At 39.3% G+C, this 144,179-nt stretch overlaps 1 protein-coding gene across 1 annotated transcript; it reads right to left on the reverse strand.

Annotated features, from left to right (window-relative positions):
• Positions 1 to 20,827: 20,827 nt before the first annotated feature.
• Positions 20,828 to 104,226, reverse strand: TLN2 (talin 2). Its single transcript, XM_054387757.1, has 56 exons — positions 104,091 to 104,226; positions 101,045 to 101,142; positions 100,461 to 100,590; positions 98,883 to 99,035; positions 97,873 to 98,015; positions 97,063 to 97,190; positions 93,024 to 93,087; positions 90,751 to 90,855; positions 89,554 to 89,709; positions 88,538 to 88,639; positions 86,114 to 86,190; positions 84,352 to 84,532; positions 83,519 to 83,632; positions 82,786 to 82,894; positions 81,887 to 82,095; positions 80,965 to 81,063; positions 80,268 to 80,435; positions 78,555 to 78,849; positions 77,401 to 77,567; positions 76,201 to 76,329; positions 74,509 to 74,622; positions 72,834 to 72,947; positions 71,348 to 71,482; positions 70,661 to 70,789; positions 69,943 to 70,045; positions 67,682 to 67,890; positions 66,768 to 66,887; positions 66,155 to 66,352; positions 64,191 to 64,330; positions 62,552 to 62,645; positions 60,766 to 60,855; positions 59,232 to 59,354; positions 58,398 to 58,541; positions 58,057 to 58,218; positions 56,865 to 57,005; positions 55,421 to 55,602; positions 54,284 to 54,416; positions 52,675 to 52,776; positions 50,959 to 51,129; positions 50,606 to 50,752; positions 49,648 to 49,749; positions 48,218 to 48,337; positions 45,520 to 45,666; positions 43,933 to 44,099; positions 42,599 to 42,782; positions 40,619 to 40,744; positions 39,726 to 39,842; positions 37,654 to 37,839; positions 33,025 to 33,132; positions 31,287 to 31,392; positions 30,302 to 30,426; positions 24,173 to 24,298; positions 22,377 to 22,439; positions 22,112 to 22,294; positions 21,066 to 21,191; positions 20,828 to 20,956 (listed from the first exon to the last, which is right to left on the reverse strand). Exons 1-56 carry the CDS (start codon positions 104,224 to 104,226, stop codon positions 20,828 to 20,830), a joined length of 7,629 nt encoding a protein of 2,542 aa, XP_054243732.1.
• Between the last annotated feature and the right edge of the window lie 39,953 nt (positions 104,227 to 144,179).

Below are 144,179 nucleotides of genomic sequence, written 5' to 3' on the forward strand. Positions count from 1 at the left end.
AAAAAAAGGCAAGTCAGTTGTCCAGCATAGTCCCCTGGGATGTCTCTTCTGCAGGCAATTGGTTGGTGACATTCCAGGTGAGATTCATATTCACATCTAGGCAAAGCTCTCTAGGAACTAGACCAGTGCAAGATCAAAGCACCTCTTAGTCTTTAGTGCAATCTATCTCTAAGTGTTATGTGCACTTACCCCATTTACAAATGGGGTAGAAAGTATAGAGGCCAAAAGAGTTGACTGAGGTCATACAGGAAATCTGTGGGAGGATGAGGTATTGAGTTGGCTAACACTGTCTCCTGGGTGAGATACCATCTCCAGTGTGGCACTGGAGGTTTGTCTTTGTCTCTACAGTGCACTCTGAAAGGAGACAAGGAGAGTCCCTGTTGACAGTGAATGCATCCAGTGGACACATGAAGGAAGGAATTAAAGGAATTGTATGGGAGCGTTCACAGCTTTGATCAGTTTGTTTATAGTACTGATAAGATGCTACTAGAGAAAAGTTGGGAAACTGAAAACATGGGGGCTCTGAAACCCTTTGAGATGAAAAGTCTTGGTTCAAGCTGTATGATATTTTTTATTTAAAATGGTATCTTCTCCAGGTTTTAATTTTAACATACTTTGCATGCAGGAACTGCTGTGCTAGAAGTGGTATTTCTGACATGCCAGCACCTGAAGAACTCCACACAGAGCAGCAGGCCACACCATTGCTGCTAAGGGGAAGAAATGTGGCAAGAATTAAAGTAGCAATTTTTCAGCTTGGAATTCTGCCAGAACACAAACACCACCACCAAGCTTCTTACAAAGAAGAAACTCATTAGACGTTTAGTTGCAAAATATGGCAAGATTAAAAAACCCTAACACAATAAGATTTTCATGCTTCAAGGCAAGGCCTAGGAATTTTCTGACTATGCAATAGCTTGATAATAGTCACAAGACCATTCAAAGTTATTACTGTGCATTCAGAAGTCCTACCCTGGGCCAAGACAGAGCGTATCTCTCAGCCTGAGACATCACTCCTTTATTTCTTGCAGAGACAAAAGAGTATCCAAGTCTGACATTTGACAGACTCTGCATCTATCCTCTTCCCCTTCAAAGTTTCTAGGCATGTCAAGAGTCTCCTGGCAGAGCTGCACAGAGCTCTGGAGCATGTCCTGGAGTGTCTATATCAGACTGGGTAGCACAGGGCCAGATCAGACTGCTCACAGCTCTGTCACCATTGCTACCTTCAGCCTGGGAACTGAGCGTTTGAAATTGAAGACTTCTGCACTGGTGCATCATGCTACCGGAAATTTCCAAACCCTGCTGGCATTTCTATGTAAAAAAGCATAATCTATTTTCAGATTTATCTATGTATCTACCCCAAAAACAAGGCAATCTTGCAAATGTCTGTTTCAGCGAAGTGGCAGGGTTAAACCTGGAGATGGCCACAAAACTAAACATTGCTGTGACAAGAGAACATGTGACACTCTTTCTGTGGTGAAATAAGAATTTATTTTTCTACAGTCAGCCTTTCCCTACAGTTAAAGAGACTACTGTGTAGTTTTTGTTCAGTTTAAAAGAAAACCAAACCAACTAAATGAGAAACCCCAGCCCATCAAAGAGTGCCTTTACAGGCCCAAGTGCATCTTTTTATCTGGTCTTAAAGGGTGTAGAATCTTTTTGGAAAGCTATTCCCTAGTATCTGACTATATCATCCACCCTTGGAAACAGGCAGCCTTCAAAACTGCTCTGGGTCATTAACCTTTTCATCTGCATGGTTCTTATGAGGGCCAAAACTCTTCAGGTGTAACATTGAACCTACCAGTGCCAGCTTGTAGTTTTGGCTCAGCTAAAGTAACTCTTATCACAGAAGGTTAGCAGTGCAGATGGAGCGAAGTTAAAGTGTGATTCTCTTTCCTTAAGAATCACAGATTAAAGCACAGAACTCACCCCAAAATAAGGAAGGGAATCAAAGGTATGTGCTTAAAACGTTTAGCTCACGGATAAATCACTACAAGATTTGTATTTTTTCTGAAACACGTGGTTGCTGCCTTAGGTGTGACACCAGCCTGCCTTGAGGAGACAGCAGGCTCGATTGAGGTGTGCCTTTCCAGAGGACTGAGAAGGGTTTGCATTCTAATGGGAATGTAGTCCCAGAATCAGAATCACAGAACACATTCAGTTGGAAGAAACTTCAAAGATTACCCAGTCCAAACCTTGACCTGGCACTGAAGGGTCAACACTAAACCACATCCCACATACTGCTTAAACACCTCCAGAGACAGTGACTCCACCACTGCCCTGGGCAATCCATTCCAATGTTTGAGAAGCCTTTCAGTGAAGAAATATGTCCTAATATCCAGTGCGAACATTCCCGGTGCAGCTTGAAACCATTTCTATAGTCCTGTCACTTGACACCAAGAAGAGGCTGGCCCCCTCCTCGCTCCAACCTTTCTTCAGATAGTTGTGAAGAAGTCTCTCCTCAGCCTTCCCTTCTCCAGACTGAACAACCCTCAGAGGCCATGTGCTCCAGGCCCTTCACGAGCTTCATTGCCCTTCTCTGAACATGCTCCAGCACCTCAATGTCCCTCTTGCAGTGAGGGGCCCAGAAGTGAAAGCAATACTTGAGGTATGGCCTCACCAGTGCTGAGTATAGGTGGATGATCACCTCCCTGTTCCTGCTGGCCACAGTGTTTCTAATACAAGCCAGGATGCCATTGGCTTTCTTGGCCACCTGAGCACACTGCTGACTCATATTCAGTTGATAGTCAACCAATACCTCCAGCTCTCTCTCCAAGTTGCAGCTTTCCAACTACACATCCCCAAGTCTGTACGTACCATGGGGTTGTTGTGACCCATGTGGAGAACCTGGCACTCGGCCTTGTTAAGCGTCATACAATTAGCCTTGGCCCATTAGTCTAACCTGTCCAGATCCTGCTGTAAAGCTTCCCTACCCTCTAGCAGATTGACACAGCCACCCATCTGCAGATTTACTGAGAGTGCACTCAATCCTCTCACCCAGATCACTGATAAAGATACTCAAGAGGACAGGCCCCAATACTCATCTCCAGGGGACACCACTAGCAACTGGGTGGCACGGATTTAGCCCCATTCACTACCACTCTTTGGGCCTGGCCATCCAGCCAGTGTTAAATCCAATGCAGAGTGCACTTACCCAAGCCCTGTGCCATGAGTTTCTGAAAGAGAATGCTGTGGGAGACAGTGTCAAAGACTTTAGTAAAGTCCAAGAAGACAATGTCCAGATCACTTCCCTCATCCAGTAGGTGAATCACCTTATTGTAGAAGGAAATCAGATTAGTCAGGCAGGACCTGCCCTTCATAAACCCATGCTGACTGGGCCTGATTGCCTGGTTGTCTCGTGAGTGCTGTGTGATAGCACTCAGGATGACCTGCTCCACAACCTTTCCTGGCACCAAGGTCAGATTTACAGGCCTCTAGTTCCCTGGATCATCCTTCTGGCCCTTTTTGTAGATGGACATCACATTTCCTAACCTCCAGTCAACTGGGACTCCAAGTTAGCCAGGACTGTTGACAAATAACAGTGAGTGGCTTGGTGAGCATATCTGCCAGCTTCTTAAGTACCCTTGGGTGGACCCACCAACAATTCTCCTAAATAAGTCAAAGTTTGCCCTCTGGAAGTCCACAGATGTAGCTCTATTGACTCCCCTCTTAACTTCACTATGAATCGAAAACTCCACCATCTCATGGTCACTTTGTCCAAGACAGCTACCAGCCTTTACATCTCCTACTAGTCCTTGTCAGTTTACAAGCAGCAGGTCTATCAGAGAGTCATCCCTTGTTGGCTCATTCCCCAGCTGTGTTATGAAGGTATCTTCCACACACTCCAAGAACCTCTGGGAGTGCTTCCTGTCTGCTGTGTTGTATTTCCAGCAGATACCCAGCAAGTTGAAGTCCCCCACAAGAACAAGGGCTAGAGATTCAGAGACCTTCCCCAGGTACCTACAAAACACTTCATCAATCTCCTCATCCTGGTTGGATGGTCTATAGCAGACCCCCCTCATGACGTCTGCCTTGTTTGTCTTTCCCCTGGACTCTTACCTATAAACCTTCAACTCTACCATCACTGTCATTGTCATGCTTGAGACAGTCGAAGTATGGCCTGGGAGTGATCAAGCAGGGAGCAGACCTCTACCCCACAAAAAGATGCCCCAACTGAGCTGCCTCTGCCAATGCACAGAGCACAGGGAACAAGCAAGAAAAGCTATCATCCAGCAGAAAAACTATTATATTATTGCTCTGATGGAAACATGGTGGGATGGATCCCACACCTGGAGTGCTGTGGTGGACTGCTGTAGGTTCTTCAGAAGTGATAGGCTCAGGAGAGGTGGTTGGGTGGCTCTGTATGTTAGGGAAGGCCTCATCCCTAACCCGGGCCCCAGGGAGGCAGCAGACTTCCCTGTGGGATGGGTCAGGTTGGCAAATCAGACCCTCTGTCCCTCTCAGAAGGGAATCACCACCAACAATAACCCTTCTCTTTTCTTTGGTAGAGGCAGCCTTGATGCCTTCGTGTTGACTGCCTTACCTTTGGTAGCTCCTTGGGAGCATTTCCACCGTTGTCCCTCAGAATCCAGAGCCCCACACCTGCTATGTAGGGGTAACTGGGAACGTGTGGGAGGGCACAGGGGAAATCACCTGCTTCCATTCACTCTCATTGTGAGCTCTGATGATTGAGCCTGCTTTGGGGAAAGAGCGTGACACCTCTAGTCTGACTCACACTCCCTGATGCCTCTCAGCCTGCTCACCTGCTCTTGGAGATCTGTTACCAAGCTGAGGATCTCTTGAGATCCTCTACCTCGGCACACCTCCCACAAGCGAGCTCTGTGCTGCCCTCCTGCACCATTGTCACAGCTGAGCCACTCTGCAACCTGATGCTTGCATGGTTGCAGGCCTTCCCTCAACCTCAGGCTGGGTAGTTGCATCAGTGGTGGTGGGCAGCATGTGAGGAGGCCATTGCCTTCTGCCAGGTAGAGACCACTGCTTCTGCACTGGGGCTGATCTCCTCAGTGAGAGACTCTTCTCCTTCCGGCGCAAACTGCCGTACCCCGCCCCACCCTCTGGGTCACCGGTGCTCCCGGTGGGTGTTTAACTAACCCGCGGAGACCGCGACACCGCCCACACTTCGCCCGCCTCTCTCCTGAGAGCCGGGGGAGGAGGGAGAGGGGTTTGGATTCCTGCGGCGATTTGGAAGGAAAAAGAAGAACACGCACCGCGCACCCCCCCCCCCCACCCCGTCTGCCTAGCTTCTGCCTTGTCGAACACCCGCGGCGGCCCTGTCGGCTCTGGAGGCCAATCTCAGGACCGTACCTTGGAGAAAGAGAATTAAGACAGAACTTTTCATGGCAAAAATCTCTCCCGTTCAGGAAAATACTGTACTTTTATTTACTTAGAAAAATCCATCTGGGGTCCCTGGGAACTACACAACAAAAAGTATCGAGCAGCAACTAGAAATGTGGCTGTTATGAATATCTGGAAGCAGACATTTTTAAAGCTGACTTTTAAAGAGACACCTTATGAAAATACTGAGAGAAGCTATTTTAAGCAGCTTTGTTTTCCATGATTTTAGGGTCAGATGAATAGATTTATATACATTTGCTGCTAACTTTTCTTGGTCTTGTCTCCATTACTTAACCTTTTTAGCTTGGAAAGCTTTAAGACTGCTAGACTTAAATTCTGAATTTTCCCCTTCCCTTTTTGAGCGCTTCAGGCTCACAATATAAGGCTCTGTTTCTTAACATTCCTCAGCGATTTGGTGATCCCAGTGAGTTGTTAAAAACGCTTCCACAAAATCATTCAACATGACATGCTGCTGCTCCAGGCCTTCTCCCGCCCTTTTGGAATGACTCCCTCTTTTCTTTATACATCAAATCTACCTGAGAAGTAAGTTTAACCATTCACACCAATGATGAAAAAAAATTACAACACTTGAGTGGTTTAGCTGCACAAAGTGCAAAGTATCTCAGGACTCAGGTGATTCAGAGATTACTACACAGTAGTATCACTCGGAGCAGCCCCTCTAAATGTTGTCTATGTAGGCAAATGTAATACCAACAAGTTCAAATCTGAAAACTGAGAGGCCATACCGGGTGGTAGAGAAGTGCATAGCGATGGACCTTAGTTGTCTTGAAAGTTGTTTTTTTTTTTTTCTGTTTCTTTTTTTAATTAGTCAGCATCTCTTTAATGTTGCTTGCCAGCTCTGAAGATTGAAAGCAGAGCTTTCTAATGCATGTTTAGCAGCAGCCCAGGAATGCTAGCAGAATGTGAAAGCCTTCTCTACAACCAGACAGACTATGAGAAGTGGCCAAATATGGTACTGCTTCAGCATCCTGAAATACCTTTGCAGATGCATGTGGCTGAGCAGCAGCATCACCACACACGATTACAACAGAGAACATTTTTGATGCTGCATTTTTACTGCAAAAACTACACACAGTTGCCCTTTTACTCACCCTTCCCCCACCCTTTTTTTTTTTTTTTTTAAATTAAGGGGTGTGATAGCTAGAGGAGGATTCTTCACCACTAGCACAGCTGAGCCCCTGCCAAAGGCTTAGTCTGTTGGCATACATGAAGGAGCAAGTCTACAAAGCCCTGCTTTCGGGGGAGTTTCACAACTTGTGCAGAACTCCCTGGTGCTGCACGATGACAATTGCTGGCACGCAAGTTGCCAGTTAAAGGCCATTTGGGGAATGTTCAGTGATTCACTGTGGACAGAGCAGATAAGTAAGAACAGAGAAGATGTGTTTTGTGGAAATGCAGTCCCAATTATTCTGACAAAATTAATGTCTGCTTACCTTTTCATACCCATGATTCGTAACTCAAAGAAGAATCAACCTTACAGAAGGCACACCTAGACTTGGTGTTAGCGTCTTCCATTCACAGAGCTGGAATTCTGACAGCAACATAGCATAGAGGTATGTAAATTAGTCCTAAATGAGAGATTGAACACCAGTAACAGTCATATGAAAAATAAAATACTCAAGAGGAAGACCTTTCCTTCTGTTATAGATAATGATACAGGTTAATACAATCAAGAAATTTCCCATCTTGCTTCCTTTTTGCGGTAAGCACGGTTAATTCTGAGTCAAACATAGAAAAGAATGATAATGATTAGAAGAGTTTAGTTTGAATTTGGGCCTCAGCATGACACTATTGTGAATAGATGTTGTTTAAAAAATGGTTTCAAACAGAGCTGTCTGCATTAATTTGGAAACTAAATTAAGAGCAATTACTTTGTTGACCATTCCTGCAACGCAGTTCAGTGTTTTGTGCCAAAACAGGTGATTTCCCCCAAATCTGTAGACTCTTGAAGAATGCTTCTCTAATTTAAAACAAACACATACATATATACACCTTTTCCCAGATTATATGAAAAGTTCTCCGCAGATATAGGAAATAGTCTGCTTTCTGTGTCCTTATGCCTGATGGATACCAGTTGTGCTTCTCTGGATTTTAGAGGTGAGTAGAACTCTCCACAAGGAGGCAGGAAAGGTGCTTAGCTGTGCTGCTGAGAAGTGTGAATAATCATTGTGCTGGATCTGAATTGTGGGCTATTCCAGTCTATGTGTAAGGGGGGTTGGAACTAGATGATCCTTGTGGTCCCTTCCAACCCTGACTGATTCTATGATTGGTTGATCTACATCACTAAAACGTCTTTTGGGGATATAAATAAAAAGAGGAAGCAAAATAACGTAAAAGATACTCTAACAAGAGGCACAATAAACATTGAAGTTTGTCCTATTTTTCAATTATTAAGTCATTGTTTTTACTGAAGAACAGTTGAGAAGTGATGCCAAATTAACTCTTTGCTCAAATTAACCTTAAATATCTCTCTTTACTGAGACAAATGAATGCTGTTATCTACATTCGGTATGAAAATGGAGGTAAAGTTGCCAAGAGCCACGTAACTCGATGGTAGGAGTACCTCAGCTCTCAGACTTGAGGGCTACAGATCATTAATGGAAGTTTTGCACAATGAAATAGTGAAAGTGCAATTTCTGCTTTGTGGTAGCAGCAAGTATGAGGGAAGCTTGGCATATTAAGGCAGACACATAAATTCCACCCAGCTCTTTGTTCTTTTGTTTCTCAACATTTCTTGAATTCTTCCCACTTTCTGTGGTTAAGAATTCTTGCAGATGTTTTAGATTTCTTCTAAGTGCAGTTGAGCACTACTTAGATTAGTTTTTTAAAGACAATATGCAATATAATTTTGTACTAGGCTTCATTTTCCAGAGCCTTATGTTCCCCTCTGCCTTTTGTTGTCATATGCTACCCATTTTAATAATGCGCTTGTTAACCAGAAATTATTCCATGAATATTTTCAAGCTTTGATCATCCTTTCTGGCTATAGATGTTTTGTCTATCTCTGTAGTAGAAGAATGCTGTGCTGAATTGTGGTCAGTGGTATACTTGCAGTTTCACACTTTGCCTGAAGAAAAACTGTGATACTGTTCAGCATTGCTTGTTGAAGAAGTAGTGAAAGTAGCTGTGGTGTGGGATCAGGTGATGGAGCACAAGCAGCAGCTTTTCTAGGCATAGGACCAGCTGACATCACAAAACACATACAGGAGAAATCAGAAACACCTCCTGGAGAACACTTACTGCTTCCACTGCATATCCTTACAGCTGGACAGTGCAAACAGCATCTGTGGCTGTGAGTTAGATATGCAGGAGCATCATACATCTCTGTGCTCCCTGTCAAGGATGAAGGCTCTGTCTTTGTGCTCTGCTGTAGCCCAAACCTTGCCTTGAAGGCTCTGCAGGTTTCAGACCACCTCTGTGCCACGTTGGTGGTAACAAATCAAAACAGATTTAAGAGGAGGCAAAAAGCCTAGAGCAACATTAGCAAAGCTAATTTGGCTTGTGAGGCTGACTTGGGACAGTAAGCAGCAGCTGAGAGAAAAATCTTTCAGAAATCCATTGTTTTCCTACTTTCTTCTTCCCTCCTTCCCTTCAGTTTCTCAACTACTTTCAAGCAGAGGAAAGTTAAGTACTCCCAAGCCGGAACATGAGTTAGGAGTGATAAGAGTTTTTTCTGTTATATTCAGTTCACAGGCAAGAGAAAAATGGAAAATGAAAAAGTGAAGCTTCACCTGAAATAACTTCATGAACAAAAAAACCCCAAAAAACAACAACAACAAAATCACTTTCTCAGCAACTCACCTCTCTTCTGTAGGCAAAGTGTGAACAAATGCATGGGAGCAGGAAACGTTTTCCTTTCAAACACTCCCACAGTGATGAAGTGCAAGGACAGCAGAAGTGGGTCATTCATGCAGCCATACAGGAGCTGTCAGCTCTAGCAGGCACAGCTGCGTGAAGAGACACTCTGTAGAAGAGTCTGGGGACAGCCTTCAGATTCACAGTCAAATCATCACCACAACAAGTGGAGGGAGAGCCTGAGATTGCACAGCACAACATATTTAGGTGTCTGCAGTGACAGTAGTTTTTTGCTATCAATAAATTGCAGCTTGTCTGTCACAGCAAATGCCTACCAGGTGGGAAGTTTCTTTCAATCCCAGGATCTACTTTCTGGTGAAATAGTGCACTGCAATTGCAGGACAAAGCTTTTAAATTGTCCTTTATGGTCTGGTACACAATCCAGAGGTAGCAGATACTGTTCTGTCCCTCAAAAGAGAGGAGTCTATACAGCACAGAGAATATAGAGCATTTGCAATGCAAGAGGCAGTACTGGTTCACATAAAGTTGTAGCCATACCAGCACTCCAGGGTGCAGTTTGCATGTAGAGTGAGTGGTTGTGTAAGAAAAGTTCACCTGACATATTTTGAAGGCAAATAGGATCAAGAAAATCTTGATGCTGATTTTTCTTCAGTTAGCACAGGCCCATAAGTTAAGAAAGGTACTAAGCTGCTAGCAAAATCATCTGGACTCTCCCTCAGCCATTTCTCTCCATGGTTCCTGGAAGCAGCTGTTTTAGGTGATGTTTCTAGAGTGGGTGTGCTGCTAACTCATTCAAATGGTAGGCCTCCTGCAAACTTTTAAGAGGTCTCTGCTTGGAGCAGGCATTATTTTCCAGACCTTGTTCAGTGTTACTCTGGGCACTGGTCTATACCCTTGACAAATTCCTGACTGAGCAGATTATAAGTGCAGCCAGTGACCCAATAACCTTCATTTTCCTGAGATGATGCAATGGCCAATTCATGCTCAGGAAGTACAGCAGGCTGAGCAGAACATGAAATGAGCTGCTGAAATTCCCAAGTCAGCGTTTTGTTACCATGCCATTGAGGGTAAGATTTCAAAGTGCAGAATGGTCCTTTAAGTTCTCTCTTTTATGAGGTCAGGCTAAACGCTTCCCTTTTATATATGAAGAGAGGGTGATCTTTACTAGAATCCACACTGGGTTTGCTTGCTTTGATTTCTGCTTTTGTTGAGAGCAGGAAATGCAGCTCTCAATAGCAGTTCAGGATTTGCTGGAAACTAGCCCCTAGAAGAACAGTGGGCTGCAGAAGCATTGAAGCAATTTAGCAGCAGAAACTCTCTGCTGCAATCACATTATTTCCAGGCTCTGTCACTCAAATGCCTTTCCTATCTACTTAGCCCTTAACTTCAAGACTCTGTGTTTTATTTGGGGCAGTGAATAAACATGAATGATGGAAGAAAAGAGCTATAAAAAGTTGACCAAGGTGTGAGAGAAGGGTCAAAATTTCCACATAAACTTGTGAGGTAGTGAAGGGTACGTTATAAACACCCAGGACTGTACGAGAGGAATCCTGTAAGACATTATATAGCCCTGCTTCCATCTTCTTGATTTAATGAGCTACAGTTAGCTCGACAAGAAGAAACAACTCCGAGCACATCTACAGGGATCTCCAGGAAAGCATTACAAACTGTATTAAAACTGGTAGATTGGATCAAAGTGCCAGAGAATGTTCTCTATTGGTGGTATTTGCAGTAGCAGAGTAATTAACTGGATGCACTAGTACACAGGTTGGGTTGGCTGCAGACACAAGCAGGGACTGGAAGTCTGCACCAGATAGTGCTTTGAAGATACAGCAGCCAGCAGAAGTGCCTTAGTAACTAACTCCAGCCATGTATTGCCATAGTTGTGCTTGATCTTAAGAGCATGTCTCACATCATGCATGCTTGAGATTCATGCCAGCCCTACTAGGCTGGAAAACTGTTCCCAGAAAGCTCAGATCCTTTTCCACAGACTGCAGTAATCTGGACAATTGTTTAGATTAAATAGTTTAGGCTGATTAACCTCCAACCCTAGCACTAGGTTCCCATTACAAATTTCAGTAACACCCTGTAAGGGACAGAGACAGAAGGGCCCCAGAGCCAACCCTTACTGTGACTGTATAAGCCTGTTTCTCATTCTTGATGTCAAAAGGAGATTGATTTGTAGTCCCCTCTAGCCATAATTAAAGACTAGTCCAGAGAATTCTCTTCCTGCCTGAACTAATTCAGAACCAATACATGTCGATTCCTCTTATGCCAACAGTATTGTGAATTCAAATAGCTATCTCCCAAATATGCACTTACCTTCATGCTTTCTTTTATGCAGAGGAGCCCTATCTGCTCTCACTCTCCCTTTGGCACTTTCTCTTTGGCTCCCAGGACAGACTCTGCTTCCCTTTAATTTCAGGATTTCTGCCCTTTGAAATGCTGTGCTTTGACAAATCGAGATTTCTCATTGCAGAAGAGTTTCTGTAGGGAGAAAATGTCATCAGGACATTCAGACCTGGCACCTAGAATTAATTCTGCAGGAACCAGCAGCTTTGCAAAGCTCCCTGGGCCTCTGTGGAAGCAGTTAGGCAGAAGAGTTGCCAAGTAGGTTTTGAGCAAACAGCTGCTTTTTCTTTGAAAATCTGAATGAAACAACAGAGAGTCACTGCCAATGGGCTGTGAGAAGGGGCTGGACGTGAGATTGGACAAACACTGCTGCAGTAGAATTTTCCAGGGACCATATAACACGTGTGGAAACAAAGCTGAAATGGGATGCAGGGTTTCTCCTTAGTGCTGCAACATTAAGAATAATCTGTTCTTAGTCCAGAGGGAAACGAAATCAAAAGAATTTGATCCTAAGTAGTAAATAAAAAAATGTTAGGCATGTTCTGGATGTCTGTGTTACTACAGGGACCAGCCAGGGATGAGTTATTTGTCTTTCAGCTACACAACTGTTAAAGTTCTAAGAAATGAAGTCATGGCTTTCAACATGCCCCAGTAATAGAATGCATTTCTGTTTGAGCTCTGAAGGTGGCCTAGACTCTCAGAAATGCATGGATGTCTCAAAACCCACCACCTACTTGTCTGCAAGATCAAAAAGGACCAAAGCAACATCTGAGTTTACCTAATTTAAAACATGATTCTGTAATTCACCATTAATAGTGTTGTTGCAGGTGCAATTTACCCTCTCAACACTGACATTTTTACTGACAGGATGCAACTACGGACAGTATAATCCCAGAAAACATCTGAAAAAAAAAAGCCTCAGCTCATCTGCTTGCTGTCTCAATTTACGTATTTTTAGAGTTTCACTAGGAATTTGAAAGTAGCCCAGCATTTACCTGTTTCAGGAAAATCCAAGCATAGCCCCCCCTCCTCCCCTTATTCTGTTTCCCTTTTGCACCATGGTAGAGAAGCAACAATCTCTTTCATTGTGTCTAGAAAAGGCTGGAAAGCTGTTATCTCATATTTGGCCCTCCCTGCTCTTGCTCACAGTGATTTTTTTTTTTCTCCAGCACAGGATTTAAGACTTGCTTGTGCTGTTTTGGCTAGCTCCATTCACACGTATCTGAAATCATGCTAAGTATCTCAGTTCCACTGTAATGTGACCCAGCAGACTTCTAGAGACCTCTCTGAAAATCCCAAAGCCACTTCTTAACCTGTGCCTGTCCTACAGTCCCAGAAGAAAATAACAGGTGACTTTCTGTTTTGTATCTAGCAGCTCTCCCCTCCACTCAGAAGCAATTACTATATTAGGAACCATCCACTGTGTTAAGCTTGGAGGAAGAAAGATGTGAAAGAACCAAGTAAAAGAGAATACCTGTTGTCTTCATCAATGGACATCATGAACCCGTTATGAACCTACACAGGGATCAAAGAGTGTAAATTTTGCTGCTTTGAAACAATCTTTGTAGTGGGGAAGTTCTGAATAGACTTTTGTGTCTCCTGCTCTTAGTTTAGATTAATGCATTTAGTCTAGATATTAAGCATATTTAGAGTTTTTCCAATTCTAGGAGAGGTGTTGTGGACACCCTTGAAAAGACATTTTTGCAGATCACAAGATCATAGACAAGCCAAAATATGCCTGAGCTGGTCAGGTAATAAAGATCCACTCCCCTGTGAAAGAGATCCAAGATGACTCCCAAACAGTCAAGAAACTATCCAGAAAATTCCTCTGTGGCTGAACTGCTGGGCAACAGTTTCTGAAAGCATCACAGGCATGTCACAGCTCGTGATTACCTTGAGAATTATCCAAAATAACTGTATTATCACCACCAAATTATAGAGGATGGCAACTGGACTGCAAGCCAAGCAAAACAGAATGACCAATGAAGCTGTTTTTCTGAGGTCTTCTTTCTGAACTTGTATTTTTTCTCCCCAAAGTTTTAATATGTGGAATCTTGGTAACACAAAGTCCTAAATCAGAAGAGATCAATATATGAGGTCAGCAATAATAGCAACATGTTCATATTAAAGTTCTCACCTTCATTTTTCTGAAGCAAACAGAAATATACTCAAAAGTTATGTTGGCAAGCAAACATTTAGCTAAAATCACTACTGATTCCATGAGGCAGTAGTTCAGTCTAGGCTTGAAGAATATACCCATTTTGTTCCCTAACACACCTCAATCTTAGGTCATAACTCAGTGACTGGGTTGTCAACTCACTAAATAGGTATTTAAATTGTTGGTAAAACAATGTGCTTTCCTCCCCTGTAATAGATTAAGCATTTAACATGCATTGAGCTGCTGAAGGTTTCACACCAACTGTGCCATGCATAGCCCTTTTTTCTTTTTTCTTTTAAATAAACTGTTAGCATTTGAGACACAGTGCCATTTGAACTGATCTACCATTTTAAAAATGCAAACAAAAGATGAATATGTAGAAGAGACAAAATACTCATGCTTATGTAGCTGAAGGCAAAGAATAAGTAATTCTAGAGAGACTGGAATCATTTGTGTGGCATTAGTGTCTCTGCACTCTACATCTCATGTAGCTGCTGATGACTAGAAGCATCTCTGAGTAAACTCCAAAACTGGTTCTGTGGGTAGAAGTGTCACACTAAGGCTTCAGTGATTCAGGATCTTCATCATATTTTGCAGGAAGGAAGCTTTGGTAAAGGAGGAGATTGATTTAAATAAATTGCAAGAGGTTTGTCCAAAGGATTAATGCTGTTGCTTCTCTTGTAGAAAAAGCCTAGAAAAAAAACACTGGGGTAAGTCCTGACTTAGTGGATGAGAACTGAGGCTGGTGCCTTAATATAGGTGGTTACAACATAAGGCAAAACCAAGGCACCAAGCAAAGACTCTTGCACATCAGATTCAACTCTGGAAGACAGGATGTTTGTCTAAAGCATTGGCAGTGAAAAATGGTTGTTCTTGGCACAAAGCACAATCACTGTTTAATTAAGTCCCTTTGCTATACAGTCACCAAAAAAGAATGCATTTGATTTCTCTGGAACTGACAGACTGCAGAAACATTAACATAAAATATGATGTAGACCAGTTAGTAACTAGATGGGATTACAAATATTAACCTTTTTCTGGGTATGGCTATTACTGGCCTACCTAGTTCTTTGATCACAGGAACTTGCCTGGCTATTGCATTCTGTGCAGCCTGCTCTGTGGATTTGAACCATCTCCCTTCCTGGAATGTAATTTTCCATCTGTGAAACAGGAGTGACTCATTTGTGGTGCTTTATGAACCACAAAAAATAAATGGTCTCTAAGAGCAGAGTATTCTTATTGATACTTGAGACCCACGATGGGGAAAGTTCTAACTAGAATCAGGCAGTTAAGCACACAGCCTGTGCATTGCCTCTCTGAACGTCTAAAACTGTCATTTGAGAAATCTCTTAAGCATGGCCTTAATCCCATTTAGGTCAAATTGAGGTAACTCCATTGCTGACAGAGTATGAAGGACTGTTCGTTGTTTTGGGGTTTGTTTTGTTTTACATCCTGTAAGTATGTGCAACAGCATTTGCTGAACTGGGACATAAATATCTTTTCTGCTTCAGAAGCAATGCTGATTAAAACTATTATCCAGCAGGACATCCTTAATAAAATGCAATGTATTTATGGTCCAACTGGAGAACGTATGAGACAGTGCAAACATTTATAATACACCCACTGCCCCAGAATCTGATCACTCTTTCCAAGACTTATATCAAATCAACAATATAGTGATTTATGTTCCAGTAAATATTTTAAAGAATAACTCAGAATATACAATGCAACTTGAATGCAAAGATCATCAACTATAATGCTGGAAGAAACCTCTGTGTGAACCTTTTCGCTTGGGTCAGTCACATCTTGGAAAACACGAACAGCCACAAAGACAACTGATTTTGAACAATATTGAGAGAAGATGGAGCACAGTTGAGACAGTTATTGTAAACCAAAAGCCTGGAAAGAAGTGAATATTGATCTGTGTGCCATTGAAGATTCCAGCCAATATAATTTAATTTAGCACTTTAAGAGCAAGACCTGTATTAAGAAAATAGCCAGCACCATTTTCTCACTGTCATAGAATGGTTTGGGATGGAAGTGACTTCAAAGAGCATCTATTTACAACCCCTCTGCCATGGGAGGGGACACGTCTTACTAGATCAAGTTGCTCCAGGCCTCATCCAACCTGGCCTTGAACACTTCCAGGAAGGGGGCATCCACAACTTCTCTGGGCAAACCTGTTCCAGTTTCCCCCACCCTCACAGTAAAGAATTTCTTCCTCATATCTAATGTAAAACTACCCTCTTTCAGTTTAAATACATTACCCCAATGTGATTTCTTTTCCTTCAAAAAGCTTCTGAGGCTGCTAAATTAACATTTGCTTTGGTACCATGAGTGAGTTTTCATCTTTACAAGTTTTGAACTTAATCTTTATTAAAAATAATAACATATAAACAACTTTTAACTTTATAGCACTACCAGTTATGGGTAAACATGACAAAAGAAACCTTCCTCACCTCTGATAAACTCTCACAGTAGATACTTTAGGAGGCTAAGAAGTCACCACACTATCGATTTTAAAAATAAATAAATATACTTCAATAACCAGTAAGGAAATAAAATAATGCTTGTTATAGAAGCTTAACATTATCCAAATTAGGCATGAATAAACCTCACATATTAGTATTTCTCCTGTCACAGTAGATATAAGTGACAGACTTGCACAGGTGAAGAACTTAATGTCAAAAGATGCTTGAGGAAGAAAGTAGTGTTCATAATGTTTTCAACCTAACTGAAAACCGTGCTGCATGGAAAGTAAGAACAGAAAGACAATTTCCCAAATGCTTTTTTCTAGTAGTTTAAAACACCCATTTAAAAATATTTTTAAAGCTATTTTAAAGCAGTTTAGCCTAATACGTGCCTAGGGACTCTATAGCCACCATTAAATATTCAGTTAACCAACCCTAAAAGAAATCCTCCTTCAATCTTTTTTCTGTCATGGAGAACACATGGAAGAAACATGATAAGCACATCTGGTGGCGAATCCACTTGATGAGCACAGAGAATGCCACACAGAAACAGCCCCTGCTACTAGCAGCACCAGACTAGTTGTAATGCAACTGATTAGCGACAAGATTTCTGGCATAGCTCTCCTATGGAGAACTGAAGCAGCCTAACTGTATGTACATGCACAAAGTTACATCTAACATGAAAAAACAGTTGAATGAAAAGCAAAACTAGCCTTCCCACCAAAAACACCACCACCACCACACACCCAGTGCCCTTGAATAACTGGTGTTTGACTTCTGTATGTAGTTACATAGGTGTGGTTAACTCATTCTTTTTTTTAAAAAAAAAAAGGCAGTCACTGACATCTATCACAAAGTGTTTAGTTTTGTCTGTGCAGGAGAGCTTTAAATAGAACATCCTCCTCTGTCACCTCAGAATTCTACCTTTTCCCAGCCTTGAAGGTAGATAGAACTTCTGCCTTAGTTTGCTTACGGAGCAAAATAATAATTTGCATGACCACCAGTGCAACACAAGTCACAAATATCTACAATACAGAAGAAAGAAAAGGAATTCTTTTAAGGGCTTACTGTTGGTGAAGACAGTCTAGTTTAGATCGATTCTCTTGTTGAATTTCTCTGGTGCTGAAACAACACAACCCAGAACTCTTCCATAGTGTTGAGTCCAGCAGTGTCCCCCCATGAGCACTGTGCTACTGAGCCAGATGGAGTCTGTCCCTCTGTCTACCTCCAAAATAATTTACCAGACATCATTCCAGGTAGTAAGGTCAGGTAAACCAGCACTTTGTTACACACTTGTAACTCACACAGCCAGTTTTCTGCATTTGGCTTCAGAAACTTTTTGTGACAGAAATGTGTTGTTCATTAGCATAAACAACCACATGTTTAATGACTATTACTGTGAAGTAGGAAAAGCAGGAGTTTTGGGCAGATAATTGTCTCTGTTAATCATGATGCAATTACATATGTACACCATCTCTACAGTATATGGCAAAAATTGAAAAAAAAAATCCAAACCCAGAGATTAAAAAAATGTAGGGAAGGTAAATGTAGCGATGGCTCATGCCATACGCATGGAGTGAGTATCTTCTTGGTTGGACTGATTAAAAGCAGAACTGTGCTCATGAGCTTAACATATTTACAGTGAAGAGGTTTCTAAGATTATGTATTCATCCCATCATTAGGAACCAAGTAATGAAGATATGGGAGACAGATGAAACAACAGTCTAGCCTTCAATTTTTGTTTGTAACCTTTTCTTGCTTTGAAGCTTCTGATGTAGACAAATGATAAAAAGATCAAATTATTTTCTGAATAGCTGGGGAAACAATACTAGACTATTTGTACACAAGCAACTTTGAGGCATTTTGCTTTTAATTTGTATACAATTCCTTAAAGTGAATTCCACAGGAAGACAGGTGAGATACAACAGAGCTTGTTTACCATTTCACAAGTTAACAGAACAAAGTAAACATCTGTCCTTCTTATTAACTACCTTCCGTCCTTTACTCCAACTTGTCACTTTCTGCTGCAAGTTCCCATGCCAAATAAATGCATGGACCTGTTCCAAACTCCACTGACATTTGCATGTGGACTTCAGCGGGACTGCAAATTATAACAGCAAGAAAAAATTGAAATGGAAAGATTTTAGGTGAGCTTATGTTCTCTTAATGCTTCTCAAATGAAGACCCCAAATTCAGAGTAAAAAAAATACTTCAGCTGTTGAGCTCAGCTACTCATCTGACTGTGGTTCCTCAATGAAGCACATAGCTAAGGAGAAAAAAGGGCATTAAATCAGAAATAGAAAGGTCTCAAAATAACTGTGCTAAATTCGTTTTGGAAGTCCATTTTATCTGGAACACAATTTGAGCACACTCTTTCCTTCTATATACTGATGAAGTCTTCTAGCTATACCATTTCCATACATAGTTGCATTCGACCAGGTTTTTGGCATGTTTCAAACTGGAAAACACCATCCTGATCAAAATATATGACAACAGCATTATACCTACAATAAAATACTGGCATGGTGCTAAGGACAACATCATCTTTCTTCATGCTTTTATGAGACCAAATGATGAGAGTTGTCTTTATTTAAGTCTTACAGCAATAAACAGTAACTTGACCCCCTGCTAAAAATTTACAGGAAGCCTTTTCTTGGTGTAGGAATTCTTAACATGAAGATTCTGTGGCACTACTCAGAGTAAGAGGAACTTAAAATTGCTTGTCTCTGATAGAAAAGGTTGGTATATGCACATAAGCCTACACATCACAGCATATCTGTCAATGCCATTGATTCCATTTGGGATTTGCCAATTTTTTCCTCTCATGACTGTGGATTCTCCAGCAACTCTTCTGAGTCTGAAATATGTCTGTGCCAGAGAAGAGACTCTTAACAATAAAAACCTTTGTACACTTTAATATTTATTAATTGTCTAGTAATTTTTTTTGCTATATATTTAACACTAGTGTGACAAAATTCCTGATAATTATAGCTCATGCAGGTAACTTAAATGCAGAGTTAGCACTATCTAAACTGGTAAAATGACCACTAAAGGGGGGTTACTGTTGAGTCTACAAGACAAATATTTCAGCAGCAATGACAACTAGTTGGGTATGCATATAACATAAAAGGCTCAGCTGAATTTACTTAGCAGGTATCTAAATGACAGCACAGCCTTCAGAAGGACTGAAGTGGCAATGTCCTCTGACCTAAATAGACTTGACATGATTGTTGTTTCAAGAGGCCTTGAATAGAGTTGGAGGCATGTTGGAAATTGGTGTTAGGAGAGATGTTTCTGTAGTTAGTCAAATAGTCTAGGCTTTTGCTAGTTAGTTTCTGTAATTTGTGTTCTTTCTTTGACAAGGTAAAATGTGTCGCCAACTCTACCCCTATTATTATTGTTCAGGTCACAACACATATTGAGAGCATACTGTACCTTTCTGCAGCTGAAGACAAAGATTGCTGACAGATTGCTGCTATTCCTTCTCTGCAATTCCTTGGGGAGTACATTTTCATCAATACCAACTATGAAAACAAATTCCCTAGAGTCCAGATTTTTAAAAAATATACTACAGAAAACGTCTACTTGTAAATCATGTATTATTTTCTCCTACAATACCCACAGGTTTCAAAACAAAATAATTACAAGTGAAATTAAAAGAAAAACAAGAGTTGTTATAGTCTTTTGTTGTACTGGGCACTTCCCTTTTTTGACTAACATACATTCTAACAGAAATCCCACAGTACGAGACAGATAACTTCAATTCAGAACCAAAATGCAAGCTATTCTGTCCAATGCTAGAGCATGTGTATGTGTGGGTAATACTGTAAAAGTAGTCACACATTAGAGGTATACCATTGAAACAGCATTTTCCTTCATGAACCTCCTAGTAATGAGGCAGTGACAAGCTTTCCATTTCTTTGTTTTCTGAGCTCTTTAACGAATGGCTATTGCCATATTTTGTAAACCTAAATACTGCACAAGCAGAAGCTTGTTGGTATCAGGTAAGGAGCAATACTACTAGTGCAAATAGGTGCAGAGACACTTCCTCCAGTTTTGGGGGGAACCAGCTATATTACACTGAAAGAGGACAGGCATCTTCTTTGAACCCACACTCAGGTGTGTTTCTCCAGTCAGACATATACATCCTTCTCCATCTTGGTCTTCTTTTTACTAAGGTAGTTGGGGTAGAACCACCAGCTCATGTGATGTTTATCATATGAAAGATTTCTTGACTGCTTTCCTATTAATATTACAAATGTTTTATAACAAGTCAAGGAACAATAAATACCTCAATCATCAGGAAAGTGACAATAATACTGACTTAGTGTCTTTAGTAAAAAGTGAAACATTCTCTCCTGAGATATAAGTCAAGGAAGGAACAGGAATGATGAACCTAACACTGTACCATTATTTGATCATCATGCATCTCAGCTGACCAGATGAGAAAGGTCAACTGTTTATTGCCCTCTGCTCATCCAAAGCTATGACAGGCAGTTTATTTAGGTAAGTGCTTGGCATACCAGAATGTTGTCAGAGCAGTTCTCACTGTACTGTCCTCCTTTAGCTTATTTCTTAAAAAAAAAAAAAAAGGGGGGGAGGAGGGGGAAAGAAGAAGAAGAAAAAAAAGGAAAAAGAAAAATAAAATCTCAGCAGGTTAACCTTCATCTTCTCTCAGCTCTGTGGGTAGAAATTTGTATTGCTGCTGGCGGATCTGAGCCAGTTTTTTCCTTGCCTCTTCCAGCTCTCTCTCCTTCTTCAGCATTTCTTCTTGGGCTGCAATGATCTAGAAAACAGAAGCATAAATTATGACAGCAAGGAATACTGTCTATAAAGCAACACCACATTTCTGTGATAGTTTTTCTCTGCTTTACTTCTTGAGTGATTGTACTAACCTGAGCAATGCCACCAACAAACTTTGTTTTGACCACAACGTCATCATCCTCTGCTTTCCCAAATGCTGCTTTTTGGGCCGCCCTGACAAGATTGTCTGATGCTCGCTTGACAGCGTTTCCTGCAGCCTTTGAAAAAGACAAAGGACATTTTATAGCAACAAAAATACATAACTAACATGGATTCATATGGGCATCAAAACTAAAACATCTTTGCTTGGCTACACAAAAAAAAGGTGTATTTTACTTTGTTTCTTCCCAGAGAAAAGCAAATAAATATTTCACAATCTCATACAGAAAGAAAAACAATTCCCTACAGTTTCAAATAAAACACTGGATAAAATCCATAATACTGATCAAATTTGAGTTTTATTTGAGGAAGAGAAAGAGAAAATGAAAGCTAGTGTATGAAGAAACATTTTAAGGCAATGAAATTTTAAAATCAATGAAGTTTCCCATGAGGGCAAATTATCCACTTAGCCATAATTATCTCACATTTAAACTTTTATGGCCCAAAAGGAACACTGGCCACAACCCAGTCTGGCACTTAAACAAGTACTTTACTTTACTGAACATATGCATAATCTTGCAGAGGCCAGGAGGATACTCATGTGCACCCAAGTTAGGTGTGCCTACCTGTTTGCAAGCTCACTGGCAATCTGACTGCAGAATAACTGCAGAGAAACCAACTGTACTCAGTCGCTATGAAAACGTGTACAGTAAAAATTCTCCACTCTTACTCTTGTGGCTTATCACGAGCATGAATCTACCAATATTGCACCTAAACCAGAGCATGGCACAAGTCAGTCAACTTCTCAACATCTTTTACAAGTTAAGAATGAAACCAGCAGTGAAGTGAGCTGTAGCTGCTGCTGAATAATGACAAACGCACAATCACTTGATAAGCTGAAGTGCCCCAGAAACCCACAAGGAAGAAAAAATTTACCAGATTTCTGAAAATTCAAGAATTTTAGGCTTTGATGACACAGTGCTAAAACAGCATTTACACAGCACCACTCGCGGGTTTCAGTAATTGAAAATGCTGATACCTGTAGCCTCCTCATGGCTTCAGAGTCATGATCAGCCTTCACTTTGCAAGCCACAAGCAATTGTGCTGTAGAAGCTGCCACTTGCTTGGCAGATGAGATGAGCTTCTCCTCACTAGCATGGCCTTGTACTGAGGCATTAGCTGCTTCACAGAGATTGCTGGTTGCAGCTGCCACCATTCGGGCCTAGGAGAAAGCAAAAAAAGTCACCTGTGTATTCTCACAGGGTATTATTTATTCATGTTCCTTAAGAGAAGTCATTACTTACAGCAGAAATAAGTCCCTGAGACCACTGACCATCATCAGCTGCATTTGCAGGGATTGCTCCAACCTGAAAGAACAGTTCAGAGATGGCTTACAATGGACAAGAAAATATGATTGTTTTGGCTCAGATCTATACAAACAGTACACCATGAAAAAAAGAAAACACCTGCAGCTGGGACCATGCCCAGCGCACACAGGAGCAGAAAACCCAACTGAAAGTTAGTTCTCAGAGTGTCTTCCAGTACACATCTGCCTGCTCATGTAGCATCCAACTTGCTTTGCTGCCTGACTTGCCTTAAACTTGGAACACGTGGAAAAGTCCCAGACTCTGGATTGCTGCAGCTGAGACTCTGGCCTCAGCAACAGTATTTTGGTTGGGATTAACTTCTTCCCTTAAAGACTGCAGTATTATTTGCAGGTTCTCCAAGCAGACAAGAAACTACCAGTAAAAGTAATTTGCTGCAAAAATTCCCGATCTTTCAAAATGGCTGAATACTGTACAGCAGGATGAACAGATCTGCTAACATGGCACTGTATTTGACAGGTGTGCTTCTATTAGAACAGCAAGCTACAGCTTTCCTCAGGCAGATTAAAGTGATTTTAGCAGCTATCTGAATTTGGATGGAGTAGGATACAACTGCTGTTAGCCTCAGCCTGAAAGACACAAATAGAAATGTGCCTGAAGGAACAAAGAAGCCTAGAATTACCTGAGGGAGATTCAGGGATGATACCAGGATATAAATACATTCTGTATTATTCTTATCTGTATAGCCTTACAGTTGAGGGAAGTAAAGCAAGCTGTATATCATAACGAAACTAAATAAGAACAGGTCTTACCACATAAAAGCAGACTGCACAATAACGTAAGAAAGGCAGGGAAGTAAAAATTCTCATTTACTGGACTGTCTCCACAGCCAGATGGGTATTAATAATATCTTGGTTTATGCATTAGTGATAAGCTCCATAGCTACAGCTTATGATGGGTCTTTTCCAACAGTTACATCACTATTGCTCTGAAATAAGTGCTTTGTGCTCCTGCTAGAACTAAAAGCACAAGGTCTCCAGGAATCCTAGCTGAACCATAGTGCTTTTGTGACAGGATCTATGACACTGTCTTCTCAGAAGAAAAACCTAGATGATAGTAGAAACCACAACTACACACCACCAACAATCCTCTAACACATTATTCTCACAAGCAACATCTGATGGATGTTCAGATTTTAAGTTTCAAAGCATACTGACTGGGAAAAAAAAAAAATCACAAAGACCTGACCAGAACAAAAGGAGCACACATTATAAACACTCATTCTCCTGGTTCCAACAATGATTACAAGCACATCCACATAAATGGGCTCGATTTGCATGCAGGTCTGCCCCCTCAGTGAATCAGGCAACAAAACACTGAGAGCATAATTAGTGAGGTCTTTGCCTTTCTGGTCCAGAGTGGTTCTGCATACTGTGACACTTGTTTCTGGATCTCCAACTGTCCTGTAGGGCTACACATAATTAGGTTGAATCACAGATCTTCACAAAACGAAAAAAAGACAACCCACAAACACCAAAAACTCCCCACAGCTGAAACACTGATTACATTTATGAGGTTTAAATAAATGTAACGGTGGTTTCTATAAACAGAATCAGGCCAGGGCCATGTACTGTCACAAGCAATGAAAAGATTTACATTTTCATTAGTCATTCCCAAGCACCCTTCCTACTGTTCTAATAGAGAACAGTTAGAAGACTGGATTACCTTTTTATGCTTGCCCCCCTCTATTGTTACTGCTTGTCCCATTTACCCACCTTTCCCTGTGCCACCAGTTCTCTCTGGGCTGCTGAAGCTGACTTCACAAGGGCACTGGTAGCAGCTGCAATGGATTTAGCTGCTTCCAGGATCTGTTCTTCAAAATCCAGAGTCTCATCTGCTTGCTATAACCAAGAAAGGACAATGTCACACATTATTCACCTGAAAGCAATTTTATTTGCAGGATTGTGGGTATCTACAAAGTGAGACAATATTTTGGAACACATCAGTAAATTCAGTAAGACCTACAAGACAATTTAAACAAAGAAGTTTCACGTGCCCTTATATTTGCTAACACACGAATCTAAATATCAGACAAGATACTTAAAGAATTGCCTTCAACTTTCTAGTACATTACTTCCACTAGGGCTACTCCAAACTACAGCCAGAAAAGTGCAGGTCTGAAAAGAAATTCTTGTTTTCCATACCAAGATTATCTTTGTAGTGTTATAATACTGGCTTCCAGTGTTAGTGAACTAGGTTGAGCATTTTCTAAATACCGAAAGACTTAAAGTGTTAAAGAGCAGTGATTAATGGGTATCATCTCAGTTACCTGTACTAAGAAACGCAGAGACTTAGTGCAGAGACTTAATAGCTTTTTGTAAGAGCTGTCATTTCACAGACACCAATATTGTGAAGCATCCCAGTTAAGTAATCTTGGAGGCAAGAAATTCCAAAGATCTGTCTGGCACACTTCAGTTATCCAAATGTGTCTTTCAACAAGCATGTGTTGAGAGATCAGCTGTTCCTAATGAGGATTCTTGCTATTCAAAATGCAAATCTTTTGTTCCATAAAAAAACAACTTCTGACTTTATAATTATTTAAATACTGGAAACATTTATGTATTTAAGAACACTTTCTAGCTTCTGAACAGTTAACAAAATAGAGAGAAATGGTTATTAAAATACAGGCTTCTTCCAGCTTATGCAAGCACAGTATTGTGTCAAAATAACTAATTTTAGGAACACCAGCTAAATGAGCTTTGAGTCAGGTAACTAGGCACTTCATTTACATGTCTAAATGCATCCAGCTAAACTTAAGTCATGTTTAGTTCTCCTGTTAAGTGTAATCTGATGAAAGAGTAGTCAATTATAAAAGATAATTATGAGTAATTATGTATCATTACAAAACGGCTCATCAAGCAGACCTCAGTCCTAAAGCACTTCACACAACTGCCACACAACAAACAAAGTCCATGAGAGGAAACCATGGCATCCATAGATATCAGAAAAAATTATCTGAAAGTAAAAACGGATGTGTTCATAGAGTTGTTTGGCACTCTAAAAGCTTTTCTTATCCTTTGGGAAAAGCCATCTAATTCAAGGAAAGGTAGTTTTCTGGCCTTGCTGTTGGGCTAATCCCATCGACTGAAGTACATGGCTTTGTAATAAGAATATAAGAAGTTGTAAAGTGAGCAAGTAATATTCCACATTAATTTTTGGCCATGCTTGCAATGTAATATCATGACCATCGTTACTTAAGAGATCACATTGGTGGTTTGTGAAAAAACAGCCATCAGAAAAAGGCTGAAGAAAAGTAGTTGTTTGACCTCAATGCGCCATAGTGAGTGGACTAAATATTGCACAAAAGTGCAAAGCAAAAATGTCTGCATTCAAATAGAATGCAGGGAAATCAAATCTTGCATTAGTCTACAATGCTATTGTACAATGGCTGGGTCAGCTTCCATTAAGCAGCAGGTAAAGCCCACAGGAAAACAGATAGCTAAACCTTAGTATCTCATCAGACAGCAGATATTTTGTCTGCCCTCTGTGTACTAAATGCATTTCATTCTAATCATACTGAAATCTGGGGTTTGAGGAGAAGAAAGCACACCAAGATTTTCAAACTTCCAAATCCTACATTCCTTATCTCGCAACTTCTTTTTTTTCTGGGGAAAAAAATAAAATAAAAGAAAAAAGGCTTTCTATTGACAATTGATCCCTTCTGTGGAGAATTTGTTTTTGAAGCAACCTTACATACTCCATGGAACTTCTGTAGAATGTGCATCTTAACTTAAGAAATCCTGTTTTCTAGTCCTTCCCTGAAGTTTTCCCTTCAGCAGTCTCAAGAAAGACATCTAAGGGCTGGACACTCATCTTTGAAATGGGGATGTCGGTCCATTTACCTGCCCATATTCTCCAAGGAGCATTCCTTAGCAATAAGGACATGCCCAAGACTAAGCACAGCAAAGAGCCTTACAACAGGAGGAGTAACTCTTCTACCTATTCACACTATTAAAGCATGTGTCCTTAAGTTCATGCTCATCAGCAGTGTGGGCACAGCACAACACGTCAGTTTATGGCTATCATGAGCAAAGTTAGGAGCAATGGTATGATACATGGCAGAAAATGTCTTGAGAGACATTTAGCTGGGTTTCTTTAGAAAATCAGATCCATGAGACAAGCAATTAGCTTCTCCTTTCTCAGGTAGTCCCATGAAGACCAGCATCTCTTCTTCCACAAGCTTAAACTAATAAGGTGTTATTGACTATGTACAAGTATAAATGGATTGAAAACAGCCATCAAACAGAAACCAAATTTAGGCTAGCTACAAAGTCTGCAGCATTAAATATCCTGAGCATGTTGATTGTACCATTCAATATATACATGTATATTTTTTTTTTACATTTTTAGATGGGTTTGTTCTGTATTTTAACCAATTTTTTTATACTATCTCCATTATTAGGGGTAGCACAAATAAAGTCAATAGGAGAACAAATGAGCCCCCAACTTCATTGCTAAACACTGGAAAGAATTAAAAAAGACAAACCATCTTGTTTTGCAGCAGCTTTCATCTCCTGTTTCATAAAGATAACAACAATATGGGTAAGTTACTGCACTGTGCCATGGAAAACACAATAACCATTTCAGTGAAAGTCGGTTCTTGGCACTGCTGCTGCTCACTGTCATAAAAGGCTCTACAGAACTTAAAGGCCCCTCTAAGAGCACCTCTACTGATGAAGGAGCCCTTCATGTATTTATTTTAAGCCAGGTTAATTAGAATTCTGCAGGAAGTCTTCTAAACCTGCTTGTGTGTCAATGTACTCCTTCATATTGCCTTCTACTACATTAAAACCCCCGGAGACAGGACAGGACACTGTACGAATATGTTTGATATATAGTTGGATTAAATAACAACCTAATATATCAAACATATCACACAGAGTCCTGCAGAAAAAGGCATCCAGGTTTGATTCATCTTGGGGAAAAAAAAAAAGGACACTGCTGGAAGTTAACAGCAGGGAACTCCTACTGACTACTAAAGACACTTGTCTTTGAATGCACAAGCCTGCATAGAAGCATGAAGAGCATACCAACAGAATCAGGTAGGTTCAGCAATGCTCTCTGCTGCTGTACCTCATCTATCACACCTTTTCCTTAAAAGTGTTTGTTTTCCACTATGAGTGAAGTATGTATTTATCTTCTTTTAAATGTCTGATTTTGGGTGGCTGTTTTTTTTGCAGCCAGTGGCATATTTGCATAACAGGAGGAATATGGGGTTGCAGTTTAAGACATGTGACCCTCCAAAAATGAAAAACAGAAAAAGAGTCCACACTCAGGAAAAACGTTGTATTTAAAGAAAATATGATGGCCAAAACTTGCTTGATAAGGAATAAAGATCTCATTGATTCACAGATCATTCCCCACCTTGAACACTACAATGACAATACTGAACATTACGGGAAGGAGTAGTAGCACCTGCTTAGGACAGTCCTCAAAGTGCTGGCAAGATACCAGCTCAGAAGACAGACAGATACTAACTGGGTATCAATGGGGCAGTGGACTAAGCATTTTAGGAGCACATTCACCAGCAGCCAAATGACCAGGATTTAAAGCAAAGAGAATATGCATCATACAATAAAACACAGGCAGCAGTTAGCACGTCTGTGCCTTTTTAGAGATTGCTCTCTGAGGTGATTCCCAGTAGTGCAAAAATCTCATGCTTAGTCTAAGATTTCAGTCTAAGACATCAAGGGGGTACAATAGATGCAAAAATATGAAGAGGAAACAAGGACAAGAAGAATTAAAAAATACTAAAAGTATAAAAATTACTAAAGATAGTGAAACAAATGAGAGAAAACCCTCTATCTTCAACTATTGATTTTTCCCTTTAGAGTTGACAAACCAGAACAGAGCAAGATGAAAATTTCAAGCCTAAATCAGATGACTCCTACTCTCTGCCCCAATAACAGAACCTTACCCAAAACCACAGAATAAACTACCAATTCATGATGATGATGATGATGATTTCCTGCATGGAGATTATTCTGAAATTACCAACTAAGGACTTCTCTGTGAGTTTACTTGATGAAAATTACTGTGAACCAAAGCAGGATATTGGCCTAGCTGGGCCCGCAGTGTGTTCCATTGTAGAAGATAACTACTATTCCTACCTTTCATAGACTAGGCATAAGGAAAATCAGTACTATCAATCCCATGACCTAGTCTAAGCATTCATATTACAACACTATGACAAGCATCAGAAAGACAAAGCCTGTTCAAGCAGGAAATCCTACCCTGGGAGGACGTGAGCTACAAGTCCTCAGGACAAAAAGTGCTATTTGAGTCACTCTGTAATCTTCCTAGTACCTTTGGTATGTGTTTAAATCCATATTATGGAAGGGATTAAACATCTAATAAAGGATGTAGAACTTGTTTAAATATGAAATGAAACATCTGGATATGCATATTGTTTCAGAAAATGACAACTAAACAAAGCAATAGATCAGGGGCAGGCTGGATACTCAAATGAACATGTTAAATGAGGAGCAGGTGTAAGGTCTGTGTTCACTGGAAAATAACAATGACCCTGGAGTGCCTTAGAGGTTGGAAGGAAACTGCTCCATGGTTACTAGGCAACATACAGATGCTGTTGTGCAGTGATTGTATAGAAAAGGTGATGGAGGACTCTTCCTCTCCTTAGACTTAGCATGTGTCCTCTGCTTTGAAGAATCCCATTATAAAGGACCATTTTTCTTTATAAACAAAATGGATGCACTTGTTAAAAAATGCAGAGCATTTCTTTTTCATGAGATAATTTATTCCCATCATTAAGCAAGGGGAGGGTGTGTGAAAGGGTGGGAAGATTGAAGATTGAAGCTACCAAGAACTATTTCATCTGATGTTCCTGAATGACAAAATAAAACCCTGCACCAAAACAAATCACCCAACACTTCAAGAATGTTCTTGAAGCTCTACTTTTTAGAAAGACTTCTCATTAACTTGACTTAGAAAACAGTTTTGCAACTACAAAGCACCAAAACCAGGGAAATTGATACATGGTCCTGAAGTCAATTACACAACCAAGGCATGATTTTCACTTTAAAGAGATGCATTCTAGGCAACATAGTAATTTTTTCTAAAACCTGCCTGTTACTCTACAACAGGCAAAAAGTAGCAATCTCTGTGATCCAGTCATGTGAGCTATGCATACAACCGTAAGTACCAGCAGTTTCACATACTCCCTTTGTACCACACATGAAAATCATTGGCTTAATTTTACAGACTATCCTCAGAGACATGTTTGAAATGACCTGGCAACATGCAACACTACTTGCTTTCAAAATGAACTGTAGTTTCTTTTCCTTCAGGAAAATTAAAGAGATGGATGTACGCCACATCAGATTTGATACTGAAGTAGCTATTCTTCTAGCATGGCAAAAAATGCTGTTTTTAGTTTTGGAAAATTTTGAATGTCTTTTGCATTCTGCTGAATCCCTTCTGTGTTCCTGCTGCTTTCTCCTGCTATACTACATACAACAGATGAGAACAAAGGGTCTTCAAAGGAAACCACATGAGAATGACTTTTTGCATCAGTAAAATGTACTTGGAAACAGAAAAGAATAGTAATGACACTGTAACTCTTAAATGCATTTCTAATGCTTGGCTCTTCTTCCTGCTTGTTCATGGCTGATGCTTGACCCACTCCCTTGAACAGCATCTTTTTACCCTCTTCCTTCAGGGTTAATTCCCATCCAGTGCCACGTCTGGTTAGTGGAACTGAGACTGATGCATGTTTGATTCTTTATACCATTCTCACGGACAGTAACAAAGCATACACCAATATATGGGCTATATGCATCTTCTGCTTTATTAACTTCAAAGAAACAATGGAGATGTATACTCACCTTTGGCTTGGCTCTTGGTTTCAGCTGCTCTAATTTCTTTGCTGCAGCCTCAATTGATGCTGCAGCCCCTAGTAGCTCTGTCTCTGCAATGACTGTTGGGTCTTCTGGATCCACCCACTCTGTCCCTGAAATTAAAGGAGATGAAGACAATAACTTTAGCGCTACTGTGAGCTGCCATTCAAAGAGGATGATTTACAATCACACTTCGGGTACACATCAGAATGCACATCACTGAACGCTTATTTGAGTACCATAATGGCATAAAACCACTGGAGTTTATGCCACTGAGAGCAAAATGTAAGTTAGTGCAAAAAATATTTACTAGAATTATTCTGTTCCAAAAGTAACTGTGTAAGCAAAGCAGCTTCAGAAAGAGATACCATCCATACTGGGAACAAAACTAGCTGTCATTTCCTTTCTGTTTATCAGAACTCTTACTAAGATGGTTTCTAACTTGACCAACTTAAAACATACACTGATTGTATGGTGAAGAGAACATGTTACAGAAAACAGATACTCATCCACAGCACACTTCCCAGAGTGTATTTGGCAGTGGTTAGAGATGAAGCTAGCATCAGCTGAAAAGGACATATTAAAGGGCATGCAATCATGGGTGACACTGTTGTGGGTGTCTGCTACAGACCACCAAACCTGGTCAAGTGCAGAGTCCTGCATCTGGGGAGGAGTAACACCAGGCACCAGTAGACTTGGGGCTGTCCTGCTGCAAAGAAGCTCCATGGAGAAAGACCTTGGAGTCCTAGTGGACAGCAAGTTATTCATGGAACAGCAATGTTTATCAATGCTGTGCGCAAGTGATTATCAGCAGAGAAATTAAAGAATGGAAGTAGGTGGCTCCAAGACACCCAGAACATACTTTAAAGGGTCTTTGTTAGTTTCTGGGTTTGTTTTAAACTACAAAAAATGACAGACCATCATCCCTGGAGTAAAAGGCACACTGCACTGGTAGCCAGGCTGCCCAACTCACCCTTCATTGCTTCTGCTGATTGGATGAGCTCTGTAACAGCACCAGCCACCCGCTTGGAGAAGGAGGCCAATTGATGCTTTAGTTCTGGAGTTGGTTTCTGAAGGATCTAAAGAAAAAAATAAAATATACCAATGCATATTAGTAAGGATTCCAGAGAATGCTAGAACACTGGTGAAAGATTTATTTTACACAGTGAGAGAAATACAATTGCCAGTAAATCACTAGGAGCAGAGCAAAGGCTTATACTGCCAAGTCTGATGCTCACTAAGAAAGTGGCACTTGCTGACGATATTGTCTGGAAGTTCCTAGCACTAAAGCTAGGGTTCTCCACAACACAGGTGTGTGTGAGTGTGTGAGAGCAATATGCACCTTTAGCACTACATTTTCTGGTATTATGGGCATTTGGCTTAGTCTCTCTAAACTGCTGGAGAAGAGCCCGTTTCCTAGTACTATTAGTGAGTGTTTTCTTGTGCCCTGCCCCTAGTTAGGTGATTAGATGAATAGTCCCTTGAGCAATCAAGTCAGTTTTGGGCCACTTGCCCAATGCAACCTCTGCACAAGCCAATACACTGGCTTAAGAAATCTTCGATATTGCATCTGACACCTCTTGCACCTAAAAAGTATTATAGAATCACCTTCAAATGATCAGCTGCTGAAAATAGCTCCTTGGCATCCCTGTGTGGAAACACCTATGCATTCATCCCTACTATAACTACCAAAGTCATGACTGAATTTACCAACAATTGTATCACAAGGTACCACATCGACTAATGAAAGATTTCTAATCTGAGATGATCCATGTTTCTGGAGGCTGCAAATTAAATGAGATTGTAGATCTAGGGGTTCTGAACTACCAGAAAAACAGACATCAGGAAGCAACTGAAACCATCTTGCTATTGTTTTCTTTTACCTGACCAAAATAAATCCAAGCTAGGATGTTAAATTAGCAAGATTACAGTTCAAGTAATCACAGAAACAAATCACTTGGATTACATCTAAACTGTATCTCTGCCACAACTTCCAAGAGTTAGAACCCAGGGGAAAGAGGGCAGAAGTCCCAAGAGCAAAAAGCCTGACATGGAACTTGTTTCAGTGCTCCTCTGAAGGTGATCTTTTTTCACCTACTTTCCATATCTTGTTTATACTCATGGAGCACAGCACAGGTGCATGATGTGTATGTGACTAGTTCTAGATAGATGTCAGCCAAGAGTCAAGATGAAGTTACCATTCCATACATATTTTTCCACGCAGGCATTGTGCTTTTCACTTGTGCTTGTAATCCAGGCCAGAGTCAATTTTCTAAGGCAGCAAACATTGTCAGGGAGAGAGGGGGGCATTTTCTCATGGCTTTAGGGCTCTGCAATTAAAGCACCTTAAGGTAAGAAAGGCCTATTCCACTTTATTGAGGGAACAGGCCTTTCTTACCTTAAGCCTCTTTACTTAAGCAGATAGAAAAAATAAAATTAGCAAAAACTGAGTTGAGACTTTGGCCTGTTCTGGCATACAGTTTGAAACAAGTACTATGGCTGAGTTCAAGAGACCCAATCTGAAAAATTCCCCAAAGTACTTCTAAACTACAAATAGATCACTGAGTTTCCTTTAGCTTGCTTTTCCTGAATAACAAAACTGTTCATAATCTTGTGACAAAGTGATAAAAATATTAGCAGCCACCACAGAAAGAAGTCAAGATTATTCTCCTTGGAAGGGATCCAGCATGTGAATTCAGACAACTCCTTACCAGGAGAACATGTTCCAGGAGTTCCAAGTATCCCAGGGTACATTCTGTTCCGAAGCGCAGGGCTCGCTCTCGAACTTCTTCACTCACATCTGGATGATATGATGCTTGCTGAGGAAGCAAAACAATGTTAGTACCCCAAAACTGCTTCCACAAGAGAAGGCTGACACAGAGAAGACATGAGAAAGGAAGAGATTTTCATTAAGTACAAATGACATTTGAGATTGAGGGCCAGTTGTTTCTGTTATAAAGGTGTAAGCAAATCATGCTCAAAAGACCAGCAGAGCTCTAGTTCTGTGAATGGCATTGGGGACATTTGTTCTTTTATCAGCACATCTTACTGTCTGAGTGTGCACCTGCAGTCTTTCTTAGTGCCTCTCCTCAGGTATTGTCAGCATTAGTACTACTTCTTTCTGCCAGTTGACAAAAACTAGATGAACTCCCAAAGAACCATTTGAAAATACAGGAGGATTTATGATTTCTTCTAATGAAAATATATCATTTGGAAAACTCTTGGGGCTGGAAGGGCTCTTGGGTTGTGTGTATACTGTTCTACAAGGCAAAGGTTTCGCTATTGGGATCTTTTTTTCACTAATACCACCACCACCAACAACAATTAAGTGTAGTTTTGCCACCCACAAATGGCTGCTTACATCTTCCAGGTTAGAAATACACTAAACTTATTTTTTTGTTGTAAGCCTGTACAGCCTACCACCAAGGAATGAAACCAGAAATGACTATCTGGTTTAGAGACCAAAGCACAGGGCTGACACAGAAGCCTTTGGGCCAATCAGAGGTCAACCACCAGTCCAATACATGGGTCAGATGTGGGTCCTCTCACTTATCCTTCTTCATTCAACAAGACGAAGATAATAGTTTGTTCCTTATAAAAAGCTTTGGAATCAGCGGAAGAAAAGTGCTACAGAAGTGCCAGTACAGAAGTTCTGCATGAGAAACAAAACCAAAACCAACCAACCCACCGAAAAAAAAAAAATCCCCAAAGCCTTAGCTGCTTTCTGTTATCTGGTAACACATTGCCAGTAAATGCTTATTAATGGCTTTAGCTTGACATAGACATGTACACAGCAATGGGCTGTACTGTTTAATTACAGAGAAGAAGCAATAGACTCAGTTCTTTGACTTCTTCAGGACTTTTACTAATTATAATGTATCATAGAAGCCTGACTAATGAAACCATTTAATACAACAAGTGAAAACTGCACCTTCTTCAAGCGTTGTATTTTAAAAAAATAAACGTCTAAGAAATAGTTATTGAACATAAATGCTATTTTTTCACAAGTGAAACTTCCTAAAAATCAGCATTTCCTTTCACAGAAAAACTCTTTCCACCTTCGCAGCCTCGTATCTTTTGTGGTGTTAAAGCACAATTTCATTGCTCAATTGCTCTGAGACCCTCCTGCGACTCGCAATACCCTGAGCAAGCGCGGCTGTGACCTGGGCTATGGCTCCCTCTGCCGGGAAGCTCTAGATCAGCAGAGCATAAAAATGGCTCTTACTAGCCACCTCCCATCTCCTTAAATAATCTGAAGAAAAAGGAGATGGGAGAAAACAGAGCAAACCGGATAGGATTTTCCCCATCTTCAGCATGCTTCAAACAAGCTCCAGAAGCCCCCAGAAAGCAGAACAGCTTATTTTTCATGTGTTTTGTGTGAATACAGTGTAAGCACCCTAATATGCTGCTTCTCCACTTCAGTATTATTGTTTTATATGCAATTAGAGCAAGCATCTGAAGGAGATGCTCTGAGCTAGTCAGGCTCAGAAAGTCAGTGCTGTTGGAAGGGACCTGGAGAACTTACATATTCCAACCTCCTGCCTAGTCAACATTATGTTCAGACTAGATCACTTCCATCTTTGAAATTAATTATGCTCATTGCAGAATAACTGGAAGTTCCTATGTTTCAAGTTTTCACCACTGTGTTTTGTTTTCCTGTCATGCACTCAAGTAAACAGCCTAACACTGTCTTCTCTCCTGGTAGATCTTAAAGGACTGCTGTGAGGTTCCCTCAAGCTGAAGAACCCCCAAGCTACAAGGTTCTTCTCTAGGCCAAACAGGCAGTTCTTCAACATCTCCTCACAGGGCCTGTGCTCCAAGCACAACTGTCTACTGAGTTTGCACCAGTTTCATCAATGCCTTTCTTATTTTGGGAGCCACAAATACGTATAATCAGAAACTGTTACTATCTTAGAGCCTGCTCTAGCCTTCAGTAGCTGCAATTACAGTGTTTCTACTGACTTTAATGAGAGTTGTCTTCGTTCATTACATCCCACAGTAACCAAACTCATTGTCCTTTGAAATGACATCTAATTCTAAGTGTACAATTACTAATGAGCACTGTAAATTCCTATATATCAGGAGAAGCACAAGCATATATGTATAATTGCTGGTAAGTAAAATCCCTTACATGACTTGCCTTCAGCAGCTGGCAATGAAATAGAATTTAAATTTAAATTCCTGACATGGGGGAAGGCTAAACTATGTTCTATACAATCCTAGCACAGATCATATACACATACTTTCATCATTGCCCAAAGGACATAAAAATCTGATTATTTGTCATTCCTTACTGCACAGTCTAGCTTAACCTTACTGGAATCCCCTCCAGCATCTGTCCAGTCTCACAAACCCCAAGCTGCATTGCACAGCACAGCTGTTCCAGCACCACGAGGCTAGGACTGCTGCTCTTAGCACTGAAGTTCCATGTCGGTCATGGAAATGCCTTGTGCAGTAATCAACCTGTACAAATTAATGGCATAAGATTTCTAAATATGAGCAAAAATTGTAGAAACATGATTTTCTAAATGAAGTTTGGTACAAACTGTGTATTTAAAAGCCTTGTTAAATGACCTGGCTATTTCATGGCACATTTTAAAAAGTGCGAACAATTAGCATACCTGAGACTTTTATTGCTGTTTGCCCCATTCAGGAAAGGCAAATAAGACTAAACTAGATCTTACTCCTTGTCAGTGTATCATTACAGGCAAGGAAAATTTTCCTTCTGTAGATAGAATGCTTTGTGAAGGTAATTCCCTGGGAGATCATTCCAGACCTACACTGTTTAGTTTGCTGAAAGCAGCGTCTTGTTGGCCACTTGCTCTGCACAAGCTCTGAAACCATCAAATTAACTGAGAGCAAAAGTAAACTTCAAAAGATGGATGTTCACAATTAAATTTCAAAATCATGCACTGGGCTATAGATCATGTATCTGAGTGTCTATATAACGTTTTTTGAAACGGAGGACTCTGTTCCTGAGAATTTACTGCCTGTTTGGAGAGACAAACAAAAATGTGTCTGCACTAGCCACTTCCAAATGAGGAAAGATGTTTAGTTTTCCTCAGCATCTGAATTCAGGCCTGAATTGATTTGTCAGAATACTGCACAACTATGAACTGATCTCAGCCTACTTTAGATGTTTTAATTAGCTGGATTGTAGTTAAGACAAATTAGGCTACATTAGTTCTCATGTAAGTAGCACAGTTGTTTTACTTTTCCCATGCATTTTCTTTATTTGGTTTGCCTTCTGAATTTATGAAATGGAGAGGTCACAAAATGGGATGGATCCATGCAAAGTGGTCAAGAGGTGTCAGACACTAAAAATCCTGTCAGAAAATTAAGTCAAAATAAAAAGTCTCATCCAATAGTTTTGTACAAATCCAGTTCTAAGTTATATAACTTGCACTTCTATAAGAGGATCATCGTAAAACCAAAATTAATCCTTCCACCTGGGCAGTGTTAGAATAAAAATTAATCTGGGACTGATGCAGGCAGCTAGGTGTTGACCAAATGTCAGAAATTACACACTTCAGAGAGCACCATTATCCTGCTGTCATCTTCCATACACACAACGGCAAAAGTAAATATGTATAACTTACAGGAAAAAGCACTTTTGTGTTACTGCTGAAGACCAAAAGGAATGAGATCTTTATAATCCCTCCCCCCCCCCCCCCCCCTTTTGTTTCTTAATTCATGTCTAGGTATTTTTTATCATGAGAACAAAGCCACATGGCTTAGTAGCCATTTATATGACACATTTTCCCTCAGTTGTTGCAAGTCAGTTTTTGCAAGTCGTCTAGTTCAAGCAAGTGTGGAAAATAGGGTACCAATATATTTATATTTATTTTTAGTGTAAAGGCAAAACACATTTTTGAAAAGCACAGAAGAAATTGAGCAAACCAACAGGTTCGATTAGGAGGGAAAAGGGCTACTAAAAATAGATCTGAGTGTTTCCTTTCACCATTCTTTTCACTCCCCCTAGAAATACTGAAATCATATTTGTGACCACAGGATTACTCATGTATTCCATTACTTGCACAAATTGTTTGTCCTCCAAGTTAGAATACTGAAAACTAGGACATTTCAGGTCAAATAAAATTCCCCATTTTCATAAAAACAAAATAGTCAATATCAGTTCTGCTACTTTTTTTTTTTTGTGCATAGCACAAAAAAAAATCCTGAGAGACGTTCCCTTAAAATTATCATAACCATTAACTTTTTCATCTGAAAGTAGAGCATTAATACAAAGAAACTGAACAGAAACTATAACATTCCAGGGGCTTAGGGGAACACAAAAAAATAAAATAAAATCAGTTTTAGGCAAGGAAGTGAAGCTTTACCTTACAAGCTGTTAGCATGTCAGCTACTGCTTTGCGGCTCAGATTTGCTGTAGCAATCACATCCTCCTGTCTGCATGAGTTCCCAGCTGCAACAGCTTTGGCAGTTGCCATGGTGATTCCTTTCGTCATCCGGATTGATTCTTCAGGTGATGATGCCTTTTCTGGAACCTCGCTTGACTGAAACACCTAAAAGTGAAAGCAGAAGGAAGGTATGATAAACCATTCAAGTCAAAGCACTATAACCATGAGAACAAGACAGCAAATGGAAGCAGCCTTTGAGCAGCAGGAAATTAGAAACATATTCAGAGTACTTGAATATCATTCCTGCTTGTCATGAGCCTGGTGCTGATAAGCCTGCTCACCTATAGACGGCAGAGAGAAACAATAACCTGAGGGAAGCATACAAAAAGGTTAACCCATTCATCTCATCTGCCATTTAACTACTCAGATGACAGTTTGCTACAGGATCAAAAGAATTACAAGAATTACTATTCATTTAATTATACTCTTTTTTTTTTTCATTCTGACTGCTGGTCTGCACAATGAGGAGATCCTTCCCCTGACAGACCATCATCACTGCTCAGTTTCAGTCCCTGAACTACAAATTAAGTTTGGCGCATTTTCATGAGCCTGTATGCCATCCTTGATTCCTCTTGATCCTCCCCTAGTACTTCACTTTTCTCCCCTTGAGAGAGGTAATATTATCACTACCATACCATTCCTAAGCAATGCTGACAAAAGGAAGAGGAGGCACATTTCAGTGAGATACCAATCAGACTAAGAAAGTAGATGCAGCAACACACAATCCTTCACTGACAAATGTGCACAGGCTTTAGATCAGTTATGCAAAGGAATGCAACTTGGCCAGGCCTTCATGAGAATACATGACAGTGATGTGCATACAGAATGCTGCTGATCCAGTACTGAATTAGGCTGTAGACACTGTATGAATTCCCAACAACTATATACACATATTAAAATAGAAATTAAACAAACACCCCAACAAACTTTTCCCCCTGCTGCAAGAATTACTTCTTCGTTACAACAGCACCGCTCTCAAAAAGAAAAATAGAATTTCTGTGGGGAGCTTGACCAGGCAGCACTGTCCAGTGCAGTTACAGTTTAAGAATTTTTATAAAAATTGACTGTAAAGGAAGGGGGGGAAAAAATCAGTCTTCCTCACAAACATGCAGTTGTTACAGGAAATGGCCTCAAGTCTTGCCAGGGGATATTGAGATTGGAGATTAGGAAAAATTTCTTCACAGAAATGGTTGTAAAACACTGAAACAGGCTGAGTAGGGAAGTGGTGGAATTCCCATCCCTGGAGATATTTAATAGCCATGTAGATGTGATGCTGAGGGACAGGGCTTAGTGGTGAACTTGGCAGTGCTTGGCTACAATTGGACTCAATGATCTTAAAGGTCTCTTCCATCTAAAAATGATTCTATTCTACCTGTTTTATGTATTACTTTATGCCAGTGACCTGCACACTAGTGAAAAAAACCCCCTGCAACTCCAGCTGGAGGCTTTAGTTTTATATCTTAAAGAGGAAAGAAAGCAATTTTCATTGTCTAACACCTACTTTGGGACAGAGTTCCATGCTACTGTTAATTCCTGCTTAGACAGAACCTCAGATAGCAGGCTGCGTGTCACTGGTAGTATCATTTCACAACACAGGAAAAACAGAAAAAAGACTAAACTGCAGGTGCAATACAGATGTGATGCTGAGGAGACATTATCAAAGCCAGGATCAAAAAAGTGTACAGCACTGGACTCAGTATAGTAAAAGCTTAGCATCTAAAGAACAAAGAAGCAGTCACTTCCAGGTTTGCATATGACAGTATCATCTCAAATCTCGAAGTGGGGACTGGTAACAGCTGAAAGTAGACAGGCTAAAGTGGCATTGTCATTGTACTTTCAGAGATGATTTGCAACAGGTAGAGAAAACCAAACTGCACTCAGCATGCTGCAAGGCAGTAAAGGACAGCTTGAGGAGGCGGCCCTGGGCAGGCTGGTTTGAAGGTAAGAGCATACTTTCAAAAACTGCTATGTATGGCCACTTTGTTCTGTACCGTGAGTTCCTGTTTGATGTACTCAATTGTGGCTTCAAGAGCTCTTGTCCCTCGTGTAGCTTCATCTTCTACTGCTTTAACAGTCTTCAAAAGTGATGTGACATTTGTTACCATCACCTAAGGAAGACAGGGGTGAAGACAAAAATGTGATTCCTTCCTCTCATTTTTCAAAGACAGCAGTGCATGAAATAAAGCAAATTAAGCTAGGTAGCATTATTACTTCTAATAGACATAAGAAGCTTCATGAACTGTATGTGTCATAGGACTAAATACCAGCTCTCCTGCTGGCCAGTTTCTGAATGCTCCTTGTGAGCTGCAGAAACGTAGCACAGCTGCAGAGCTATACCAGCTCAAGTGTGAGTGTTCTGGCAAAGCAATTTACATTTCCAGGCCAAGTCTCTTATTCAAATTGTGTCTCTTGTTCCTGCACATCTTACACTGCAGGATGGAAGAGACGTGATGCGAGGTATAGTGATCTTTTTGAAACTTGCACAGTATAATCTCTGGAATCAGACAAAAACCCAGGTAAGCAAGCAGTCAGACACCAGCCTCAAGCCCAAAAGCACATATAGAATCAGCGTTACTCTTCCAGTTATAAACCAAATAGTCCTGATACAGAACAACACAGTTGTCACTGCAGTAAGGACACCTTTCCTTATGCCAGTATGTTGAGATACAAATTATAGTTACAATGAAGAGACAGAAATGCCTGCTCCTTGACAATTGTAACTTAAAATAGTGTTACCTTATTTTCCTGTATCATGCCAGGATGACAAAGAAACAAAGAAAGAGATGAGACTTCAGGCAGTCAGGAATTACTAAACCCAATGTTTCCCGTGTGTAAGTGTGACTGCACAGGTACTTCCAAATAAAATGTAAGAATAAGGTTTTACCTTGGCAGCACCTTTCAGCTGGTACATGGATGGATCATCTGCTGGTTTGCTGGCAGCTCCTTTGGTAGCACCAATGAGATCAGAAAGAGCCTTTGCAACATCCTTGATAGCATTGATCAAGACAACCTATAGCAATGAGAAATAGCGGTAAGCCTCAGGCAAGAAACAGTAGCCTGGATGAGGCGGTGATTTTTAGAACACAGCTAAAAAAACATCTACTATTGCTACACAAATTTTATCACCCTTCCTCTAACCTAATAGCTCATATAGAAGTGAAGTATTAGCTCTTCCTGAAAAGTTTACTTAGCTTTTGACAGCTTAGAAGCTCTTTGACCATGGAAATAAGCAGATGAGACATGGGACAGGCTGGTGTGATTCTTTGTTTTCTAACTGCCTACAATGCAAAGCAATTTTCAGCATAAGACATCTGAAACTATCACACCAAGTAAAGAAAGTGTTGCTGCTACGGAAAAAAAAAATGTTGTGACAGTACTGTGTGCTCCAGCTATTAGGAATGCTCCATTTAAGACACATGATGCCCCTAATCTACAAGTTCCCCATATTTACTTGTGCACGATAATTACTTGTGCACAATAGCTTTTATTCTAAGTACTGCATTCTTGGCTTTTGCATATATAGAGAAACAATGTGTGATAAGTGTTTTGCAAATGTTGCTAGTTTATGGAAAAGCAGAGAAGTGCTTCCAGAAGTACTTTTCTAGAGAGGAACAGGCCAGGCTGGATGAGGCTCCAGACAGCCTGATCTAGTGTGAGGTGTCCCTGCCTATGGCAGGGGGGTTGGAACTGGATGATCCTTGTGGTCCCTTCCAACCCTGACTGATTCTATGATCTTGAAAACTTAGTCTGTAATACAAGTCAAACAAAAAGAGCACACATCTCTTTTTAAGGCCACTGTGTAAACAAGCAGGCTTTTTCTAAATGAGCACAGGCACATCTACAATATGCTTGCCAACCTCCATTTCACCAAGATCCAGAGTGAAGAAATATTTGAGGTAATCTACATTGGAGGCTGAAGTTACTAAGTTAAATAAAAAGAGAATGGTGAGAGCATGTTAGCCTACATAAGGAACACACAGTGTTCCCAGTATAACTGGGTGAGAAGCTCTTTAGAAGAAAAATGGCATGAGTCACGGCTCCCATCAAGACAAATGCTTAGCCAAAACGTATCCTAGCTGGAATACGCTCAAGAAAAAGAAAGCAGAAGTATTGCACAGAGGCTTGTCTAGCTCCATGCAATGCTTTAAACTCTTGATTGTACTTGTGCTGGTTTTAGGGCCTTTAAAATTTTTCACAGATCTTGAGCAGAAAGTAATAAAAATGCAAATAAATCACTATTTAAAAGGGAATCACTATGTAAAAAGGAAAAATAATGATTATTCTAAACAAATCCATTGGAGGGAAAGATCCCATAAAATTTAGTTCTCAAAACAATCTCTAGCAGGGTGTTCTCCTCTCTTCTTCTTCACTGGAAAGATAACAACTGGCTTACTGACCTTGGGCTGCATTGCTTTTATTTTTAGCTAGGTCTAACGTATCTCTGCTTCTTTTCTCTCTTATTTTTGGCCAGGGGGGTCAGGGAAGGGGTAGGCAGAGAGACAGCTTTCCTGGCTTTGGCCAGGAGAGTTTTGTGCTGGTTTTGTTAATTATAAATATGTGTAAATATTGTAAATACTGTGTATTTGTATATATTCGTTGCATTCTGTTGTAGACTGTAGTTTTGCTTGTAAATATAGCTCCATTTGCTTCCAAACTGAGCTAGTCAGGTAAAGTTAATGTTGGGGGGAATTTCCAAACTCACCACAGTATTCTAAAAAGAGCAATGTCTGATTAAACCCAGGAAAGTCCTAGAAGAGATGAACTCTAATATATTGCTTAAACGCAGAAGTCCCACAAAGTCTTAGCAATTGAAGACTGTCTCTCAGGAATATAGAAAAAAAAAAAAAATCTTAAAACATCTCACCTGTGTTTCAGGATCATCAGATCCCAAGCTAGCTGCTCCTAATTTGACTACTTCTGCAAGCTGAGTGATGGTGTTAGCTGATGACTGAGCAGCTTGGGCCAGTTTGTCCTGACTGGAGGCAGCACCAGAAACCAACAATTTTGTATCTTCAACTAAAGCTTTTGCTGTTTTCAGGATATTTTCCCTGCAGAATAAAAAAAAAAAAAAAAAAAAAAAAAAAGAAGCAGGGAAGGAAGTGGAAAAGGAGAACAGGAAAAAAATCTTGTTTTCAATGTTGCGGTGACTAACAGCGACATAAAAGAGCTGATGAAAGTCATCATGCCAATGTCCACTCATGAAAATATACCACAGGCATGGCTGCAAGGTTACAAAGAAAACAAAACACAAAACCAGACTATTAGAACAGCAGCACTATATTATATTTTTATATTTTGGGCTAGACTCCAGGCAGTTTATTAAAATGAGAACAAATGAAGTAGGTCAGTGGCAGCAGAAAAGACTGAATTTTAACGCTGAAAGAAAATCTGGTTGTGCTGTGTGAAAGGTAACAACTGTCCAATCTCCGTCATAATCAGCATTTTGTGAGGAAAGGAATTACTTTTTGGGAAGGCAGTACCAGGAATGGCAAAAGGAACAGAGAATGTGACTGAGTCAGAGTTCTCCCCCTACCATATATGTATTTTGACATGCCAGGACAACAAATCCAAAGCAACGTTTGGGTAAAAGAAGAAACCATTTTGAGTAAGTGCTTCACAAATGAGTCAATTTAACTGAGAACTAGAACCATATTCATGTAGAATACCAGCCTGGAAATTGATCACACCTGTATGAAAATCCCTGACTTTCAGTCTGCAGAATGGCAGTCTCTTAAACACCTTTCCTCTTCCCTGAGCAACTGTCAAGACAGGAAATAAATGCTGACCATTCAGGTTTTGCACAGGCCAAGCAGGCTGTGAAGCAGTTAAGTCAGTATCTTGGCTGTGAAGCTCTGAAAAGGAAGTAACACTCAGATGCAGCAATCACTTAATGGGATGAAAAATGCTATGAGATTATTTTGTTGCAGATGCTACTTGAAGGGAAATGAGCATATCTTTGCCAACAGGGAAAATGGGTGGCATATCTGTGTCATTTCCATTACTGCTGTCCACAAGAGCATTACCCATAAGCAAGACAAACAGCCAGACAATCAATAATACCTGTAGGAAAAAAGTATATAGAAGATTCCTCTTTGATGTCACAGCTAATTTTTGCTACAAGAATAACAGCGCATGAAAGACTTCTGCCAGTTCCATTGTGCCCCTATGCACACTTCCACCTTGTTCAGTGACACTGACCTGTGGTCTGCAAATGACTCGTTGTTCTCTGCGTTAAGTGTTCCAGCAGTGGCAAACATGATAGTGGTGTCTAGATCTGCAATGATCCCAGACACAGCACTAGCTGCAGTAATACAAGCTTGTGTGCCTCTGTTTCCTGCTTGAAGGGCAGATAAAACTAAGGAGACCTGGAAACAACATAAAGCAACAAGTGGTCATAGAAACAGGGCTTCATGATGGGACACTGCATTAAGAGAGCTCTTAGCTTGACTGGAATCAACATTTGCAAACTTGACTCAACTTCTCCTTTCTCTTCCTTGCTCTATTTGTCAAGTAGTCATTGTACCAACTGAAGTTTGTCTCAGATAGAAGGGACTTCAGCTAGGAAGCCCACGTCTCAGGCAGAAAAAAAAGTGATCTGTTCACCACAGGATGAAGCACATCAGTTAAAACTTCCCTGGAATACTAGTCAGAGGCAATGTGGTGAACTTCAGCTCAGAAAATGTCAGAGCCAAGAGCTACTGCTTTTGCCTTAATACCACCAGCCTCAAGCACCTCCCACATCCTGCACAGTACACTGATGTAAAGTTTAACATCGGAGAAGTAGAAACCGTAGCATGGTTATATTTATAGAGAATCATAGAAATACAATATATGCCTTTATATCTAGCAACATTTTTGATCACTGTAAAAGCCAGAGATATAAATTTCATCTAGTTAATGTTGTACTAACTAAGCTCCACAGCTGGGATGCTGTTCTCATGGTATACTATGGTCCTAAATTCTGCTTTTGGACAAAAGGTTCCAGAACTGGGGATGTGTGTACTGACTACTAAAAGTGCAGTTCTTCCTGAAGATCTGCTCAGACTCAAAGTTGTCCCTGAGCAGGTTGTCCTTGTGATTTATTACTACTCTCCTTATCAGCTTTAATTCTTCCTACATGAGACTGTCTACCTCTGCTTAAGTTTGGAATTGATACTCCTGGGACATGGCACAGCAGAAAATTTATACAGCTGCAAGCACACTAATGCATGCTGAACAAGAGATGTTTGGGTGAAATCAGAAGAAACTGACATTTGACTCAATATTCATGCACAACAAAAGGAGACCGACAAAAAGGTTCAGCAAAGCTGAGCTACCCAAGCTGTCTGTTTGAAGCTGACATTTCCGAAGACCAAGATATTTCCAGGCAGTTGGAAGATGCAGTTCTAAGACCATTATCTTGGCCTAGTGTTAAAAGGAAGGATATTGCTACATGAAATCACATCATTGACCAACCTCATCTTGGTAACTGTGGCCATCCATGGGGACTTAGTATTTCCAAGGCAGTGCCTCATTGGGCACAAACGCTACCTCGTGTCTTTGAGATTAGTTTTGGACCAGTCTCTGGTGTGAGGCTGAAGTTATATGAGACATGAGCAAGGGCTAACCATGGGCTAATCTAGCAAATGAACTTCACCGAACACTTGCAAGAAAGAACTTAGTATAATTCAACCAATGTTGTACTGTATTGGGAAGTTAAGAAACCCATAAAAACCTGAACCCAAATGATTTGACTAGCTTTCTCCCTGGGCAAGTTTGGTAGCTGACACAGAGGGATGTCCTTACCTTTTCTGTGACAGCACGAGCACACTCTATCAACTCCCTTTTGGTGTAGCTGTCTGTAGGGCAAATCTGGAGAGCTCCAGCCTTCTGCACAAGGAAGATACAGCCATGGCCAAGTTCTTGCACCCGAGTTCTGATCTGGAACCCTATCTAGATGGCAGAGGAGGTACAGGGAAAAAGGAAGCAAGAGCAAAGTGAATAAAGAACTGTCATGCTGGTATGCTGTGTCAACACAAACAGGAACATTCTAGTGAATCTTTATTACCAATATTCTGCCCACTGTTACACTCTGCAGAGATCACAAAAAAAGGACAGAGATAGTACCATCTACTCCTGGAGCACAACCCTACAAAAGGCTTACTGATGAAACAGAAGTTCTAGTGAACTGGAGCCCAGGGAAGAGAAGGCACAAGGTGTGTCCCCAAATCAAGCATATGTAATCCAAGCACAGACAGCTTCACCACATCGGAATAACATGGCTTCTCCCACAACAGTGTCATCAGTGTGAGCTGTATTCTAGTATGTACAATGAGTAAAAAGTACACATTATTCTACATTTCAGAAACTGTGTCAAAAAGTATATTACTGAGATTGGTTTTGCATCTCACACCGTCCAGAGCTGATCATGTACATGTGTAAATGTGGAAAAATCTTGCTCTCCCTGCTCCTGATTTAGTAATGATCCTACAGCATAAGCTGTATGGTCCCTGTTTAGAGACACATGATAGTTTTTTGTACCTGCATGTACTTAGGCACATCAGCATGTATTGGGATTAATAAGTAGGCAGAATTACAGCCATTAGTATCACAAATAGAATTATTTCAACTTCAGGCAGAAAGTAACGTGCAGAAATTTAACAATATCAAGCCAAATGCAAGCTGTTGCTTTTTGCGTAGCTACTGAGCACCAACACTTCAGTAGTCTATCTGCTATGCAATGTCATTACAAAGACACAAACTCTTTGAAGGTCTTGTATCTAGATAAGGTGACACATCCAGTCATGGCAAGATACCCTCTAACCACATCTCAAGGAAGATTGTCTAAGCTCCATAACCAGTGGCACGCAATGAGAAGAGAGAGGCAAAGGGATTTCTGTAATTGTACTCGGAGAACACACAGCAACTGCTGTAACAGATTCATGTAGATGAGACAAAGAATCCCTGTTCCTCTGTCAGCAGGAGGTGTGTCAGTCTGTGTCAGGAACCTGCCTCTCCTGCATCCTATTTCCCCACTGAATTACAAAAGATGTCTCAACAGCGAAAGATAACTTCTGCTCCTACAGGTTTCCTGCATCTCACTTTCAGGGCAGAGTTAAACATGAAGTTGCTTACAAGCAAGAAAGAAAAAGATGGATGAACGGATCGATCTCTCTCTCTCTCACGTTGTACACGTACAGATATATTTGTAATTCACCCAAACATGACATTGAACGAAAGCTGTATAGTCAACAATTGGGAGTTTTCTGTGTATTTGCAAATTGTCTGTAAGTGAAAGCCCCAAGTAATCTAGGAGATTCTGTCCTGGTCTCTCGAATTGTCCAGTATTTCAACCTGTTTCTTTCTGAAGTTTGACCAAAGTTTTGTCAAGAGGCTTCAGTTCTTTAACTGGGTGATTCTTATAACTAGACATGTAGCATAAAAAGCCACACTTATGACGTAAAATGTTACATCTCTGTATAGTTCCTACAGGTTTTTAACAATCTGCCCCTCCTAGCATTCCTAGAAAAAACTTGTTCTGTAAACAACTGCATATATTGAGAACAAGAGGAGGGCTGAAGAGAAACAACAGCAAAACCAGTCTGAATTTCTGAATGTTCACTGGAAACATTTTGCAGTAAATGCTAATTCCTCTTGTTAGTTAAGTGCCCACGCATGAGCAATGCTAAAACTGAGGTGTGTTACCAGTAAATATGTTCTCCCTACTACTATGTGCAGCTCTGCCTCACTGTATAAATGCACAACAAATAGAGTATATTTTGAAGAGGAAAAGCTTGATATCAAAAATGCAAATAGCTCTCTCTCCACAAACCATAAGGAGGAAGCATCACTTCTGATACAGAGGTAAAGAACTCATTGCTCTAAGATTTCACAGGATGTTGAAGAGAGACTACACTCAGCTCCTTTCAGTCTAGCTCAGTAGAGTTCTTGTCTGGCTGCATTTAGTTTGTGTTTTAAATTTTGTTTTCAGCAAAAATAGAGAGAGATTATACAAGTGAGAGACATGAGTGGCCAAAGCATGCCTATGATGACAACTCTGTTCATGTCACGGATTCAATTAAGGATAGTTGGCCAAATGGTATTCTTCTGGGAACAGATCTGCTGTCCCGTCCCACATTCCCAGTGACAGTCTGCCAGACATAGTGCATCTGTTGGTCTATCAGACAGAGCACATGCAGCATAGATAGCGCTTGTGTACAGAAGCGGCTAATGGCACAAGGGCAGTGGAAACATTCACTGCTTTCATTTTAGAATCATAACAAAGACAGTGGATAGCAGATTACCCAATGGGCTTGGAACCTATTATCTGATCAGACAAGGGGTGTATCACATCTGGCAGTGGCTGCAAGCATGGTGCTGCAGTTGAGCGAGCCAAGTGGCCCTTGCCCCTTTGCTCTGTATTTGCTGTACCCTCTATGGTAAAAGAACACCCATGCTGACACCACCGTGTACAGAGAAATAAAGAGGCCTAAAAACTGCAGACCTCCTCTGGTTCTGCTGTAGCTGCAGCCATTCGGCCCTGGAGAGCCAAATGCCCATAGTCATTGGTCATTTGTGATGCAAGTCCTCCCAACTCTTCCGGGTTAGTAACCGACTTAGTCATCTGAAAAAAGAACACAGGCAAGAGAAAAAAGAAAAATGACAGGCATGAGAATAATTTGTTAATACACTCCAGCTTACAAGCACACTCAGTTGTTTGGCCATATTGATGAAATGGGATAAACAGCTTGCCATGTAAGGACCCATCCTCCAGCAAGAACTGGAGAAACCCCAAGCAAACATGCTTTAGTAGTCACATGAACCAGGCACTCGCAGAACATAGGGCGTAATCAAAGAGCAGCAGTTAGAGCTGGGAACTCACTCTTTGACACAGCAGGGGACTGGCCAGTTACACAGTTACTCAGACTGGGTGGGGAAGCAGGCTCTGTGTGTCACAGCCCCCTTATTTGTCATAGGTGAGCTTGCTGACATCAGGAGCATGGAAATGGAAAAAATCTCATGACCAATGCAGAACATGTCCAAGATATGGGAAGAGGATCAGGAAGAAATAGGTAGGACTACACAGAATGCCTCGGTAGAACATCAGTATAAACAACCAAACCTTTCTTTAGAAAAAGCCTACCTTCCATCAGAGATACTTCTTGTGTCTCCAATTTGTGTTAGTAAACACCACAGAATTCCATCCTTGAGGTACAACTAATTTTAGACAAATTTATACAGTTTGGCAATAAACTGCATTGTCACAGATTGCAGAATCATCAACATGTCTTGACTGTAACAGCCATCAATTTTGTAAAAAATCTGGTCTGTAGCATACACAACTATTCCCCTCTTAAAAAAAAAGCAGCAATGTAAGTACTCTTCAAAAGGCAGCATAAGTGTGAAATAAGAGTTCAGGAAATCCCAATTCAGCAAGTGTCCTTTCTCGGTTTGTCAATACCAGCTGAATCACAAAAATGCAGAAAAGAACACTCAGAGATGTTGATCTGCATTTGTTCCTAAGTATGACAGAAGTCTGAAAATATTGGCAGTATTTCACAGCTAAATGGAACAGTGAGTGGAAAAGGGTAACCTGAAATCAGCAATAAACGTAAGATGGTATTTTGGTGACAATTAAACAGGCTGCTGAAGAATGACATAGGTGAAACGTTTTCCTTATACTTATAAAAAAATAAGTAAAAAAGTTTTCTGTAGAAGAGCCACAAGCCAATCCAGCACTCCTTCTGCAGAGGGCCAGCCCTGTGATCACACTGCTAAGATCCAAGAGTCATGGCTTCTTTTGTTCCATTACCCCTATGGAGATGAGGCTATTGAAAATCACCATTATAAGGAGTTTCACAACACTGTGCAAATCATTGCATGTTCTTTATGTAGGCAGGAGAATTTGGACTTAATTCTAACCAAATAGCTTACCATTTCCTGCGCTGTTACAGCAATGGCTTTAGAATATTTCACCACAGTGGTCTGATAATCAACAAATGTTCCCTTAGGATCTGGAGGTGTACCTTCATCCAGCTGCAAAAGAAAGGAAAAAACATGGCAGAAATTAGAGGGTCATAACGCACAGCATCTTTTACAAGTAATAATGAAATTGTATTAAATATTAATTTTTATAATCTCCTCTCTTGAAATCTGCAAATGAAACCATGCACCAGTGTGTCTGGAGAAGCGAGAAAAGACTTCAGCTCATGTTACAAGCCTGGAAGATGCAGAGAATTTACAGTGCAGAGTTTTTGTGCACACAGTCAACTTCTAACACAAGGTCAAACCATCTGTTTTTCTCAGCTAACGTAGAACAGAACCTGCGATGGTTACAAAACAAAATGTTCCTGCAAGAAAATAATGCAAGATTCCTCTGTGGGTGAAGACGTCACACCTGCACAACTTTAATTTGAGACAGCAAAGCTAAATATTTGAAGTAAGCTCATTTACATTTGGCAACTATACATTTTCAGTTAAGTACTTGACAAAGCACAGCAAAGCACTTCAGACTTGGATATCTTCTCTAAACATAGTTTGCTTCAAGGTTGGCTAGCCTGTCAGTTAGGACACTAACATGGAAGATAAGTAGGAACAGGAAGCAAAATGAAAGGCCAGTTGACCTACAACGAAGTTAACCACCAGCATATCACTGAATAAAAATACTTTGTAGTGGTTCTATCAACAGGTACCATGAAGTTAGCATGAGCACTACTGCCCATATCAGTTTGCTTTCATAATCTGCAAAATTCAGTTATCTTTACTTTTCCTGACACAGAGCGTCAGTCAGCAGCCATCACTGAAGTGAATCAACAGCATGTTTTCCAGCTCCCTGTACTGTGGATTCGCTTCCAAGTGCAAAACCAACAGGCATCTGGATTACTATGCTCACCTTGCTCATTGCCTCTGCTATCGAGTCTACCATACCTCCAACCATGCCCACTTCACTTGCAGCTTCATTTAAGGTAACCATGATATCATCCACAGCCTCTTTCATCAGCTGAGCCGCCTCAGTGATTGCATCATGAGTATGGGATGCCTGGAAGAGAGAAGAGCAGGAAACAGACCATCAATGAGCATTCTGTGCACAAATCGGCGCACAAATCCAAATGAAAATGTGGTAGTAGGATTCTACCCCACTCACAGGCTGCTCAGTAAAGGGTGTGAGTCACAGTACTCCTGCCCTCTCCCTCTGCTCCCCCCACCTCTCTCCAATAATTCCTTAGTTATGCACAGCAACTGTACCTTGGGATTTCCTCCCCCTTCTTTGGCAGCATACAGCATCTGTAAGGCAGATTCAGCTAGTGTCTTGCTCTGGTCCAACACGGTCATCTGTTGCTGATGATCTAGTGTTTTGGATGCCACACCAACAGCAGCTAAAACCAAGGGTTCGAAGTAGCTTGCCAGCTGTGTTACCTGAGAAAGCCAGGACAACCCCAGAAAGCCGTTAACCCTGTTTCTCAGTTACAACTCAGAGGAACAATATTCCCTGACTACCATCAGACTGTGGATTAGCTCCCTGGTCTAGCGCTTCTGTGCCATACAGTGTTTAGCTTTTATTAAGTGCCTGTGTCATTCTGCATCCCCTCACCATCAAATTCCTTGATAAAGTCATGTGTCAACTTCCATAGATGCACACAAACTGTCAAGGTCAGATGAAACTCTGTACAAATCTGTCACAGGAGCTGTGCACCATACAGGTGCAAGTGTGACAAGTGTTTCCTCCATGCTAGGGAAGAATTTCTCTATCCTTGTTGTGGAAGACACAGAACAAATGCCACTGCACTGGATTTGGACAGCTCTGTTCAGGCACTACCGTGTTCACAACCTTTGCTCCTTAGCCTCTCAAGCCCTCTTCATTAGTTCCAGTGCAGACCTGGACAGTTCTCTGGTGTGTAAGACACTATAGTGGGCACAAGAGAAAACACTACCTCCAAACACAGTTTATCGCTCCTGATGCATGAACACCTCCCAAAGACAGCCAGAAGACCCAGCCCTGCATGGTTTATTGCAGCTAAAAGGGAGACAAATGGGGAAGTTCTAGTCTACAACCCGGTTGCTGGTATAAGCCAATAGGAATAGGCATGCTACAAAGACCACATACCAAGCACTTTCCTCACGTAATTACTTCAGCTCAGTAGGATTTGGAAAATCTAAAGACAGTCCTGCTAGCAGCTTCTGTTGCTGCATTTTAGTCTCCAGAAATATGTGGAGTCAATCTGTTCTGTCTGCTTTGCTCAGTTCCTGGCTTGATTCACACTTGTTCTTCAGAAACATCTGCTTTTGGCTATACACCTATTCTACAAAAGTAAGTGAACATTTTTATATGAATGAATGTTTTTACAGCCTACCTGCCATCTGCAGTATCTTGTACAAAAACACAACAGTGTTTGGTTCCTGTCAGAAACCCATGAGAGACTCTGCTTTTACAGTTCATACTGGCTGTGAAAACCCTGCACTGTTTTGAGACAATTACTCCATAGAACAGGCACAAACAGCGCCCTGGTGGGACCCCATGATACTCCTGAAGCCTCAGAAGGTCAAGTGTGTGTATATCTTAGAAATGCTCAATTATTTTGCACCTCAAAGGGCTAGGCAAACTGAGAATCAAAACTGCAAAGAGCTGAGAGGTTATGAACTATTTGACAGCTATCTACAGCTCTATGGAGTTGCTTGGATACAACTCCTGAAGAGGTCTCACAATAACAAAGTGATTCCTTTTCTGATGTAGAAAATGTATTTATTTTTCTCCCACGAATATATTGCAGGATGAGGAATTACCCTCTAAGGAACTACTAAAATCTTGTAATGGCCACAGTAAATAACACACTTCTGGTACATGTGTTGGAATGTTACATTTTGGACAGAGATATAATAAGCACAAGTTCTACCATACTTACACTCCACCTAGCAGGGGGACATGGTCACAAGGCAAATACCTTGGCAATGGCAGGACAGTACCTTGTGTCCAAGCTGTGCTGCCTCTCCTCGAGCTGCAGTAGCTATGGGATCAATGAGGTGGCCAATTTCCTGGACAACGGATGTTAGCTGTTCCTGTAGAGCCTGATGTAAAGAGCAATTGTAAGTTACTATTATGGCTGCTCCCGTATCAAGTTCTACCATACCATAACAATGGCCCGCAGACCAACTGACACGCTCAGAATGCTCTTCAAATGATCCCCCACAGCAGGATGCAGAAATCCATGCTGTTTGTTTTCTTTATATTCTTGCTTGTTTCCCCTCCTTCACTAAGTTTCAACACCAAGAGCCCTGAGACTGACCTGCTTCTCTTTAGCTTTATATGCCAAGCCTGGGGAGAGAGGAGGAAGGTAACTCCAGCCTACTCACGCTGATAGTAGCAAACTCAGGAGGAGGTGTCTTTTGTGACTGTAATGGGACAATCCCCCTGCTCCCATCAAATGATTCTTGCCTTGCCAAAGATTTAGTATCACTGCTGTGGTCAGAGGAACCAGCAGGAGCTCTGATCCAACTACGAAGAAACACTGTTCAAAGCAGACAATACAGCAAAAGACTCTGCTGTAAACTTTGAAGCTAGTAGAAGAAATTCACAAAAAAATATGACATCTCTGAGGGACAGAGAAGACTATCCTCCTGAATACTATCTGTGCAACAAGAGCATAAGAAAAGCATATCACTGGGCTTGGCAAGACATAAACACCGACTTTGAATTCAGAGGCACTTAACATCTTGGCAGCCACTTGGGATTTAGCTCACTCTCATGAAAGGCAAAAGGAAATAAATACTAATTTTGCACTTTGTTACATTCTTGTGCTGCTTTATAACTAACTGCTTTTTTTCAGTAACATGTACTTCATTTTAACATGGTGCACAAGATGACTTCATTATTCAGACACAAAGACTTAGATCTATGACCTACCTCCTGTATAGCCTTCATTTACTTTGACATGTTTCTAGCATGCAGTGTTACAGCAATACACAAAGATGTGATTTCAGGAAGCAACAGTACAATGAGACACTAAATGCCAAGCTGAGAATCTGATTGTGAGTTCTGACTTTTCATTGGCAGTCTGGCAAGATGGCCCTTTCTCAATGAGAAAGGCTGAAAAAGGACAAGATTGGCCCCCATTCCCATGGCTGGGAAGCTTTTTTTAATGAGAACATATCAACATCAGTCCCAGATTGAACTTATTTAATGACAAAACAGACACTAAGTAAAATGGCATTGACATCAGACTCCTAGCAACAGGGTAGTTTCAGAAATATCCTGACTTGCACACAGCAAGGCACCAGAGAAATAGTAAGTATTGGTCACATCAGCACAGGAAGTCAGACAATATGGGAGTGGAGGTTAGGAGTAATCACTGTCACCCCTACTTTTGCCTGGTGATTTGAGTGTCTTGCAAGAAGTGATACATTTTGGCCAGTGTGTGATTTTGCCTAGAAAGATTACAGTAAGAATACTTCTCCCCTCACTATTAGTAGATTGTGTCAAGCACTCAGCTCCAAGTCTTCAAACAGAAGGAAAAGCAGCAGGGTAAGTAAGGCTGCTCAGCGTGAGTAATGTCTGTTCCTGTGCTATCTCCCTTACCTCAAGCGAGATGTCATCCCTGGTGGCCAGGTTCTGACTGACAGCTGCAAGGGAGGCCTGCTCAATGTCTCTGATGCATCTGTTGATCCCATCAATGGAGAAATCACATTCTCGCTGGCCTGGGGCCTTGTCCCTGAAAGACAGAGATAGAAAGAGGTAGGAGGGGAAGGAGGTAGGCACTTTCTTGAAAGCACATAAAGCACATGGGAGGAGAGCAGCAATGGCATAAAGTTAGCTTTGTTCCATCTACTGCATTTTGATGTATGTACAGACTGCTCAGCACACTTCCATACACACATTCACACACTCTTAATAATCAGACAGGAAAAAAATTGTTGCCTAGGAACAAAAGTGCAAATTCAACCTCCTTGGGATGGCCAGACTGGCCCAATAACAAAGGCCAACATGAAAACACAACAGACACCACGGGAAAAATATTCATGTTCCTGTAGTTTGTCCAAAAACACTTCCCTGGGTAGCAGGTGTTACAGCCAGTCCCAGGCACCTGTTATTGAAGGTCAGATTCCAAGTACTTTAAGATGATATGAACTTTGCAATTTCAGTACCATCATTATCAAAGAACAATGAAACTCTAAGTACTCCTTAGTTTAATGCTTTCTAACATTTTGGTTTTATCAAGAGGTACAAAGAATCACACATGAAAATTTTCATTAAGAAAAGGACAGACAGGTTTTGTCCAAAAAAGAAAAAAATAGAATATTCGGTTATTGCTACAGTGTTCTTGCAACTAAACAGAAAATTAATAGAAAAGGTAATTGATGCACTGTCTGACCCACCTTAAATAAATGGTGTTTTCCGTGTACTATATGTTGGCACATTATGGAGATGGAGGTAATATTAGTTATATTTTTTTTATTCTACAGCATTCTCTTTTTACCTTAAAATGAATCAGAGTTGGAAGGAGTACAGAATACAAACACAGAACAACCTTGTGCTGCAGAGTGCTGCAGTCATTGATTCTGATTAAACACCCAATGTAAGTGGGGGATACTGCGTGTCACCGAGTAAATTGTTTCCATTACTAAAGAACATCACAGTGCTAATTTGCCATACAGTGTATTCTTCGTGAACGGCTGCTCAATTGCTACCACAATTTTGTTCCTACAAAAGACATACCTGATAGAGGTGATAAGACTCTTGATAGAATCTGAGACAGTATGGGAATGTCCAGCTAGTACAGACCATGTAGGAGGGTCTTTTGGATTGATAGCCAGAGAACGAGCAGTTTTGATCAATAAAGACGAGCTCTCTAACATTGTTTTAGCAGAAACTAGAATTGGCTCCTGTGCTTGTGATCCCTGTGGTCAGAAAGGTACAAGAACATGAAGAAATTTTAAATGGTTATTGAAGTTTCTGATCCTAAAGATGTTCTATTAACAGCATTACAACAGCCTTATAATTTCTTCTATCAGACTGTTAGAGATACGTAGTACTAAAATCATAGCAGTCCAGCCTTTTTCGCTGTTACATACTTAAAACACTTTTAAAGTTTAGAAATCCAGCTGTGTAGTAGGGGAAAACTATGACACTTATCTAATGACAGAATACAAAGATATCATTGAAAACAAAATTCGTCAGAAAACCTGCAAGAACCAACCAAAGATGCTATTTTCCCCAGAATTAATTAGACTACAACACTCTGATTGGGTCATCTCCATATCTAGTTTGTCATCAGCAATCTGGTAAACCACAAGCCTGGAGGACATATTCAGATTGCAGTTATAGCCCACAACTTTAAGACTGGAACAGTTAACTGCATCATCTGATACTGCCAGGTGGAACACAGTCTGCCAAAAGCAGGAAGGAGCAGCTGAAGAGTCAATAAAAATACACCAACTCTACTTCAAAGCTTTTATGAAGCTTGAAGGATTTATTTTATTATTCTCTGCCCACACCTGTCCTCCCCCCCATCATCAACAAAAATCCACCACCATGAAAACAAACAAAAAAAACAAGCCAACCAACCAAAACAAAATGAACAAACCCCCAAAACACACACAAACAAACACAACCTAAAACAAATGAAAAAAAAACCCAAACAAAACCAAACTCCCAACAAACCCTTTATTACTTAAATACTATTCTGAGAGGTTGAGGATGGATAAGTCAGGAAATAATACAGAAGCTCACAGAAAGTTTTTCTTCACAGAAAACCTGCTTTTTGTCATCATTGCTGCAACATTTTTGCAAGGGAAAAACCCCAGCAATGTCCCTTTAAGCCTCTTTAGAACTAATTAGGTTCTATATGTTACAGCTGATCACAAGAGAAAATGGGATATTTATGACATGGAAGAACCCAGCTAACGAGATGCGTGAATTTCCTGTGTAGTATTGATTCACTAGCAGGTGACTGGCAGCACTTCCTGCAGCCTAACTAGTTCTATCCTACCATGCAGGACTGAGGGTCAGAAGCTAAGTGAAAGACAGCAGAATGCCTGCTGAACTGCCAGGAACACAGAGATATTTTGGGTTCAGGTCATCGCACTCACTTCCTCTCTCCCAAAAAATGGTGAATTCAACATTTCGAGCTTGAGGGTGGAAGAGCAATATCCTGCCTTACCTCTGTGCTAATCTGTGCTGGTATGCTGACAAACTCGGGATTTGAAGCAAACGCTGTCAGATTTTCCACAGCTTCTATCAAAGGTGCAGTAGCAATTCTGCACTTATTGCGGTTCTCTTCAGAGAAATCGCCATCCAGGGCCTGGAAATAAATCATGACTGAGTTCAGTCTGAATTAGTTTCTTTGCAAAACTGAAGATAGATGAAATCTTCATAGTTGTCAGCTGTTATGTGTTTATGACATTTGAAAGTCCCTCCACTACCAAGGCTGATGTGATCCTTTCAGTGTGTGTCATTGACCCTAAATTTAAAACTTTTCTTCACAAGACTGAATAAAGGTTTTCTATCATTGCACTCTGATGACTCTCATAAATTGTGTCTCAGCACCTTATTCTCCCAACAGGTGGAAATGGTTGACAAGGTGGTTCTTTCCTATGACTGATTTAAACAAAAATTATTTCTTTTTAAGCAAACCGTAATTCATTGCTTTTAGTTTCACACAAATCAACCTATGTCTTTCACAGGAAATATTTCAATATGAAGGATCTACTGTGTTATGCAATGGTGCCTTGTAGTACTAAGAGCACATTTTTAAAGACTGGCAGTAGCAGCTCAGCTAATGGCTTCCAGAATGGTTTAGAATCATGAGTCCTCTACAGCTTAACAAGTACTATTTCTGCTTGCATGAGGAAAAACTACTTCCTGCCAAAGTGCAGGCAGGTTATTGGGAAAAGATTAGGCTTAATAGGGGACAACTAAACAGCAGCAACACAAACAGCTTCTGCTTGGTTCCCAGTATTATTTGTTTCTTTATTTTTGTCTTATAAATATGGCAAAGCTGTCTGAAATACTTCAACAAACCTCCAGATACTGAACAATGTAACACCATTAAAAACCTTCACATTCAGTTGTTGCAAAGTAATTCTTATGGTGCAAGCTCACTAAATACATCAGACAGGTATTTCCTATGGGATGAGCCAGCTGCCTCTCTTAATTCTGTCCAACTCTTTCCATGTTATCTATAGCACAGCTATATCACTGAACATGTTTTCCACTTCAGATCTTCAAAAATGTAATTAACTATTCCTTAAATAACACACATCACACGAGGTAAAAAGATACTTCTAACTGTTTTGTCTCAACAGAATAAAAAAAACACAAGAGAAGGAAGCACAATCAAGGAGCATTTGTACCTTGATAGTTTTAACCAGGTTAGCAGTGCTGTTTGCAACTTCCTTGGCAGACTGCACAAAGTGTCTCTTGGCAACAGGATTTGCTGTCTTTGATGAAGCAATGCGACAAGCATTGCACAAAGCAGAAGTGTGTTTGGCCACAATTGTGGCAGCTGATAATACCTGCAAAAATAGATGACACAAAACAAGCAGATTGGCAAAGGTAACAACAGTCACCATACTCTAGCTCTGCTAAGTTGCAGTTCAAAGTCATACGACACTTTGAACTCCTTTGCTTGGTCACAAATAAAGTCAAGATGTGTCCTAACAACAATGGTCTCACTGCAATCCTCTGGAATCACCTGTGATGGGCTGCTTGCTGGATCGACCAAATTCTGGCAAGCCATCTGGATTGCTTGATTGGCTCTGGCAAATTGAATTGGGTCAACAAGGCCCTGCTGACCAGCCTGACTGTTGGGATCCGAGATGCCAACCAGGTAAGCAGCCTAGAAATAGAGAAAGGAAGACAACAATCCTAAAACCACAAAACTAAATCCATCTTGGTTCTTTGCTAAGTTTGCCATATGTCCTAGCACACTGTGGTCACAGACTATCCAGAAACCATACTGATGATACCCCCCACAGCCAAATCTTTCACTGACGAGGCTGTATCAGCTCTAAAGAGTTCAAGTCATGGAGTTATCAGAGCAGTGAAACCACAGTGACCACTTCCAGACTCTAAATAGGTGTAGTAGCTTCTGAATTTCAGTTATTCTGAAAGTATCTGAAGAACTGAAACAGACTGCTTATTATTTAGTGCTCCTTATGAATTTTTACAAACAAAATGAAGCTTGATTTATCCATTGTAACTGTGTCTGAGGTTTGTGCCCTTTGCTATAATAAAATAGAGCTTGAGCTATAAACAAATTCTTTGTGCTGCAGCTTTAACATTTACTTCATCCTCAGAAAAGTGTCCTTGATGTCATTTCCTTTCCTCATAACAGAGTGCCTGTTACTGCACTCTGCTGCTTCTGCAGTCCAGCTTCTGTGGATCTGCACAGAGCATACTGAACAGGATGAGGTCACTATTTCTTTGGCCACAAGGAAAATCTATACATCTTGGATTTACACAACCACAACATGAGCTTGCTAAAAAATAAAAACATATGCTTGCTTTACAGACTTCGGTAGCTTACCTGAGCTGCTGCCTCTGTCAGGCCACAAAGAGCCTTGGATGCAACTCCAACGCATTCTCCAAAGACTAAAAGATCTCCAGTTTTTGCATTCTGGGAGATGCCAGCCATTGATTCGCCAAGAACCTCAGAAATTAAAAAACAAAGTTACCTTCCCAATATGCTTCCCTACCACTCAAAGGCAAGTGAGTCCTGGCCTTGAGCCAATTCTGGCTTCCAGAACTGCTAGCTAGTTAATGTCATGGAGTTGTGGTGTAAGGGAGAAGGCACACTGATTAACACTGGACTGACACACCACTATAGCACAAGTGACTGAGGACATGAAATTAACCCTCATTATCTTTGCTATCATCTACCAATCATCACAGCCAGCCTGATGCTAGATACAGAGACTGCAGAACATGACAATGAGTTCTGCAGCTGCTGTTGATATACCCAGGATCTTCTTTGACCCCAAACCCACTGAAACTCAGTGGAGAAAGAAAAGCTTCAGGGAGACCTTATAGCAGCCTTCCAGTACCTGAAAGGGGCCTACAAGAAAGCCAGGAAGGGACTTTCTACAAGGGCTTGTAGTGATAGGATGAATGGGAATGGATTGAAGCTTGAGGAAGGCAGATTTAGACTGGATATTAGGAAGAAGTTATTTACAGTGAGGGTGGAGAGATGCTGAAACAGGTTGCCCAGGGAGGTTGTGGATGCCCCCTCCCAGGAGGGGTTCAAGGCTGGGTTGGATAAGGCCTGGAGCAACCTGGTCTAGTGGCAGGTGGGTTGGAAATAGGTGATCTTTAAGGTCCCTTCCAAACCAAACCATTTCATAAATATATGAATTAAATGCAATTGCATCTAGTTTGCTGGAACATTCTTAATGTCAGAGTATACATGAATTCCCCCTGTCTCCCACTGAATTCAGTTTATTTTCTTTTGAAATTCAAAATAAAGTCTGAATGCTGTAGAGCATTGGATGTAAGATGACACACACATCCATTAAGTGCTTTTTTTCTTTTAGAAAAGATTTAAGATGATTCCAACATGTCAAATAAGGGCACCAAAAGCAAATCCTCAAAGAAAAAGGTACAGCACAATATGTTTAAAAATACTTTTGACATTCCACACACATTTTCTGATGTGCTGGAATATCTGGCCTGCCCAGCCGTTTCTCTAAGATGTTCTGCACAGAACAATACAAAGTATTTCATTGCCAAGGCTCCCATTTACACTTTGGGCCATTCGAATATAGCTGCAGTCAAAATGTGTCATGGAAGTACGTCATGCTTTCTAATGCACAGAAGAGGAAGGGGCAGAGAGAGGGAAACCTGAACAGCATTGCATAGCGGTCACTTGATTAAAAATGTCTTACAAAGGCAATACACCTTCTAAGTACCTGTAGAAGACCTATCTCAGGCTGGGTCTTATTGAGGAACGGAGCCTGAATTTTAGCTATAAATACTCTGCTGTGTTTCTAACATATTTGGTGTGGAAACATCCAGCAATCCAAACACACTTTACATCTGGCTCAGAGGTGGGAAAAAGAAATTACCTTTGAGTTTTCCATTACGCCTTCAATGCAATCAAAATATGAGAGATCACTCACAGGTTCATTTGGGTTATCCAGCATTCCTTTAACTGTCTGAAATAACATAAGGATTATTGACAGCCTGAAATACTGAGCTGAGAAGAACACAGACCATCACAACTGTCCTGCTTATGTCAGGGTACTTGTACAACCTTGTCTGCGCCAAGCAGACAAAGAGCTGCACTGAAGGCACACACAGACAGGTGTGCTACACATTAAATGTTGCCCTATGTTAACTGAACAGTGGTAACTACACGTCTGTGCACTGCAAAGTGGCTGGAACCATAGGCTAGTGTGGATTTCCTCGTGTTTGTGATGGGTAATTTATGGTCAGGTAGGCATGCTCAGCTGACACAACAAAATCTGGTTTCCTGTCAGTTGTCAAAGGACTAAGACATGTTTTCAGTATCATTTTCAATTTCAGAAATTGAATTAAAAGAGTGATAGGAAAACCAGCTACTTTGTTGAGTATTGTCTAGAGACACAAATGATGGTAAAATCAGTAAGTACAGGAAGAAACTAACATCTATATCTGATGTTTGCCTTCCACCTGAAAGAAATCTAGTTATAGACTAGCCTTAGACTTTTCTCATAATTTAACTCCTGATATTAAGATACATCAATAATATTAACAGCTCAGCTATTGCTTTTTAAAAGTTATAGTCTGAAAGCCTTACAGTGATTGAACTGTGAGGACAAGGTAATGTGAAATCCTGTCTAGAAACCATTTCCAATTGCCTCTCATCTCTTTCTCAGTTCTCACAGACATTGCAGCAACTCTTCATTGATGTGCTCCATCTTAAAATAACAACTAGTAAACAAGACAGAAGCCTTCAGAACATAAGGAAACAGAACAGCAAGATAGAAGCCAGCACAAATTTCCCACTGACACATATTTGCTATTACTGTAACCCCTTTGTTAATCCCTTCCGCTGAAATTCTGGGCAAGCTTAGTTACTGCCTTGGCAGTCCTCCTTAAAGAGTTTTCCAGAGTCTAAAGGCTGACAGTCTGTCAAAAACACTTTCTACAGAAACAATACCTTCCAGTACTTCAAAGAAGCCTTAGGAAGACTAGAAATAGCAGGTAATGAATTGGGGAAATATAAGGAAAAGATAAGAACCTTTTACAGGACAGAGAGATTGCAAGTTTAAACTGCTAAGAATGCTTTCCCAAAATTTGATAGGTTTCTCACGTCACTTTGATATCAATCTTCAGTCTGATTTAAGGACTGTGTGTTTTGCCTTACTTTCTCTTTTCTCAGAAATTAACCTAGCTCCATACAGCAGGCTTTTCTTGCTGTTTCTCTCAGGCAAGTGTTTCCTGAAGCTCAAAGTTTCCCAAAGCCTTTCCCAGGCTCTGCTCACAACCTGCGTGACCCATCTTATTGGCACAGCACTCTCTGCAATGGCTTCTTAAGTCTGTTCTGCCTCACATTTCTCTTCTAGACTCTGTTTTCGGTGGCTCATTATTTGGGAATTCTCATCCCTGCTGTTTTGCAGATCTTTCCCCATCAGTCTTTCAGCAAGTCCTGACACATGGTGCTTCATTCCCCCTGCTTGCTCCACTCCTATATTCATCAGTGACTTCAAGTAGCCATTATACTACAGCTCAAATTCCAGTTTTCTCGCTCATTATCTGGACTTGCTGCCAGTCCCAGATAATTGGAGAAAGAAAATCAAGGTAAGAAACAAACAAACAAACGTTTGGGGCCCATTTTTATTTGCAAGAAGTCTTGAAATGTAGTAATACCTCCAGTTCTCTGAGCGCATTGTCACATTCCTTCTGCCCAGGAGCTTGCTGGGTGCACAGCGTGATGAGCTGGTTTATACTCTCAGTCACAGCTCTAGGGAGAGTAGAAAGTAAAAAAAAATGTATTTTAAAGTTAAACCCTTCCTCTTATGAAAACTTTTGTTTCATTAACTACATAAAGATTTAAAACTTTGATGTTCTACTGCATTTTTTCTTTTCTGTATTCAGGTATTAGCTGTATGTTCAGCAAGCTTCATAGGAGCAAAACCATGCTCATCAATGCATTTGACAGTGATCCACACCCCAGAAACCTATCCCTTCAGTGCAAACAACTCAGTAGTTAGTCCAGAAGAAACAAAAGCTTCATCTGACACGAACAAGTATGTTGGGTATCTGTTGCAAAATTTTAAGCCACGAGGCTGGCCTCTGTGAGAAGAGGGGCAGCTCTGTGCTGGACACAGCTGGTTCCAGACTGCTTCAACAGACCCACTGCTGGACACAGCTGAGCTCAGCAGCAAAACTGGTGGCACCTCTGTGAAATGACATGCCATCAGTAGGAAAGGGCAAAACATCACCTGACAGTGAGCCAAGGCCAACCCACTACACTAGCACAGTGACATAACTTAGCTGTTAAAAGGTATTTTAACACTTCTGCAGTTCTGATATTAACTGAATCACTTAACAGAGTTTTTGAGCTTTGCAGATGACACAACACGGTCTCACAAACATTGTTACTACATACCAGGTACCTGTAACCAAGGAATACACCCAATGTACAAGCATTAATCTTTGTAGCTGTAGTTTGGAGGATGATATTATAAGTCACATCCACATGATCTCAGACACTCATGTCATTTAGCGCTAACACTTCTGGGTGTGATGTCTACCTGTCCTTCAGCAGTCCCCTTCCAGTTTGGTATCTGAACATTCCATTTACAAACTTAGGTAATGTGAATAAAAAGTTAATTCAGGAAAAAAAATGAATTGTGAAAAGGATTTGAGGAAGTGAAGGAGAGGAGGTTATCCAGTCAAACACTGAAATGCAGTGTTATTTTTCACATAAACACTGAGCACCTTGACTAACAAACAGTGTCCACAAGAGGAAATACAGGCTATGATTGAGAGAATGCTTAACGTAAGGGTATTATACACCAAATAAACATAGAATCTAATCCTTTCATTGATCATTGTTCTTGATTAATCCTTTCATTGATCAGTGTTCTTGATCATACACACTGTTAGTGACAAGTCACCACAACATGATTTTAAAGCACATTTTACAGAAAAACATTATTCAGTTTCTTTTCTTTGCTAGGGATTGAGAAGCTGAATGTTAGCCAGTGCCTTGTCAGAGCACAGACAGTGAAAAACCACTAGTAAAACACACTAGTTCCTTTCAAAAACCAGGTCAGCTCTTTGACTGCTGGTTCTTATTTCCACCAAGGGTAACAAATTACACCAGTTAAGGAACTACTCTATAATAAACAGTTTCCCTGCAGCCTACTTTCATTTAAATAGAACTACAACTTCCAACCACTCAGTTAACTGTCAACAGCAGAAGAATATACAAATATGTTATAATTATTAGAGAGGAAAGCAAATATCTCAGCAAAACTGAAAGCAAGCAATGCATCCTTACCTTGCTGCTGCTGCTAAGAGATTCTTGGCATTAGGAGCTCCAGGATCAACAGACAGAGACTTGGCAGCTAGTAAGAGCTTGCTGGAAGCCATAGAGATGCTCTTGAGGTTACCTATTACTTGAATCTGGTCCTCTTTACTCTGGAAAGCCACAAGAACATAATGCTAAGTGCATTTTGCAATAAAGACAGTGTGCTAAACCCCACATTTGGAAACTTTGTTAATCCACTTGAAACCACTGACACACAGAAGATCATAGTCTGGAGAAGGATGTGGACCAAAGCCTCTGTTCACCCAGACAGGTGCCTCTAGCTTCACTTACAGAACAAAAAAAGAAACCCATATAACAATTCACTTGGTTTCTAACAATGACAGTATTCATAAAGGAGCAAAGGAGAAACTTTACTACTTGTTGAACAAGGCTTTTGTTGTCGAGACTCTCATGTGTCTCTGCCTGGCACAACTGATCCACATTACTCAGTGTATGCTCTCTGTATTCCAGCATCCTCTGTGCAATCCACAGGCTCTCTAGCACTGTGATTACTTACACAGAAAGATCCCTCCAGAAAGCCCTTTAGCCCAAGAAAATACTTTTCCATAGGTCTGTTTTGGTAAGCACTGATTCAGGTGTTCTACTAATTATTTTAAGCCACCGCTTGCAAAGAGGAACCCTCATATAGGTACAAGCACAGGGAAGAACTACCTTATCATAGCAAATAGCTGAGAATATGCTCTTCTGCCAACAATCAGTAGAAGTTAAACTCTTCTTTCCAATAGTCTGTTCAGGGGTTTATGTAATAAGGCTGCATATTACTCCGATGATGTTGATAGCTTTTACTCCGTATTTACATTGTGCTTCCTTCCCAGCCCAACATTTTGCTGGGCATCCAAAACAGTTGGTACTGCTTCTGTTCAGGCCAAGTAATTAGGCATAGATAGAAGGCATTCCCTTCTGCAAGGCCAGTCATTAACAACTAAGGTGGTTATCATTCTGTGTGTCAGCAGGATAAGCAAATCCATAAGGGTCACAAGGTCATCAGCATCTGGAATTACCTTTTCAAGTAGCTATTTGCAGTATCATTTCTACCTGGCCTTCATTGGACCACCTCAAATAAAGCATTCTAAGTCAGTAAGGCCCATGGCTAAAAAGATAACCCAGTACTTCTACTCAGCTTCAGAGACTCATCTGATATTTGGTGCTTACATCATTTCATAGATCTGGAATCTGAATGATTAAGGTTTGATGGAGAGTAATCAGCCTTCTTTGTTTGTTCTCTCTACTCAGTTCTATCTACAAAGCAGTTCCTCTATAAAGACTGTATATAAATTACTTTCAAGTCTGGCACACTCAAGACCTTCTGGATAGTTCTCTTTTGGCAATCATTTCTCTAGGTTTGCAGATTCCTCCTACTATCCAGGGCAAACAGTCTGCAGATATTTTTTTGCAAGTCCTCCTAGTTCTCCCAGTACGTGACCTTTTTTATATGCTAATATCTCTTTTGCTAAATCACCTCAATTAGTGTAACTCAGTATACCTAAACCCAGGAAGATAAAAAGACAGAGACACCTCCCACTTCAAATGAGTACCTAGACTAATAGGAATAAGCTGAGTGATTTGTGACATTACTGAGTTCATCAGAAGAGAACACCACGAGATTTTAAATCACTATACAGAAGTCCAAGGCCGTACTGTCAGAATGATGGCATTTTTGACAGCCCTCTTCAAATGCTTGCTCTCCTCTGCAGCAGGCTGACAGTAGAAAGCATGATAGAGCTACATGAAATGCAAATGCCAAGTTGACTTCACTCCAGATAAACAGTTATGGATGACTGCTTCATAACAAACATCACCTGTCATGTTTGAATAGGCTCATACTAGCAGATTGTAGTGTGCTAGTAGATAACCAAGATACTGCACTGCAAGATAATTCTTGGTCCCAATCAGCATGTTGAAAAAAGACTTACTTGTGCTTGGCCAGCCATTTCAATACCAGCGTCAAGAAATTCATCAAAATCATCACTGAATTTTCCAGAGGCTGCAGCCAGTTCCCCACTTTGGCCCCGTGTAGCATGAACAACTTCTCCTGCTGACTGATTCAGGTCTGCTGCTGCCTGGTTCAGTTCACTTTGAGCTTCTTGAAATGACTTAGAACTCACAGGTAGCTGTAAGAGATCAAATGCCATATTTTATTGTCTGTCACATCACACCAACCCTTCATAACTCGCAAATTCTCCTTGCACAAAACAAGTATAGATGCACCAAACATTTTCTGAATGACCACAGTGCTCCTTAAACCAAACTGATCACTTCTAGGTGGAAGAAAAACTGTAATTTTCTATTTTCATATTTTTAAAAATGTGAAGTCATAGTTGGCATTTTCAACAAATGAAACACGTCGATCTATAACAACTTTCATCTTGCCTTCACAAGCCACAGACACATTTAATCTTTTCCAGCATTTCTGCTAAAGTAGCAGCTATTTATAGTTGCATAAACTTAAACAAAACTTTTGAGATATACTTAGGGCAGATTACTAAGTAATAAGTTGACACATTTCTATGTTAAAAAACATCTCACCGAATCAACTAGGAGTTTCTTGCTAGATTCCCCAATACTCTTCAAGGCCACATCCACATCCTTTTGTCCAGGCAGACAATTAACGCAGTTATTCAAGGAGTGAGACACTGCTTTTGCCACCTACAACACAAACATGCAAATCCATGCCAAGAAAGGCTTAACCAGGCACATTCTATAGCCAGCAATTCCTACATTCCAACTCCAGTGAGTCTATTTTTGAGGCTTGTGACTTCTTTGGCTTGCTCACCTGCAGCCTAGGAGTAACAGTTATTTATGTTAAACTATTTGATAGGAGAGTGTGGGCAAGGCAGCTCCACAACTGCTCCTGACACCTGGAAAAAAAGGCTGCAGCACTGCAGTTAAGTTAATGCCCCTGAAGTTAACTACGCACTAATCACAAAAATCCTTTGCATGTTTCTTTTTTCAAAGGCCTAATTAAAACAAGTAACTCCCCATAACAATAATTATTTGAAATACAGGTCAATTGTAGAAGTTTTCAAACCAGTAAAAAAAGCTTGTTACTACTTAAAATCTTCAAAAGCAGTGGTTCCACACATGTAGAAAAGGTGCATTCACTCTTTGAACATAACATGAATACAGATCCTTCATTTGATAAAGAGCAGTTTAACAGCTGGTTCGTTTTTGCAGTCAAGCATCCTGCTCCAATATGTTGTTGGTAAAAGCATTTAAAGGCATCTTAGTATAAGCTCCTTTTTCAAAGGATGACTGAAATATCAAACTTTGCACCATCTGCATTGACATAAGCATGATGTTACTATGACAGCTGCTGGAAGAAGTAGAAAGATGACATTCCTTGCAGCCTTATTTTCTGTGGTTCTGTCCTTGTTTAATGCTGCCTTCTAAGAGATTTCATTGGGTGTTTGATTCATGGCACTCCTCAAGCCACAACTTACCTGGGCTAATCTCTGCTGGCTGTCTGCATCCCCTGGTGCAGCCAGCGCCTGCTTTGCCTCCTGAATAAGCATAGCAGATCCTTCCATGACATCCCTTGCTGAATCCAACATTGCATGTGCGGCCACAGGATCAGTAGTAGATGCTGCAACCCCTCGTGCTGCCTGAGCCAACGTCTTCAAAGCCTGAGCAGTTTCTCTGGCAGCAACTCCTATGTTCATATTTCAGCAAGGATTCTATTAGTACTTCTGAAGACGATCTTTGTATTTTATGACATGAATTTGCAGGTAACGATCTCATTGCAAAATGCAGTTGCAAAGCAAATCTTCCTATGTGAACACATTTGAAATACACAGCACTGTCTGCCTAGAGAAACAACTGCAGTGAAGCCATAAAGCAAATATTATACCCCAAAGACCACATTTTGGGCACAGTTCTGAACAGTGGCTATGTCCAGTGAAGCACTGAGAAAGAAGAAAATTTAAAACCTGTAAAAAAGAAAAAACTTAATGCTTCAAGCTATGGAAGAAAGTGATTGTCTACAAGAACAGTGTACATGACTTCAGATCCACAGCAGTTCTGTTGCTTCTGAAAATGCAACTCTAGATTTTTTTGGAGAGCAAGAGACATCATTCACAACATGAGTTTTTGTGGTGTGTCTAGTGAGCAATATATTATACGTATAATAATAATAAGATGTACAATTACAAATAACGGTCCCTTGCTTTATCTGAAATTTAATTCAGCCCTTACCAAAACCCAATATAGTTTTCTAAGAGACCTTAATTAGCACATTGTCAAGTCAACAACATATGCAATTCATGTAGGTGGTATATTGACTGAAAATGTTAAAATTATGCTTTCCTATTGAAAGAAAGCTACATAAAAAGTGCACATTTGCTGTACAAGACCTCTAGCTTATCCATATTTAGGCACTAAAAGTAATTGGAATGTTCTAATATCCCTACTGGAATTGTTTAGAAAGCTAGGATACCACAACTAAATACAACTCACAAAGTAGCTGTGTTGGCATTTTAACACCAGTGCCTTTTAATGTTTTCTCTTCTGATCATCTGAACATTTTTTAACACAGAAACTTGAGAAGATAATGAAAAGCAAGTGATATGTCAAAATAAAGCCAAGCAAGGCAGAGAAATAGTACTGCCTACGCTGCACTTACGACCTGTTTGACAAATCACAGAGAATTTTCTGCATTCTTAAGGTAAAGAAAATTTCAGGAAAAATACCCACATGTTTTGCTTTCTTTATTTAGAGCACTAGCAAGCATCTTTTAAGTTCAACTGAATTTAATCACAGCATCACAAAATCATAAGGTTTGACTGTTTTCACTGAGTTCAGTGCTGCTTTCATCCTCTATAATGACTTTCAGTACAAAGTGAAAAGAAATGTATTGTGACAGTTTCAGACAAGAGGGAATTATTAAATAGTGAATATAAGCTGTGAAGAATTTTTATGACAGGGTAACAGCAGAGTTCGGTGCTTTCTTGAGCATGCAACAGTTTCTCCATAACCAGAGTGTAAGACAGAAAATGGATTCATGAGCTTTGAAAAGGAACTTTGTAGAATTTCCCAATGAAACAGCTCTTATAGCTTGATGTTAAGGGAGCTACCAGGTTAAATTCTTCAGTACCAGCCGCAATTATCAGTATTTCTTCACCAGATACTCACTACTAACTTCTGCCTAACTATGTGATAGAACTGTTAAGATAGCCATCTTAATGCAACTGCAACCACTTTAAGTGTAAATCCTGTAGTTCTTATGCAATTAAATCTAGTGGAGTGGCAACTGCCATAATGCTGGTAATGTCTAGTAAAAGATGCAGCTTTAGACTGAGCTATCCGAAGTTTGTTTGCATCCTATACTTCAAAAGAAACCATAAACCATAAACCAAGGACCCTTTCAATCTTCTGAAAGGACGAAGCAGTATTTCCAGTGGCACTGGCCTTTACATTGCATTACATTGTAGTTCTGTCCTTCAGAGTTTCAGTGGCATATATTTACAAAAACAACAGATGTCTCAATCTGTTCTAATTACAGACACACAGCAGACTGCAACCTGATTCTTCGGTAAAGCACATAATTCACATTACCAATTACTAGTAAGCTGTCAAAATTCACTATCAGCATTTAAAAAAAAAGTGAGTAATACCTTGATTTATGTAGCTGCAATAAAAGATATCTTCTATCAAGTATATTATGGAAAGCAGAGGTTTCACAGGGACATTATGAATAAAATACTACCTGTGTAGTGCTCGTTGCCTTGAGCAGCACAAGTTAACAGCTGGGCCATTGATGAACCAACTGCTTTGGATGTACTTCCCAGGTCCTGAGTGCACTTCTCAAGCTGTGAAAAATTGCAAAGCACATATTTCTTTGTTTAAGATCAGCTAAAACACACTTGGTTTTTTTTAGATAGTACTAAAAAAAAAAAAAAAACTTCATTCAACAAAAACCCAGTCTTTTGCCTCAGCTACCCGATACATACACAGCTTCTTTGACACCTGACTAGCATGTTTTCCTTGAAGTAAATTAACATATTAGGTTAGATTAACAACCAAACTAATTTATAATTAGAAATGGAAATAAATACCTTCATCTGAGAAGGGGGGTTTTGCCAAATAAAACATTTTGTTTCCTGAGAAGTCTTAGAATATTGAGTTTTTACCTTTGTCACTACTGAAAACATTTTATTTTCTTTACAAGATCAAAACATTGCTGCTACAAATTGTCATCTGTACAACAGAGGACAAGGTCCTACAGTCCTATGAGTAATTCTGATACAGAACATGCTTCTGGCATAGCAAGAACATATCCCTTTTAAAGGGAATTGTTATCTTATCAAAAACCTGTCAATGTCGTTGCTACCCCAAGCCTCATGACTTGTTTTGCCTCTAACATTTAAAATTTTTAACAGCAGACTTTTTTTGGTTTTCAATGAAGAACATCCTTCCTTTATTACAGTTTCTCCTGGGAGAGGCTTTAACTGTCCATCCACAGCTGCCATCTTTGCATCCTGCAATTCACTTTTGAGCGTCTGGACTGTATTCAAAGCAGAATCAATTTCCATTGGGCCACATGCTTCATGAGCCTATTCAGAAATCAGATCAATGTCACTGTTAGCTGTATGTCACTATCAGAAAGAGTAAATGCTTCAGATATAACCTCCCACTGAAGTCCCATGACTTTAGAGCCATTATGGGCACTTTAACTGTTACACATCTTGGATTCCAAACTCCTGTACAATATTCTTAGCTCATAAATAGAATAACACACTGTTAAGAGCCACCAGGGGAATGAGATGCACTTGTGTACGCACACCTTCACACCAGGCAATCCAGGTACTGACAAAGTAATTCACACAAACACACAAGCGGACTTTCCACTGATTTTTTTTTTTCCAAAGCTGTATCTAGTTTAGGAATCTGTGCATGAAACACAGATAACCTCTGCTTCCCTGAACTTCAGAGATAACAGCTCCAGTTCAGAATCACACCACTGACCACAGAAGTGCCATACCTGGTTTCTCCTCAGCTCGTCAGGGTGCATGACGTATGCTCCCCTTTCCCTGCTCTCCTTTCAGATGTAACAGCAGCCATATCACCCAAGCCACCCTTGCTTTAGCTGATTAAAACTAGTGTTTACCTACCTTCTGGGAGGCAGTTCGTAGCTCAGCTAAGCTGGTAGCAAGATTCTTTGCACACTGGCTTAGCTGCATTGCTGCTGCTTGATCAGTTACAGTGGGGACTGCAGCTTTAGCAGATGCCACCATTTTACTTCCAGGCTGTTCAAAGAAGAGCAGTGAACAGAACTGGTTTTACTAGCTCATTTCTTTAAGGAAGGCTTATGATTCAATAAGCCAACTGCTTCACCCACTCATTTCTAGATTTCCTGTAATTACAATTTCATGGACTCCCCTGCCCCTTAACCACACACCTTCTAGATTCCAGCCTTTGATTGATATACTGCACTCTGTCATAGCTCCACATTGCAGTGTCCTCTGAAGCAGTACTCATTTGTGCTTCACTAGTATGACTACTTCATTGATACCAATGTCAGTCTGAGGCCTTGGAGTGCTTATATACTATTTAAGAATACTGAAATGTGCACCTTTGCTATTCAGCATCCATGTGGTACAAGTGGGTCCACATGGCACAGACAGCAAATTTGTCTCAGTGTTTCTACCTATTAAACTCTGCCAAAATTCTAGAGACTGAAAACTGTAATTCAAGCAAAAACTCTTCACAGGGTTGGCTGCTAATACGCTTTGCTGATTCTCACCATCACCATGGTACACAAATCCAGCCAGAGAAAAGATGATTGACTTTAATGCCTCCAGAGAGAATCACATGGCAAAATCATCAAACAGAGCAAGAGTGTGGTTCACAACACCTGTGGCTGTATGGGACCCTATATAGCCACCTGTGGCTATATAAAAACCCTGATAATAAAAAACAATGAAAGAGTTCATTCCCCTTCCACATTTAAGGCAGGACTAACTGGTGCCAAGAAATTATCATGTCATTACACAGAGAATTGTTTTCTTCTGTTTGTTTCTTGTAACGTCAACAATAAACCAAATAGTTTTGTTATCAGTGCTCGATGTTTTATTTTTTAAAGATGTTTTTGAAGCAGCACAGTGTCAGATTTTGTATTTTGCTCAAAACCTCAACCAAGACGCAGGCTATTATCTAAAAATCATGGTACTATTGCCTTGTATTTGTGAAGAACTTTGGAGCCTGTTGCTGCAACACTAACTTTACCTTGACTAAGAAAGGTTACATCAGCATCTCACGTATTCAGACCTCTGCTTAAAAACATGCTGAATTCTCTTCACTTTTAAACTCTCCTAGAAAGCAAGTGCTAAAATAATTAATGTTTCTTCTCCGCACATTTCTGTTTTCTTATTACTTTTATCCTCGAATTTGTCAATTTTCACTCTCCACAGACTCAAAATTGTTCAGCTATCGGAACTAAGGAATTAAATTTTCCTTAGCTATGGCTCATAGTTAGTGATGAACTTCTTTACATGGTTCTTAACAGTTTACTGCTTATTTATCAAAACCAAAACCACATAGAACTAAAAAGTGCTTTTTGCTCTAATGGAATCAAGCACAATGATCAATTCACTTCACCTGAAGGAAGTTCTGGCTGGAATTTATTAGAGCAAGCTGGGCACTGAGGTCTTCTGCCTGAGCTTGACTTCCTCTTACACCTTGCACCAATTGAGGAATGTGGTCTGCAACATTCTATAGTAAAGAAAGTGAAAATCTGTGAGTAGATAAAAAACTCCAAACCCTCTGACTCTAAACCAAACTCTCTTCCCACCACCCTTAAAGACAATCGGTAGTATTCATAGGTACAATGCTTTTGTGCCTTGACAGAATTCCATTAGGACTCAACCAAACTGAATTAATGCATGATAGGAATTTTCAGAGACATTCTACTTATATACATGTAACCCTTCAGCAGTACAATACCAATGTATTTCCTGCCCCTCCCCCCCTCCCCCAAGAAGTGAAAAAGTAGGTATTGGGTCCCTATCTAATAGATCATCAAGATCAAATCAGAATGAACTGCAAATAATACAGTGAATCAGCCTGCTTTTCATAAAATACAAATCATACTGAAATAGAGGCTGCCTACAACATATTCTTGACATGTACTTGAGCTACCTTATTTAATTCCAACATTTCTTAGCATTACCACCATGACAGGAAATAATTGCTGAATGTTAATGTGGCTTTTAATGATATTGCCTTCATTGGTTTTGTTCTTGTTCCCCACATAACTGCTCTTCCATCCAGAAGGAAACCCTTTTGCATTCTATTGTCTTTTTCCATTTTTTGTTTGAATGAAATTTCTTTAAAATCCCTGAGGCAACATTAGTCAGAACTAGAAATTAAGCTGCCAAGTGTAGCTTAAACACAAAAGAGAACAGCTTCTCACCAGACTCTGAATTCTAGCTTTGAACTATAAAAATATGCTTGACTTCAGGCATACTCTGAGATCTGTGGTCTTGGCAGCTTCACTTGCAAGCTAGGAATCACATTAACCCCATAGTAAGGTCTGCAACTTATTTTTCACAGTGACATTTAAGGCCCCAGTTGCTTGTAGGCTGAACATCAGAATAGTAGGACCCATGTTGCTAGTTACATAACCAATTACATAACCAATATATTAAATCAGGATTTCATTCCATTATAGTATAAATGGCTACTCCATTCTTCACTGTAGAAAATTCAAGGGCTATTTTCATTCCATAGCAGACCTCAGTCCCATTTCACTGCGTGCATCATTCAACAGCCTGTTTTGACGATCGTAAACTACTCACCTTCTGAAGAGCACACTTGTGTGCTGAATGCTCACCAGTGTGCAAATTTCTGAGACACTGGGCCCCTCTGCACAGTGCTTCTAGCACAGTTCTGTAGATACAGTCCTGCTGATAGATGTGCAGCAAAACTTTTACTGAAGCACTTGCTTCAGGTGAATTGCTTGTTACTCAACAGATACACACTGAGGTATACAAGCATGTCAATCCTTTCAAGTAAGGTGTTGGCAGGTGTATTTGTAACAGTCAAGCACTTATAGTAGTTCAGCTTTACAAAGCTCTCCACACAGTAATGCACAGTAAATGAAGGTTCTCCAGAATCCATACAGATGAACTTGTGTAGTGTTGGTTTTTAAACAAATCAGCACTATTACAGAAGTATTATTATAGAAGGTGCAACAGTATTATAGAAGGTGACCCTCAGTTCCCCATACAGCAGAGTTCAAAAGTTATTTGTCAGTGGGTTGTAATAAGTTTACCTTACAGCTCTGCACAAGTTGCTGGTGGGCTGCTGTGTTCTTATTTGAAACAGCTGCATTCTGAGAAGCTGCAATAGTCTGAGTAGCAGCAGCTGCAGCTTGTTTAGCTGCAATCTTTGGAGAAAAGGAAACAGAATTAAATTGGTGATAAAAGTCTTAAGCAATTCAGAGGATGAAATACCTATTATAGGTAACTTTGACAGTAACAGCTTCAACAAACTAATGCACTATATCTCTTGATTAATTTGACTTGCCTTAAGGTAATTCAAGATTGCTCTTCCCTCAAGATGAAAATGATCTGAACATTTCTCTACTTCTAACTTGCCAATAAAGAAAAAGGTTCAAGTAGAAGGATTCTAAAGATCTTACTAGTCCATAGCTTAGACTGCTATGCTATGGCCAAAAGAGAAGAGAAATGCTGTGATCAATTAGTTCCTTACAAAGAAGGTTAGAGAAAACAGGCGAAGTACATAGAGTGCTTTACATCGCTACCTTAACACGTCTGACTAAAGACTCAAGTGAGCAAATTTCTACTGAGCCTGCTCTATGGCAAAAGCAAAGATACTGAAACGGTGCAGAGGTACAAAATACTTATACTACTTAGACTGAAGGCACTGAAAAGACCTTCTTCAAATATTTAGTAGTGCTATTACCGACCTCACTCTATTAAAAAGTTAAAAATTCAACAATTTATCCAAGGTAATAAGCAGGTTATACACTACTTTTCTTTAACTGGCCCACTAAATACAGCCAAGCATGAAGTATTTAATCTCATCATTACATATTTCAGTCCTTTGTAAGGCAGTTCATATAACAACAACAAAACAAAGTCCTTTCTATAAAGCTTTCTTGCATGCAGTTAAAAACCAGACACATCAGCCTTTATTTCCTGAAATATTCAGGATTTTTGGTTCTAGGCAGATATAGTAATTTCAATGCACTTCTGGAACATGGTTACATACTTAGATCTCATTTTTTTCATCTCTTTGCACATGAATCCTACTACAGTAAAACTGCATTTGAAAACTAGGAATTACAAAAGGCTTCTTTTTAAAATCTGCCTTCTCTGCATTTTAGTTGAAAATAGGAAGATCAAACCTTGCCTAAAAGACCAAGTTCAGAGATATTTTATTGTTAGCACAGTAAATTGCCTTTGTCCTCCTTGGCTGTGCTACCAGGTATGTTGCATCTTTCCAGTTTCATTTCAGCTTATTTGAATCTCTGAATAACTTACCAGTTTAATTGGCTATGTTGCAATTCAATATACATTTATACAGAGGTTTACGTGAACCTCTGGGCACATATACTAGTAAAACCATCAAAAGATACCATGTGTAAATGATAGATCATACCGATAAATTAAAACAGTAATGAAGTAGTTGCAGCTCAGCCGTTTGAATCCTCAGTTGTGTACTTTTATGACTAAGCCTCCATAACATGCCTTCTGAATCCAATTCTTACCTAATCTTATTACATCTGTCATACAAATTGCTCCATTTTCTGAGGACTATGGCATCATATACTAGCATCTCTAAACCCAAGCACTGCACTACCTGGAACAGAGCTCACAATGCTCTCATTCTGTGCTTAGAACTTTTCCTGAAATATGCATTTCTACTGCTTTGAATTAGCTAAAGACATTAATTATCAAAAAGGAATAAACTGAAAATTCAGCAATATCTAGTTTCCAACCTCTAATCTGTTGACAATTTTCTTCTTGATGGCATTCTGAGCAGCAGCGTTTGTAGCAACCCGCAGTCCCTCTGCTGCTTCCCTCAGACGCTGCTGTTGATCCTCATTTTCAGGATTCGCTGCTGCTCCCTGCACAAAATTTCAGAGCACATAACATGAGACTCAGTAAAAGTTTCTGGACAAAATATAGCTTACTATCAAGGCTTTAGTTCCACATGGTGTTTTCTACATCAGCCTTTATTTTCCTTATATTATTCTAACCAAAGTTAGAAGAGCATGAAAATGTTACAAGACTTTGAAGCGGAATATTTATTGTTTGTGCAAGGTTGTTACTGTATGTGTCAAGTACTTTGAGGAAGGGAATTAAACATTTCCTTCATGTGCTGCTTCAAGTGCTTGGGAAAAAAGCATCTGTAAACTGTAAACTGCTTTCACTTCTAATCTCCTTTGATAAGCATGGATTTTGAAAAAAATTTACCATTTCTTAAAATTCCCTATTCAGTAGGCCTTTCAGTAACTGCAGTCCAAACCTTGAGATTTAACACAGTACATTTTCTCCACTTGAAGTCTGAGAGAAGTCAAGGATATGCTCAACAGCCAGGTATATGGGCCTTCTAGAGCCCTGGCAGAAGGGCTGCACCTCAGCTGTAAAAACGTTTAAAAACGTTGGATCTGGGAAGCAATTGAAAGAGTTTATTCCTCCCCCTGGATTTAAATAGGTATCTAGCATGGGAAGGAAAGGTTGAGAATACAGAAATGGCAGAGGGGGGTGGTTAGGAGGGGCAAAATGAGCAGGATTCCGAAGGCAGAAGAAACTTGCTAAGACACAGCTTTAACAGCTTTTGTAAGAGGTATTTATAAGAGATTGCTTTGCTGTTGCATTTGCATCGGTAGACTGGTTAAAGGCTTTGCATCACAATGGCTATGGCTGGTGACAACTTCCCTAAATGGCTTGAGTCATGACCACCCTGCACAGAGAAAAGCAGTTCAAGATTGGTTTTTAAAACAAAAAAACCCCATAGGTAACCAGTATTTTTTTTCCCCCCTGAACATACCTAGGGTAAATCTCTAAATGCAGAACATCTACAGGAAAAGCAAAACCACCTTTACTATCAGCCAGATCCTATCTATAATGTCCCACATATCATCCCTTTGTGTACAACCATACAATTTTAAGCTGACAGTTTATTTTCCTGGTACCTTTGCAGCTTCAACCATGCGGGCTGTAGAATCTGCCAGGAGCTTTGCAGCAGCCAGAAGCTTCTTAGAGTTGTCCATGTCAATTTCTGCTTCAGCATCTGACCTCATGGCATTGACAAGATCAGAAGTAGCTTGAGCCAATACCCTGGCCTGCCTTACCATTTCACCTGTGGTATACAAATATATATTCACTTCCCTTCTCTCAGCATTGCAGTTTCAGTTTCATAAGTCATCTCAACAAGCTGAAAAATCGAGTTGCATTTGCTGAAGTATTCTTTTGACTTGAAAATCATATACAAGTAGTTCATAACGTCAAGCTTCATAAACAAAATCTTGTATCACCACACAAATGAAAGAAACTGCTACAAAGGAGATTAAGAAATAATATAGCATTTGCTTTCTAGATAGCATGACAAAACCCACTAAATCAATGCGTACAGTAATTTTGAATGTACAGTTCAAAGAAACTCCTAGCCCTGTGAAGATTAATAGTTTTGCTTTCACATTACAGCCAAGATTTTGATCCTTGAATAAAAATTACCCATCTTTCACCAATTCTTCTTTTTGGGCAATTATCTTCTATCTAATATGAACTCAATTAAGATCTGTCAGAAGGGACTCTGCACCAATTAGGTAGTTTTGGCCAAAAATAAGTTGTATGCTTAAGATACTGGAGCCATGCTCTGATCATGGTGAAGTACAGAGATAAAACCGCAATGTTTCTGAAGCAGACACATACTCTTCCTAGTGCAAATTAATTTGGTCATTAAAACATACACTTGAACTCCTTCCTAACAGACTTAAACCCATAAAGCCTTTGACTTCCTGTAAATCACCAAATCCAGACATGCTTGGATCTAAGACATTTTTTTAAATGCTCTTTAAAAAGCATAGGAAAGAAAACAAAAGAAGTATTTTTCTCATGTCTGAAGGTGGCTTATGGACTTCAGAATTCAGTGTCTTCTTACTAGGCTCTTCTAGTCAGGCAGAGGCAAGAAAAAACTTTAGGCTAGGAAAACTAAACTTTCACAGCTGTTATCAACTATTTCCCAGTATACAATTTTGCAATTAACATTTCTCCAATAATGGCTAACTGAGCTCCCAGTTCAAATGTTCCACATAAAAAATAAATCCCTTTAGATGCAGGAACTTACCAGCATCTCCCATGGAACTGAAAATATTCTCTGTGACACACATGATGGTATCTGTAGCCTGGTCATAGCGTCCAATGGGCTCTCCTCTGCTGGCAAACTGGCGGACGTGCTGCAAAAGGTCATTCAGGGCTTGGCTGACAATGCTGGCAGCTGCGCTGACCTGCTTCAGTAACTCAGTGTCATCTGTGGCAGCCTGGCAGGCCCTCACACAGTTCTCCACTGAGCGGTCTACCAGTTTCCCTGCCTCAATCAGTTGTTCCTGACACACTGGAGAACTGATGGTGGGACTCACAACCTGCATGGGGAAAGGACACAAAGCATTCAGAAAAGGCTTATTTGCCGATTTCCTAACTCCTAACAAGTAAAACAAGTACTACATTAGTTTTAGTTCTTTAACTTAAATAGGTAGCTTCAGGCATACAGACTATGAATCTGGGCTCTGCATATCATTAATTTAATCTCAATTTAGATTCAGAGAATGGAGATCCCTACTTGGTTTCGTGCATCTTCAGCAGCTACTGAATTGAGAAAACACAAGACAGTGGCTCTGGAAGGCAGGCATGGGCCAAACTCCTCCAGAGAAACTATGTCCACTGGTAGACTTCTGTACCCTGGAATTCCATACAAAATGGATTCCTAATTGGAATTGGTCTTATAAAGGCTTCTTAGAATAGTCTTTTGTATGTTTAATTAAAAGGAGTGCCTGGCACAAGCCAGAAAACATTCCGCTACTAAAGCTACAAGACAAGTAATAAAGTCCATAGCCTCTAGGTTAGAAACAACCCTCTGCCATTTTGTTGAGCATTTAGCAACAGGAAAACTGTGCGTATCCTACAAGGAAAACTGGGTATCTTATGCCATATTGAAGAAATTAATAATCAGTTAGAACATCAAATCCAAATAATGAAAATTCATGTATGCATTACAAAAAGTCTTTGCAGCCAGAGACGAAAAAAGTAGGAAAATACTGAAAATTTAATGCCTAATACTGGCTACTAATTTTCATATAAACCTTGTAGATGTTTCACAACAGTTGAATATCTATTTCCCCACAAAAGATGACACTGCAGACTTGAAAAGCAGCCTCTAAGCAGGAAACACGAACTGCTTAATTTTTTTAATTAAATGAGTATTTTATTTATTTAAAATAAAAAAGGCTGCAGAAGATGTAAAGCTCCAACTGCAGGCTTCAGAACTTGAGGTTTTATCTCAGCTTCCTTGTAATTTGCTTAGACTGAAAATCAGTACTTGGCCAAAAGCAATAGTTCATTAGAATCACTGGACTTCTGTAAATTAGTGCAAATACATTTCAAATCAGTGACCATCAACTTTATTTTCAGCAAGAACACCAAATTTTAGTTACTTAATTTTACCTGAGGTAAACCCATCCTAATTCTAGGCTTTATTAGAGAACTTAAATAGTCCCCCAGGCAAGCTGTGCTTCTTGAACTAATATATTTTTATTTTTGTTTTATTGATATTAATATCTCATCAGATGGGCTCTGGGGAACTTTCTCTGGAGATTTCTCTGCAGATCCTCTGGGCTCCTGATTGCCAGTATTATGAGTGATAATTTATTAATCAATGACTTTGACATTCCATAAATCTAAAGCTATGTTGCTAACACAGCACACTGCCTGAGACCCTTGGAAATGCACAAAATATAACACTTGAAACGCTGCCTCCCCACCTCAGGAACACTGCTAGCCTCACCTTTGCACAAGCCACAAGCTGGGAAGTAGAGAGTGCACACTGTGTAGCAGCAGCAATAACCCTGTTCTGCAGGACTGTATCCTCAGCAACCTGTGCCACATTCTTGGCCTTCAGCACTAACATGGCAGCAGCGTTTGCAACAGCTTTGGCCAGACTCATCAGAACATCCTGGTAAAATAAAGGGAAAAGTCAGTCTTATGATCAAAAAAGTTTGTACTTTGTATAAGGTAACATCAAATCACCTGAAGGTAAGAAGTCCGCTTGTGTCAAAACTTAAACGTTTGCTTTGTGTATAGCAGCAAACATGAATATTAGTGTTAAAACTTGAGAGTTTTCTGTTCTGACTACAGCAATTGCACTAGTTACATTATCAAGTTATTGGACTGAACCAGTATGGACTGTCAAATTTTGAAGTAGCTTAGAGTCCACAAGAACAAATCTGCGTTGCAGGTTGCAACGTGCTTGCCTTCACCTCCTGAGAATGCACTATTAGTATGAAACCATCCAGCTCCTATGCAATCAGCACTCTGTGATTGTACTACTAAAAACAATTTCATAATAGATTACCCTCAGTTAGCATTGAGGAACTTCAACTCTAGCATTTCCTAACTGTACTTTGGGAAGCTTGGTTTTATGCAGTGGCTCTCTCATTAATGAGTTGCTCATCTCTGACGGTGACAAGCAACTCTCTCATTACCTGGAACCTTTCATCTGTTTCATTCTCTCCAATTTGTCTCAGTAGCTCCCCACTTGCTTGCCCAATGCTTCCAGCTGCCGTCAAAACTGTCTGTCGAGGCTGGAAAAATATAATGGTGAAATATATTAATTCAGACAAAATGAGCTTTACTTAAATTTCAAATTTCCTTAAGGAACTTCTGCATTAGCATGCAATCAATGTGACTTTAAAAAAAATTATTACACCACAGAAATACTTTGGATAAGTCTTTGCTTTTCCACGCACACAACTGCACATCCGTATTTCAGGAATTTCATCTGAAGTGCTCCCACCAGATGCATAAAGAATTTTGAAAAAGATGAATAGACATTGCTTTAATAATGACAAAGATAACTAAAAGATAGGCAGTCAACTGATCTGAAACATCAGACATCGTGTTCTTCAGAAAATAAATACCTGAAGACATCCAAGACAAACTAGTTGCAGACTCCAACTTATAATAAACTGATCAAGATAGTCTATACTGATTAGTACTACTCTCATTTCTAGAAAACTACAACAGAGGGGTTAACTTTTTATGTGTCAAAGTAGATAAAGACGGTAAATAAGAAAAAAAAAAGGAATGAGGATCTCTCCAGTTCCTATTAAACAAAGTCACAGTACTATTTGGAATTTGTTTCTGAAAGAGAATAGAGCACCCAGATAAATCAACTATTTATTACACAAATTAATAAACCTCCTCTTGTAACACAGAATATTCTGATATGAGGGTACAAGATTTAAAGGCATATAGAGAGAGACAGATGAAGGAATACATAGTTGTCAAAGGAACTGCTTGCACAGGGGACATTATGCAGCACTGCGCGGGTGAGGCTTACATATCTCAAAAAAGCCAAAGCCATGCACTTCGAAGAGGGAACCTGAGAAGTTTCCATCTACTTGCCTCTCCTGAAGTAGGTTGCACAGCCTTCAGCAAGTCTGAGACAGCACTGGCCAATGTTCGAGCAGCTTTTAGGAGGTCTTCTCCACTTCCAACTTCATCATCCATGAGAGCAGCAAGTAGTTTCACACCTTTAGACATCTCAGTGAGGTTGGAAGAGATGGTTGTAATTGCACATCCCACAGCAGTGTAATCAGTGTCAACTGGGTCCCCTGTTGAGCAAATGTTTTTTCATGATCAGATCGCTTTGTGCTTAAAAGGAAGAGGCAGCTACCACAGACTACATTGGTGAGAGACAAGAGAGACATTTCAATATGTGAATTCAAGCATTCAGGCAACGCCTACTAAGTAACTTCGTTGTGAGAGCCAATATATTAAAGACTGCTATAATTCTTCAAATTCCTACATCTCTTCTTCTACAAGAGTTTGTCTTCTAATAGAATTTCTCTTCATTCAATGCAACTTGCTAAATCCACAGTTTGAGCTATCTTTCAAGTCAAGGTCATGTAGTATTGACCCCTTTAAGACACTCACCACTCCTCCAGCTTCTAATTAGCTGAAGAAAAAAAACAGTCAATAAACACGCAATCTGTCTCTAGCAACTGTCAGATCAATATGCTGTTTTGTAATAACCCTGCAAACACACTGTATCCTACTCTGTTAAATAAACAACATTTTACCTCATCAGTGGTCATACCTTCAGTGTAAGAAATAAAGTGAGGATACAAAAATCACATTGGGAGGGACAGAAAGCTTGTTCTGCACATCAGTGCACTTAGCTACTGGAGCACTACAAAAAAAAACCTATTCAGCAGTTGTCCCACACTCTGTCCCTATGTTACTTGAATTAGACTGATACATTACTAGGAGATTGCAAGGAAATCCTTCCCTTTGAAATTTACCTGCTGTAAGGTTAACAACAGAGGCAGTTCCTGCAGTGATAGCATCAACCTGAGAGTGTATTTCATGTTTTGATTCATCAACCTTGTTCTGAACCCATACTCTTGATGCCTGAAGAGCAATAACAAAAACAAAAATTAAGGACTGCAGTGAAGTTCAGTAAGAGAAGATGTTATGTAACTTTCTTGGTCCTTCACAAACCTTTAAAAGTGAAACAGAGGACAACAACAAAGCCTTTAAAGTGAAATATGAAAGGAAGCATTTTCTTCTGTCAAATCATTCACTACAGAATGGCTGTCACATTTCAATAGCTGTCCTTTTAATGTAAGTGCCATAAACAGTGTATCCATGAAGGCTGAACACTCTTGACTGACTGTGTCCCATAAACAATAGCCTATTGATCTATGCTTTTGCCCTGACCTGGATCAGGAATGACAGATTCGTATTTTGTTCTTATTTTTCAAATATCCAGGATCCAGGTGGGCAATCACTCCCACCATAAATACTGCCCCGTGGTTTGTGTTTAATTGTATACCTGTACATGAAATAAATAGGATTCCAGACATCGTTATGCATGGAAGCCCGTTATATCTGTTCCTGGAAGACTGATTACAGTGAAGTGGAACACTGTACATGAATTCTCTAAAGAGAGCACACTTTAGATCCAGTGACAACAACTAAAAGGATCTTTAAAGCATTAAGATCCAGTTTCTATGAGGGATTAGAAAAACTCACCATGTCCTGCCCCAGAGGTGGTAGGTTATCAACTTCACTGAGGTCAGCCTGTGCCTGTTGAACAGCATGCATGCTCGTATTAATAGTCCCCATCAAGGCCTGCTGAGCTGAGGTCTGAAAGGCAAAATGAAGAAATGGCTGTCTGCTACGTTCCAAGTGGCACTTCAAGAAGAATGTTACATATGCATGACGAGACAGTAAGTGACAACAATCCAACAGACATACCAAACCATTTCAGATAGCGTTTCCTTGTTATAATGCAGAAAAAAAAAAAGCTAACACTCCTCTCATACAGTCTTGATTCTGCCTGTGCCATTTTATAGTCCTCTGTAGTTGCACAGTTCCACTTCTGGTGGCGTGTCATGATCTTGAGCATTGATTATATTCTCTGTGGCTTGTTTTGGGCTTTGGATAGTTTTTACATTAAGTCAGAAAACGCAGCATCAGCTTTAAGCCTGCTAAAAAGTTCCAAATTGGTGAGCTAGTGATAAGCTAAATGCAAGTCTTTCTCTTAAATGTGCTTACTTTTTGTCAATCTTGAAGCCTTTGTTTTTCCTAAACCTTCAATACTAGTTTAACTGCTTAGAAGTAAAGAGAAGGCTGGAAGAGCCAACTTTAAAGCAAGTAAGGAAATAAGTCAAAACATGATAACCTAAATATTTCAGGGATGCTCAAAACTTACATTCACTGAGACAGCTAGGCAGTCACTACTCACTCTCTTCCTCCTGGCTCAGTAACACTTGTACTGTTCCTGACTACTTGCAGCATAGACAAGTTTCAAATGCAAAAAGAAAAAAAAAAAGTTTCAAATACAAAATAAGGCGGTTTCTCACAAGGGGTGGCATATGTCCTCTGTGCATCTGACCAATTGTGACTTGTTGCTGGGGAGAAGGCATGATGCCAATGTTGAAAGTCTCTGGGCCACTGGACCCTGAACGCATAACAGCTGGTAGTGCCACCGAGCCATGCTCCACCTTGCCTGTTCGGTTAAACTGCTGCTGCAAGATGGTAGATCTAACAAAACACAAAAACAAAACAGAAAAAGACAAATCCAACACAGAGAGAATTAGTTCCTGCGACTCATGTTCTGTTGGATTTTCTTCCTTTCTAACCATTTTCTAAGATACTAGAAAATAAAGTAATTTGGAGCTTTTAGCAGATCAAATACTAATAGCACTAACGAGCAAGCACTGAGCAAGGAAGGCAATATGCAGTTTTGGTATCTGTGCTACAACAGCTTTGCCCCTTTAAAATGTATGACAGACAGAACCTGAACAAGGTTTATGAGATAATGATTGCTTTGGTTCAGTTCTATCATAGGCTGCTAAACAGAAGCATAAACCCTGTGGAGATGCCTCTTGCAAGCAATCCCTAAATTTGGAATAAAAACTGGCATTCTTTCTTCCTCTTTATACACACATGCACACACAGTACTTGCTAATAATCTGGCATCTTACCAGATAATGGACTGGGAGGCAAGATACTTTCAAGAGTAATGAACGTTACTGTCATCCACAGTCATGAACCACTTGGCCAGATATACTGCTCATACTTAAATACGGTTCAAGTTTTAACAGCTAGAAGCATTGACAGAAATTCTGGCTTTAACAACAACAATCTGCTAGGGAAAAAATTAATTTCTATTGTGAAAAACCTTGTATTCATCTGTTACAAGTTTCGGACTTCTGTGCACAGTACTTCGCCAACAGTGTATTCTGGAAGTGATTTGGAAAGGGCAATGCCAAAAGAAAGATCATCCAAACATATGTGATCTGTCAAAAGCTGAATTTTCACATAAGTCCACATTAAATATCAAACAAGTCTATCTCCCATAAACCATATGTTTAACAATAAATCAGACAAACTTTTCACATACACACTGCTGACACTGCCAACCCTCAGACCTCCAAGAGGAGACTTGAGTGGCCTGTTACAGCTTATAATGTCACGAACCCATTTCTATTCCTTCAGCGCATGGAAAGGTTTAATATTCCTTTTCAAGAGTATGGCCAGTTCTACGGTTTTACTTTTTGCTATATTAGGGACCCTCCCACCAAAACCACTGCCTGAACTACCAGTACCAAATCTTAACATTGCCCACCTGATATGTCTGATGGGTTTGCCTAAAGTGACTTGGTGAAATCAGCCAGCTCTGCTCATGGCACAGGGTACATTTGACCTGACAGGAGTCAAATTTACTAGAAACCATGGACCTAGTGGATACAAGCAACTAAAACCTTGTCAGTCCTAGGTGCCTGCATGAGACTCAAAGATCTAATATGATATTTTCGGGTCTGTACTATTACCTCTCCCCAGACATCAGCATTTTACTGAATTATAGTCTGAGCTCCCTTGTCCAAGGGTCAAGTTACCACAAATGGTTGCCTTAGCCAATAATTTTGAGACAAATACCTGCTCTTCAATCCTCAAACAAAGCTAGAAGACTGCCTGGGCACTCTCTTTCCTTCTATTGAAATGCCTTGTAGGAAACAATTCTTTTAACAGTGGTAACAATACTATATTATTTGTATAAAGCTGCCACTGCTAAAAGGTGTCACTCTTAAATAAAAAGTATTTCTTATTGTATACACTCACTTCTTAGGTGAAACAGATTCTTCCAACATGGTTGATTCCTCATCACCTTCAAGTCCAAATCTATCTTTACTTTGTTTCTAGAATGGGAAAAAAAGGTTAAACAATGTGTATTGTTCCCGTTTTCTCTCCATCACTTACTTGCCATTAATCAGATACCTAGTCAAATAAATCTTCAGTCTTGTCTGATGCTAAATACCGTGCTTTTTGATGATGCGTGACAATATACCCTCCCCTTTAGAAGGGGTGCCCTTCACCAGCTAACAGGCCAGATTCTAAACCCTGGCAGATTAAGCGTATAAAGGAAAAAAGCCTATTGGTGCCTTTTTGAACAAAAGTATAAACAAAGTGCTGAGATACTGCCTTTTCTCACACACGCACAAAAAACCCCAAACACACCAAAGTTCTGAGGACCAAGTGATACGCAACAACAGCAAATCCCAGCACAGACAGGATGTGCACCATCCCTTTTCACACTCTCTTCCAAGTCAAAAATATCAGACTGACTCAGACAACTAGAATTCAGCTACAAGTCATATTCAGAATCCTAAAATATTACTATATGATGCTACTTACCGCTAGGAAATACATATGCATAGTAAAGATGAGAAACTGAATACCATACCCATGCTTTATAAAAACAGCCTATTTCTGCTTGTGACCTAGCACAAAGATACTGTCTGCTTTTCACCTCATTACATGATTTGTAGGCTGAATACGTAAGTATAGAGATAACAGGAACTTCTAATGCACATCCAAACACACAGTTCCCCCTCCAACTTTCCCCAAAGAATTTATTCATACTATAGTTTGAGTTTATGCATGAACCAAAATCACCTGTTTCTAATCAAGATTGTGCCTTACTTTGATATTAAAGTAAAAAAAAAAAAACTATCTAGATTAAAAAAAAAAGAAAAAGGTAAAACTTAAGTTCAAGGTTTCCTCTCAACTGATTAATGATCTATTGCTGAAGTCGTAGGACAAGAGGGGATGGGGGGAGGAGTGTTGCATCAATGTTAAAATACCAACCAACCAAAACAAAATAAGCCACTAATCCACAAAAATGGAAAAGAGTCAGAGCGCTCCAGAATGCACAAAGAATTAACACTATGTAACTGAGAGCACTAAACCATACTCTGAAGCGTGCATCACAATGTGGGCTTGACAATTGAAAACTGCATGCTTCTCTTAGCATCATGAAGCATCATGGGTGTTTATTACTTAACCTGTTCCTAATCCATTCACTTTAAAACTAGCTGTGTCAGCAGATTGTAAAACGAAATCAAAGGACTGAAAAGGAGTAGAAATATATACATCTGTAATCCATCAAGACAGAGAGGCTGCTTTCATTTGGCATTAGAGACCAAAGCTACTTTTGAAGCTCAAGGGCTAGAACTGAGTTTTAAACCATCTATAGAAACCTGCAGTTTATTTAACATTTATTAAATCTGAAACTGACAGCCTCAGAGAAAAAGGCTTGTGCTCTGATGAATTCTGGCAGTCCTCCTCAACCTCTGATTTCATAATGCCTGGTGTTACATCCTACATTGTTCACAGGAACAAAGGCAATAAATTCTCCTGAGCTGTTTGGCTTTCTGTCATTCCTTTACTATTAAAATATATTACAGCAAATAATGATGTCGTTCAGTCAAACCTTAATAAAGTAAGAATTTGTCAAGGAGCAACTAGTGCTATTTGAAACACCTCACTTTTCTATACAATGTGCTTAAAGTATGGCCACTCAGCTCCAGGTTTGGTAACAAAACTGCTATTTTTTACTGTTGCTCTTATAAATTGTGAATATTTTGAATGCTGGAGATGTTAATCAGCCTCTCCTCTCTCCTGAAAGGCACACTCCTTAAATCCAAGTTTCAGGACAGAATGGCTTCTTCACAAGCACTGATTTTATCTCTCTCATTGCACAACTGAGTTAAATTCTTTGCTTTACTGATCACAGTGTTTTTAAACCAATATAAATTATTTTTTCTCTCAGCTTTGATGCACTAAAAGCATGAATTGTTAGATAACTATTGTGTAGCCCTTAATGTAGTTTTAAATGATGGTGCCAGGGTATCATTTCTTAACATCTGATTTGATGCTTTGATTCGTAGCTCAGTATCTATAGCTGAAGCTTTGGATTCTTGATATATACTCACAGTCAGCAGTTCAACTTCCAGATCAAAAAACAAAGCCCCAGCATGCTGTACTGAGCCTGACCCACACTACTGCTATAGTTTACAGCTTTGATACTTTTGAGAAGCCCTCACTGACGTTAAATGGAAATAGATCAAATTAAAGGTAAAAATAAATATCATCAAAATGTAAAACATAATACTGACTTCACGAGAGAAAGAGTACTGTAGCTTGCACACATTTGAGCTTTTGTACTGCTGTATAGTGATTTTTTACATCATCTTAATACTATACCTTCTTTAGGATGATATCAATGTAACCTGCAATTAACTGAGAGATCTGTTCTCCTTCAGTGGTCTGCACTGAGTAATAGCTTTCCTGATATTCACCAAAATCCTGATGGAAGGAAAATAGGAAGCAGGGGGAAAACAAAAACAAAACCTCTTTGAAAATGGTAAGCAAATAAATGAAGAAATATACCAAATATAAGTGAGAGAATTCACATTTTTAAAATGATTGTATAGACATTTTATTACATCCAACAGTAAATGAAACTGCTTCAAGATTCTAAACCAGTGTATATGTGGAGTGAGGATGGAAAGGGGAAGGACACTTTTTATTGCAGTTTAATTATGGAGGTTTCATCAGTAGAAATGCCAAAGCACCAAGAGATATTTAGTCTGCCTTCATCAGACTCAGACTCTGAAGGATTGAGAGATCTTTGGATTTTTATTCTAAAGAATAATCACTGTGCAATTGGGAAATGAGATGTACATGATCAAAGTGAATATAATTTTCTAGCCACTGCCTCTTGCTCTACCAGTTTAAACAACCTTTTCATATCCAAAAAACTTTTGTTGCAGTGGTCTCTTGTTAACCAAATTAACAAAACATCACATTCAGGGTAGTCCTTTAAATCCATAATTATCAAATGCATTCATGAACCTTCCAGTTTTGTTTATGTTCTTATCTTTCAGGTCACAAAGTGCATTATAAAAGGCAAGCAGCATAAGGGTTTAAGCAGGTGTGAATAATAATGATCTCTTAACTGTTTTAGTGGTTAGGCACAGGAGAGTGGGGTTTCTTTGAAAAGATATAAACAGTACCTTTGAAGAACTGGCCTGTCTCGAAACATCAAAACAGGGAATGACTCTAGACACCACTAAGGACCAGTTCATTACTTTTTCAACCCATTGACTTGGACAGAACAAGTTACAGTACAGAAACTGTTCTGAGTACAACTCAGTCTTCCATTCTCCCTGCCACACAGATCTCCCTTCCTGTGAATATACATAAAAAGAGTACCATACCAGAGTGAAGCTTTTAGGGGAGGCAGCCCAGCGTTTTACAGTTGTTAGTGGCCATTCCTGCAACACTTCCTTAGTCTTCTCATCTACACGCATCACTGAGTCTTTGGTGACACCCAGCAAACGAGGAACCAGCTTGTTTTTGCCTTTCATTTTTTCCTGTAACAAAGTGTGAAAGATTGTTTTTCATTCAAATGGAGCTTCCCATAGAAGGAAAAGCATGATGCACTATATTGCCAAAGGGATGCAACTGGCATGCAACTTAAAGGACAATGTAAAACCATAGGTAATTTGATAGACTTTTAAAAATATATTAATGGGAAAACAAAAAAAAGATTTTTACCTACTGTCACACAGGGCAGCTACTCTGTTAAATCCCCACTGAATTAGTGGATTGTTCTAAACACGTATGCTTGTTGTTTTTAATATTTTAGTGACTGAAAATTACACACCATAACTTTAGTATTGTTTCTATTCACAGCTTAGCTCAACAGCTCTGTTAGAGAGTTGGGACTCCTTCTGCCAGTAATGGTGCCTATTAAGGAGGCATTTTCCATTACATGCAGGCAAGATGCCAAGGTAATTCTTTCACAGCATACCTCTGCACTCTTTTCACCTTGTACCTGCTTCACTAGAATTTGTGGATGACTACGCAGTTTATGAAAAGGCAACATATCAATAACCAGGTACTTAAAAAGATCCTTTACTGTAACTGTGGGAACCTAAGAATGAAGATGTTTGCCTAAGTTCAGCCTCCTCTCCATTCTCTATGAGTAATACTGAATACTCAGGCACTAAGGCTTCAGTCCCATTTCCACAACAGTACCTTGTTACCACATTATTTCACCCGTCAGACCCATGCAGCTGATGAAATTATGCTCCAGATGCCATTTTTTAGCATGCAATTCCTATTATCATTCAACTTCTAAACAGGAACAAATGAGTTCTTTGTGAATGTTTTTCTGAAGACAGTACTTTTTTGGCAATCAAAAGAAGAAAATATGTCAGTTTATAAATATCAAATCAAAACAGACTTCATTTTCTTTCTTGGAGCAATATGACAAGAATCTGAACCAAACTTATAGTTCTGTCCTATGTAGTAATTCATACTTTTTTCCAAACACTGCTTTCATACACTTTTGCTTAGTGTAGAATTTGAAGTACAACTACACAATATGGTCAAACCAAAATCTACGTGACCTTAACCAGAAAAAACGACACTCCATAGGTCCGCAGGGATCGGGCTAGCTTCACATACTTGACTTTGGCTTCTATTTCAGTCATCTCACCACAGTTTTTGTGCTCCTGTAATGAGAGTTCAGTATCACTTGGGCACAAACAATGCTTTCTGAAAACAAACAAAAAAGATGTTATAGATTTACCTGTTTACAGATATTTAGTTTGTATCACTACAATTACAGTATTTGAAAAAATACTACCTAGAAACTTTAGCGAGAATCTAGCTCATAATTGCTCACACTGCAAAACAACCAACTCGTGCAAATGGAACACTCCTATCTGACCATCATCCATTCTATCAACTGCCTCAGATAAAGCACATTCAAGCCACTTCTGAAACAGCTTAAAATTGTAGGTATTGCTGCAATTTGATGCCATCAGGTTTCATACAATTAAGATGGCTTTACTTGTCTTTTTAAAGTTAAGCAAATATCCCAACACCCATATTTTATTTCCAGGAACAGACTATTTATTCCTGCTTTGTGTCCAGAACTGCTGATTCACAAGAGCCTCACTCCTTGTAAGCAACCATTTCTCATCTCTTGTAGGTGTTTCCCATGTTTGATTTTTTTTTTGCCAGTTGCCATGTTATCCAGGTTTTTTTCACTTCATGAAAAGAATTCTACTGGTGAGGAAGAAGAAATAATTTTCTCAACCGTTCATCCTGACATACTCATGTAGGTGTGTATTATAACTATTTATTGATTTACTTATTAATAAACTTGACTGCCTCTAAACAATGTCAACTACCAATATTACATATTCGAACTTCAATTCAGCATCTGCTCTCCTACCCCAGACAAGTCTGCTAAAATTCCTATTGTAGTGTCCTGCTATTTAAATAAAGGGATTGCCTTTCACAGTCCATCTTACCATCACATTTTTCTGAACTGTTGGTGGCCACTTCTTTCATGCTACTGATGGCAGCAGGGGGAGCAACAAGAACATGGGAAACACCCCTACTCCAATTTAAGTTACCATCATGACAGCATTCCAAGGTGCAGCACAGGTAGGAGCAACTGCAACTCCAAACCCCAAGGATATAAACTGATCATATCTGTCAAGTTTAGCACAGAGAACACAGCCAGGATCCCAAATGTAGCCATTGCAGATGGAATATTGGGTGAAAAGCACCTGCCAAACTCAGTAATTTCGTAACTCAGGAAAACAGCTGATTTTTAAAATAAACAAACAAACAAAACTCCCAACAACCCCCTCCCCCACTACAAAAATAAAAAGCCAGCAAACAAAAAGCCAAAAAAACACCCAAATAGCTTGCTTATTCTATCCTGCTGCTGCTTTGCTCAGCATCAATGCCTTTACTGACCAACTTCTTGTTCATGTACTATGGTGAGTAATGAATCAAACTTCTCATAGATCATATTTGACATGGGCAAAAATCATGTCTATGAATAGCACTCAGAACTGAATGAATTTTTTTTTGCTTTAACTGCAACATCACTGCCACCAGCTGCAGGTATACAGAAAACTGTCAGACATACTCATCTACAAGGAAACACTACAAGCTCCATAGAGAACAGACCTACTGAGACACAGAATTCTGAGACAGCCAAGTATGCAACCTATTCCTGCACTTCAGCTCATCTCTCAAGCTGAGCTAACAGATCACTGGTATGTCTTTCCAGAAAGCTGATGACTTCATTGTAGCTGTGGACCTCAGAATTTTTCAACTTGTATTGCATTGCAAAAAATGTATTTCAGTAGCATGGATAGTTAATGCCTCTGCAGCACTTCAACTCCGAGATCACTTCCAACAGCATGAATGCATTTTACACTCAGTTGCTTTGGTCTTACAGTTGTGTGTTTCCCACACACATTACTGAACTTAAGCACTAGCTAGCAGAATTCCATATTTCTTGAAGCTCATGCTTAAAGAAAGAAGGCATGAAATTAAAACTGGTTTTCCTAAATGTGCTTCTATTTTAGTACAAATACACATCCTTACATTCAATGCAACTGAGAAAAAGGTCCTAAGAATACTCAATATTCACTCTCTCCCCTTCAACAAAGTACACTGAATAATCATCAATGAAGAAAAAAGGATCGGGACAAAAAATCTGCTGAAGAATGAAAACGAATGCTGTCAGATTCTTTACACTTGATTTTCTATTAGTTATATACTTCAAGTATATAGAGAACATCCACCTGTGAAAGCTTGTATTTTTCTTAAAAAGGAAGTGAAATTATAGTAGGTTTTGCAGCCTCAGAATTACCTGAAATATTCTCTTTTCAGCCCCTCTTTGTTTGGTATATTCTTTAGGCAGGAATTCTTTTAGGCTAGGAAAAGAAAAAGTCCACAGTTAATGGTGCCTTCATGAGGAGGGATGCTTTCCATTTAGTCCCCCAATCTTCCCCAAATGGACAGAAAATAACTACACAATGAAATAAAACTCTGGCTAAAAAGGATGAGGATACCTTCCCTAATTAAGAAAAACACTCTAGTTACATCCCCATGTAATATCTGTTAAAATATCTCTTGTTTCAAAAAGTCATCAAAAATAAGTAATAGCTGGGAAACTTTCCATTTTTAAACTATATGATGTCTCTCAACAGCTCAGAGGGGTTAATACCTAAATCCTAATGCACTCCTCAGTCTGGGGGAGAAGGGTACATCAAAGCCTGTGCCAGCTCTGTGTCTGAACTCAGACACTGCTATTACTTTCCAGTAGCACTAATTTACTGACATGTGGGACCAAGTTCTTCCTCTGTGTTTCCCAAGAAGTGTTAGAACACAAATGTTTTACTGAAAAACTGCAAAGTCATTTAAGTGGACACCTAGTAACAGCCACTATCTTGAAAACTAAGTCATAAATAACTGGTCCTAATCCCTGCAAGCCTCAGATACTAAGGGTCTCAGAATACAATGTTAACTAAGGAAGTTCAGCCTCAGTGATAGAGTTTAGTCAGAAAGAATCTTTAAGGACCTCACCTGTATCACCTTTCATTATTTTTCAGTCATTTGAACTGAAAGGATGAAATGCTAGTAGTAAATACACTGAAATTATTTCAGTGCTATCTACAATCAAGGCATTTTCTTTATGATGCAAACAATAGTTTCACTTTAGTTAGCACACTGTTTGAAGGATTTAGCAAAACCTCATAGAATATTACCAATTAGTCTTCTCTAATCTTTAATTATACATTATTACATGGACAATGAACTCAGCTTAAAAAAAAAAAAACAACTGATCGCAAACAGTGTTTATTTAACCTCATTCACTCTGAGTTTGTCCCTACAGTTCTTAAAACAATTACACACAAGTGCCCACATACTGATGGTTTTTCATTAGTGCAATGGTATATGCCCTGTTCTTGAAAAAGACAGCTCAAGACAGTAAAATAGGCTGCTCACAAAGTAGGGAATAAAAACAGAGGTGGGCAATTTTAGCTGCTCCATTCCTACCTCCATATGAATAGTATGAATTCCTTATTAGTTATTCTCTCAGCAAATTTAAACACAGTGTAGTGTACCTCTGTAGGTGCAATGCAAAACTTCAGCTATACAAGGAAGGAAGGGCATGAAGATGAACTATTTGCAATTTGATAGTTTAAGAGCTTTCACAATTTACTTTGGCATGAGCTTCAAGGACATTCCAACAATTAATACCAATGTGTTAAAAAAAAAAAAAAAAAAAAGGAGAGAGTACAAAAGATCCCTCTATATAAACATGTTTTCCACATGGTAAACTACACTGAGATGTTCCTAAATAATCCTATGAAATACTAACACTGTTCTGCTACAAGCCATTTCTGTATGGGCTGACAGATTAATAGTATGGTTTGAGTTGAAAGAGACCTTAAAGATCATCTAGTTCCAACACCTCTGTCATGGGCAAGGACACCTTCCACCAGGCCAGATCACTTCTGAAGGGAATCTGTGGCATGTTAAAGTTTCAGTTGTGAGTGAATGGACATCTCTCAAATATATTTCACATATTGAGCTATACCATACATAAAACGTAACTACTTTCATACTTGAGAAGGATCAATGTTCATCCACCAAAGAACAGGAAATAGTCAGATGAAACTTTAAAAAGCTCAACCTTTTTCAAGAAAATAAGATTCATCTGGAAGAACAAGATGCATTTTCAGGAAAAAAAAAATCAGCATTGATCTACACTATGTATAGTGTTTATAATGAGTCAGGAACACTTGGCTGGTTTAGGCTCACAAAACAAAAGAATGAAGTTTCACAAAAAGGCTGTCATGAAGGCTATGTACAGCCAAATGCAGACACTAAACTATAAACATGAACACTTGAAATTAGAAGGCAATGACTATGCAGTTAGGGTTATGGAGCAGGCTCTTTTACAGAGGGGAAAAAAAAAAAAATCAGAAACTGTTAACTTTATGATACTGATAATACAAGTGATATAAACTGATATATTATATAAATCAATTAGAGCAAGCAATCATTACACAGTGTCCGGTAAGGCTTGATCTTAATAAAAAGCCCATTTAAAAGAAAATAAATCAACAGCAGAGAAAATTTTCTGCAGAAACAAGTGAGGTCCTAAATTTTGGGAATCTGGTTCCAGATGATTTCCAGTGGAGTAACATTCTCTTTCTAATGTGCAGCTCAGTTATTCATACCTTTCATTTCTCTTAGGTTTAAAAAAAAAGAGAAGATTATGCACTTCAACAACTTCATTCTGTGATCAACTTCAAACTCTCTAGCATTGCATACAAAGTACAAATATCATCCAGCCTGCAGCTTCAGTTTACCATAAAACACACTTATTATATGGAAGCTTAAAATTAAAAAAAAAAAATTTACACAGAAAAGACCAATTATAACACCTAAAAAACTCAAGGGAAAAGTAAGCACCTGAATTCTGCACAGCAATTTGCAAAACCTGCTGGTTAAGTTTGAGGGGATTTATTGCTTAAAAATTTAACTCACCCCCACTGTTGGAACACCTAATTCTTGTTACCATTACAAATGTCATAAGGTAATATCCTAATAGTTTGCTGCAGGAGTACTCTTGAGTGAACGGATGGAAAAGGGAAGAATAAGTAGGCAATGGACAAATCCCAGAGGAAGTGTTGCATAACTGGTCACAATTCTAGGGAGAAAGAACTAAGAGTCCACTGAAGTTATTACACTGAGTCCCCATGAGGAAAGGTTCATGGGCCAGTCAATAGCAGACAAACACGACAAAGAAAAGCTGATTATTAATTGGTACCTGAGGACATGTGTTCGTGTGGTGAGTTTGCATAACTGAACTGCTACTTTAGGAAAATCTTTCAAAATAAAAACAATGTTTCAAACAAAATACTGCAGCACTGCATATTCCAAAGCATGCCACCTTTATAAAGTGATTCCCTGAGACATAGTAAACCCCAGATTCAGGCTCACAAAGGACTATAAGAGTCAGCACTGAGCATTCACCAGTGGAATAGGACTGAAATCAAATATGCACCCATTATTTATGCATGCCATTAAGGTATTTATGAGCCTCAAATGTAGGCAAGGCTTGATGGGTTGTCCAGTAAATAGCTTTCTTTTACCTACCTACATTCCTTTCCTCAAACTCTGTGCCTTGGGTAATTCCACTGCAGGAAAACCAATCCAAAAATCAAAATGGGCAGACAAATGAGACATCTAAATTTCAGTCAACTTGCCTGGCTGATAGTAATTGTAAGTATCACAATAAAGGTCAAAGGATGAGCTACCAGTAAACAGGACTCCTGCCCACAACTGAAACAATGAGCACAATTCTAGATCTCCATTCATGCAGTGCCGTGAGAGGGTAAATTTGAACTGATTAATGCCACTAAAAAAAACTGGAAAATTTAAGCTCTGCACACAGCAATATTAACTTTATTCAAATGACAAAGCATCTTGCTATTTATGTACCTTCCTAGCAAATCAAACATCTGTGACATTGGTGCACACTTTTTTCACATGTGGCATTACTAAATGCAAGCAGAAGTAGACTTCTAAGGAAGAACAAAATCCAGTTCTCCCACATTATCAGGTGATTGGGAAACCCAGCTGCATACTTAACTAGCAGCCTGGGGGGAGATGGTGTCCAGTGCTGCCTGATAAGCCACAGCCAAAGGTCTCCTCATCAGCTGGGGTTGCTAATTTGTGCAATACAACTCCTTACAGAGGGATACTGCTATAGAAAACACAAAAAACGTGGATCTGATTGCCTCTACTTGGAGTGCTGAAACACGTTTAGTCTGTGACAACTCAACCTTAGTTACACTTGAGGTCACCCAAATTTAGAAGTTAGAAATGTTTACTCTAAAAATCCAGGTTTGTGTTTGTGTTCTACGTGAGGTCCAAACTGGATCTGTGCTTGGAAGCCTCCAAATTCACAGGCCTTCTCAAAGGAGACAGGATGGGAACCATTCAGAATGTCATCACGAGCCTATAGGAAGTAAGCAAAGGCATGTCAGAGACACCCAAAATAACTATTCCATCTCCAAAATGTTTTAAAATGTAATTTAGAGCAATTCCATTTGAACCATCTGCAAGTATAGAAACTGAACATTCCCTTTCAATGTTTTTTTTTTACTTTTAAAAAACCATAACTGTAACAAAGAGTTTAAAAGACGGATTTTTAGACTGCATTAGAGACAGCTGCACTGGAGCATTCAGTTATATATTATCTTTTTAATAAAACTATAAGCCTTGCCTTGCTAAGGTATGTAATCTCACTAATTGGTGGAAGAGAAAGATGAGAAGTGAAAAACTGGGTGGAAGACTGACCTGAGATTCTATATTACAGAGAACGTATCACTTAGAGAAGAGGATGGGATGAAGAACTGAAAAGAACAACCTAAAAAACTGAAGACACTCATGAATTTTAAGGAAACCAGGACAAGGATTAATAGTCACTAATTTTTGGTTGAGCACCCATTATTGGATTGACAGTATTTGATTAAAAAGAATCAGCAAAGCCTCTGCACTATCACATGTTCTTGCAGGAACAGACAAAAATACAGAACAGGAGTTCTAGAAGATGTTTCAGCAACAAAAAAATCTCTACTTAACCAACGCAGCTTTCCTTAGAAAAGGTAGAATTTCTATTTCTGGTCCACATACTGTACCTGAACGTAAAGCAAATTAAGCTGAACAGGATCTCTTGAATCTACATTCTGGTCTGAATAAAAGAACTTCCGTCTCAACAGTAGTGTTTCATTTTCATCAACTCCTTGCTCTCTAAACGTTCGGCTATGATCTAGCCAATTCACTGCAACAGAACCACAGACATGAGCACTGTTAAACACACATCATTGTCAGTGTTAAAAGCTGTTGTGAAAATCATGTGATAATTGGCATTTCCACACAAGGGGGAAACTTGGGGGGGGGGGGGGGGCGAAGCTGCTTTCATTTCTGTTTCTAGCCAGCGCTGAGAACTGCTGAGAAGCAAGAATTTACCACAGCATAACTCAATTAATATTGTTGAAGAAATTACTACAGCAACATTTTCATACTAAATTTACATCTTTAAAACTTAATTGCAAAAATTAGAAGTTTACCACATTTCCCTCTAAAGCCAATTGTTCTGTTTACTTTCCTTATGCCTGAAAACAATTTAAAAATATTTTCCTGTCAGTCACTGTTAATTTTAGTGCTTTAATTTAAACCAGAAAAAATGATTGTCATGACTTTACACAAAAACTAAATAGTCTCTTAGTTCATTGGCACTTTCCATTTACACTTAAAATTTATCCCTTCAAAACGAAAACTACCTTTGGATGGCTTTCAGTAGGCATCAATATTTAACTATCCAACTTCAATGAAGGGGAGAAAATGGTCATTATAGAAATGAACCTTCACACTTCAGTTAAAACCACCCTATCAAAAAAGCAACAAAAAAAAAAAAAACACTTGAAAAGACCCACTGACTCTCATTGCTACAGGCAGCAGCTTGTCTGTTTTCATAATTAAAAAAATATTCAGTAGCAGACAACATTATATATAAAAGGATGCAAAATAGAGGTAGGGATCAACTGAGACACACTGAAGGATCTGCAAATGCATCCCTGTAGAGTTTTCTTGAACCATGCTGTAGAAAGATATTAACTGAAGGAATACGCTGCAATACACTACTCACAGTCATCATCTGTATGAAGCTTTGCCTTCAGTTTTTCCATTTTTCTTTCATCACGCAACAATGTTCTATCTTTCTTAAGTGTTCCTGAACTCTCCTCTTTCTTCTCTTCTATGCTCTCCTGGATTAAGGAGTATTCCTCATAATTTGTTATTCCTGAAATGATAAATAAATTTTTTGTTACAAACACTGGGTATGTACTAGATGCCAGGTCGGGTAGAATATTTGTTTCTCTATATTAAAATGCTTATGGTTTATTTCAAGTATTGTAAAGGTATTTCTAATTAAATGCTAAAACGGTCTTGGAGAAGGAGATCCTAAGAATAATCTGCAACTTCTGCATTCAAGACACCTCTCCAATATCTGGCATTATCCTCCAGAAACATCATTCCTTTGTCATATGCTGCATTTGCCACTTGCAGAAAGATATTAAGGGCCTTTTTGTTAATCTGCCAAGAGACACTGCCAATTTAAAACATGATGGAATCTAAGACTCCGGAATGGAGACACACCATCGTAAATTTCATTACATGGATGTCTACAATCACTTCCTGAGAACTGAATCATTTCAGCTTGCCCACAACGTGCAGAAGAAATGCGATAGAGCAGGCTGAGGCACAGAAATCATGTGAAATGTATTAAGTATTTTTTTGGTTTTAAAACTCAACTCTTCCTAAGAGTTTTACATGAAACTGAATCGAAAAGCAGTTTGTAAGATTTAGTATATGTGCTAGGTTACTTTTATTTCTTTGTTCTTGTTTCTTGCCATGGTTTGGTAATGCAGGCATATGTGCTATAGGAAAGCAAATCAAACGCTCACCTACATGACAATACTCACAAAATTAAGTCAAACTACTTTTTGAAGTAAATTAGATACAGCACGTAAAAATCAACATAGGAACGCTCAAACAAAACTGAAATGGATTATTTTAAATTCAGCCTAATTCACTTTTCAAGTAAATTAATCTTAGTCAAATTAAGGACACTTCAGTTCTAAATAAGAATTATGCAAAAGTTAAAGACTATTTAAACCAATCCATGTTGGATGCATGTTTATAGTTAAATATGAATTAGTTTTCCAAAATGTCTCTATTTAGATAAATACAAAGACAGACTATAACCAATATGACACATTTCTGACCAGCTGCTCTGGATGAGTTCCAGATGTCATTTCACACATGATACAGTGCTGTGATCAAATCTTAATCACAGAGACCCAAACTTTGGTATATTGCAAGGTTAACAGTATTTATCTTTTACCCCATTAAAATTAAGTATAAATTTAGTTTTAATTCTCTATCACATAGCAGAAAACTGTATGTAAATGTAACAGCTTATAAAAAAATCTTTAACTGTAATGTCAGAAAACTTTGTGTCTTCAACTGCTAAATACTGAGGTCTAAGGATATCGCTAACTCTCTGACTTTCATAAAACCTGGAAAAAAGATTTTAAAAAAACGTTTGGCAAATGCAAACCAATAACAAATTTAAATATCTTCTTAACACGTGCCAATTTCTATCCTCAAGATGCAAATATGGCAGAAAAACAAATTCTTAAGCACACGGGTCCCAAAATCTTACCTATCCTGCTGCAAATAGTAACCAGCAATTCACCAACTGTTTTAGAATCATCCACCATGACTGTTTTCACTGATCCATCCAACATACGTATTTTCTGAGGCCTTTGTTTCTTTTTGTACTCCAATATATCCTAGGAAGTAAACAATATTTTTTTCTAAATACTTTTGGAAGCCACCAGAAGCCAAACCACTAACTTAGATACCTGAAAGAGGACTTCTTCCCTACTCCCCATGCCTTTTGGTTGAAAGCAAGCTGGCTGTTACATGCGCAAGTATAACCTTATCTTTAGTACGCTGGAAACTCAAACTATAATACAAAATCACCTCAAACAAACCCTATTACAAGCCTTTTCATCTTTCTGTTCATCATTCTGTGAAGACACTACACGGCACCACAGTTCAGAGTGACAACCAGATGCAGAAAAAACTAACTACTGAGGCACAGCAAAGAAGAGAAGTGGATCAGTTTCAGGAACCGACTCAAGACCCTCCTGCCCCTCCAAATGCTAACCTTTTTTCTTGCTGCTGGGGAAGCAAGTTTTCTAAAACTATGTTGATGAAAGAAGCAACAGACATGTGCCATACCCCATTTCTCAGCATGTAATAATCCAGCGTTCTTCCAGCCTCCAGCCATATACCTTTCCGTGGATCATCATCTGATAAGAATAATCCATAGTCAGAGGCTGTGGAACAGAAAAGACAGAGATTCACTGACAAACAGCAAAGCCAATAAAGCCAGCATGGTTTTAATCAAGGTTATTCATCCTCCACTACACTTACCTTCCATTCTTGATGAACTTGGATATAAAGTTTTTTTCAGTGCTTCAGAAAATATGCAGCTTAGCAGCAGAGAGCAGGCTAGATCAGGCCTTATAGAAGACTTGAAAAAAGCTTCTCTAAGCAAGAAACATGTCACATCTACTGTGTAATTCATATTATGTTTGCAATTACTTCTCCAGGATGACCTTTTTTAAATGCGCATAGGTTCTGCTTCAGAACGGACTAATCAAAACTAAAACCAGTTTTGGCTTAACCACAGTAGTTCTATTTAAAAACTACATAGTTTGTTTTCAATCCTTCACATATTGACGTTACGCTAAACTTTGGAATCTTTTTGGTAGATGCTTCAGGTTTAGGTATTTAAAGAAATACAAGGCTTCCAGAATTATATCCATTATAACAATCTCAGGAAAAACTTCTATCTATTGCAGGCTACACATGTCAATTGATTCTTTCAGAATAACAGGTAAGTGATAAAACTTAGTCTTCAAAAACTAAACACCAGGTGTACAAAACGAAGGATTGCAGCTGTCAACTTAAGGCCTATTCATATGCATGCACTATCACAGAGTTCATGTCAATCACCTTAGCCTGATCTGATTGCAGTTCTACAGTTTAAGCTGAAAGGTTTTTTTCCACACAAGCTGGCCTGCACACAACCTGTTACAACAGCTCAGTGTGAGGACCATACCATGTTTACCTTGAGCCATGGGTTCAGATCCTCCGATGAGAAAGCATTAAAAAATAGCTACTTTTTTCAACAGTGTTTCATCTCTAAATGTCTTGCAGAGCAACACTTCAAACTTAGCAGTACTTACATTATATGCTTAATTTACACTTAATTAATATAAGGCAGCATTTCAAAGGAAGACTCCTTCCAAAAAACAACTGAATATGAAGAAACACTTCTGCTCACGTTAAAACCCACCTATACATACAGTGATGACAAATTCAGTGCAGAATCAGTTACGTAAAATCTTAGCATTTGTGTCTATAAATAGGTTGTGACATTTAGAAGCACACAAAGCACCTTGCACAGAGAACAGAATTACCAAGGGAGCACAACTGCTCTGATTCTCACTTCAGGGAGATGCACCTGAGTAAGGAAATAGAAGCAGTGTGCAGATTACATATTAATATCAAGGCCACCTTTATGCTAGCTTGTAAGCTTGTTGGAGAACTCAGGGTGCAGGACAATTACATTTGCTGCTGTGCAGGAACTAGTCTGATCAGTCTGTACTGCATTGCTCTGAGCATGAACTAACATGTAAACACATACATTTTAGCAGCCACAAAGGAAAAAGGATGTGTTAGTAACCTTATGTGATGGTTTAAAACTGTCTCTTGAATTTTTCTTCTCAAAGTTCAAGCAGAGAAAGCAAAAGAGTCACTATTGGGTGTAAGAAAGCAAAACGATTGTTCTAAACACGTCCATTGGATAGACAGAAACATTTAAGAATCTCTACTCAAAACAAAGCTGGGTCAGTCGGGGTCTGAGTTCGCAACTTGCTGGGCTTCTGTCCGCTGCTCCTTCTTCTCATCTGGCTGAAGATAACACACTGACCTTGGCGAGCTAAGTTAACAGCCTCTCTGCTTCTTAACTCTCTGCTTTCTGCCACGGGGGTCTGAGGGGAGGAGGCCCCTAGGAGAGAGGCCCCTTGGGAAAAGCCCCTTTGGGGGGAAGCAAAGGGAGCTTGGTTGTGCTTTTCTGTTGATTGTATATATTTGTAAATGTTGTGAATTTTGTATATTTGTACATATTCATTGCATTTCATCATAGATTGTAGATTTGCTTGTAAATACAGCTTTCATTTGCTTTCCAGATTGAACTAGCCTGGTTATTGTCGGGGTGGGGGGATTTCAGCTCTCACACTGATACACCTTGTTTCTGTTTATCACACAACTTCATAAAGTAGTTTGATGGAAAAGTCCTATTGTATAATCTGAGGAGAGTTCCCAAGCTTTACTATGAAGTTCATGATATTTCAGGATATTTATTACTTAACTTCTCTGAACACAGCAGTGATTCAAAATCACTGCCTTGAGAGATCCATATAGTAAATATCCAAAGCTCATATTTGAAAATTGAAGCTCTATAACTAGATTTCCTAAGGACTCCTACAAAGGACTTTCTAAGTACAGGTAAGGTTTTCTAACAGCTCACACAAGATATTCCAAACAGCTCTAAAAGTTGAGAGCTCTGCATAAAACTGAATTTTCGACAACTTCAACTGCATTTAAACCAGAGCTTTTGTCCAAGTGAAGACTTACTTAACAGTCTGCATTCATCTAATCTATTAAATAGGTGCTGATGATTAAATTTGATTAACACATAGCAGCACTGTGAATATGGCACACACATGGTGATGCTTTTTGTTACTAACCAGTTTCAAATGTTTCCTTTTACACAGGAAATGTCCATCCATTATTTTGTAATATACGTGGTCCCTTCCTTTGCTGAGGCACAAAGTATGTCTGCCATTTTCCTAGAAAGTTTTTCCATAAACATTGTTTTAAAAAGATGATACCACAAAACTTGTTCTCCAAGTGAACAAACTCTATCTTACAGGCAAACAAGCAATTTCATTAAGAAGTCAAAGTTCCACAAAAAAATATTTTTCGTAAAAAAGCCTGTCAGGACAGAAGAAAAAAGAATGCATCTGCTTTTTGTAACTGAAAAACCTGTCTGCAATTTTGTGCCTTTCACTCCAGAACCTTATCATTTCAATAATAAAAACAGACCTACCAACCTGAAAGACAATGGAGGAACAGAGGAGTGTAAGAAACCACAGGTCTATGTTTATTTTCAATTTAGTCAATGAATTGACTACATAAAAATAGAGGAACTCACCTTGCCCTGTTTGAGCCTCTGGCACTCGTTCACGAATAACTCTACAGGCATCATAGACTGCAGTGGATGGTTCAAATTGCATTGTCTTCACTACATTGCACTGGCGGACACAGATCTTCAAGGAAAGAGCTACCATGGTGTCAAGTCACTTGCAAGTTTCTACCAAAATATCTGAAAAAGTAGCAATGACATCACTGATTACAGATTTCCATTTAGCGTTTTAATACACTCAACCTTCCATTAAAACAAAAAAATCAGTTCTGTAAAACTGTATGTTTTCAAATGCAGTTCTATGTAATGTCTCTATAGCATCATTAAGCCAGAAACTACCCAAAACATGTGTTTTTCTTGGTATATTGGAAATTCATTTTCCCAAAACTTCTGTACACATACTTAAAGGTTAATGCTGAGGTACATCAAAATCACAGGATCATAGAACTGTTAGGGTTGGAAGGGACCTCAAGGATCATCTAGTTCCAACCCCCCCTGCCATGGGCAGGGATACCTCACACTAGATCAGGTTGCTCAGAGCCACATCCAGTCTGGCCTTAAAAACCTCCAGGGATGAGGCTTCTACCACCTCCCTGGGCAACCTATTCCACTGTCGCACCACCAGAAATGGTGCACAGGAAAACAATTCACTTACTGGGTATATCACTAACATATTAATGGCTGACTGAAAATTTCTTTCATCACACCTTTTTATCAGACCATTTAGATTAACTGATAATTTAACATTTTAGAATAGCTACTTAAACAAAAGCTGGATTTTCTTAGTACACAGCTTCTCTTCTGCAAAGAAGCTGCAAATGCTTTTTGTTTTGTTTCCTTTAGAGACTTAGGTTTGTCTCAAGTGTCTTCCCTTACCATCATAACACTGCAAACCACTATTCCATCATTAGTCTTTCCACAGTGATCTCCAAAAACACTTCAGAACTGAAGTCCTTTCTGAATAAACACAATCTACCAGAATCCTCAAATCTTTTCTGCCTAGGTTTATCTGTGTGGTTTCAGAGACAACCAAGGATCTTTTATCCAAAAAAAGATCCTAGGAAACGAGTCCATGAGTTATCAGCTTCCTCCAACACTGAGTTTCTTGAACTTCAGAGAAACATTTTCATGTGCCTCCTCCAGATTACCCTCAGGCTCTAAACCTCCCCACTTGGCTTTCAGTAACAACCATGATGGGCAGCTTCCATCTCCTGGGTAACAGCCAAACTACAGCAGCTGTCTTTTCTCAAAAGAACTAAGAACTTGGTCAGGAAAACAGGCTGAGATCACAGAGGAAAACAAGGGAAAAATACCTTCCATGTTCCCCTTATCTTCTATACATGCACCACATTTAAATATTTCTCTGTGCAGGTAATGGACTCTTTCTGCTTCCTAAAATCAGTCAGTCTCTAGAACGGCTGACCAAAACTCAAAGGGATCCTGGAAATTAAGATGATTTTGGAAGGATAGGTTTGCCTGCCTTAAAAGTCTGATTTTCTGTGAGTAGGGAATTTCTAAATCAGACTACAACTGATCTGTACTTGCAAGGCTAGAGGATTGAAAAGAATAACTTATGGATCTGACAGATTTGGGAGAGATAGTAGCAGCTGTGAGCTCTTAAAGAACAACCGATATATCATCAGTGAGAGAACCCAGTATCTGCAGCTACACAGCAGAGTGTGTACACTAAGGCCTCAAGTTGAGTTATCATAGATCCAGGAAATCTGAACAAAAGACAATAACCTGCTCATAACCTCATGGAAATGTTCAAGGCCCTAAGCAGCACCCTGTTCACTGCTTCCAAGGAAATATAAGGAAAAACTCTAAATTATTTCACTTCTGGGGAAAATATTTCTAGAACAAAAGATGTTCTAAGATGTCAAAATTTGCTTAGACCAAGTTTTCTTCCAGTCACTCCAGAAATCGAGGTCAGTCTGCTTTATTTGTTCCATGCTTCAGAAAGCTGTCTTGTTGGGTTGAATTCAGGACTTTTTTTGTTTCAGGAGGTACCTGTCTAGCTACTGGAAAGAGGGATACTAGTGACTCGAGCTTTAATCAGGAAACTTCTGTCTTTCTGACCATGAAAACAAACAGCACCAACAAGGAATTTAAGTATGTTTGGTTGTTGGTAAACTTCTCTGCTGCTCTAATAAATGACTTTCCCAACCAGCTTCTTGAAAAGCCTTCTATAACAGAAGTAATAATGAGTGATCTGCTGTTTGTGGATTTGCATATGTTAAAAGCGTTAAGACAGATGACACCTATACTGATCGAGGACAGAGCTGTCAGCAGTATTTGTCAAACTCATTAAGGAGTGCTGAATCAGTTTGGGATCCAACTCCACATTACTTTAAGAGTTTATGGGTCAAATCTGTATTTATGAATATCAGTCTCAGCTAATATACAGAACATGCCTCTGTCCCAACAGTATCTTCCTCAGACTATCTAGCATAATAGGACAACTACAGAAATTCCATACAATATTCCCCAAGAAACTAAATCATCAGCTCTCATAGACTGGGAAGGTGACACTGATGTACCAGCTACCTTATCAGACTAAGGCAAGGGGGAGTGGAGTTACCTTGAGAGGCATTGTACAAGAACTCTCAAGAGACAAGTAAACAGGGTAACAGGCTGTGTCTCCCAGTACTGATGAGGACAGAAGTTGGAATCATGTAATTGCAACAAGAATCAACTGTCATCAAGCTATAAGCATACAACAAAACCAGCAGAAAAATTACTTACCAGCTGCATGGGAGAAATGAGATTTAAAGGGGAGACTAGTTAGTGAAGACTGACCTTCTTGATCATTCACATACCCACCTGGCTTCATTTGTACCATTCCATTAATCTGTGGTGTCTACCAGCTGATAGGGCCATGACCTTACCTGTATATTTTGAACTACACTGCTAAGCAAACAAAATTTCAGCTTAGTATTATCTCTCCTAAATGCTCTGAGGATGTGAACACTTCTATGCCTTCCATTTCACACCCTTGTCATAGAGTGTTTGCAGTAAAACACAATCCAAAAATATCTGCACTTCTAAACTAGGCAAATGTAGAACAGCTAACACTGGCAATGCCAAACATGAGACTAATTCTACCCAGTTAAAGTTGCCACTGCCAGTGCTATGTTTAAAAGCAAAGCTCTGCTATGATTTAGTAGAGGTTGTCTCCCTGGAGATGTTTCTTAACTGGTTCATTCAGGATTGAGCAAACACAAATCTAAGTCAGGAGACTGGCACAGACTGAAAGCCTGCATATATATATGCTAGTATAGGTAAAGTTACCTATTTGTTGGTAAGTCTGAAGGACAGGATGCCACCCAGAGGGACCTGGACAGGCTGGAGAAGTAGGCTGAGGAGAATCTCATGAGGTTCAGTAAGGCAAAGTGTAAGGTACTGCATCTATGTTGGGGCAATGCTAGGTATCAATACAGGCTGGGGGATGAGGAAATTGAGAGCAGCACTGCACAAAAGGACTTGGGGGTGCTGGCAGATGAGAATCTGGACAGGAGCCAACAGCATGCACTTGCTGCCAGAAAGCCAATTGCATCCTAGGCTGCGTCAAAAGATGCATGGCCAGCAGATGGAGAGAGGGCTGATGATTGCACAGGCATGGAGGGTAACAACACACATTTTACTACAAACTCACAACACTTAAACTAGGTGGTCCTTGCTGCTGTTAACATATGTCACATTGCTTATTTCCAAGGAAGATTGCCCTCTCTTTGGTGCTCCATTGCTATTTATTTGGAACTCACTTATACCATAATTCTCTTAAAGGAACTGAATGATCCGATGTATGTCATAGCATGGCCTTCATCATCAGCTTCCTTGATGGAAAAGACACTGAAGATGTCATCACTGGTCAGATGCTTTGCCATTCCACTGAGACTAGTATGGAGAGATGCTTCAGGGACTACTAATTCTCATGTGCAACTATCACACTTGTAAACTGCACTGGAAACTGTGTCTGGTCAATAAATTTGGAAGGGAACAGTTTGAACTCTTCTGGTGGCCAGAAAGGAAAAAAAAGAATACTCTCAATTTCCGCTTCTGAATAGCTCAGAGATAACAACAAAACCAGTAAACCAATAGTTTAGAAGTTGACTTTCTAAATGACCACAAAAATATCAGCTTAGGGGAGTACAAAAGCAGTCTGACAATCTCAGGCACTGCATGCTGTCTGGGGTGCTAGTCATGAATCTTGAAGTTCAAGCAAGCAAGCAAAAGAAAGGATACACCTTCCTTTCATCACTTCCATCACACTTCCTTTCATAATACAAGGAACTTAGGATTGTACAACACAAACTGTTTATTCTCCATCAACATGCCCCAAGAAAAGCCCTACCTAGCAAGTAATAAGCAAGTTTACAATTAAAACCTTCAGGAATTTCACTAGAAAGTCAGGGCTTTTATCTGTAGTGTGCAATAATGCATCTTAAAACAAACTACCTGAAAAAAAAAAACACCACCAAAATAAAGACAAACTAGGACAAGCTTTGAAAGGCTACTGTGAAAGTAGGCTTTAATCAGTAGTAAGCATTAATCATGCCATTCTCAGTTCACACAGTACAATTGCACAGGGACAGTATGTTTTACTGAGAACCCAGGAAGGAAGTACCCTCAAGCAGAATTACATAAGAGACAAAAATATTTGAGTCTAATTAAGAATTGTTTACAGGACAGTCAGCTTATTAGTGATTCAACTACAGCTTGCTAAATTTTTAAGTAAAAAGGTATATTTGCAAATGAACTTGCTTGAAGGTATCTTTAAAAGGAAGTATGGAGTACAAGGGACTACAGAAGGGATGTCACTGTTCCAAACAGAGCTGAAACAGCCTTTAGGTAACAGAAGCAAAGCTCGACTGGAACTACTTGTAACACAAGTCATTAGCCTCAGAAGCAGAAGCCTCCAATATGGCAGTCAATGACAAAACTCTGAAGGGGCCTCCTTTCAGGCTTTTGTTCTTACTTTGCAAGAACACTGCAGGAGAAAGCTGAAAACGGGGACAATGTGTTTCATAGGAACCAGAAGTGAATCAACATTATTTTGCTAGGTTCCTCCCCAAATGAAATGGAGATGAGTCTCTTATAACAGAGCTCTTTGGAGGCTGATAATAATGAGGTTCACAGATCCTAGGAGTATACTAAAACAGTAGCTGAGATAAAGACGACATTTTTGTTAACTGGGGTTTTATTCAGTTTTGTTGTTGTGAGATTTTTTTGGAGGGGTTTGTGGGAGTGGGTATGTATGTGCTTTATTTTTTAAACCCAAGAGAACTGCTTGTGAGGTTAATCCAGGTTCATCACAAGAACTTTGCAGCAGCTTGATTACAGTGGGATATATACTTACGCAACCTCAACTACATTTTCTGATTTCTGGTAAATTCCACAATAAGAAGAATAAATTATGATTAGAAATACCTTTTTTTCTGTGGAAGAGTTAAGCTGATAGAAAACTGATTTTCCAAATCAGCAGATTTGCATATTTGAAGCATTTAACTCACAGATTCTAAATTACACTAATACACTAATAATGATAATAGGCTGAACAGCCAAGTGAGCTGTTAAATCCAGGCTTCCACAGTTCTGTATATTCACACTATTCTGACCTGCTGAAATGCTAGAATGTTTTGAAGGACAACTTTGTGTCTTTATTTCTAGGTTTATAATCTTTGAGCACACTCACTTCAATGAGGTTTGTTTTTTTTTCACTGAATTAATTCAAAGCTGCCACTCCAAGTTCAGAATTCTATCTCCCATTCTTGGTAACTGCTCCAAAGTAGCATGCAATAAACCAGAGCTGTTAATTTAGTCATTGAATGACAAAGTTAAGATATCACCTCCTGGGTTCACCTCCTGTGGTCTAAATATTGCTCTGCGTTTCCTCTTTTATTTTTAGGTGACAAGCATGGGCAGAGTTTAGAATGAGTTTTGTGCAGAAATATACTCTGACTAGTCAATACACCACCAAAGAATCTTTTTCTTCAGATACAAAACCAGTATTGCTAAGTTCCAGATAAAATGTCATGGTAAACCATAAGGATTCTTCTGCTGCTTTCCTCCCACCCTCCCAAACATCATCTCATACTGCCCTGGAACATTTTGATTGTGCATCCAACAATTACTTCAGAAATACTCCACTTAATTACCTACATTAAGCAACATGAAGCCATCTAATGGTCTGCTTGTTTCCTGTAAGCTTTATAAACAATCTTCATTACTTGTTAGGGAAGCTAAACTATTGAATAAAATAAAATCCACTTAGCTACTGAAATGACAAATAAATTCATATTGATCATTTTGATCAGCATCATCATCCAGAACTAGATGGGGTAGACAAATCTTCAGAAAGAGCTTTGCTACACAGAATAGGAAAATCAGTAGAGTCAAGAAAAATTAGTTTTTGAGTTTCATAGAATCGTTCTCTGCTGTCATTGATGTGATCTGAAGTGGTGGACTTAACCAGTCCTGAAATTGCTTTTAGTTTTGCTTGATCAGTTGATCCCACCAATCATTTAATGCAATTATTTAGAACAGTTCACTTAATTGGAAGTAAGGCAGAAAAAATTTAGACATTTTAAAGTGTTTTTGCATAAATACAACTAGAGTCTAGCAAGTTAACATTCTATCTACTTAAACAAGTCTAGAAGAACTTGAAGTGGGACTGCAGAGAACTGGTAGACAAGCTGACCACCAAACCATCATCTTCACAATGAACCTCATCTGCTTATCCAGAATCTTCAGAAACTGAGGATAGATTCCTGACTTGGAAAACCATTATTTCTTCTAGGCCCATTTCGAAAGCAGGATGGTTGGTGAAGAGCTCAGTTGTTTAGCAAAAATTGAGGTTGACAGCTCAGGGACTGATTGGCATTTGTATTAAGCAAAGCACGGCAAAACAGGCCCTAGTCATAACGTTATAGCTACTCTTCAGGCAAGCTAACTCATATTTTCTCTGTTCAAGTACATAGACTGCATTAAAGTTCATTCTGAGTTAAACAGGCATATATAGGAAGATGAAGTGCACTTGAAAACTCCATGATTCAAAATAAATCTAAGTGCTTGAGCTATCATTTTCATTTAAATCTTCAGTATACACTGCGAAACACATGAATATACATGATAGCAAAAATCACTGTCACAGGAAACGTTTGCTTCCATTCGTGTAGATTGTCTTAAGATGGTGATTCAAAAAAAACCCCACCACAAACAAAATACCAAAACCCAAACAAATACAGGTACAATAATAAAATATTAAATCACAAGCAAAGCATGTTCTGCTGATAGTGTGACTGATGTATTTCCAAGGACTATCAGATTATTTTATATTTAAAATTCCTCTGTCAACAGAACTCCACTGCCATCACAGACATCATCTTGAAACAGAATAAACCACAGAACAAAGGAAACATGTCAAATTACCCAGCTGACATTAAACCCAAATTAGGGTAAACTGAAAAAAGCCCAAGAGTTAAAACTGCAAAAGAATAATCAATCTAACAGCCCAGCTGGTAGTAGTAGTTTTAACAGAATTTGTTGCAAGCAAATAAATTCCCTGTTGGACTTCCAATATGAACCACAGAACATATGGTTATAGGCCTGGAGTCAAAATGGAAAAACCTCACTAAGTGCTTTCCAGAGATACTTTTCAGACTTGGAGATACATTTTTGGTATCACTTACACAGAGTGTTGAAATTTAACATTAATTTCTCCCTGCATAAACAACTGGACAAGAACAGTGATTCTACTGACTCAACACAATGCAACTTTCCTCTGCACAAAATATTACTGAAGAGGCCTCAGACAGGAATTACAGCATAGGGGATTTTAACCAAAAAAGATACATAATAATTCACTGGCCAAAGAGACACTTGGAAAAACAACCCTGAACAGATACCAAGTGAACTATGCAATATATGATCTGCAATTCCTCCCTGCATCTTTCAATACTGCTTGTTGGAACTTCCATAAAGAGGCAGGTTGCTGAGGATCAACGGTCCACCAGAAAAATTTACTAATGGAAGTTCTTCAACGTTGACTTTACATAGCTATATCCGTTAGAATTACCCCACATGTTGCTGAACTGATTCTTGGAACAGGGTAGGGTGTTACAAGCCACAACACTGGACACTTGGCTTAAGATCAATTAAAATATATATGTGTTTTTCAAATGTGAGCTATCCCTTTTATTCCCCCATAGCAATTGGGCTAAATCAGGCTTTCAAAAAGGCAGGTAGAGAAAAGAAAAAAGAGGAAGTAAACCAATCAAATCAATTTGAACAGCTTAACACTTCGGTTTGGTTTCTTGGTTTTTTCCATTAGCATAGTCATAGAATCATAGAATGGTTTGAATTGGAAGAGACCTTTAAAGGTCACGTAGTCCAACGTCCCTGCAGTAAGCAGAGACATCCCCAACTACATCAGATTGCTCAGAGCACCATCAAGCCTACAGTGAACATTTCAACACACTTTTTCTTTCTGCTTAATTAACATTTACTGGAGAATTTAAAAGAAAGCAAATCACTATTTGAATCTAAACTATAATTAATTCAATTCTGTTTCTGCATCTTAAGTACACTAATCTTGATCCTCTCTGCTGTAGTATTATCAGAGAATTTTGCTCACAAGCAATCACAATTTGGATCAACGAGATTAACAGAATTTCTTTATAAATCATCATTCTTCATAAATTTTCATATAATGAGAAAAAAGGTTTACAGAAAGATAGCAAAAATCAACAAAATATTTGCATATTGGCAAAGACAGCAATGCTAATCCAAGATATTCCTCACTGGAAAGGTAATCACATAGACTTGTTACAATTTCATTGGATTCTGGCAAATGCAGTATATGGTTCAAATGATGCAGTTATGAAACATGTCAGATCAAAAGAATTACACATCATGCAATCTCCATCCAACATGTTTAAATAGCTACCAGAGAAAAAAAAGTTCCCCTCTTCTGACCTCCATCATCTACTTGACATTTACTAAGAATGCAGTTACCAATGACAGTTTACAATACTTAGAATACTGATGGATTTGTAGACTGTTCTGCAGCAAGCTTGGATGAGCTTAGTGCAATGTTCCTTTCATGTACTCATGCTAGCAACTGAACAGAGGAGGAAGAAAGGAAGGAGTAACAGGGTGTCTCAATGCTTAACCATTTCATGCTGTCTCAAAGGCTCAGTGCTAGCTGGAATGATCTTTTTAAGCATGGAGTTCCTGGGGAGAGGTGTCAGGTTTTTCTGTGCTTTTTCATTACTAATTTTCTAATTTGCTTTGTTTTTTTAATAAGAACACTTTTCAACAGAAGAAAGAAACAGGGAATGGCTAGTCAAAAGGACTTTGAGTAAAAAATATGTAGGGGGTAAAGAGAAAGAACAGAGAAAAGGAGTAAAACCTATAGCAAGAGCCTACAGAAGGCTCAGCTATTGCCAGAATCACTGACACTGATGAAAACAGGAAAGCTGAATAAGAGCAGTGCACTTGCACCTGTCAAATCAACATCTGTGACATTCTGTGACACAGCCACAAACCAGGAGAACACAGAGAGGCACATGAGAAAGCTAATGTACATCAGACTGAGTGTTTCAAGCAAGCACCACAGCATTCATTTCACTCCACCTTTAAGAGTAATCCACAACCCCAAGGTAAGAAGCTCACAACTACTAGAAGAGGGCAAGGGGAAGGGGCAAGGGGATTACAAGTTAGTGTAATCTTTATAAAATTTTCTGAACATGTTTAAGCTTGAGAAAAACCTTTATCCGCAAAGAGATCAGGATCAAACCCCAAAGCAGATGCTACTGCTCCAACAGGGACATAAAGGACGAGATAAACCAATGCTGAACTTCTATCAGGGTGTAACAGTGTGCACAAATATTACATGTCCATTAGATTATAGTTAGCCCAGCACACTAAGGTCAAACCTCCTCCACACCAAATGTGTTCAGAAAGAGATTCTGGCAATGATCTTAGTGAAAAGCTCCAAGTCGACTTGGCAGACTTCAAATGTTTCAGCCTCAATTCAGATATGGGAAAACAACCTACAGTTTACAACTACAGATATAATTTCCTACCTGAAGACATGAGGTTCCAAGCTAGGGATTCCACTTGTTTCAGCTGAGATCCATCTTTGACAGTTATCATTTTGGCTACCTAGAAGGTACTCACCAAGACTAAAGCCCTCTCCAAGACTAAAGATTTTTATATTTAATGGCTATTTAGATGGGAATCAGAGGAATGTCATAAATACAGGCAGTCAGAAGCGTTTGAGGCGGTCCTCCTATTCAAGCAACTGAGCTGCTTATCAGGTACAGACACTGAATTATTCTCCCTGTAGGGCTTCTACCTGCAAACAGATTTTCCATTAAAAAAGGTCTTATGCTAAGGAAGGCTACAATAAGTAGGGCAGCAAGATTTCCCAGATGGAAATTTCACAGATTCACCAATGATTCCCAATATATAGTCTGAGAATACCTCCTTCTCAGAATACTTCCTTAAAGGAAAAAATCACAATAGAATGACTTTATGGCAAGAACTTTAAAAGACCTAAAAGTAACGGCTGAACAGCACTTTTTCATTGCAATATATTGAAATTTATGTTTCTCATTTCCAAGCTTCAGAGGAGAGTTCCATGTTAATTTCTGCAGACTACGTCACACAGCCAAATTCATGTAGTTTTCACTTCTTTGTATTTCATAGTGTTCTTAGCTCTTACTCTTGTGACTTTTCCTACTGACTTCCACTGCCAGTTTCAGGTACTCCTGAAAATAAATCCATGGAAGGCAACTATACTTGGATAAATAATGTGCAGGACAGGTATGTAAGGAGATTCACTCTTTCCATCACAGTGTAAAATCTCTCCAGTTCCAAGTAGCTACAGAATCATGGAATAGGTTGCCATGAGATGTAGGCTCAACTTGTCCCCCAGGAGATGGGCCAGCACTTCTGAGAAAGAGAAGACTCTTCACAAGGTCTTGATGTCATACATAGAATTTTCTGTTCATTTTCTTTCAAATGTTTAAATGATTTTTGAAAGCAATTCCTAACTTAAAGGGACAATAAGCCCATCAGAATCCCTAAACTGCTATTAATACTGGCAAAATTCTGAATTATAAACCTGTATAAAAAGACATGGAGAGATGCACTTCTAAATATAAATCCATATCCATCTTTATCTGATCCCATCAAGGTTATCTTCTGCACATAGTGTTGTTTCTGTAACACCAAAGGACAATGTATATAGGCAAGGGTTTAGGCCAATATTTAATAAAGATCCATTAACTGTTTTGGTATCTATTACCAAGTGAAAAGGAACAAATAAACCACAACTGTAGAAATACACAAGATATTCACAATCAAACTAGTAAAGAACTCAGCTTTTTGAAAAACTCATCTGTTAGTAAAAACAAAGTGACTTAAATGGCATAGTGTTAAACATGTTATTTACCAAGTCTCAATCTTAGAAGCACCACCTGGATTTGATGTACTATATTTCCAGGTTTGTGCATACAAACATGCCAACATTACATAAATAGAGCATATCTATGTGTGCAATAGCATTCACAACACATCCCTCAAAATCATGGCTTTTAGGCAGCATATCACTGAGAAAGTTTCCAGCTGAAAAGGGACTGAAGACAACACACAATTCTCTACTAGGTTACCCAGTGCAATAAGTACACTCAAGGTCAAAGCCCTCCTATCCTACTCTTCCTCCCTCTACTACCATCACTGACTGAATAGCTGACTACTTAAATTTACACAGTCAGCTATAAGACCTCAGCAGTACACATCACGCACTTAAAATACAACTTCCTTGTAGTTCCTGCGGGCTCAGCACTGTTAATCAACTCCAGTTTCCACAGACTGCTCATTGGATTGCTCATATTGAACTAAATGTTTGCAGTCTGATTAATAATGCAATACTTCAGAAAGCTGAAGTAATCCTACCCACGGCTAGCAGCAGCAGCATGATACAGATATTCAACAGAAAATTTCGAAATGAAACTTCAGCATAATTGCTGATACTAATGGTATTACATTACTTTTAGGGGGGGCTCCTATCACAGTTCATAGAAGAAAAGCCACAAATAATTTATTTTTGCAAGGTATTTATCTAAACATATTTAGAATTAAGCATTGTGCTAAATCTTCTATTATTATGTACCTGAAGGATGTATAGCATTCACCCAGCATTACACAATTTACACCTACATGGGAATTCTTATGCATAAACATGAGACTCATTGACCTACTTTCCAAGCTTTCCACATCTCTCTTACAGAAATGTTCCATTACAAGGAAAAGTCCTTTTATGCTGTTGAATTTTATTTGCTTCTGCAACTGCAGTCCTTTCCCTTCAATATTTTCCCTACTCTAACAACTAGGCAAGACAGGAGTGAAATGTTATCTTGTGCAATACCTTTCTTGCCTAACCACACATCACTATTTTCCAATACACTCTGTATTTTGCATTAAAATATCAAATAGGTTTCTTAACAGTTTCAAGGTCTATTTATATCCTGTTCTCCTGGTATAAAACATTCAAAATGGGGAAAAAAAAGCACCAAAACATTGAAATTAAATACTGAAAATTGCCAAGCAAGCCAGATATTAAAACCAGGAATTTATCCTGCTTTAGCAGGAGCTTCAGTTTTACTACACAGTCCTACTTGCTTACTGTGTGCTGCGTCACCAACTCCTCTGCACTGGAGTGCCTCTTCTTGTGGAAAGCATGCTAAAATCACAGATTCTGTGTCCAGATTCACAAATGCTACAGCAGTCGCTTAAAGTGCAACTTCAACATTTAAGTGACACTATTAACAAAACCTGAAAGTAATACACTGTTTAGAGGTTAGGACACTTCAGAAAAAGAAACGTGGACAATGCTATTGATCTGCTATCATCTTCTCCCCTGAGAGAGTCTGCTTCCCCACTCATTCTTTGTCAGAACCAACACATGACTTCATCAATGCCTTCTTCCACTAAGCATTTAATTAATGCTTTTCTTGAAAGTTTCAGCTACTTACGAGTTTCTCACATTAATGAAGACAGCTATATTTTGCTGAGCCTCATTAATATTAACACTGGAAACTCAGGAGAATTGAACGGGAAATTTCAAATAGATGGTTTGATGCTATTTTAATGAAAGAAAGAAGATTAAATACGATTTTTAATTCATTCTGAAGAGAGCTGGAAAACTTCTCACCTGATTCTTTCTTTCCCATAAATAATTGTGTCAATAAATTTCAACTTATTTGGATCACATTAAAAAAAACAGTCTCAGAATAAGTCATTTTAACAACAAAGCCATTTACTGTATTCTCACTTGAACTCAAGTTCTTACAGTGTTGATACAGGAATTCAAAAAGCACTCGTTCAATAGACTTTTCACCATTGTCATCTTTTATCCATGTGTTCCCAGAACTCACACTGTTCTCACAGTGTGTTCTTGTACTTACAAACTCCACAAAACCTTTTTTGAGAGTTTTAGTTCACAGCACAGAGGCAGAGGAGATTAAAAAGCTTTCCATCTTGGGGAGAGGATTTTGAATATTGAAACCATCCAGTACCCTAAAATCTCCGTGATCCAGTGATCAAGTATGGGAACTTAAAACCATGTCATCATTGGTTACAACATGGTTTACAGTTACTGCACAGGTGCGTGCTTTAAGTTACTCCCCCTATGCTACCAGCACACAGCAGTGACAAGTGGTGCCCCTAAGGAGTCTGCACTGGGACATGCACTGTTTAATATTTTTATCAATGATATAGACAGTGGGATTGAGTGTACCATCAGCACGTTTGCAGATGACACCAAGCTGAGTGGTGCTGTCAATATGCCAGTGGGATGGGATGTCTTCCAGAGGGACCTAGATAGACTGTAAAGGTGGGCCTAGGTGAACCTCCTGAGGTTCAACAAGACCAAATGCAGGATCCTGCACCTGGGTTAGAATAACCCTCACTATCAATTCAGGCTGGGGTGTGAGGTGATTAGAAAGCAGCCCTGCAGAAAAGGATTTGGGAGTGCTGATGGATGAGAAGCTGGACATAAGGAGACAGTGTGCGCTTGCAGCCCAGAAGACCAACGGCACCCTGGGCTGCACCAAAAGAAGCACAGCCAGCAGATCGAGAGAGGTGATTCTGCCACTTGGCTCTGCTCTGGTGAGACCTCTCTTGTAGTACTGCGACCAGCTCTGGAGCCCCCAGTACACAAAGGACATGGACCTGATGGAGCAGATCCAGAGGAGGGCCACAAGAATGATCAGAGGGTTGGAAAAGCTCTGCTACGAAGACAGGCTGAAGGAGCTGGGGCTGTTCAGCCTGGAGAAGAGAAGGCTCCAGAGAGACCTAATAGCAACCTTCCAGTACCTGAAGGGGGCCTACAAGAAAGATGGAGGAAAAGACAACAGCCAGAAGCACTGGTGTACTGCCAGCAGAAAGGAGGGAAATCATTGTGGACTTGGAGATTCGTTCCTGAATCAGACCAGCATGAATGAATTGAAAATGCTTCCTGGGGGAATCTCCCTTCACAGTTATGAAACTACGAATACTCCCAAAAGGACCTGCTTTATCTGATTAACAAATAGCTACCAATCCAGTACCATCAGTTGTATATCATACATAGTCTAACCACACAGAGATAACACTTTTTTCCCCTCCAAATTTCTGAAATCCAAAACTAATGAATATCTTTAGCCATGTTATTTGATATCACAATTGAAAACAGTGAACTGACAGTGAAATAAGGAAAACAGACATTGCAGGAGAACTTAAAGCAGTGTTAACTCTTAAAAACACAACAGTTACAGGCAGTTCTTGCTAGGTGGCTTGATAAGAACACTCCATAAATGTTTAGTCCTAACTGTATAGTAACAAGAACAAAACAGTGTTTCTAACCACCCAGCCTTCACTTAAGTGTGATATTTATTTTATTATAGGTGTGAGTCTTAACTATTTACTCTTCAGTGATTTTATTTCATTTAATCTTATCCTTAGTATATCTGATATAATCTGACATGCTGCCTTAATTATAGGCTGCTTTGAAAGTTCACTGAAGACATTTTTTTCAAAGATGGAGAATAGCAGGTCAAAATTCCATTAGCGACCTTTTAGTATTACAAGCACTATTTCCAGATGAGCAGTCAAAGCCAGAAACACATTTAGAACAGTAATGTGTGCAATGTCAAAATAACTCCCAACAGATGAAGACTCTGGAACAAGATTTATCGACATTTTGCCCAAAGCTAGTCTTACCACTTGGTGACATTCTCTTCTCAAAGCATTACTATGGTAATGCATTTGTGAAGTTTTTCCAGTACTGATTTTTCCTTGTTCTTTTTCCCCACCTCTCAAAGGTTTTAAGATGAAACAAACTTAAGTCATCTTCTCAGCTATTTGTTCTCATACCAATGAAAGGCATGGCCCTTTTTCCAAAGGCTCAGAGAACTCATTTATTATATCATCATATTCTCCGATCTCCTTGGAAACTGTTTAAAAATAGTCAATAGCAGTAATGGTCAGGATAGACTTTTAGCTGTTAGTTGCAATGTTTATTTGGAGCTTTGATATTCATGCATCACATGTATTTTTCAACTTGATATCTCTGTTCATAAACACAGCTACGGCTGTATGAATTTCATGCAGTCTTTAAAGAAAATATTACACTAACACTGGCAGGAGATAAAAGGTTTTCATTGTTTTAGGAGGTTTTATGTCATTATATGCATAACAAAGAAAATTTAACAGAACCTTACCTCGATATTTAACTTCATTTAACAGAAAATAAGCTTGTCTGAAAGTACTGCTTGACCATGTGGAATGCCTTCGTTAACCAGCCCTGTAACACAATATGCAAACAAGTTACTTCCTTATCCCCAGTGTATTCATTTCTAGTTTTAAAGTACCTTCTGTCAACATATTGGAAAGGAAGCAACTCAGGAAGTTGCTTTTCTCTTTGGGAGCTGAAATTGGCATTAACAAAATGAACAGCTTTAAGTTTAAGAAAATAAAATTCAATCTAGGCTTCCAAACTACTCACACTTAAAAGCTTAGCATAAATGAACTCTGAGTTTGTACAGGTAGTTACCTTGAAATTGTCTAATCACTGAACAAAAACACTTGCAGCATAAGTCTCAGTGCGAACATGAACAGTTACATTGACCTCTAAAAAAATGTATTTGACATTAACTGGGCTTTACAGTCTCTGTCCACAGTAACTTAGCACAAGCCCCTCTGGGCAATTTTTCTTCACAGTGAACCCCCTTCTGAGAGTACAATTGCAGAAAAATAAAGATAAAATTACTGTTTTGTTTGTAAAAGATGACAGAAACTCCCTTTCAAGGTTTTGGTTGTTTTGAGGAGGTGGGCTTAATTGTTTCTGTGGTTTTAGGCTTTGTTTTTTAAACTGTTTTATTCTTTTCCCCTGGATTGAAGATTGAAAACTATCCATTCCTGTTCTGCCCCTCCCCACGCTGCTGTGAAACACAACCTTCTCCTTAAATATCTCAAAGTTTAAAAGATCAGTCACTTTTCAGGCACAGTAATACGTCTGGACAAACAGAAAACAGAAGCCTGTATCTTGCTGCTAGCAAAGGCCTGTGTATGGTCTGTGTGTGTAGACTGTACTTATGGAAGGTTCTTGTCCTTGGAGAATGCTTACTGCCACCAAAAAATTCAAAGTTCTGACAGCTATCGAAATATGACACTAGTTTATATATCAATTTTAAAAGACCAAGAAGTTACCAGAGGATATAGCTAGCTAATAAGGAATGCCTCTGAGCTGAGAAAAGCTTATAGAAAAAAAAAATTAAATTATTGCTAATTTTAACCAAAGTTGGCAAAAACATTTTTAAGATAATAAATTCATCATTCAATGAATTTTTTATTCTGGTTTGCCTTTTGTCCTTTCAGTGGACTTATAAGCAACATCAGCTCTCTGGCAACACAACTGGTAACTGCAAATTAACTCATTTGCTGCAGGACAGGTGTATGAGGACAATAATTTCAGCAGCCAAAGGATCACCCACAGCTGCATTAAAAATAGCATTGCAGTAGTTTGCTGCTTTGAAATTCAACCACTAATCCATACTTACTCAACTTTTCAAGGCCTATCTAGCCTCCAGTCATCCACAGGAGGTGTAACTAAAAGGTGTGTCACCAGCCTGCACCTCATGGATTTCCTGCTAAAATTTAATGTCAGGATAAAAGCAAGTTCAGTGCACAGAATGTCTGCATACCGAATACATTCCCTCAGGCAGCTCTATCAGTGGAGAAAGGACTTGTAATGCAAGTATTCGTATCACAATAAGAAACCAAAGTCTTGTTCAGTCCAGGCCATGAATTTGCCAGCCACCTGGCTTCCTGGAAGCCGTAACTTACTTCATCATACTTGCACATACGTTAAATTTCTAACATTTGTTTCAAATGTGACTGTGAAGTATTTTAGTCACAACACTGACACCTTTTTTCTTTTTGGGTCCTTTGCTGACAAAGACAGAAACCCTTACAAATCTCCATGTTCTGAAAACAGCAAGTACTAGCTGGATGCCTCTTCACCTCTACTCTGAGCCTCCATCAATTAAGGCTGACATTTACTTGTCTTGCATCAAAAATGAACGTCTGAAGAGAGTACCACATCTAGGGGACAACAAAACCTGACATTGCAGATAATGAAGTGACTATCCCAGTGTTGCTTCTTTGTACTTACACCTAACAAAGGTCCCCAACACCTGCTCTTGTGAGTCTTTAATCAGAAACGTGACTGGGAAGGAAGAAGATGAAGGAACAGCTCTTGTAACATCATGCATCAAGGGAAGGAACAAATGCACATACTGCCAAAAGAAATTACTGAGTAGAACGCCATCTTTCAAAATTACAACTTAATTTTAAAACGTGGATTTCCAGTATCTGAATATTTAACAGCAGGAAAATGAATTTTGTAAAGGCTGAGAAAAAAACAAAAATGGCTTCTACTATGTTAGATTTTAAAACCAGCTTGAACAAATTTGACTGTGAAAGAATGTTCATTTTTCAAGTGGATTAATTACTGCTGAAGCAGTCATATATATTTTTACTTAGCAATTGCAGCTAAAGAGAGCCTAAAAGCTATTAATCACTGTTTGTTTTTTCTATTGTCCTCACTTCCTGGAATGTAGTCAAAGAGGGAACTCAACCACCCAAAAGCCCAGTCAGCACATCAGCTGTTCTGAGCCCTACATTTGTTCACAGCATGATTCTACTTACATTCTTAACTTATTGTAGCATGGGAGCAGTAAGTGAATAAAGCACCTAATTGTGGAAGTCAACACAAAATTCAACAATGCTTTCTGAATATTTGGAGTATTTTTTAGCATAAGTGGTTTTGTTTCAAGTGCTAGTAATGTTATCTACAGAATAAGATGATTAAATAAAGAAAAGCAATAAAGTATACAGTGTGCTTTGTCAATTCCATTACAGAATCCTACCCTGTGAATTACAGGTAAATTATAGTTTTTCCCTTTATAGATATTTCCTAGATATCCTGCATTCTGAAAATTCCTGGTGATAATATGACTGCATTCATGAGTATATGGATTACAGGCTCACCAAGACTTCAAGAATTAACTTCATCATCTTCTTATACTACGTCTTTTGAATGCAAAAATACTTCTGTCTACGTATTTCTGTCCATGTATTTCCTTTGTATTTATGCAAATTTCATTTTCCTATAATAAGTTTTCTGTGGATTTTTTGTTGTTGTTGTTTGGGGTTTTCATAAAGTTTTTTTTCCCTTTCTTTTACCTTTTTTATTTTTTTAAAAATCATTATTTTCTTATTGTTGTTAATCAAGCTGTAAAAACCAAAAGCAAATCAAAAAAACACAGTCCATTACACAAAGCATGGATTCCTATGTTTTAATCCTGTTGGCATTCATTACATTACTCCGTCAACCCTGCTAAATGAATCCGCTAATAGCTTAGTATTTTAAGCTATAAACAGGGGAATAGTTGTTTGGGGGTTTTCTCCCCCAATATATTGGGAGGTTTAGTTCCATCATGTATGTTCCATGCTTCAAAACTGTCTGTTCCCTGCACACAATAAAGATACTGAATGGCCATTTTAATCTGGTGCAAATTTAGATGTTTTGTAGTGTGTCACTTCTTTCACTTCCTATTTCTTCCACTTACCACTCTTTCGTTACTTTCTTAAAGACTATAGGAGCATAAATTACTACGAGGATATGAAATACACAATATTATGAGGCACAAGTATCTTAAGCACAATCTTCAGAGAAAAAAATCCCTGCTACCAGCCCCATGTCTATAAAACAGAGTTGAGTTCCACCAAACAGACTTAAGGTAAGGATGGAGAAATATGGTCTATACAGCCACTCACAGAACACTGCCAAGAACATAGTCCACAGACTATACCCAAAAGCAGATCCTCACTTTCCTTCTAAACTCTTCTCAGCAACTTACTACTTAGATTTCTTTACACCCTGAAACTAGGTTTCAGCCACGTACTAAAAATACCCACAGCAATACAGCTCCTATCCTCATTTTAAGTGTTCCCTCCATTCTCCTCTTCTGACATTTCTCTAATCCCTGATCAGCACAACAAAAGAAATTACACTTTTTAAGATAGGCAAAGAAGGTTTACCAAAAATTAAACAGTAACTTATTTCATTGTTACTAATATTACCACTACAGAAAACACCACATCAAATATTCAAATTCAGTCATACTTGGCAAGTTCTCTGAAAGATGTTTGCCTGGAACAGTATATCATCCTGGCATCAAATTGCAATGCCTTTCCTTTGATGACAGAAAGTAAGTTTGACTGATTCACAGAAAGGATATGAAGTCCAAACAGTCATGCTCTACTGCTCTCCTAAGAAACCAGGCACTAGAAACATGCCATGCGTCAAATCCACCTATTCTGTATGACGTGACTGCCACTCACTCTCTGAACACCACTACAGGAAGTAGTGCTCATTCATCCAGAGAATGACAAACATCAACCACTATTAAAATATGCCAGACTTGTGATGTCTGCAAGGAGTTAACTTCAAAATGTCATCAATAGTTCTTCAACTATTATAAAATCTCTGAGTCTAGATTTAAGCATAGAATATAGTCTTTTAAAAGTAGACCTAAATACATGTTTTCAATCGTGTGGCACAATGCACACTAATTGAAAATTATGAAAATTATTTCACATCATGTAATGATTTGAAATCATAGAATCATAGAGTCAGTCAGGGTTGGAAGGGACCACAAGGATCATCTAGTTCCAACCCCCCTGCCATGGGCAGGGACACCTCACACTAGATCAGGCTGGCCAGAGCCTCATCCAGCCTGGCCTTAAACACCTCCAGGGATGGGGCCTCAACCACCTCCCTGGACAACCCATTCCAGGCTCTCATCACTCTCATGGTGAAGAACTTCTTCCTCACTTCCAGCCTGAATCTCCCCACTTCCAGCTTTATTCCATTCCCCCTAGTCCTATCACTACCTGATAGCCTAAAAAGTTCCTCGCCAGCTTTCTTGTAGGCCCCCTTCAGATACTGGAAGGCCACAAGAAGGTCACCTCGGAGCCTTCTCTTCTCCAGACTGAACAGCCCTAACTCTTGTTATATAACAGGTGTTCAAAAATAACTATCCGGAACTTTGTTTACCAGGTACCATTCACACTAACTCTTATTTCTGACCTTTTGCAGTTTGGAATCCACAGTAATATCAGCCTTTATTTCCAGCCAGACAACCTGTGAGCTGGTAACACCTCAGCAGTAAACACAACTCCATAGTATCAGAAAGAAACTCCTCAGCATAGGCCCTCTTTTCTTCCCATGCTATGATACTGTATATCCTGACTTGTGCTCAGGTCAAAATTAACCAAATTCCTCATCCATATACGCTGACATGCATTACAGTATCAATTATTCAGCTCCACTGCAAAAATTCACTGGTTCAGAGGAAGCTGTTGAATCTCAGCAGTACCACAGCAATATAAAAAAAAACCAGTGTATTTGCATCATATTCATGAAAAAGCATGAATTCAGCTGACATAAGTAACTAATATTAAAAAAGGGGCACTTCCACTTTTTATTTACTGCTAAGTCAGGCCTCAAACCCTTCTCCTAAATAAGCATCTTTTACAATAGCTTCACATTTCCCTTCAAGCTATTCATCCAAGAAAGGCATATCAATCCATGGTAACACCAGCCCTGCTCCGAATCACCATTCAAGCTTAACTCTTCAGGAAAATACATTTAACTTGCAGTTTCACACACACCCCCCCCCAAAAGGAATTAATCAATCCAAACAATAACAAACAATTCAGCTAAGCTTACAGTTGGATCAAACAGAAATTTACAGCACAAAGCACAAAACACAAATGACTCTCTACTGCAATGGCTACCATTCCTATGTTTCTCTCAAAAAAAGTTAAAAAGAAAATACATGAACAAGAACATTTTAAATAGCTTGACTATATGCACGGTGGGTTTTAATGCCATATGAAATAAAAATATCACCAGACCCAGATCTTATGATAAAATCCCTGCAGGAAGGGTAACAAAGGTGGCTGGTTCCACATGCAAACAGTTAAGCTAACTGAAATGAAAAATCTATTGCATTGCTAATATTAATTGAAATATGTCACTTTTGAGAGATACTACAAGGTTATGATCAAATTAGAGGTTTTTTGTAATTTAAACACTTTCACCATGAATGTTGATATGAAATTCCTATGCAATTTTGGCTGAATACCTGCAAATAAAGCAAAGAAAGTCACTGGCAACATGAGTATTAGCTTCAGGAATTGAGATTTCATGTCCCAGCATGAGCTGAATAAACAATAAAATAATAAAAGTAATCATTCAATGGACAGACAAAACAGAAAGAAACAACAACAAAACAAACACAAAACTAAACCCATAAAACATAAGGGTTTTTGTTGGTGGTATGATTCCTTCACAGTACATTACCAGGAGAGCACACCTGCCATTCTAATGGAGTAATTCTCAAGCTGCTTATATTTAACATAAAATTGACTATTGAGCTAAATGTGCTCACAACAGAACTAGGGCCCATTTACACTGTAGCAGACAAAGCTCACAATTTACCTCTTTGGCATGCCTAACAGGAAGTCTGCCAACTTTCCAGGCATATTCCTTGAAAGCTGGGCTGCTCTATATTTGCAACCGAAGTGTAGTATAATAATGGTTCAGAAGTGTTGCAAATTCACTTTCAATAGAAATAAAACTCGTGTTTTTCAGTTTCATACTATCCTTGCTGTTTTACTAGACTGAAGAGATTTTCTCACCTCAAAGTGAGCCCCCTGTCATCAGCAACTGTTCTAGAACTCTCCAGAGAATTTCCAAGATAGCATCTTCTCATTTTCTTGAGCTTGAAGATCATCTTCCCAACACAATGACTTGTTATCAGGATTCCTATACAGTATTACAATCTTAGAAATCTGTGATTTTTAAATCACTTTCAATGCACTTTCCTCTCCCAATTAACAGTTGTTTATGCGAATGAAGCTGCATCAACCAGCTGAAGAAGCTGAGTGGCTACCTCCACCATTAAAGTTTTGCTGTATTCTGGTAGGAAGAAAAGTATATATAACTGGAGGGGAGAATGGAATTTTAAAAGGTAGCTTTATTCCCTATTACTTATTATAGTTCATAAGTGACTGAGAACTTAGTAGTCCTAAAGAGTGTACATTTAACTGTCGTACACTATACCAGATGAAGATAAAGCAATTCTCTTTCTGCCTGATTTGTCTTGGAGGACATTTAGTTAACATCTTGGAAAAAAAAACATCTTTAACTACGCAGCTGCCAAATCAATTCTTTCTCATTAAAATACACTTTGAATTTCATAAGGTCTTCCCACAGACATAAATCTTTCAGTCCCAAGCACTTCCTGTCATTTTAATTGCTTCACTTCAAGTCCCCCAAAGAACTAAAATGGAGTTTTGCAGTGACCATGGACAGGCTGAACAGCACTTGTTGTGTCCCAGGGGAAAACACTGGCTGGAACAGCTATTTAAACAAAGGAAGAAGGAGAGACAATGGTGAAAAATACATAAGAAATACATGCTGTTTATACTCTTGATTGAAATCAAACATGAGAAGTTCAACCTTCTTGTCACTCTCACCTCCCAGTAAAAAGAACTAGACCAAGCTTTCCAAGCCTATTTCTGGACTGAAACAGTGTTTGAGCTATAAAGAACTTATAGTTATGTGGTCTTAAACTAAGTGTGTTTTATATAAATAATTTATATTTATTTGATAAGGTAAGAAGCAAGTAAACTCCATCACGCTTTGGCACTGAAAATCTTGAACCAAATCAGCCAACTGCATACACGGGTTGTCTAACCCCAAATACCTTATTTTTTCAATCACTCCCCATACTGGAGCTGCTTCAATTTCAAATCTTCCTACCTCATTCTGGTTCACTTTGGAAGTTAGCATGGATAAGTTTCCTCTATATACTAGTCCAAACTTCCATAATCTGTCTGTGAAGAAACTTAAAGTCACACTGAGGCACTTTGTGAGACAGAAAGCATTGTTTGTCTTTGCACTCCAGTAAGTTACTTAAATACTGCAAAACTTTAAGTACTCAATAATCCTAGTCGCTTAGAGCTGGTTTCAGCTGCAGGCCTGCAACAGTGATGCTGCAAACAATGCCCTTTATCTATCACTGAGAAGTACACTTAGCATGGTTGCCACAGTACAGCTGCAGGGTGGCATTGTGGAGGGGAAAGAAACCAACCAAACAAAAGGACCCCCCCTCGTCAATCCCTCACCCCCCCAAAACACCAAACCCAAACAAACCAACACCCCCCATACGAACATATTTCAGCAACAAGTCAAGCTGTTTGTATGGAACAGCAGACTGACTCCTACCACAGAAGAAACCCCAGAAAGAGATATATTTACTCATTTTCCATTCATTGTCCTGGAGTTGAAGCCAAAAAAACCAAACAAATCAAGTAATTTTCCTATCTGGTCTTTTTGAAATAGATCATTGTGACACCAGTCTGCACAGACCTATAGCTTTAGGAAGGAAGAGGTAAAATATTGCTATCTTAGATCCAGTACACACTTAGCATTTCAGTATTTTCAGAGTATCATAGTGTGGATAGCCAAAGTTAATTCCAAAGGTTTTTTCATACACTGCCCAAGGGAATTATTCCATTGCATTCAGAAAGCACATCTGAAGTGTTTATTGCTTCCAGATTTTGAAAGGAGAAATTACTGCTGTAACTCAGCTGAGTTGTCTTAACAGCTCTGCTAAAGCCTCTCTGGTTTTCATCCCAGAGTTCTCACTTCATGTTTCCTGTGTATTAATTCTTCAAGTATACAAAGCTCATATTCAAGTTTTAGGCCGAATAATCCATTTTGTAAGGAGGATGAGAACAACCTAACCCTTGGATTGCAGGCTACTTGAAACACGTATAAAGTATTTGTAAACTTGAGTTCCTGCATATAATGCCCCCTAACCTTTTTGCCATTCTCTGTCAAACGTCTAAAACACTGCATTTAGAATTTGCACTAGAAATGAAAAGTGATAATCACAACACACATCCAGTTCTTCACTTAATGGTTTTGTTGGCTCAAGCTAGCACATAGGTGACAACTGACCTCACTGTCCCAGACATATGAATTGCATCATATAACACATATCCACTCAAGAGAAATTAAGTTTATGCATAACATTCAGATCTGAAAGACCAGCACTGTAACAGTTCAGCTACCAGCCAGACCCTAGGTCAGAGATTGGATACCAGACATAGGTGCAAGAAGTCTGAAACTTCTGCCGAAGCAGCTTTTGCTCTCAGAAGTCACAGACCTTAAAATTATAGTACAAAAGCCTACAAAGAATACAACTGATTGTCAAGTGCAGTAACTAAAATACCTGCTTAGGAATAAGCTGCTTGGATGCAGACGAAGTGAGCACATCCATTAAAACAGGGGCTATAATGCAATTCTATTTTGGTGCATAGCATTAGCAGGTTAATCGGCCTTCATTGCTACATTTCTAAATCTGCATTTCAATTATTACATGGATTTTATCATTAAATCCTCCTCATCAGGCTTTTAAGTGACATAATCCAATTCTGTCATAGTACACTTTAGAAGCTCTGAAAGTTCAGAGCAGCCCAACTCAAGGATACAGTGGATACAACTTCAGAAGATAGAAACAATTCTGAGGTATTACTGAGCCTGGTATCAGTCAATAATTATCTGCCATAATTAAAAGATCACATTTAAATATTATTTAAGTATTTTTGAGCTAGTCCCTTGAAAGCAGACACTTCAAAGAAAAAAGAACACTTCTAGAAATTAACTACCTTTTTATTAATTTCATCCCAGAGAAAAGCAACTGCAAAATATCCTTTAGCATCACATTTTAGTTCAAGATAATTCAGACCTGCTTTCTGGATTGATTTTCACTCCAGCTGCTCTCATGAATGATTAGCACTCATGTCTCCTACATCTATGTATTACTGGCTCTCCAGACAGCACTTTGCCATATGAACAGATGGACAACATGCTTTTGGAAGGAATTCTAGCCAAGAACATCCAAACCTTCTCTCTGGACTGGCACTGGCAAGACTATGGGGGAAGAACTACACCTTCTAGTTGACATATTTTCCACTTGCTCTGAACTTGCAGCTGGCAAGCATTTAGCAGGGACAACTTTTTTCTTGGTGAGAAATCCACACAGGACACATCAGTCGAAGGGCATGGAAGATGACGGATCTAGTCTTACACTTGGAAGCACCACTATAGGATTAAACAAAAAGCTAAATGCATTATGGCCTTAGTGTAGCTTAAAGAAATGCACAACAAGCAGAGGAATTAATTTTTATCATTGGAAAATAATCACTTCCAGGACATCCAATTATTTTGAAACATTTCTGAATTGCTGGAGGGAGGGTATGTCTTTTTGTCTCAAGTCTGAAGAAAACTTACAAATATCCTAAAACTTCCACAGCGTGAGAGAAAAGGTTCATCTCTTCTGGCACGGCATTCTACCTTTGTGTATCTTCGCAGGCACACAAGAACCTGACAAGATGGAGAACAGTTTCCTCTGATTGTACAAATTCTTAGGAACATAGATCCAGAAATGAAAGCTTAAGAAATCAGAGCAGCAGAAAAGATTTTTCATAGCAGTCAGAGAGCTGGGGAAGCAAGTAAAAAGCTGTATGATGCACATGCTGGGTCTCTGAGCTTTTAGATCTTATATCCAAAGAACACATGTGCCTGAACAGTTTGTGTTGGAAGGGACCTCCAAAGGTCATCCACTCCAACCCCCTCTGCAGTATTCAGGAATATCCTCAACTAGATCAGGTTGCCGAGACCCTGTTGAGCCCTACCTTGAATATCTCCAGGGGTGGGGCCACAAATACCTCCTTGGGCAATTCGTTCCAGCGTTCCACCACCCTCCTTGTCAAAAACTTGTGCCAGACATCCAATCTAAATCTACTCCTTTCTAGTTTGAAACCATTGCCCCTTGTCCTGTCATTACAGGCCTTTGTAAACAGTCCCCCTCCATCTTTCTTGTAGGCCCCCTTCAGGTACTGGAAGGTTGCTATTAGGTCTCTCTGGAGCCTTCTCTTCTCCAGGCTGAACAGCCCCAGCTCCTTCAGCCTGTCTTCGTAGCAGAGCTGTTCCAACCCTCTGATCATTCTTGTGGCCCTCCTCTGGATCTGCGCCATCAGGTCCATGTCCTTCATGCATTGTAGGCTCCAGAGTTGGTCGCAGTACTACAAGAGAGGTCTCACCAGAGCAGAGCAGAGCCAAGTGGCAGAATCACCTCTCTCGATCTGCTGGCTGTGCTTCTTTTGGTGCAGCCCAGGGTGCCGTTGGTCTTCTGGGCTGCAAGCGCACACTGTCTCCTTATGTCCAGCTTCTCATCCATCAGCACTCCCAAATCCTTTTCTGCAGGGCTGCTTTCTATCACCTCACACCCCAGCCTGAATTGATAGTGAGGGTTATTCTAACCCAGGTGCAGGATCCTGCATTTGGTCTTGTTGAACCTCAGGAGGTTCACCTAGGCCCACCTTTACAGTCTATCTAGGTCCCTCTGGAAGACATCCCATCCCACTGGCATATTGACAGCACCACTCAGCTTGGTGTCATCTGCAAACGTGCTGATGGTACACTCAATCCCACTGTCTATATCATTGATAAAAATATTAAACAGTGCATGTCCCAGTGCAGACTCCTTAGGGGCACCACTTGTCACTGCTCTCCATCTGGACTTCAAACCATTGAGCACTACCTTCTGGATGCAACCATCCAGGCAATTTCTTATCCACCCATCAAATCCGTATCTCTCCAACTTGGTGAGCGGAATGTTGTGGGGGACCGCAGCAAAGGCATTGCAGAAGTCCAGACAGATCACATCCATAGGTCATCCCTTGTCCCTTGACATAGTCACTTTATCACTGAAAGCCACTACGTTGGTCAGGCAGGATTTGTCCCTAGCAAAGCCATGCTGGCTGTCTTGAATCACCTCCCTGTCCTCCATGTGCCTTAGCATGTCATTTAGAAGGACATGTTCCCATGATCTTCCCAGGTACAGAGGTGAGGCTGACAGTAGTCCCCAGGGTCCTCCTTTCTACCCTTTTTAACAATGGTTGTAATGTTTCCTTTCTTCCAGTCACCAGGGTCTTCACCTGACTGCCATGACTTTTCAAACACCATGGAGACTGGCTTGGCAACTACCTCAGCAAATTCCCTCAGGACTCTGGGATGCACCTCACCAGGTCCCATGGACTTGTATATCTTTAGGTTCCTCAGATGGCCACAAACGTGGTCTTTGCTTATGGAGGGAGGGACTTCATCCCCCTGGTCTCTGTCTTGCAGGCCATCAACATGAGGAGAGGGTTTTCCAGCTAAGACTGAGGCAAAAACCATTGTTGAGAACCTCAGGCTTCTCCTTGTCCATTGTTACCGGTTCACCACTGAGGCTTATCAGGGGGGTATGCTTTCTTTAACCTTCCTTTTCTGGTTTACGTACCTGTAGAAGCCTTTCTTGGTTTTCTTTACATCCCTTGCCAAATTCAGTTCCAGCTGCATCTTGTTCTTTCTGACCTCATCCCTACACAACCAGGCAACATCCCTATGCTCTTCCCAGGATGCCTGCCCTTCTTCCACCGCCTGTGTAGTCCCATCTTGCCTTTTACTTTGATCAGCAGGTCTCAACTCAGCCATGGTGGTCCCTTTCCTTCCTTGCCTGATTTCTTATACCTGGGGATTGAGATCTCTTGTGCTCTGTGGAAAACATCTATAATGTGCCAGCTCTGTTCTGCTCCCTTGTCTCTGAGGGATGCTCCCCATGGGATCCTACTTACTAACTCCTTGAAGAGCTGGAATTGTGCTTTCCTGAAATTTAGAGTCCTGACTGTGTTTCTCATCGGTCTCATAACCTTTAGGACAGTGACCTGCACTAGCACATGATTGCTGCAGCCCAGGCTGCCTTCAACTGATGACTTCACTTGCATTTGTGACCACCAGGTCAAATAACACATTCCCTCGGGTAGGGCTGTTATTTTCTTGTCTTAAGAAGCTGTCATCTAGTCACTCCCAGAGTCTCCTGGATTGCTTATAGCTTGCCATACTACTTTTCCAGGAGATGCTGGGATGGTTAAAATCCTCCAGCAGGATGAGAGCCTGTGATTGCAATGTCTCCTCAAGCTGAAGTAAGAAGGCTTCATTGATAGGCTCCACTTGATCGGGTAGCCTGTAGTAGATCCAACCACAAGGCTCTCTTTGTTGTCCCTATCCCTAATTCCTACCCATACTTTAATTATGATACTGAAATTCTAGTCACAGGAAAAACAGTAAAAAAAAGATGGAAGAAAAATAACAAAAGTGAAGGTTTCACTTTTTTCTTCAGTATAAAACGTATAATCTCTACAATCCTAACCTGGTTGTGACACAGGCAGCAGAGAGGACATGCAACAAGTGAAAAAAAAATCCAAACCACCTGACAAGTAATATTAACAGACTAAAAATAAGAGTTAAAAGGAAATGCCTCTGTACAAAGAAAGTGTGTATAAGGCTGCTGTACCACTACTAACAAGTAGATTTAAAAACAAATAGAATGCTACTTATAATAAAATCAAGATAGCATAAAGTATGTAACATCAATAGCTGTATCTGCAAGGAAATGTGTCTGAAGAACTTTCTACCTTGACAGCACTGGTTCAGTTGAACCAACAGGTCACTTGCTGCTAGAATCCTTTGCACAAATCAGGCTTCAGAGAACAAAGGGATATCCAAGCATGCTCACCTGCTCAGCCATTACAATTCTGGGACAATAAAACAGATCTTATGAATGTCACAGATGGAAGGAAATGACATCTGCAACACACTGAGCTGCATTACTGAATTACTGAAGTTATATTCTACCTCCATGTCTTCTTTCTTGGTTATAAAAGCCTTATTTGAATCCAGTTTTCCAGAACAACCCTCCACTATAATTGCAGATTACAATTACAGACAATATAATTATTTCACAGAAGGCAAGGCGCACAGCAATACAAGCTTGAGTACATGGAGAGAACACATAGTCAACAACCAAAACACATTTCAGCCACATGGTCAAATTCCAGCCATGACCTTAACCCAGTACACAGTAGTAGGGTGATAAAAGCTAAAAAAATACATGTTGAATTTAGCCCAGAGAATAAAGTCTATGTTTCTGTCGCTATTAAATCTAAAATCAAAGTTTTCAAAGATACCTTGCTCCAACTTAAACACTGCAGCAACAACAAACCTTCAAGTTTGCAGGGCAGTTCAGTGGACTACATGATCCAGTCCCCCAAGGAATTCCTCCTCCCACACAAGCTGCAAATTCAGCATTCCTGTATTACAAACTGCATGAAATTCAATTGCAACCACTCAGGCTGTCTATGACTACAGGAAATTGAACCACTAATCAACATGTAACATTTTATGCAATAATTTTACAGAAATCCACAGTGATCACTCAATTAATATTCAATTAACACATTTCACTATGTAAGTTTCAATACAATTTCAACCATTTCTGCCATCAAATTAAATAGATTATTTTTTTCTTGTGTGCCTAGCAACATTACATAACGATGTAATGGCATCAGCCACCTACAACTGCTTCAACTCTGACACCTTATTACTTCAGCATTTGCACAGCCCCCACAAATCCAGTATTATCATTCATCCCAAACTTATTTGCTTTACATAAACTTTGCTATACCAACACCTATGCACCTAACAGTACTTCAGCAGAGCATACTAATAAATTAAAAGTAAATTACACTACCATAAGAAAAATAACCGTATACTTGGTGTAGCTCGGAAATATCAAAGCCCTCCTTATTTACAAAACATACTTTCTGAATGCTTAACTTCTGGCTATGCTGTAAAGATATATTTAGTTGCTACACTACAGCGCATCTCAGATTACACAACTGTTTCACTCTAAAAAGCAATGCATGTGTTCATGAGAACTCTTAAGTGTAAACATGCAAGTTGTAATGAACAGATTGTGTAGACTGGGTTAAGCCATACAGAGAAAAAATTTAGACAATACATGAAAGAACTTGGATGTCTTGCTTGTCACACTTTCTAGCACTCAGAGGTACCTGCACTAATTCCTCAGTTTAAGACAGTAAGAGATTAATTGCTCTCCCTTTTAGTGGAAATAGTCTTTCCAAACTAGGTTGAGATAGAAACTCACACATCACAGCTTAGCCTTGTGGCTCCTCACAAACCACAAGAGGAAGACCATCCTGAGTATTCCTTTTGCACATCTAAGAAATCTTTCACATCCTAACATTTCCAAAGTAAAATACTTTAAAAGGACCAGTAATGAACATATAACCTTACGAGCCAAGGGTGGAAACCAGAAGGCCAATGTGTAAGGATACTAAATATCAAGACCCTCTATGCATAGCGTCCTCTTCTGGTGATAAGAACCTTGAGAACAGCAGCTCAACCACAGGAAGCTGAACAATCTGTGGCTGTCAAAAAAAAAAAAAAAATCATCATAGGCCACAGCTTGTGCTGCCTTATCAAAGTTCCCCATGCAGTTCTTTAACACCACAGAAAAGTCACTGATTTACCCACCCATGCTCAGATTCTCAGTTGAACCAACTTCATCTTGATGCAATGAGAATAAATACAACCCCTCATTTGTAGCTAAATCAATGTTAGCACTATTTAAGGGAATCCTACCCATGTTTAATTCCCAATAGAAAAAACAACCAAAACTCTGTGTGACATATTTAATTACTATCAACTCTAAATCATGACAGGAAAAGTATTCTGAGTGTAGAAAACAGCTTATAAAAGATTTTAAAAAGAAAAAGAGGAAAAAAGTGCTTAAAATTACAAAAAAATTACAGAGTTGTCACAGTAAGGAAACTTGACATTTATGAAGCTGTTCCCACAAAAGCCTTTCGGTAGCAAACAGGCAAAAAAGCCAAGTCAGGCAATTCAGGACACAAAAAAGCACCAGGTGACTTTGGTCCCACACTCCAAGTCATAGTATCATCTTTTTATCTTTCCCTAACAACTCTTCTTCTTCTTCTTTCTTGTAACCTAGGGTATCTCTTCTCAGTTCTCAAACAAAAGTAGCAGGGTGGAACTGTTTTTCAGATATTTTGGTGAAAGAAAATGGTAATGGTATCACAGAAGGAAAAAGAACACCAGTGTACATCCCAGCCATTAAAACAGCTTCTAGAACTAGCCCCTCTCAAGTTCACATATTTTACTTGAATTCAGTATGCTATTTTATAATCCTGTTCAAAATGAGAGAAATGCCTCATTGCAAACTAAAAATTAAGATTCACAAATATACAAAAGTAATCCATTCCTCAATTTACATTCAGCTTCCTTGCAAGAACCTTACAGAATAATATACTAGTTTGCTTACTCAGGCAGGGAATGTTTTTTTCATGGCAAACAATGTCTGTGGCTGCAATGCAGACTCTGTTTCAGGTTTAAAGTTTTCTAAGAGTTTCTCAAGATCTTGTGAAGATCTGATCACAGCAGCTATTTATGAAGTTCCCACTCAAAGCAACAATTGCAGAAATATGGGAAAAATCCTAAGCTGCAGAGCCAGTTTACACAGCTTTTGCCCTCTTCAGCTGGCTGCCTCACGCTGTGGTGGGTTGAAAATTCCCCCCCAACATTAAATTGCCAGACCAGCTCAGTTGGAAGCAAATGAAGCTGCATTTACAAGAAAACTATACTTTAAAACGAAATGCAATGAATATGTACAAAATGTACAATATTTACAGGTATTTACAATTTACAAACAGTACAAGAGCCTGCCTGGACAAAACCGAGGGAGCCAGCAACAGCTTCCCCCTCCCGGCTCCCTACCCTCTTGTACACGATAGAGGAGAGAAAGAGCAGAGGGTTGTTTAAGATACTCAGCCACAACAAAGAACGCAGCCAAGGTCAGCAAAGCCAGAAGAAAGCACAAATTAGTGTCTCCCAGAGCAAGGAAGTCAAAAAGAGAGACAGTTAGTTTATCTAAGTTTTATGGAAGATATGTGTCCAATGGGATTGCTTAGACTTTATCATTATTTGCCTTTTCATACCCAATGGTGATTTATTTACATTCTTGAACTTTCTGTTCAAGATCTGTGGAAAACTTTCAAGGCACAGCTTGACTGGCATGCAAAAGCCACAAGTCATTGATCTCACAAAGGAGGAAGCCTAGCTTTTGGACAGCAATCAAATCTTCACTTTAAAAAGGGTAAAATGGCTCCTGCTACAGAACTCCTTCACACAAGGTAAATTTTTTTTATAAGGCTGAAAGGGAATGTGCATAAGGAACTCCAATTACCCAAAAATTGGTGAATTCCTGATTACGAAACTCCACTCATATATTCTTTATCTTACACAGTTTCAGACAAAAGCTTATTTATGAAATGTTGAACACTCCAGGTCAAGAAAGAACTACTTCAACTCTATTCCCTTCTCTTATCTAAGTAAGATCTTTCTTTAAAGGAAAGATGCCTCTTGATGAAAGGGCCCTACGGATCCTTGTGGCACGTGAGTAATTCCTTTCCACCATTTCAAATATCACAGCCAATGACCTTCTGAATACTGGAAGCCTGTTAGCTCCGTTTCTAGTTCCTGTACACCTCAGATTCCAGGAAAGGAATGATGCTGCTAGGAGAATATATGCAGTCATGATATAAAACCATATTTTCTATTATCTGCTATGTACAATAATTTAGTACTGTAGGTACAGTATACTTGGTAGTTCATTGGCTCATGCACTTAATTAAATAGCCGACTATACAATTTTAATATTCCTGAAGGGGCAGATTCATTTAAAATGCGATTAAAGTTGCACTCTAAAATTAGACGATTTTTCTCCATCACAGAAGTATAGTCTAATATAGAAGTTATCCATCTTGCAAGCATCAGGATATCTTAACTTTGGACTGTATTATTTCATTACCACTAAAATGTTTAAGCTCTTCTTCTGACTCCCTTTAGCCATAAAAATGCATCTTGATCATTTACTTAACTTTGCCAAAGCAGCTATTTTGAGCTCAATATTTCTTTACACATTTTCATAAGATAACTAAGTCCACATCTATTTATTTATTAAGATAATAGCTTCTGGCACATCCTGAAATTAACCTGCCAGACCTGCTTATGTATTTATTTTAAGTATAGAAACCACATACAAGAAAAAATACTTAGTAGAAAAGAATATTCAAACTGAAGTTCTCTCACAACTTTAGTGAAATGAACACACTCTTTCTGACCTTGCAGACCCAGATCTGAATGTCAAACATTTCCAGGGAAATTACAAATCCAAATCACTTGAACTACTCCCCACTCAAGGCAGAAATCAGCGAGCCATTCAATAAACCATTAGCAAGCCCATCAAGGGTTTAAACACAAGTTACAGGCCCAGAAAGATATCAGATAAGCAGAATATGCAGCCTGGACCTGTCACAGAAAGCGTTAGCAAGCCCACCCTACACAGGAAAAAAGCAGCAAGGGGAAATGAACAGAAGCGTCAGGCCTTCCTACTTTATATGAGGAACAAAGGGGTTCAGAGTGCACCAGTGAGCCAGATGCATATAGTTAAAATGCATACCATTTAAGGCCTGCTTCTACTCTGATTTAATTTGTTTTGTTAAAATAAAGGTAAGGCATTGTTCTTACTTTAATATCAGGACAAATATTTCAAGGCCTAATCCAAAGGGCCTTCCCCTACTGCCAGAAAAGGCAAAGGAACATCCATTTAGCTTTGCAGCAGTCTGTGCACTCTCTTATAAGCTTTACATTTCCTCAAATATGAACTGACACAACTTTCTCAGTCATAGTACTGAGGATTTCTGCGTTACGCTATATAAACCGGCTTTGCATCTCAGAATGCAATTTATTACAGCAACACTGAGCAGTTTCCACAAAGTTCTGGTATGTCTCACAAAAGGAACCTTTGAACTGTGGACCCCTTTTAACACAATTCATCAGGATAGTAAGCAAAAAAATATTAAACCAAAAGTTGCACATTTTGTAGTCATAACATCCATCCAACTATCGTACTTCCAAATTATGCTTGTCAGCAACTGACAAAAACACAACCTGAGGCTGCAGTAAGTTTTAAAAGAAGTTAAGCCACAAAATATTGGCAATCTTCCCAGATTTCTGTTGGAACAGTAGTAAAGGACACTTTGGCACCACTGCAGTATCAGTGACATGAGACAAATCCTACCTATAACAAAAAATGTTTCAGAAGCAACTTCAACTTTTCTTATGACCTGACTTTGCAAGCCAAAAGGGGTATCATCAGGACAGTAACCCACTAAAGCAATCTTCAGAGTGTTCACATTTCAAAATCAAGTCATGTCAAACTCAAGTTAGTATTGAAGCAATTAAATGCAACTGATACTAGGAATCAATTGCATTGCACAAGACAGCCATATCAATGGACACAAGAATGTCATTGGGATAAAAGGAGTGGATTTTATTTATACCTAAACATTCTTGTGCTTGAAAATAGCCCCAAACAAAACAGTAGGAAAGCTAAGCTGCCATATCACTCCTTATTTAAAAATTACTTTTAAAACAACAAAAAAAAAGGACTTGTCACATGATACAGAAATCTCCTTTTCAGAGCAGGATAACTGATGAAGACATCAATAGATTCTCTCAAAGGGAGATGTGCAGTTTCCACATTTGAACTGCATTTTGACACAATTTGTTCTTTCTGCCTGTAGTCATAGTAAGTTGAGTTTATAGTAAAAAATAATCTAGCATTTCCCATTTTTGAACTGTCACAGCATGAAATCCTTGCAACAAAACATGTTCACGTTTCTCTAGCACCCAATTATTGCAGGATCAGGTGTTCGAAATACCATGTAGTGTTCTTCATGGCACTCTCACTAAGGAGCACCTGGATCAATTGCTCTTCAGACAAACAGTTTTTCCTTTTCTAGTGCTCTTACTACAACATTTTTTTACAGCAGCCATTACCTTAATTTTCCATTCCTCTACATATAATACCATTTCCTCCTGAGTATTTGTTCAAATATGATATCCCTAGTCTTGCCAATTACTTTGCAACAACAAAACAACACAAGGCAGCAAAGGCACCCAACCAGTCTCCAGAAGCTGCTCTTCTGAGGCACCCAGACTCAGCTGTCTGAAATGAGACATGAAGCATTATGGTCAACTGTTTGTTGACGAAAACATATTGGAGATAACAGCTTCTATATGGCTAAACTACAAAGGTCTTTTATCATGACTGCTAATGCTCCAGCTAGAGAGGTGACCAGGAAGGAAACCCTACAAGAACAAAGGCAACAGAACTCACTAAGCATGAAATCAGTGCAGAAACCAAGTCAGCTCCTACAGCTACAGTGCTTCAGTCCCTGAGGCCAGCCCAGACACTTCAGGAGAATACAGAAATCTTATGGGGCACTCCCATGACACTTAGAACACTGCTACAACGCAAATCTTTCTATGCATTTATCACATCCTAGTATACTAATAACTTGTCCAAGTAATTCATGTGCTGAGAACATTGGCATGAGGTTAAACACCGCATATACTACACGATGTCCTCGAAGATTAAAGTTCACGGTATCAAACTCCAGACTGTCAAATAAAGTCTTCTCATATTCAGTTATTTTGAATGCTTCACTATATTCTTCCTCCTCCTGTTGATACAATTTTGTAGATTATGCAATCAAATAGTTTCCCTAAGACTTTAAAACTGTAAAATCACAACAGCTATTGAAGAGACAATTTTATTAATAGGTTGTTCTCCTTTCTTTTTCACATTTTATATTTTAAGAGATAGAGATGCAGTTTTAAGATAACAGTGCCTAAACTTTGATTATTCATCAGCTGCATATACTAATCATTAAGAGCTAAGTGGTACAAAAAAGCTGCTACTAGCCACTTGTTTTACAAGGCTTCTTAAAGCACATACAACATTATATTAACTAGTACTGTCTGTCTTCAAAGTATATAGAACTTTAAATGACAGCAAAATATTCCCCCATACTCTTATACTTACTGATTCTTTCCTGCCAATCTGAGACCTTCAAATACTGGAACAGGTCAACAGGACAGTCTAGTAGCAAGCAAGACCTAGATGTTAACTCACAGTGGAGTACTGATGGGAAAAACAAACAAACAAAAATCAAAGTTGTGGGGGAAAAAAACTTTAAATATTCCACCTAAGTAAAGAGGTTAGAGAAAAAAAACAGCATGTTATGACACTGCTCTTCAGAATGGCAGACATATCACACCAAATAACTTAAAAAAAATCCCCAGTAACTTGAAATGTGCAGTGAAGTCACCCATACTCCAGTCCTTCAGAGTTAAGTTAATAAGAAACCAGGGCAGCTCATATTGCAGAATTTAGCTGGAGTGACCTGACAGCAACAACTGCTAGCCAAACATGTACGAGCTATGGCAGATCTACAGTGTTTGATCAATGCTCCTGAGAATGTGCATATTGGAGATGTGTAGAGAAAAAGGAAACTCTTGATAAATAATTTTCAGATTTGCAGTGTCACTACTTCACCCAACACTTCCTTGTAGACAAACCACCATTATGTTCAAGATAACTATGGCAAAATACTATAGCAAATCAGTGACTCTTCAGGCACCTAGAAGGTTCTGGCACCAGAATCCAGTTTCTCTTTAAATGCCAAAATAATTTGTCTTCACCGACATCTCTGAATCTGAAGGTCACAGTCTGAGGCTGTCTAAAACTACAATATTTTGGCCAAATCCTAATAGAGTATCTTTAAGAAATGCCATATTTTACATACTTTTTTAAAAATATTGTATTTTGTTCTCATGCAACTCACCCATTTCAACCTTGACATCTTTAGGTTAAAATTTCACATAGCAACCTTAGCAAAAAAACTCCTACACTAGAGGCAGTAAAAAAGTAAATACATAAAACACAATCAGAAGAAAGCTTTTCAGTCTACACGAATGATACAACATTGGTGCTAAGATGTTAATTTGAGGAGAAGAGCACCGTCTGTAACTGAATTGTTTCTTCATGGATCTCATCTCCGTTTCAAATAGCTGTAATACAGATTACGTGGGGCTAACGAAATCATACTTGTCTCTGAAACTTCCAAAGGGCTCACAACGCTTTTAAGAATTACACGCTGTGTTTAAAGAGCATTTAGAAGCTGCTAATGGTGTTATCCAGTGATGCAAACACATACATGCATGCAGATATACAAGATACACAGTGTATCTTTTATTCCTAACTGGTTTCATTACTCCCAACCTCAGTAATGAACATGCCACTACAATATGCTGCTTGAGGTTATATAGATTATTTCAGAAGCTGTTAGCCTTTTACACACAAAAAAACTAGGAAATGAAGTAATTTCTGGGTTTTGAAACTATAGCACCCATCATTTAGTACTGTTGCTCCTCTATGTAGTAAAGCTGGACATTTCAAAAGGTAATCTACAAATCCTAAAGTCCTGAAAAATATTAATTTTTCCCATTGACTAAAAACATATGAATGTATTAATAGCTTTTCTCCAGTTTTAAGGCTCAGTATAAGGAGGTACTTGATATATACACAGATGAGCAGATGAATCTAAAACCATTTCATCTCAGGATTTTAAAGACAAGGCCAATGATAATCTAAGAAAACTGAAGGCATGTCATAAATAACTGGGGATTCAAAACAAATCTACACTGTAATCTACTCTTAGGTAGCTGTGTTTGCTTTAGTCCTTACAGGAACCATTATGTGCCTGCTGACACCAGACAGCAACTTCATTTATTCTCCTGCAAATTTCCTGTTGCAATTTAGAAACACAAAAACACAGTGGCACAGAGAAGGCCTAAACTACCCTAAAAAACCTCTCTCTCATATACCAATTGGCTCTCATATACCAGTTGGGGTTGGACTCGATGATCTTCAGAGTTCCCTTCCAACCCATACCATTCTATGATTCTATGAAATAAATGTCTGCAAATGTACATGAAAACTGGATATGACTCATTTACTAAAGTAATGCCAACTACAGACCAACTTACAGCTCATTGATTTGATATTTAGCATTGTTTCCTCATGCATCAATCAAGATATTTTGCATCTCTTGATGATTTAAGGCAGACTGGATCATCTCTCACCTCTGTACTCAACTCATGCAAATATTGAACAAATGCTCTAAATGCTGTGCAACTAGGTTGATTACATAGAACAGCAGAAGCATCTCTCTATAAGCACTGTCACTTTATTTAGTTCCTGTCCTGGAGGAATAACTAATGATATGTTCTGAAGATATTTTGGCACTACAATACCATATGATCCTAGTGCCCCCAAGAGAAGCTGTCAGTGCATCCATTCTGTTAATATGATGGGGAATGAGAGGAGTTGTGGCATGGGGCTAAGATAGATTGGAATACTCAGATCTCCATATAAAGTGGCTCAACATGATGCCTATTATTTAAACATGTTTTAATAATAATAATAAACATGTATTAATTAAAATGTTAAATGCTGAGCCAGCTCAATCTGCAATTGCCTATTTTACTAAAATGAAACTGTTTTAAGTAGCTCAAGTACTAGTAAACTGTTTACTCCCTGAACAGCCAAAAGCATTAGAAGCAGTATCTTCCATTCTCACCATGCTTTCATTCAGCGTGTGTTTTTTATGGTGCAGAAAAAAGTCGCCAAGAAATGTCACAGCAGCAGTTAGAGTTGACTATCACTTAAAGTAAGTTGGACCACAGCTTTCCCTTACTTAACTCCAGCAGCCTACGTACTCATTCACACACATAACTGGTTCACACTAAAACACATTTCTGCACCTGCTTGACCTTGAAGCTGCCTTTCAGACTGGTCTACTAATAACAAGCCAGGTGACATTTTCTTTGCAACTTCAACAGGCTATGTCACACACATATCCTTTTTTTTAGCAATGTAAAATAAACTTTGCACCTCCATGTCAAAGAACAAAATTATTCCAAGCACGGGAAATACATTTTTGTCATCTTCCACAAATGGAATTCATGGCTTCACATTTACTTAAAAGGAAAACACTAAGTGATGAACTAATTAGGTTTTTCTCCCTTAATAAATTTGACAGCTAACCACAAAAAATACTGGGTTTTTCAATGCAGCAGAATGTTCCAGACTGGCAACAGCCAACCTTGAACATCTGCTTTGCAGGTTATTAAAAACAGCAGCTGTCATTTCCATCATCAACAACAGTTTTCTAAAACATCCACCTTGCAAATGTGGCCTGTCTAAATTAAAAATGTTAAGAAAAGCATTCCAAAATCATTCTATTTTAGTTTGTCGCTATCTTTAGCCACAGCCCAGACAAATACTGCTGATCTATCAGAGATACTGGCTGAATACCACCTCTGAACACCAAATGCCATGAATTTTGAGGTCTCAGTACCACAGCTGCAAGACTCCAACAATTCACAGGACAAGAACTGGAGAAAATGCAATACTGCCAGTATGTTGTGGTATTGGGTGAATTCACTGCACTCTTGAGGAATTCTTACAAGAGCAGTTGTTCTCAAAACAAGAACCTATCATGTCTATATTT

This window comes from Indicator indicator, chromosome 16, assembly GCF_027791375.1.
Source record: "Indicator indicator isolate 239-I01 chromosome 16, UM_Iind_1.1, whole genome shotgun sequence".
NCBI lineage: Eukaryota > Metazoa > Chordata > Aves > Piciformes > Indicatoridae > Indicator > Indicator indicator.

What these genes read in the sequence shown, in the direction of transcription:
- TLN2 (XM_054387757.1), bottom strand. Translation starts at nt 104,226, where the DNA reads ATGGTAGCTCTTTCCTTGAAGATCTGTGTCCGCCAGTGCAATGTAGTG. An exon ending in TGACAGAGGCAGCAGCTCAG is followed by an intron (nt 58,542 to 59,231) that starts GTAAGCTACCGA and finishes CTCTATTTCTAG; the next exon opens with GCTGCTTACCTGGTTGGCAT. An exon ending in GAGTCATTTGCAGACCACAG is followed by an intron (nt 42,783 to 43,932) that starts GTCAGTGTCACT and finishes TTTATTCTGCAG; the next exon opens with GGAAAATATCCTGAAAACAG.